Source organism: Dasypus novemcinctus, chromosome 3 (genome assembly GCF_030445035.2).
Source record: "Dasypus novemcinctus isolate mDasNov1 chromosome 3, mDasNov1.1.hap2, whole genome shotgun sequence".
NCBI lineage: Eukaryota > Metazoa > Chordata > Mammalia > Cingulata > Dasypodidae > Dasypus > Dasypus novemcinctus.
This window is the reverse complement of record NC_080675.1, coordinates 96,977,295-97,094,084: the sequence shown is the minus strand read 5'-3', so window position 1 is coordinate 97,094,084 and position 116,790 is coordinate 96,977,295. Positions and strand designations below refer to the sequence as shown.

The window sequence follows — 116,790 nt, the reverse complement described above, 5'->3', positions numbered from 1 at the left end:
TTCAGTGCTGAGGACGTGATAGATTATTTTGACTTTTCACAATTCCCTCCATTTAAGCTGTATGTTCTTCTTAGTATTTTAGGATTGTTTTTTAAGCCATAATTAAAGGACTTTCCAGTACACCATTCATCATAAATACTATTAAATTACATAATGCAGAGTATATATACAAACATGCATAATAAGGCACATATACAAGAAGTATCAAGATTCAACATTACAGCAAAGAAAGAAAAGATACAACTTTAACACACAATACTTCTCATTTTTCAGTAATTTCATCCTATCTACCCTACTGCCTTTTTAGAAACTACTATCCATTCCAATCTAGTTTAGAGCTTGTCTGCTCAAAATTTCCCAACATTCAGCACCAAACGCTGATTTTTTTGTTCCCATAATTGGTTTATTTAATTATAACTTCTAAAGTCAAAATTATTTCATTTATTGAATGTTTACTATAAACCAAGGATTATGCTAAATACTTTATATTAATTACCTTGCTTAATCTTCACAGTAATCCAAGATAGAATTTACGCACTTTTATTATAATTACTTCACAGAAGAGAAAACAAAATTATAGAGGATAAGGAATTTATCAAGTTAATAAGTAATAAAGTCAGAAGTCGGGTTCCATTCTTCTTACTTGAGAGCCCAGACTCAACCACAAGGTTACACGGCCTCCTATTGTATGAGTTCAGAAGATCCAGGAAAGCACAATATTCCTTTTTTTAAAATTCCCATCAAAGGTCTAAAACCCACTAATGGCATTCTGCATTCTAAGTTTGAATACTCATAACAATCCTTTATGAGATTCTTCTCGGATGCTAACATCAAAATTTTGTACAGTAAAATCACTTTGAGAGTTGTTTAAAAGTAGATTGCTGGGACACACCTTCAGGAAGTCTAAGTACCATCATGTGCTTCTGATGGGTTTAATCCAGGCCCACCTTTGGAAAACAGACTTAATTCAGGATGTTAAGGATGTTATCTCTGTTAAAATGAGTAGACTCTAGGAAGAGGAAGCACTCTTAAGAAACTATAATATATTCAGAATGAAGAATCTGAGAAGAGCCATTTATTAAAAATAAAAATTAAGCATACTATTTGCACCAGCATGTCCACATCTATACTAGCATATATGCCCCAAAAGGCATTTACAATGAAGGTCATTGTAGCATCATTGTAATAGCAAAAAATTTGAAATTATCTTGCTTATTCAAACGGGAAATCATTCAATCATGGTACAACTTTTCTATCAGTTACTACCCAGCAGTTACAGTGAATGAGGTAGATCTGCACATCCTAGCAAAGAACTTAAGCATTTAAGTGAAAAAAGTCAAGTTGCAGAATAATGTATGAGGTATGCTCACATTTATGTAATACCTCCCACAAAAAGTCAAAATAATATATTTTCAAAATGTGCATATCTGTGTCTGTGAATGAAAAGTAAATGGTCTGGAAAGAGATACAACAAACTGATATAGTAGTTATTCCTAGGAAAAAGAGCAGGGTTGGGTACTTTTTTTTTTTCCTAGAATCTAAACAAGGAGAATGCATTCATGTTTAAATAATTAAACAGTACCCCACCACAACTAAAATAAAGATAGTGTACAAGAGTAGCTTTTGATAGAGGAGTGGAAGGAGAAAAATAAGAGATCCCTGACCCCCTAAGGCAAAAAAGATAACCTCCAAAGTCTGTAATGACTCAGCACTGAATGACTAACCCCTAAATCTAGCCTAGGACTCTAAAGATTGGGCCTTTCATGTGTCCATCACCTCTACCCCAAAGTTACTATTTTTCCCCTTTACTTAGGTGTCTCCTCTTTTCAGTATCTCTTGAGGAGACTCTTCCCTTCAAAGCTGTTGCAAAGTAGAAGACTCTCCTCACCATCCCCTTTCTTAGTTATTCCTGAAGACATGAACACAAATTCCTTTAAAAGGTGTTTCGAATTCATGACTTTCCTAATTATTTTTGGGAAAGTGACAGTTTAATTTATATCAAAATGAAACAATATAAGAAAGCATACATGTGGGCTTTTCTGTATCTAAAGCAAGAATGAAGACCATTTTGAATATTTAATCACACTTTTTGAAATTCCTGGTATAGTCATTCTGAACCCTGATTTTGTAACATTATCTTAAGGGGAGATCTTAAACCCTTGCCATGGTCCTATCTGTCAGTACACGGTTAACATTGCACTCCATGTTGAATGGCTGCTAACATACACTGGGTTCCTACAGGGTGTTCTCCTCAGGAAGTCACTATCCTCTTGGCAGCAGATTTTCACCACTGTAGCCAATGAAAATCATCATCTTAAAGTGTTGCACAGGGATATTCTGAAATGTGTGTCACATAAATTATTATCTTTTCTATGGTACTTTCTAACTGCAGCATCTGGAATAAATTTCTTAAACTTTTGAGCCTCAGTTTTCTTCTTTGTATCATGGGGATAATCAACATCTTCCTTCCTAACAAATAAATAAAAAAATCTATCACAAGGACAGAGTCATAGCACATGCTCAATTCATATTCTACTTTCTTATGCTTTCATCACTCTCATTCACAGAGGAAGTTAAAAAAAAATAATAATCACCTGTTTATGTGAGTTTCCTTATGCTCTTCTATAAGTCCAGTCTGCCATTCATACAATTCTTTCTGGATACAAGCAAAGCAATGGAAATCAGTTTTTGCTTTTAAATCCTGTTTTGTTACAGGCTTATAGTTTCCTTTTTCTAATAGTTGCAAGTGTTACCTTGTTTATTTTCTCTTCTCCAATGAGAAAGGTGCCAGCAGATCATCTTGGAATACCAGAAAAATAAGTATAGGACTTTCTGAAATCAGGGAAAACAACTTTAGTTAAGAGCTTTGGAATACTAACAAAACATTATATAAAACCATAGATGCACAGATTTTGCATGTTTAAAGGGTTAAAAAGGGAAAGCTGTCAATCTCTAAAAAGGATTTTCTGGAGAGGAAAATGAGGTCAGGACCTAGGTCCTTGATCCTTTGCATTGTAGATCATCTGCCCTCAGATTTACTTCACTTTCCTTGATTTACTTGAGGGAGATAATCATCCTAGTACCATAGGGTAGTACAGCCACACCATGTAGCAGTGAGTGAAATCAATAGCCATAGGGTACTTAGGTTTTTGCTGAACCTTGGGATTTTCTACATACATGATCATGTCATCTGCAATTTTAAGGCAGTTTTACTTCTTTTCAACTTTGTTTTCTTTTTACAATTTATTACACTTGCTAGTACCCTCTAAGACAATGTTGAATTAAAGCTGTGAAAGTGGGGGGGAAATTATACCAATCCTTGATAGTGCTGTAAAACCAAAGTCATAAAAATCAAAATTGAACGACCCCTCCTCCTCCAAAAAAACACCCTTCACAGAAGCCAGCTTACTCATCCCTCCTTCCAGTCACCACCTGTGTCAGCTGCTCTGTTCATCTCCCTACTCATTATTCACTTATATTTCTCCCCATCTGTAGCAGTTTGATATAGTTATGAATTCCAAAAATAGATATTGGATTATGTTTGTAATCTGGTCTGTACCTGGTCATGATTGAGTAATGATTAGGGCTTTCATTGGGCCACATCAGTAGGGCATTGAGTCCCCATCCCTTGGTGGGTAGGGACTCACAGATAAAAGGCATGGCAAAGGACAGAGTTGGAGCTTTTGATGTGAGGGTTCTTAATGTGGGAGACCTGATGCTGGAGTTTGATGTTGAAGCTTTAAGCTGGAGCCCTGGGAAGAGAGGAACCCAGGAAGACTGAACCCTCACAGACGTCAGCAGCCATTTGCTCCAACACGTGGAAATAGACTTTGGTGAGGGAAGTAACTTATGCTTTATTGCCTGGTATCTGTAAGCTCCTACCCCAAAAAAATACCCTTTATAAAAACCAACCCATTTCTGGTATTTTGCATCAGTACCCCTTTGGCTGACTAATACACCATCTCTTCTCCACTTCCATTCTTCCATAGGACTAATTTCCTTCTTGCTGAAAACTTCTGACCTTGAAATATCTGGGATGAATTCTGGGCCCCTTTCCTTTAACCAGAATCCTCAGCTAGGCTTCTTGACCAATTTCTTTCTACTTCTCTGGGCCTATCATTCCTTTCCCTTCCCACGTGTTCCAAATCCTGCTATGTCTATGGAACTATCTCTCTTCCTCTGTGTTCATCTTCTCTGTGTATCTACCTTCTGAGGAGAATCTGTTTTATGAGCCCACCAAGGGGCAAGGTCTCAACCCTGAATGTCCTAACGACATGGTGAAATCAAGCCCTAATCTTTTTTTTTTAAATAAAGATTTATTTATTTATTTAATCCTCCCCTCCCCAGGTTGTCTGTTGTCTGTGTCTATTTGCTGCATCTTGTTTCTTTGTCCGCTTCTGTTGTCCTCAGCAGCACAGGAAGTGTGGGCGGCGCCATTCCTGGGCAGGCTGCACTTTCTTTCGCGCTGGGCGGCTCTCCTTATGGGGTGCACTCCTTGCGCGTGGGGCTCCCTTACGCGGGGGACACCCCTGCATGGGGCGGCACTCCTTGCGTGCATCAGCACTGCGCGTGGGCCAGCTCCACATGGGTCAAGGAGGCCTGGGGTTTGAACCGCGGACCTCCCATGTGGTAGACGGACGCCCTAACCACTGGGCCAAGTCCGTTTCCCCCTAATCTTGATTTAATCAAGTTGTAATACAGTTACAGACCCTGCTGACTATGCCCATCGTAATGCAGGCAGTCAAACCTGACCAACTAATTTGCTATTCCAGAGAAAACACATGGAATCCCAGCTATTGTCATGCCTTTATTACTTACTCATACACTTACTCAGTGGCGGCCAGCCAGGGGTGCTCCGCATCCTGCTCCACACTCTGCTCCACATCGCCTAACAGACACAGTCAGCTTTTATAAGGTTGCAAACAGCGGGACTAGTTAACAATTGCCAGACCTCCTGATTATTATTGCAGGTGTTCCTTTGATGCTTACATCCAATCCCCTGTTAATGGTCAGGAGGCTGGCCAGACCAACCCATCCTTATTCCAGGGCCTCAAGTTCACAGAAAGATTATTTTGCCTTCATTTACCCTACACAAGTAAATGTAAGGCCTTTGAATTTTAATGACTCAAAGAGCATCATGCCCAGAGGAACAAACCAGTTTACAAACGTAATCAATATCTCTTTTTGGAATTTATAAATAACACACATACATACCACTACCCAACTATTAGAATGGCTAAAAACCAAAACACCAACACCACCAAATGCTGATGAGGATATAGAAAACAGGCACTCTCATTCATTGCTAGCGCATGTTTGTGCAAAATGGTGCAACCAATTTGGAAGACAATCTGGCAGTTTCTTATAAAGCTAAACATAGTCTTTCCATACAACTCAGCAATCACATTCCTTGTATTTACTCAAATGAGCTGAAAACTAATGTCCACACCAAAACTTAATAAATATTAATAGCCCATAAATATTAATAGCAGCTTTATTTATAACTGCTAAAATTCGGAGGCAACCAAGATGTCCTTCAGTAGTTGAATGGTTAAACCAACTGTGAAACATCCATAAAATGTAAGGTATACAGATACATCTATAAAAAGAAATGTGCTAACGAGCCACAAAAAGACATGGAGAAACCTTAAGTGCATATTGCTAAGTGGAAGAGGCTAGTCTAAAAGGGCTACATACTATATGATTCCAACTATACAACATTCTAGAAAAAAGGCATAAGTAGAGAGACAGTAAAAAAAAAAATCAGAGGATAGCAGATGTGGCTCAAGCTGTTGGACACCCATCTACCACATGGGAGGTCTCAGGTTTGATTCTGGTGCCTCCTAAAAAGAAAACAGGGAAACACAGAGGGTGGACAGTGAGCCCAAGCAAACATGTGTGTGTGTGTGTATGTGTGTGTGTGTGAAGGACTGTGTAGCCCATGTAGGTTGTGTGCTTGGGAGGGAAGAAGGATGAATAGGTGGAGTACAGGGGATTTTGGGGAGAGCAGTGAAACTATTTTGTAGATATTGTAATTGTAGATACATGAAATTATGCATTTATCAAAATGCTTCTGATCTATTCTGAAGACTTACTCCATCTATAAATCCCAACTTTTCATATAGATTTTATCCTATTGAAACATGAAGACTCTCCTAAAAATAATGTAATTTTTACATTTAACTTGATAAATTCATTATCCCATCATTATAATATGTTGATCTAAACACAGGTTAAATTTTTCAATTTAAATAGATTTTGGGAAAATCAACTTACAATCACTAAGATCACCCAGTTAGCTCTTTTCTCTGGAATATTCCACTAATTTATCATTTTCCTTAATTTTTTTTCTTTTTATTCTGATAATTATAAGCATACAGAAAGCAGAGAGAATATAACATACATCTATATGCCCATTACCTAAATTTAACAATTGTCCATATTTAAACATTTTTGCTTCTTTTGATTATTTTGACTGAAGTTTTTTTGTTTTTGTTTTTAAGCTGGCGGTCAACCATTGAGCCATATTGGTTTCCCTGAGTGGGTTTTTTTGTTTGTTTTTTCAGGAGGCAATAGGAATCAAGCTTTCAACTGCTTGAGTCACATCTGCTCCCCAAGACTGAAGTATTTTATTTTATTTTATAAAAATTTATTTTTTTTATTTATTTTTCTCCCCTTCCCTCCACACCCGCCCCCCGCCGCCGCCCACCCCCACTGTCTCTTCTCTGTGTCCATTCACTGTGTCCTTCTGCATCCGCTTGCATTCTGGTCAGCAGCACCAGGAATCTGTGTCTCTTTTTATTGTGTCATCTTGCTCTGACAGCTCTCCATGTGTGCGGCGCCACTCCTGGGCAGGCTGCAATTTTTTCATGTGGGGCAGCTCTCCTTGTGGGGCACACTCCTTGCACGTGGGACTCCCCTGTGCAGCACTGCATTCCTTGCATGCAGCAGCATTGCGCTTGGGCCAGTTCACCACACTGGTCAGGAAGCCCTGGGTACTGAACCCTGGACCTCCTATATGGTAGGCAGATGCTCTATCAGTTGAGCCACATCCACATCCTGTGACTGAAGTATTTTAAAGTAAATTCCAGATTTCTCATTTCACCCCTTAATATTGTAGCATGATTTCTTAAAATAAGGATTTTTAAAATCAAAACTACAATACCATTACACATCTAATAAATAAAAATCCCCCCAAATCATCTAACACCCAGTTCATATATATCCCAGTTGCTTCCACAAGGTCTTTTATTGCAGGTTTGTTTGAACCAGCATCCAAAGACCAAATATTGCATTTGGTTGTTATGTCTCAAGAATTACTTTTAATCTAGAACAGACTCCATCCTTACTATTTTTTTTCCAAACAATAACATAAAAGAAAGTAAGCCATGCATATATAAAGAACTCCTATATCTTGGAAATAAAAAGACAGACAACCCATTTAAAATGGGAAAAAGATTTGAACAGACACTTCTCCAAAGAAGAAATACAAACGGCTAAAAAGCACTTGAAAAAATGCTCAAAATCACTAGCTATTACGGAAATGCAAATCAAAACTACAATGAGATACCATCTTACTCCCATAAGATTGGCAGCAATCAAAAAAACAGAAGAATACAAGTGCTGGAAAGGATGTGGAGGAATGAGAACACTCATCCACTGCTGGTGGGAATGCAGAAGGATCCAGCCATTTTGGAGGACAGTTTGGCAGTTTCTCAAAAAGTTAGCTATAGATTTGCCATATGACCCAGCAATTCCACTGCTGGGTATATACCCAGAAGATCTGAAAATGAGAACACAAACCGATATATGCACACCAATGTTCATAGCAGCATTATTCACTATTGCCAAAAGTTGGAATCAACCCAAATGCCCAACAATGGAAGAATAAAATGTGGTATATACATACAATGGAATACTACTAAGCTATAAGAAAGAATACAGTACAAACACATGTGATAACATGGATGAATCTTGAGGACCTTATGTTGAGTGAAGCAAGCCAGGCATTGAAGGACAAATATTACATGACCTCTCTAATATGAAACAAGGAAACAGAGCTGTCTCAGAGAGCTAAAGACTGGAAGATAGGCTTAAAGGAATTTTGGCAGGGGGAGAGGAAGTTTGTGAGCTGAGGCCTACATGGGTGAAGTCTATGATAAGCTGGAGATAAGTGTCTGTACAGGGAAGGGATAAGATGTCGGCATAGGGATATCTTTGGGTGGAGCTTTGTGGGCTTGAAGGGGGCTAGAGTTGGGAGGATGAGTCTGATGACCCAAGGAATTGGGGGGAGTGCTGGGGGGAACAGTTGAATATGGGAGAATGTCAGGTACATGGTTGAAACTATACTGTTGAGAAAATTCTTTAGAAAATATAATAAGGAAGGATCACGTGTTTGAAGTGCTTAAGGGGAGGGGGACATCCGGTACAGGGGCAAGCTTCTAGGGAGTATGTGAGTGCTCCTATTGTCATAGTGTATTATATATTTGGGTGGAGACACATACAATGAGTGTGAAGGTGTATCCACATCCTGGGGTGACCTAATGTTCCCAAATAGAGGGAATTGTGTCTCTTGAGAGAATTGCTGGCTCCCAATTAGTTAGGGCAGTCTAGTATGTCAAGTCCTCAGTGTTGTTGCAGCATCTGTAAATATGGTCCCTCAAGTAGTGTAGATTGATTGTCATGGTGTGCCCTGTGGGGCGGGGGAGAGAGGTATAGCATGGATGGAAGCAGGGTGACTGCAGGGCAATGGAAGTGCTCCACAAATTCATGCAATGATAGATATAGGGCATGTTAACTTCCAACTAAAGTGTGTAAAAGTCTATAAACTAAAATGTAAACCATAATGTAAAACATAAGGAAACTAAAAATCTAGAAACTTGTACAGTCTAAAATATAAACAATAATGTAAACCAAAATGGAACCATGTTTGATAGCTATGTTTCAAAATCTGTACATCAACAGCAGCAAATACAGCATGAACATTTAAAAAGATCATTGCTGGGGAAAGGGAAAAAGGGTTTGATGTAGGATATCTGGGATTTCCCTATATTGTATATGTGAATTACTGTGATCTAAAACTTTTTTGAAGACAAAATTAAAAATTAGGAAAAAAAAAAAAGAAAGGATGTAGACACTGAGGAAGAAATAAAAGAGAGTGCCTTGTCGCTGTATGTACAGGGCAACACCTATTACAATGACGAAAGGCAAAATGTTAGAAACAGAGTTTTTAATGTTTTTCATTTTATTAATACACCAATTTATTTTTACTTTATTTTAGTATTTCTAAATTACTATGTATTCTATTTCTAAACTTTAAACCCATCGCTATATTTCAATTTCCTATTAATTGAATTTGGCAATATATTAGGATTCATTCTTGAAGAAGTTTTGGACAACAAAAAGGTTCAACTATGGAAGGCGAGGAACTCTGGTATGGGGCGTGATTGATGGGGTACACATGGGTCGGGGGGAGTTCTCCTGGGCATGTATAATGGGACATAAATATGTTATGATATATGTTGGGTATCTTTATAGTAGTTAGAGTTATAAATGTCAACTGAGGGAGTTATGAGTTCCTACTCAGGGGAGCTCTGTCACATTCCCCAATGAGACAACAATAATCCCCCAAGTGCAACGGTAAAGATCAACAAGGAAGGAGGGTCCAATAATGAGTCCTTGATACTGATGACTATGCTTAGGAGCCTGTATGACTGAAATATGAACTAGGCCTGGAGTTGCAGGGTGCCTAAGAGTTAGCTCCTGAGAGCCTCCATGTTGCTCAAATGCCACTCTCTAAGCCAAACTCAGCATGTAAATGCATTATCTTCCCTCCAGCATGCGACATGACTCCTGGGGATGAGCCTCCCTGGTGCCGAGGGATTACTACCAACCACTACCTGGTGAAGCAAATAGAAAGAGACCTTGAATAAAAGGGTCAACTCAGACCAGCAGAATATCTCAGCCTACATGTTGGATCAAGTGTTAAAAACTGCTTTTTGGCCTTGAAGAAAAGAGGGAAATGGCAAAGACAAATGAGTTGATATGGCTAAGAGTCTTCCAAAAGGAGTTGGGAGGTCATCAGAGGGGTCATGCTTATGCACACCTCAGCAGGACCCCAGAAAAAGCCAAGGTAGATACAACCCTAGGTACTGGTTCTCCTGAAGGCTATGGAGATCCACAGGGTATATGGTCATGGCAGATGGACACCATACCAGGGTCCACGGAATGAAGGAATAAAATATGGACTAGAGTGGACTTATGGATATTATACTATAAAACTATTGTGACCAGTAATAGAAGAAATTTTAGCATCAAGGTGGAGAAAGTGGCCACAGTATTTGCTGAGGGCAGGGAGAGGGAAGAAGAGATGTGATGTGGGGGCATTTTTGGGATTTTGAGTTATTCTAAATGATATTTCAGGGTCAGATGCTGGACTTTATATATCCTGCCATAACCCACTGAATGCACTGGGGGAGAGTGTGAACTACAGGGTAAACTACTATCTATGTAATGCAGCAGTGCCCCAAAATATGTTCACCGAATGCAATGAGTGTGCCACAGTGATGGGGGAGGTTGTTGGTGTGGGAGGAGTGGGGTGGGGGGTTGGGGGGAATACAAGAACAAGAACCTCATTAAGATTTATTATTTTTTAAATTTCTCTCCCCTTACCCACCCCCCCTCCCCCTCCCTCCCCCTCCCCCCCCCCCCCCTTGTCTGCTCTCTGTGTCCATTCACTGTGTGTTCTTCTGTGTCTGTTTATATTCTTGTCAGCAGCACCGGAAATCTGTGTCTCTTTTTGTTGTGTCATCTTGCAGCATCAGTTCTCCGTGTGTGCAGCGCCACTCCTGGGCAGGCTGTACTTTTTTTGCACTGGACAGCTCTCATTACGGGGCACACTCCTTGTGTGTGGGGCTTCCCTACATGGGGGACACCCCTGCATGGCACGGCACAGCACTCGTTGTGTACATTTGCACTGCGCGTGGGCCAACTCACTCCATGGGTCAGGAGGCCCTGGATTTGAACCCTGGACCTCCCATGTGGTAGGTGGATGCTCTTTCCATTGAGCCAGATCTGCTTCCCTTATATTTTTAATGTAACATTTTTCTGTGTGATGTATATATCTTCAAAAAATACACAAAAATGATGAGGTGGGGGGTGGGGAGTGGATTATATAGGAACCTCTTATGTTCTTTGTTTTTTTAAATGATTTTTAATGTAATGTTCCTTGTGATCTATTAACTTTAATTTAAAAAAAAAACACAGAAAAAAAAAGAAAGTAGGCTAGTTGTCCTGTGGGATATCAATTTGCTTTTCATAAGTGAAGCTAAACATATTTTCCAGGTACTTGCTTTGTCCACTTATCTATAAATACTGTTTTTCTTATGACTTTGAAACATTATTTTATGTTAAAAATATTTAATTCAACTTTTAAAAACTGTAACTTCCTTTGGGTTTTTTCTCGAATAGTTTTCTTGTTTAAGACTAAATAGTTGACCCAATTAAAAAATGAGCAAAAGACTTGAATTGACATTTGTCCAAAGAAGAAATACAAATGGCAAAAAACACAAACAAACAAACACATGAAGAAATGCTCAACATCACTAATGATTAGGGAAAGCAAATCAAAACTACAATGAGATATCATTTCACACCTATCAGAATGGCCACTATTAAAAAGACAGAACTGCAGTTGCTAGAGATGACGTGGATCGATAGGAACACTTATTCACTGTCGGTGGGAATGCAGAATGGTACAGCCACTGTGGAGGACTGTTTGGCAGTCCCTAAAGAAGTTGAATATAGAGTTGCCACATGACTCTGCAATACCACTACTTGGCATATACCCAGAGTAACTGAGAGCAGTGACACAAGCAGACATCTGCACACTGATGTTCACAATAGCATTATTCACTATTGCCTAAAGTTGGAAACAACCCAGGTGACAATCAACTGAGGAAGGGATAAACAAACTGTGATCTATTTACACAATCTAATATTATGCAGCTATAAGAAGAAATGAAGTCATAAAGCATATGACAATGTAGATGAACCTGGAGGACATTATGTTGAGTGAAGCGAGCCAGACACTAAAGGACAAATGCTGTATGATTGCATTACTATGAACCAAATATATTGTGTAACATATTGTATGATTTTTTAAAAAATGTATATGTATCTAGTACATTTAACTGAGAAATGAATGTTTTTACTCAACTGTGTTTTCTTTTTAGTTTTTGATTGTTTATATTTTCAATTATTAAAAGTACAAAATAAAGTTTAAAAAGACTAGATAGTGAGATATGAAGTTATTTTCCTCTGATATCTTGCTTTTTTAAAAAAAACTAAGGAAATTATCATGTACCATTATTTGTTAAATATTTTGTTCTGATGATTGCTGATATACTTTCATATTATTTTGGTTATGCCTCTTTTGTATCTGGCTATAAAGAAGTTATATCTTCAAAATATATTTTCAGTGATTCTCATTCTGACCACCATTAAAAAAAAAAAAAAGCAGAAATGAGCCCAGTGCTGGAAAAGTCACACATCAGCTCAGCATTCAGCCAAGGAGAAGGTTCATCTCTGCCGGCTTAATTGATGGAATCTAGATGGTTAAGCTGGGCATACAACCAGGTGAGAATGACAGAAAGGGTGAAATAGCATCAACTAACAGACACCCATTAGCTTGCTGATTTTAAGCAACCCCACTTGTTGAAGCAGATCTCAAGTCAGGAGAGACTGAATCCTCAAGGCTGAGTCTCTGAAAAACCTTGCTAAGCATGGCTTTAGATCTCAGGACCTCCTGTCAATATGAGCCATCCAGGAATGATCATGGATCAGAAAATAAAATTTTGAACCCACCCAAAGATCTGGTGTCTGGAAGGGAGAGGGGATCTCTGATTTCCAGATCACTCAGCTCAGCTCATTTCAAAATGATAATAATTCATGCGTGAGGCAGGAAGTTCAAAGACTCCATAAATTTTTTCATTTGTGCCTGCAGCCTGAAAAACTCACCAAGGATGTAATCATTTCTCAGTTGGTCCTGGAATAGTTTATGCTGAATGGACACAGCAGAAACAGGGCCTCTTTGAAAGAGAAATGGGATTCAAGTGGAAGAAACCTGAATAAATTCATGGAAGACCTGAATGATGACTGCATGAATCTGCCTGGCTTTGTCCATGTTCACATGTGGGGACAGGAAGCCCTCTTTTCTGAGAATATGTCCTTAAGAGAGGTAATTATTCATCTTAAGGAACAGTCATTAGCAGGAAGCTCAACAGGACAGATCAGGAGGATACCCTGCTAGTATCGCCAGGATACTCCCTTGCACACAGGAGAAAGAAATGAACTAAAAGAAGATGACACAAACATTTCTGTGAAAATTACTCAAGTAATTGACAATATTGCTAGTCAAAGCAATCGAGTACCTTCCCCAATTATCATATTGCACTCAATCTGAAGAGGGAGGTTTTTCTTGGGAGAACCTGCATAGCTCCAGAAGAGCTTGGCTCATCCAAATCCCAGGAAGGATGTCCCTATGGAAGTGGAAGCACAGTTTCTCCCCAGGCCCTGCCAGGCCACCCTTGAGCCTATTCCTACCCACCAGAGCAATGATGGAACATCCAGATGTGGGATACACAAAGAAAGAGTCCACAGTCCCCCCAAATCATACAAGTGTGAGGACTGTCCCAGTATCTTTAGGTATACCCCTCAGCTAGAAGCCCACCAGAGAAGACACAGGAATGAGAGACCATTTGTTTGTGCTGAGTGTCCCAAAGGTTTCTTCCAGACATCAGACCTCCATGTGCACCAGAAAATTCACATGGCAGAGAAGCCCTTCAGGTGCAGCTCATGTGAAAGATCCTTCAGCCCCAAAACAAACTTGCTAGCTCATGAGAGAATCTGCTCCGGAGACAAGCCCTATGTGTGTTCCCTTTGCAAAGAAAGCTACCGCCAGTCATACACGCACCACCGCCATGTGCGGATCCACCAGAAAATAAATCTCAAAAGTGATTCTGCCACCGCAGAAGCTTTCTCAGCTACTGCCTTGACAAAAGATATATAAAGATGGATATGTGTACATGAATTATGTGTACATAAATATTTCTGTAATTTTTAACATAACATATAATTCCATTACTAATTATGCTTGTATTTAATGTCTCATTCCCCTAGTGTGTAAATTCCAGGAGGGCAGGGACTTTGACATTTTCTTCACATATCCATCGTGGAGCCTAGACAAGCGATTGATGTGTAATCCATAAATATCTGGAATAAATGAATGAATCAAAAAAAAATTGAATAAAATCAGAGACTGAAAAAGAGAAAAAAAAACTTAAAGTAAAACTAAAAAATAAAATTTAAAAAGGTATGTGGAATGGTAATTACTATCATGAAACTGAAGAATACGTTAGCCTACTGGATAAGAACCTAATTTAGAGTTACTAGATCTGACTCTGATCTCTTAGTACCTGTGTGGCCCTGAATAAATTACTCAAAATTTTCTAAGGCTCAACTACGTCATCTGTAAAATAGGGATAATAATATGTATCCCACAAGGTTATAAAATAATGTACATAAACTTCATTGCATAAGCATTCAATAAATGTAACATTATCGTTATTAAAATTAAAGAAGGTGACTTAGGTAAAGTACTTAGCTTGGAATCTAGTACATAAAGAAAACTCTACTAAGTACTAGCTATTTTTAGCTAATTTGTCATATTTTCCATTGTGTTATATTTTCCTGTTCCCAAACTATGCCTTTTAGACCTAGTCTAGTCTAACTTTTTTTGTGCCATAATTAAGTTGGGTGCAACAGGCTTTGACCTAGGACCGAAACAGATTAACCAATACAATACAATTTACTGAGCACTATTTTTTATCAGATTTATTCCAACTACTCGATAGACTTTTGTGTTATAAATGGTTTATTTTCCAAAAATTTTAATTTCAAGTTCTTTGAACCTCTTTTATAAAGAGGCCAGTTATTCTATGTATCACTAGGTACATTGCATAGGTATATAGTCTTCCTCGCTAAACTCACTTATTAAATTTAAAATTTAATCCTGGAATTTCTCCTGGAATTTTTATATTCACAACCAAATCACAAGAAAATACTGAGAATTCTGGTTTTCTCCCCAAAAGTTTATACCTTTTGAACAAAGGTTCTTAATATCAAGTTTATTAACATTTTTATCTTACAGGCAATGAATTTTTTTTAATGATTTTTTTTTTGTCTTTAAGTAAACCTTTCCCTAAGCCAAATCTAAAATATAGTTACCAGTATTTTTTGCTCAAGGTTTTCGAGTTTTATTTTTGAACGTTAATGATCCATTGTAGTTCAATAGGTGCAAAAAACCTTACCAGAGCAAACAAAGCACAACTCCTTTGACTGCCGAAATGCAAGTCCTTGGCTGCCTCTCACACTTTGGTCTCAGTGGTCTGGCCACCCTGCGTATTCCCTCTTCGCTCACTGATTTTTCAGATACAGATCAACTCATCTCATTATTTTATTGAAGAGTTCCCAATTTTCTTGACCTGGGGTAAAATCTACTTGGTCGTGTGGCTTTATTTTAACAAAGCTGGATTTTATTTGCAAATATTTAACCTAGAAAGTTCTTTATTTAAATTGAACCTTCGTTTTATCTTACTGGGGACTATTATAGCCGAAAAATATGTAAGTTTTGTCTGAGAATCACCAGTATCAGAGTTACCTGGCATGCTTGTTAAAAATGCAGAGTTGGGGTGGGGCTCACAAATGTGCTTAAGGGCGCCGCACTCTCCAGCCCCGATACTTAACGCACACAAACATTAGAAAACCCCTGATTTAAAGGGCCTCTCTTGTGTTCTCTCTGGATTAAATAGTAGTTTTACATAATGCCACTTATAGCCACGTTTCCCTCCCTTTCGGGGGCGCTTTCCTAGTTCATTGACTGGGCAAACTCAAGTTCCACCAGAAAAGAAGGTGTCTTTACATAAAGAGGACAAAGAAAGGACGGGGGAGAGTAGTCTGAATTGGGTTATGAGGCCCCGCTGCAGAGTACCTCACCTCAGCCATTGAACTCTCTGGAGAGCTGGCCGTGAGTCTGTTCCAAGCTCCGGCTAAGGAGGCATCCGCCAGGCCCCACGGGGGTGGGGAACCATAGCATCTCCTGCCCAGTCTGCCCTCGCGCGGAGACCCGTTCTCTGGGAACTCACCTCCCCGAGAACAGGGAGGGCCCTGTTAGGGCCGCTTTTGGCCCTAGTCTCAGACCTTCCCAAGGGACGTAGCGTAGAGTGACCTGACGCACTCAGCTCGTAGCCCCACCGATGAGCTTCCCTCCGCCCTATAAAGCGATAGTTTTTTAAACTGGACTTATAAGGCACCCATATCTACGTATATTTCATGGTTAGGGTGATTTCCCACAACACATAGCGAAATGCAAATATGTGGAGCGGGCGCTGAGGCGTGGTCGGGCGCAAGCGCGCTGCGACTTCCCGCCTTTCGGCCCTAGGCCCCAGATTCCTGGGAGCTGGATGATGACGTTGACGTTCGGATACCATGGCTACTCGGCGGAGGAGAGCTGTCAGCAACCGCGCGCCAGGTGCGGAGTTCAGTGTGGGGGAACAGAATACTAGGAAATGGGAATAGAGAAAGGATCTGTGTTCCCTGCTCTGGGCCCTGCTTTCCAGGTCCCCTAACTCTCACTTCGTTGGCTACCAAACTAGTTTTGATGCTAAACCTAGAAAGTTTGACTCTCAGAGCTTTTTGGATTGCGGAAATGTAAGAGCTTGTAGACCTTTATCAGCTAACCCTTTTTGTGTTAGTTGATAGTGACAAGCACTATTCTAAGTACCTAATGTCATCGAATTTATAAAACATCTATTGTAAGATGCACCATTATTTTATATATCTCTAAGAAAGAAAAAACGATTCCGATTATGATTCACTGTTAATGCCATCTATTGTAAGATGCATCTCAGTTTCAGAAATGTTAAAATGTGTTGGAATTGGTAAGGTATAATACTCTCTGTATTATGTTCTTTAATGCATAGATTCACCATATAAATTAGATACCATTGTTACCATCCTTCGGTTTTACAGTTGGGGCAACTTAGGCGCAAGATCAAATAATTTGTCCAAATTTAAACAACTAGAAGAGGCAGAGTTAGGCCAGGCAGAAACTCACGAGCTACTCTCCTAACGGTTATCTCATATTGCTTCAGGTAGATTGAGGATAATATTTGGAGGACACGGGGCACAAGTAAACAGCAGAATAAAAATCATGGGAGATACTGATAGTGTAACATTGGGATTCGGCCAAGTCCAGGGCTACAAAGAAAGGCTTTGGATGGTGAACTCACCAAAGTCTTGGGGCTTCCTTTTATTTAATTTCGTTTTGTTTCGTTTTTTAGAGGGTGTTTTCTCACTCCCTAATGTGGCAGGTATTTCTTTGGTAACTTTTACAAAACCATCTTTTCAAAGGAGAATCTTATTCAGTGTGTACTCATTTTTTTGCTTCTTTGTGTGCCCATTCTTATTGTCCTTAGCTTCTGGACCATTAAATGAAACTGAGGAAGTTAATGTTGGGACCACAGCTGCAGAAGATCCTCCTCCTGCCAGAAAAAATCGCAGATGCCAGAGGCAGAGGTTGAAAAATGAGCCTGCGGCTGGAATGAAGGCTGATAGTAATGACAAGATAGAAGGCAAGCAAGGTCAGCTTCACAAATAGGCCGGGAGGACATGGGCCAGCAAAGGGTCCGGGGGAGGTAGCTAACGATGTTGTTCTTTCAGTTCTTATTTCTTCCTTTCTTAACAATTTAATTAATTTCTCTGTTCCTTGTGCATGTCACAGAACTAATCTACTTTCTTGGAATATTCATTTTAATGTTTTTGAGATGGATTAAGACCTAGGCAGAAGTTCAGAATTGCTTGGGAAGGGCAGAGTTGATTATGACAGTGTTTCATCTAACCATGACAGCTGCTTTAGATTCCCATACAAGTAGGTATAATTCATATATTTTTTCCTCAGAATCTGTGAAGACATTGCTTTTAAAAGGCAAAGTTCCTGTGGACCCAGAGTGCACAGTCAAGGTGGGAAAGGTGAGAAACTCAAGCTGATCCTTAGTCCTTTGATTTCTCGGAGTACAGTGTTCTTTTGTCATTGGAATTCTTGCCTGGGTTGCTGCTTGTGTTCCTTTTTGAAATCCTCCCCATATATTGCTAGAGATTTATTTTCTCCAGAACTGGGACCTGAGAGTGGTGGAGTTCAGGGTTAGCAATCAGGGTGTTCTTTAACATGGCTTCCTTGTGCGGTTGCCCTCAGGCTTCTGTACCTCATTCTTTTTCTTAGAAATTGTATCATTATCAAGAAAGAACCGTCCTTTTTGTTCAAATGAGAGAATGTACCCTGAAATGTCATGGGTTACTGACGAATGGGAAAAGGATTTGAAGAATACAGAAGAAAGGCTCCCTCTGGAGCAGGCTTTTCTTTTCTTTTTTCTTTTCTGTCTTTTCTTTTCTCCATTTAATTTATTTTGTGAATCATTCTGATCAGTACAGAAAGAGCATGCTTATTTTTTTTTCCGTGACTGCAGTCTGGTCTGTTGTGTGACTGTTCCATAATATTGAACCATTCTCCCACTGGTGGTAATTTGCATGATTTCCAATCTTTTGCTGTTAAAAATAATGCTGCTTCTGTCTACCACATGGGAGGTCTGTGGTTCAAACCCCAGGCCTCCTTGACCCGCGTGGAGCTGGCCCATGTACAGTGCTGATGTGCGCCAGGAGTGCCCTGCCACGCAGGGGTGTCCCCCACATAGGGGAGCCCCACCCAGAAGGGAGTGCGCCCCAGAAGGAGAGCCACCCAGAGTGAAAGAAAGTGCAGCCTGCCCAGGAATGGTGCCACACACACGGAGAGCTGACACAACAAGATGATGCAACAAAAAGAAACACAGATTCCCTTGCCACTGACAACAGCAGAAGCGGACAAAGAAGAATACACAGCAAATAGACACAGAGAATAGACAACCGAGGTGGGGGGGAAGGGGAGAGAAATAAATAAAAATAAATAAATCTTAAAAAAATTTAAAAAAAAATAATGCTGCAACAGAAAAGTCTGGTAGAGACATAATTTCACCAATAAACACTTTTTAAATAGGGAAGTCTGGGGCTTTGGGCAGAATTTTTTCTTTACCATCCCATTTACTATTCCCTTATTTACACCAGATATTTTAAGATCCAAGCATGGCAAATGCTAGCATCTTTAGCAGGTATTTTAGATATACTTATAAAGGAAATGTGTTGTCTTTCAGTAGATGGCACAGTGTTTCAAAGGCACCGTCACTGTGAAATCTTATTTTATAAATTTTTTTTTTTAAGATTTATTTATTTATTTATTTCTCTCCCCTTCCCCTGATGCCCCCACCCTGGTTGGTCGGCTCTCCGTGTGGGCGGCGCCATTCTTGGGCAGGCTGCACTTTGTTTCGCGCTGGGCAGCTCTCCTTACAGGGCGCACTCCTTGTGCGTGGAACACCCCTGTGTGGCACGGAACTCCTTGCGCACATCAACACTGCGGATGGGCCAGCTCCACATGGGTCAAGGAGGCCCAGGGTTTGTGGAGGCGCCTTTGGGACTTAGAGTTGCCCTGGATGGTGCTTCAGGGGCAATCACCGGACATTGTAAATCTTCCCAGGGCCCACTGGATGGAATGTGGGAGAGTATGGGCCATGATGTGGACCATTGACCATGGGGTGCAGAGATGCCCAGAGATGTACTTGCCAGGTGTAATGGATGTGTCATGATGATGGGAGTGAGGGTTGCTGGGGGGGGAGTGGTGGGGTGGGGGTGGTAGGGTTGCATGGGACCTCATATTTTTTTAATGTAATATTTTTACAAAATCAATAAAAAAAAAAAAAGGAGGCCCAGGGTTTGAACCACGGACCTCCCATATGGTAGACAGATGCCCTAACCACTGGGCCAAGTCCGCGTCCCAATAATTGTTTTTATATTAATGTACAACCCTTGAATGTTTGCTGCTTATTATATAAAGCAAAAGATTCTTGAAGTTCCTAAGAATTATGCTGGAGAGAAAATTGAATTTAAATGAGATTAACAGTGTCTTAATTTCACGGCGATATCACTTTAAACAACACCTGGATATTAGGTCAACTTAATCTGACCTAATAAACAAACTGAACTGGACTGGTTCCTCACCAACATATGGATGGTACAACTCTGAAATTGTGTAATTCTGCAGCTGAAACAGGATTCAAAACATGCATTTTGAATCTCTACTTATTTGAAATGTCTCAACATCTGCATTTTGTTAAAAAATAGAGTTATTTTTTTTAACTATATAAATATTGTAAATAAAATTAAAACCAAGAACTTGTTCAAAATTTCATTATCAAAATGTACTCAGCTACCTGGAATATTTTAATCTTTTATTAGTAAACACGGTATTTACTTTCTTGTTTTCATGTTACAGTGCTTTTTAAAAAAAATTATTGTAGTAGCATGTATACAACATAACATTTCCTATTTGAAATACTTTCAGATACATGTACACAATTCAATGGTGTTATTACTTTATAATGTTGTGCTGCCATCACTATCATCCATTACCAGAACTTTTCTGTCATATCAAACAGAAATTCTGCATCCAGTAAGCCTTTTTTTTTAAAAGGTGGTACCAGGGATTGAACCCTATGTGGGAGGCAGGCACTCAACCACTGAGCTATATCCACTCCCCCTATAATGCATTTTTTTTAAAGCTTTTATTTTATTTATCCCCCCATTGTTTGCAATCACTGTCTCCTCTTTGTGTCCATTTGCTGTGTGCTCTCTGTGTCTGCTTGTCTTCTCTTTAGGAGGCACCAGAACTGAACCTGGGACCTCCCATGTGGAAGAGAGGTGCCCAGTACCAGAGCCATCTCAGCTCCCTGGTCCGTTGTGCCTCTTGTCTTTCCTCCTTGTGTCTCTTTTCATTGTGTCAGCTTGCCTTCTCCAGGAGGCTTGGGAACTGAACCTAGGACCTTCCATGTGGTAGGCAGAAGGCTAATCACTTGAGTCACATCTGCTTCCCAATGCATTTTAATTAAAGTTTTAGACCAATGTTCCTGGCTTGTGGATTCATTTTAGAAGCTAGCCATGGATGGCAGATCCTAGTCTTTGTGAGACCAACTGTATTAGCCAGTCAAAGGGATGCTGATGCAAAGTACCAGAAATATGTTGGCTTTTATAAAGGATATTTATTTGGGGTAGAAGCTTCGAGTCACAAGGCCCTAAAGGGTCCAATTCAAGATACCATAAGAGGTACTTTCTCACCCAAAGTCATTTGCCATGTGTTGAGCAAGATGGCAGGCAATGTCTGTGAGGATTCAGTCTTCCTCTTCCTCCTAAGGCTCCGTCGTTCCAGCTCCTTCCTTTCTCAGCTGTAAGTTAACAATGCTTAACTGTCTCCCCAGGGCTTGTTTCTTTCTGGGCTCAGCTGTTTTGCTTTCTTCACAAGGTCAGCTGTAGACTGTCAGGCTCATTTTCTTCCTGGGGCCTCTGCTGTGTCTAATGAAACCTCTCTTTCCTCACATATCTGCTTCTCTATGTATTTCCTTCCCGGGGTTCCAGCATCAAAATTTTAACTCTCCTTTGCTGTGTCGTTTTTTTCCTCTGAGAGTCCTGGTGGGTGGAAACTCAATACCCTATTGACATGGCCAAATCAGAACCCCAGTCTTAATTTAATCAAGTAAAACTGAAACCTCTGAATCTAATACAGTCTAATATGTCCAGAGGGACAGACCAGTTTAAAACATAATCCAATATCTATTTTTGGAATTCATAAACATTATCAAACTGCTACACCAACTAAGTGAATTTCCTGGCCAAGCCTTCCTAGCTGACTCATACTGATAGCATTGGGGCTGTAAACAGTTCTGCCTTCCTGTTGGTAGAGTGATGTCCTCAAATACCATTTCCATGTGTTCCTTTCCACCTGTGAAGCTGTAGCCACTCCCTGTGGCATAACTTTTCTTTTTTTAAGAAAAAGATTTATTTATTTTTCTCCCCTTTCCCCCCCCCCCACCCAGTTGTCTGCTCTCTCTGTCCATTCGCTGTGTGTTCTGCTGTGACCGCTTCTATCCTTATCATCAGCATCGGGAATCTGTTTCTTTTTATTGCGGAATCTGTGTTTCTTTTTATTGTGTCATCTTGTTGGGTCAGCTCTCCGTGTGTGCGCGCCATTCTTGGGCAGGCTACACTTTCTTTCGTGCTGGGCGGCTCTCCTTACAGGGCGCACTCCTTGCATGTGGGGCTCCCCTACGCGGGGGACACCCCTGGGTGGCACAGCACTCCTTGCATGCATCAGCACTGCACATGGGCCAGCTCCACATGGGTCAAGGAGGCCTGGGGTTTAACCCAGATGTCCCATGTGGTAGGCGGACACCCTAGCCATTGGGCCAGGTCTGCTTCCCGTCATACCTTTTCAAACATCCATGGTCCCTCAAATCAAGAGACCTTTTGTGAACCTTGGTTTCACCAAGTACAATTTTCCAAGCCCCAGAAGATGTGTTCAGTGATGCAGGGTGCTGAGGAACAGACTTTCTCAAACTGAGTTAGAATCATTGATATTTCTGTAATTAGAAAAAGGCAGCTTGTTTTCATTATAATAATGACAGGCTTTGTGTATAAGAACCCATGTTTCCATTTTGTTCCCTGAAAGGTAATACAGATGGACATCAGTGGTGCTGGAGAATGACACCTTGAAGCATAAGAAAATTCAGAGCCCTGCTTAAGATCTGGTCAGGGCTGAGATTATATTAATGTCAGTTTTTTTTCCTCCCTAGGCCCATGTGTACTGTGAAGGGAGTGATGTCTATGATGTCATGCTAAATCAGGTAATGGGAGGAGCCATTCTATTTATGGGAATATCTTATTATTGATAAGTGCTCAGATCTTTAATTCTGAAGTTCTTTTTATTAGCCATACTTCCCTAGTGCACTCTGCCTGATAATGGATCCTCATGAAAAGCAAATCTTCTTGCAGATTTCATGTATTTTATTGAACCTGTGAACTCTCTGTATCCTTTTGCACATTCATTTTATTATAGGTTGTTGGTCTTTTCTTGCTGGTTTCAAGGAACTTTGTGTAATATGGAGATTAACCTTTTGTGATATAAATTGCTAATATGTTTTCAACATTTGCCATTTGCCTTTTGATTTTCCTTTTGGTGTACTTTTTGCCCATGTTGAAGTTTTAACTTTTTATGTGGTTAAATTTATTTGTGGACTATGTGCTTCACTCTGACCTCTGGTTACTTATAGGAAATATCTTTTTAGATACTAGTCACATTCTCTCTGAATGTTTCCAAGAAAGGTCAGATATGGAATAGATGTGGCAATGTTTCTTGGTTGTCCTTTGTCCTAACGTTATCTTGCTCTTATGTCAGCTTATTATCAAATTGTTGCAGCTCACACCCAAAGCTGTAATTAGAACCATCAAAAAGTAAGTGTTCTAAATAAAAATATACAATAGTTATAGACCTTTGGGGCATAAGAATTGTTTTCACTTAGGAAATGATTATTCGGAATACACTGGGTAAAAAAAGAAAGAAACAGATAGCCTAGGAAATGTCTATAGAGGGAGGTGAGGCAGGAAAAAACCAGGAGGAGCCAATATAGGATATTTGAAATTGGGTAGGGAGTTTTAGAAAACTTCCTGGCTCCTCCTTCAATTACTGGAAATCCAAAGTGTAATAGATAAATTCTTTTCCTTCTTGATATTGTTACTCTTGCAGGAATCTAATTTTCTTGTCCCGTGCTATCCTTTTCCTATGGAAATTACTGACACCTGTGACCAAGGAAGAGTTTCTGGTTTATGTGGCTTCCATTTGCAATCCTATTTCCTTTTATGTGCCTATTTCTCTCACTTGTCATAGACTAATCTCCAGTTCAACAACAATAAGTACTATTTGATTCAGCTATTAGAAGACGATGCCCAGAGGAACTTCAGTGTTTGGATGAGATGGGGTCGAGGTAGTGACTTTTATTATGACTTTTATGAGTTGTTCAAAAACCAGAAACAGCTTAGTAAGTAGCCAGAGGGTCCTATGTGTTTAAATTGGTTAAATCAAGGCCCTGTCATTTGGGAGGGGCTTAGGAATCAAAGTGGGCTTCTTGAAATCAGGGAATGTCAGGCATTCTCATTAGGAAGTTCCCACTGAAAAACCAAGAGCAGTCCATTGAAGCTGAGAACTCTCCTGCTGTTGACGTCTAGTATGGCTTATAGACTACTACTACTTAGCAGGTAACTTGTATCACCATGATCAGGTCCCTAAGCCCTTTGGCTTTTCCATTCTTTTCCTGCCTGTTTGTCACATTTGTTAAGCAGAGAGAATTTAGAGAGCTGGCGCATTACTATTAGAGAGCTTTTCTTGGGCTGGGGGACAGGGAACCATCTTATATGTGGCATTTACTTTGCAGTTGGAAAAACGGGGCAGCACAGCTTGGCAGCTTGTTCAGGGGACCTTAACAAGGCCAAGGAAATCTTTCAGAAGAAGTAGGTGCTAATTAATATAAAAATATACCTTTTCAGGATTTATCTTCTTTAAGAATTTTATAAGTGGGATTTGACCTAAATATTAATATCTTACTCTAAGACATTCTATGACTAGAACATCAAACTGTATCCTTAGTGATTGAATCAACCTAGAACCTTGAAATTGACTAAAACAGAATAATTTAATATATTTAACACATGTAGGAAGTTTGAGAAAAGAAGAGACCATCATGGACTGGGGCAGTGCCAGCTAGAGTTTTAAAAACTCTTCTACTATGATAGGGATGAAGAACTTTCTGAAGTCTCTGAGAACATGTTTCTTTCAGAGAAAGGGATGGGCTAATGGAATAGAGATCTTCTGTCTTAAATCTCAGTGATGTTTGTTTTTGTGCCTTTAGGATGCCCAAAGGTCATTTCCCATTTTTTGTTCCCTTTGTCTTTAGGGCTTTTTTGTCCATTTAGGTTCCTGATTTGGAATCCAGGATTTATGGAAAGTTGATGTGTAAAGGAGTTCTTTGTAGGAAAGTTTTGGAGAGGTCCTATCGAAAGAAAAAGATATAAACCCATCCCTAGCAGTATACTCTTGTTTAAGGTTTTCTCACTACTTTGGACTTTATAGATTCCTTGATAAAACGAAAAACAATTGGGAGGATCGTGAGAAGTTTAAGAAGGTGCCTGGAAAATATGATATGCTACAGATGGACTATACCACCAAGACTCAGGTAAACTCTGACTGTTCCTTTGGGGGAAAAGCTTTTTCCTTTTAACCAGGGTGAAGTCTAGCAAGGATGAATAGATCAGGTCTTTGACCTGAGCAACCCAGGATATCTTGAGTCATTGCTATTTCTCCCCTAAGAAAAGGTGACAGTTCTCTCAGGGATAATAACCCGTATCAACCTTTATAATTTGAAGGGACTGTAAGGATGAGGATAGAATGCAGCTTTCTCCTCTTTTATTTACTTGGGTTCTTATAAAACCTTAGGTCCTATTTTCAGAAATTTAAAGCTAGGGATAAAGAGAAGAGTAGTAAATAGGCAAAAGGATAAAACTACATTTAAAGTCATCTTCACTTCTGATTTATATATACTACAGTAAAAAAAATTAATTTTGACAAACTGAGGTGAAACTCAGGATGGTGCAACTGTCACATATCTGAAAAATGGAGAAATCAGTCTTTTTAAGGTAAGATTTGAGGCATAATAGATATCTTTTAGTACTTCAAATTAACATATTAGGAGGGCCTTTTGGTCTTATTCTGAGCATTTGTGGGAGGCAGAACTAGGGCTAGAAGGTAGAAGTCACACTGAATGACTCTTAAGTAGGTTAATGGAATGGGCCTGTTTCCAGACAAAGACTGACTGATGTTTGGCTGCCAGAGATATTGTAGATCCAGTCCTTGCAGGGAGTTTAAAATAGAGCCTTTCAGATTTTATGGTTTTTGTTTTTGTTTAGTTTAGTTTTGTTTTGTTTTGGCTGTAGGGTAAAGAGGAAACCAAACAAGAGGATTCTCTTAAATCCTTTTTGAAACCAGAGTCACGACTAGATCTTCGGGTACAAGAGCTGATAAAGTTGATTTGTAATGTCCAGGCCATGGAAGAGATGGTGGTAGAAATGAAGTATGATCTCAAGAAAGCCCCACTTGGTAGGACTTCATATTCTGTCCTACGTTATCTCTTCATATTTCACAGATCCTTTTAATGGTCACCCTCATGATTAAAAACTTGCACGATACTTATGATTGAAAACTTGCCTGATACTGATGAATGAGTAAAAAAAGGGACTTGGGGAGTAAGACATAGGTGATAAGGGTAGAGGGAAATATTTTGAATGTTGAAATGTTGTGGGGCAAGGACATAAGTGCAGTTTATAGGATTGGACCCTACTGATTTCTGCCTGGGCATACAGGGAAGCTGACAGTGGCGCAAATCAAGGCAGGTTACCAGTCTCTTAAGAAGATTGAGGATTGTATTCGGGCTGGCCGGCATGGACGAGCTCTCATGGAAGCATGCAATGAATTCTATACCAGGATCCCACATGACTTTGGGTAAGGCCTGTGCTGTTACATCACTTTGTTTTTCTATCCACCTATATCCTCAAAATCAACCAGCAACAAAAATTAACTTTTAAATCTTTCATTCCTAAGGAAATGATCATCTTGAACAGAGTCCAAATGATTTACAAATAGCTGATATAATCAGCTTGGGACTATAGGATGCATTCTCCTGGCCTAATTACATCCATGTACTCTGACCAAGTAGAAGTTAACAGATTCAAGAAGAAATGGATCTAGCTATTCAACTACTAAGTAACATACTTTAGGCAGATAACCCCTTTTCCTTTTTTTTTTTATTTTTTATGACTATAACTACACTGACAACCATTTCTGTGAGTGCAAATGATATTAGGTACCTAAAATACATTTTCTCTTTGATGATTCTATATTCTGGTTTTTATTCTGTTTTCATTCCTTCTATTGCTTTATAAAAAAGCCTTATAACCTAGAAATAGACCTAGGTAGTCAACAGATCTCCTTCTGCTTCTAGACAGCATTACATCCAAACTATTTCTTGTTAATGTCAATAGACCTTATTGAAAAAGATTCCTATAAACAAGTTTACCCTAGTCCAATTGTCAAAATCTATATAGCTTCTTTGTTTCATCGTACTCAGAATATATATGTAATATTCTTTTAGAGATTTGGAAGTTAAAGTCACTGTACAGATCTTTTTCTGCCTCAAATGAAAACCCCAGTTTCTCTTACCTATTTTTCTAAAGGACCTATCTTTAGTCTGTTATTTTTAGTCATGTGCCTTTTGACCATACATCTAGAGCTCATTATGTGCTTTATCTCTGCCCTTAGACTCCATGTCCCTCCATTAATCCGAACAGAGAAAGAACTGTCAGACAAAGTGCAGCTGCTAGAGGTAAGATAGATATATTGGGAGGTATTAAATATCTTGACCCAGGTTCCTCCCACATTGATTCCGTATCTTATCATATCAGGCACTGGGAGACATTGAAATTGCCATTAAGCTGGTGACAACAGAACTGCAAAGCTCAGAACACCCTTTGGACCAACACTATAGAAATCTACATTGTGCCTTGCACCCTCTAGACCATGCAAGTCATGAGTTCAAAGTAAGAAAAACCATCATTTATTTTCATACCCATAAGACCTGTCCTCCTTATCCCACTGTCCTCTATACTTTGGGTTAAGAGCAAACTGTCAAATAGGACAGAAATTTCTTTTACTAGGATGTGGGTGGGTAGAGCTCTTGCTTACTGCTTGTGAGACCATTTGGGAGCAGAAAGGCCTGTCAGGTTATACCAGAAGCCATCAAGCTTCACATCAGCCATTTATTTCATTTTTTTCACAGGTGATTTCACAGTACCTACAGTCTACCCATGCTCCCACTCACAATGACTATACCATGACCTTGCTGGATGTTTTTGAAGTAGAGAAGGAGGGTGAGAAAGAAGCCTTCAGAGAGGACCTTCATAACAGGTCTGAGTCAGGTTCCAGATTTTAGAAGACATTCCTGTTTTCCCTATTCTCTAGACATTGCATGAAGTACATTTTTAGAATTTATAGAAAACGGTGATAGAGGCAATTATTGAATTTTTTTTGCTCATGGCCTATGTTTGTAGAAGAGCAGCAAATAGTACAAGTTGATAATGGCTTTTCCTTAGGATGCTGCTATGGCATGGTTCCAGGCTGAGTAACTGGGTGGGAATCCTGAGCCATGGACTTCGAATTGCCCCACCTGAGGCCCCCATAACAGGCTACATGGTGAGTAGAAATTGAACCCTAGAAGGAGGCACAAGGAAAAAGAATATAATAATGTTTTCAGTTCTAGATTCAGATTTGGTGTTACCCCTTTCCAAGAATTAAAATAGTTCACTTATATCCCTGGCATTTCTTACTATGTTCTTCTTTCCTTAAATTTGTAAAAATATCCCTTTCCCCAGATAACAGATATTCACAGATGCTTCTACCCTCTCTAGAAGAGAATTGTGGGGAGAAAAAGAGACAGGTCTATCTTGTGTTTAAGAGAATGGAAACATGGGATCAATGCTATGAACCTTCCTTCTAACACAATGAGTTAAGCAGTTCATCTTGGTGTTTATCTGTATATTTCAGTTTGGAAAAGGAATCTACTTTGCTGACATGTCTTCCAAGAGTGCTAATTACTGCTTTGCCTCTCACTTAAAGAATACTGGACTGCTGCTTTTATCAGAGGTGAGTCATGAACATATCTGTGATCTCCAGTTTATGATTAGTTCCTGTTTTGCGAAAAAGAAAACTTTGACCCCAGAACCAAGAGGTTCACTGGAGAGAACTTGAAAGAAGAGTCAAATGCAATTCCTAATGCATTGCATTCATTTGCAGTAGAGAAGGAAAATGCTGATGGGATTTTGTTTGACTTTAGAGCCATCCACTTCTCAGTAGGATATGGGCAAGTCAAAGATCTTTTGCATTGCAGGTGGCTCTAGGTCAGTGTAATGAACTACTAGAGGCCAATCCTGAGGCAGAAGGATTACTTCAGGGCAAACACAGCACCAAGGGGCTGGGCAAGATGGCTCCCAGCTCTGCCTGTTTCATCACCCTGTGAGTACCCAGAGCTAGGAAGTCCAGATGACTCCTTTAAGATAAAACTCTCTGCTTCCTCCATTCCAGCTTCTAAACCAGAGGCTGCTGTTGACGCACTTTCATTTTGCAGGAATGGGAGTACAGTGCCCTTAGGACCAGCAAGTGACACAGGAGTTCTGAATCCGGAGGGTTACACCCTCAACTACAATGAATTTATTGTCTACAACCCCAACCAAGTCCGCATGCGATATCTTCTAAAGGTTCAATTTAATTTCCTGCAATTGTGGTGAATATTTATATTGAGTAAACCAGAGATGATATGACCTTCAAGCAAGAAAATAGGCAATGCTGTACTTTTGAATTATCTGATATTTTCTGTAATTAAAAATAGAACAAAGATACCACTGCCTTCCTTTGCCCTTCTGCAAGTACATATTTCTTCTGATATGAGAAGATTTTCATTTCTAGGACAGAAAGTACACATTGCTCTGTATATCCCATAGCTACTAAGGATCCTGCTCTTTCACAGCAGAGCAGCCTCTGCTCATTGAGGGATACTAATGAGGACTAATGCTTTTCCCTGTTTGATTCAAGTTTTCTGCGAACGGGTGTTTTAAGTATTGCAAGAATTATAGAAGTAACCTAGGCTGAATTTTTTTCTCTTTTTTCCCCATCAAATTTTCTCATTTACCTTTTCTTCCCATTTGCCAACTGTGGACCAGATCTCCCACTACTTAACATCATAGGATCTGTGAAATGTCCCAAAATTTGGGCAGCCCTTGGAGGGCTGTCACTAAGCCTAAATATATCTCAGGGAGGAAAGGAGAAAAGCAGAATGAGTTTTTATTCTACTGTGCTCCACTTAAAATAAGTACTAAAGTCCCAGTTAAATCCAGAGTCTTCCTGATTACTTTTATTTTATTTATTTACTTATTTTTTTAAGATTTATTTTTTATTTATTTCTCTTCCCTTCCCCACCCCTCCCCACCAGTTGTCTGCTCTCTGTGTCCATTTGCTGTGTGTTCTTCTGTGTCCGCTTGTATTCTTGTCAGCAGCACCCGGAATCTGTGTCTCGTTTTGTTGCTACATCTTGCTGCTCCCGCTCTCTGTGTGTGTGGCGCCACTCCTGGGCCTCTCCTTATGGTGCGCATTCCTTGCGTGTGGGGCTCCCTTACACAGGGGGCACCCCTGCGTGGCACAGCACTCAGCACATGCGCGCATCAGCACTGCATGTGGGCCAGCCCATCACACGGGTCAGGAGGCCCTGGGTATGAACCAAGAGGTTCACTGGGGAGAACTTGAAAGAAGAGTTGAGTGCAATTCCTCCCATGTGGTAGGCGACGCCCTATCTTTTGGGCCAAATCCACTTCCTCCTGATTACTTTAAAAGACACACAACACAGATACACATATAGCCCACTCCTGGGTGGGCTGCAAGTTTTTCACGCAGGGTGGCTCTCCTTATGGGGCACACTCCTTGCACGTGGGGCACCTCTACATGAGGGACACCCCTGTGTGGCACAGTACTCCTTGTGTGCAGCAGCACTGCGCATGGGCCAGCTCACCACACAAGTCAGGAGGCCCTGGGTATCAAACCCTGCACCCTCCGTATGGTAGGTGGACGCTCTATCAGTTGAGCCATGTCTGCTTCACAGCATTGTTATGTTATACACAAAGTTCATCAATAAGGAACTAGTTAAATATGATAATCCATTTATTGAAATACTAGTATTAAAGCTGAAGTAAACTTCACAAACTCTTCCAAAATATTAAAGAGAAGGGAACACGTCACAATTCATTCTATAAGGCCAGTATTACCCTGACACCAAACTAGACAAAGGCATCAAAGGGAAAGAAGACTATACACCATTATCCCTTATGAAAATAGATGCAAAAATCCTCAAATAGCACACTTAACCCAACAACATGAAGAGGATTATACACCGTGACCAAGTGGGATTTATCATAGGAATGCTAGATTGGTTCAGCAGATGAAAATCAATCAATGTAATATACCATATTAATAGAATGAAGGACAAAAATCACATCATCCTCAATAGAAACAGAAAAAGGCCTTTGACAAAATTCAACCCGTTAATAATAAAAACACTAAAAAAATCAGGAATAGAAGGGAAGTTCCTCAACCTCATAAAAAGCAGTTAAGAAAATGTCACAGCTAGCATACTTATTGGTGAAAAACTTCAAGCTTTCCCTCTAAGATCAGGAACAAGACAAGGATGTCTACTCTTGCCCACCTCCATTCCACATTGTATTGGAGGTTACAGCCTGGGGGAACTGGACAAGAAAAGAGAAAAGGGCATCCAGTCTGAAAAGAAAGAAGTAAAACTATCTCATTTTCAGAGGACATGATCTATATAGAAGACCCTAAAGCCACAGAAAAACTACTAGACCTACTAAAGGAGTTTAAGGTTCCAGGATGCAAGAGCAATACATAAAAACTTATTGTATTTCTATACACTAGCAATGAACAATCTGGCAAATGAAGGAAAACAATGTCATTTATAATAGTATCAAAAAATATTTAAAGATAAATTTAACCATGAGGTACAAGACTTGTGTCCTAAAAAAACCACAAAACTTTGTTGAAAGAAATTAAAGAGGGCCTAAATAAATGGGGAAAGTTCCCATGTTTATGGAGTAGAAGACTTAATATTAAGATGGTTGTGCTCCCTAAATTGATCTACAGATTCAAAGAAGTCATCAAAATTACAATGGCCTTTTTTGCAGAAATTGAAAAGGCAATACTCAAAGTCATATGAAATTGTGAGGGGTCCCAAATAGTCAAAACAATCTCAAAAAAGAACAGAGTTGGAAGACTTGCACGTCCCAGTTTCAAAACATGCTACAAAGCTATAGTAATGAAGACTGGTACTGACATGAGGGTAGAATTGTAAAGCAAAGAAATAGAATCGAGAATCTAGAAATAAACCCATATATCCATGGTCAATCAATTTTTGACTTTCAGTAGATCACAATGAAGGGGCTGCTCTGCTACATACGAAACCCCAACCCTGAAGCACATTGTCAACAAATGGTTTAAGACCCACAAACATGCATGCCAGGTAAGGGGAAACCCCCCTATTTCCTTTTTCCTGCAGTGAGAGACTCTGCACTGGACCCCAGTCCCAACGCTTGGTGGGATGTGCTGCACTGGACATGGTCTATTTTTGACAAGGGTGCTAAGACAATTTAATAGGGAAAAAAAATAGTTTCAAAGAAATAAATAGTGTTTGGACAACTGCATACACACATGGCAAAAGAATGAAGCTGGAACCCTACCTCACACCATACATAAAAATTATCTCAAAATGGATCAACAATCTAAAAATAAGATCCAGGAATATATAATTCTTAGAAGAAAACATAAAAACAAATCTTCATGACCCTAGAGTTGGTAACTTTCTTAGATATGACACCAAGAGCACAAACAATCTAAGGAAAAATATTGATAAATTAGGACTTCATCAAAATGAAAAACAATGTGAGAAAATATTTGCAGATTATATATCCAATAAGGGCCTAGTATCCAGAATCTATAAAGAACTCTTACAACTCATAATTAAAAAATAACCAATTAAAACACGCGCAAGGGACCTGAACAAATATTTCTAAGAAGATATTTAAATAGCTAACAAGCATATGAAAAGAAGTTCAATGTCATTAGTCATTAAAACTACAAATTAAAACTATAAGGAGATATGATTGCACACCCACTAGGATGGCCATACTTTTTTTTAAAGTGGGAAATTAACTAGTGTTGGTGAGCATGTGAAGAAATTGGAAATTTCATGTGTTGCTGGTGGTTAATGTAAAATGGTACAGCTGCTGTGGAAAACAGTTTGGTGGTTCCTCAATGAGTTAAGCATAGAGTTACCATATGATGCAACAATTTCACTCCTAGTTATATAACCCAAAGAATTGAAAACAGGTGTTACAAGAACTTGTAAGGAATGTTCATAGCCAAAAGGTGGGGGAAAAATTCCCATCATCAACTCATAAATGGATAAACAAAATATGATATATCCATCCCATGGAATAGTATTTAGATATAAAAAGGAACAAAGTTCTGATCCATGGTATGACATAGATGAATCTTGAAAACATGCCAAATGCAAGATGTCAGCCACAAAAGGCCACATATTACATGATTATATGAAATAGGCAAATCCAGAGAGACAAAAGTAGATTAGTGGTTGCCAGGGACTAGGGGAGGGAGGTCTGGGGAGTGACTGCTAACGGGTATGAGTTGTTTTTTTTTTTTGGGTGGTGGTGATAATTATATAATGGTGAAGGTTGTACAACTTTGTGAATACTAAAACCACTGAATTGTACACTTTAAAAGGGTGACTTTTATGGTAAGTGATTTTATGGATAGTAACGATGTAGCACAACATTGTGAATGTATTTAATACAACCAAATGGTTTACTAGAAAGTGGTTAAAATGATTAATTTTAGCTTTTATATATGTTACCAGAATAAAAATAAATAGAACTTTGCAACACAAAGAATGAACCCTAATATAAACTATGAACTACAGTTAATAATATAATATTGTTTCATCAATTATAACAAAAGTACCCCTTTAATGCTAAAGTGTTACTAATAGGGAAAACTGTTGGGGGCGGTATATGGGAACTCTTCATGATTTTTCTATAAACCTACAACTGCACTAATATGAGAAAGGGGAAAAGAGAGAGAGAGACAAAGACAGAGAGAGAAGGGACAAGGAAAAACAAAACAAAACCAAATTGAGGACATTCTGTGAAACACCTGACCAGTGCTCTTCAAAATGTCAACAGTATGGAAAGACAGGGAATGATTGAGAAACAATGATGAAGAAGACATGATAACTAAATGCAGGGAGATATCCCAAATTGGATCCTAGAACAGAGGAAGAACATTAGTGGAAAAATTGGGGAAATAAAAACCATGTCTGTAGTTTAGTTAATAGTACCGTAGTTTGATAAATGTAGCATGGTTATGAAAAATGTTAACAGTAGAGGAAGCTGAGTAAGGGACATATGGGAACACTGTTCTATCTTTGCAATTCTTCTGTAAATCTAAAATGACTTCAGAATTAAAAGTTAAAAAAAAAAAAGATTAAGAGCCATTCTACTGGAAAAGCACCAACAGAGATGTTCTTTGGTGGTATATCTGTCTGGTTCCTGGTTCTCCTTCCAGATACTGGTAGGGTTATGCTTTCCTCCCTACTTTGACATTAGGTATGGACATGTGACTTGCTTTGTTCATATTTATGAAAGATATGCTTCATTTCTGAGTAAATTTAAGCAGCATTTATCAGCCACACTTCCTTTTTCCTGCCTTCACAGCCATTAAAGTATAAGTCTCTAAATGTAAGCAAAAGTAAAGCAGAGCCCCTTTGTCAGCTCTCAGTGAGCATATGGCATGAGCAAGAAATAAATCTTTGCTGTTGAATTTTGGGGTTGTTACTATAGCAAAATGAAGATATCCTAACTGATACAGAAACATACTTGCTGTCCTTGATGGAAAGATTAGGCATTTGAAAGAATGTCAATCCTCCCCTCTCTCCACCCCTTTTTTTTTTGAAAATTGAAGAATAGAGTCCAGATTTTATCTGATTAAATATATACCGGTGTTGTGTGATCTATGTATCTTTATTTATTTATACATTTATTTTATTTATTTCTCTCCCCTCCCCCCCACCCCGTTGTCTGTTCTCTGTGTCTGTTTGCTGGGTCTTCTTCGTCTGCTTCTGTTGTTGTCAGCGGCCCGGGAATCTGTATTTCTTTTTGTTGCGTCATCTTCTTGTGTCAGCTCTCCATGTGGGCAGCGCCGTTCTTAGGCAGGCTGCACTTTTTTTCGCACTGGGCAGTTCTCCTTACAGGGTGCACTCCTTGTGTGTGGGGCTCCCCTATGCAGGGGACACCCCTGCGTGGCAGGGCACTCCTTGCACATATCAGCACCACGCATGGGCCAGCTCCACACGGGTCAAGGAGGTCCGGGGTTTGAACTGCGGACCTCTCATGTGGTAGACGGATGCCCTAACCACTGGGCCAAGTCCGCTTTCCTGATCTATGTATCTTTAAAAAAAAAAAAAAGACAATAAATAATTTTATTTTCAAATGAAAAATAAAAAATTACATATATCTATATATATATAGGGGAGCAGGTGTAGCTCAGTGGTTGAACAGCTGCTTCCCATGTAGTACAAGGTCCCAGGTTCGATCCCCAGCACCTCCTAAAAATATATATATATATATATCCCATAACCAAGACATTTTTGAAAAAGGACAAGGTAATATTTTACCATTGGATAACCAAAAGCACAGTCAAGTTAGCACTTTGAACACTAACCACATGTCAGTAACTGTTCTAAGTGTTTTATTACACATCTTAACTCATTTAATCCTCACAACACCCTATGAGGTAGGTACTATTATTTAGATGCCTGTTTTACAGATGGGTAAACAGGCATGGAGTTACAACTCAGGCAGTCTTGTTCCGAGTCCCTGCTTTTAACCACTATAATACCCAGTTTCTACCATCTCTGAGGAAAGATTAGTTGTTTTAAATTTCTAATATGTCATAGAATAATACTTTTGTAAAATACAATAAAAACAAAGGCTCTCTCTGCCTGGAGGAACCTGCACCAAATCTTGGTGTGTATTTCCATCCTCTCTCGCATTTCTTAGCAACCTCTATTCTTTCCATTTCCCAATAAATTCTTTTTTAAAAATTACTAGGAAAATGAAATAAAAAATAATACAACATGCAAACCTCAATTTTTATTATTAGATTTGTCAGACATAAGATTAGTTTTCATATTCCTTTAAGTAAGTTTCTAAATGCTTACTTTCAACTTCTATATTTATCTCATTGTGAACCAGTAACTATTTGTGGCCTGGCACAAGGCCATGAAACAAACTTTAAGTATCTCTGCTCTAGATTTCAAAAACAGATGTGAAAACTTGATATATGATAAAGCTGCTTTTGTGGATAAGTAGGAGAATAGATTGTTCAAATGTTCTGTGGCCTGATAATTCAGTGCCTATAACTGTGGAGCTCATCACATCAAGTACCAGGAGACACTGAAATTCTGTTTAATGGTTGTGTAAAACCTAAACTGAATTTCCCTTCAATTCCCTTGAGCACATTTTAAAAAATGATTTATTTCTCTCCCCTTCCCTGCCCCTCCCCTCCTGTTGTCTGCTCTTCATGCCCATCCGCTGTGTGTGTGTTTTTTTTAAGATTTATTTTTATTATTTATTTCTCTCCCCTTCCCTCCTGCCCCAGTTGTCTGTTCTCTGAGTTAATTCACTGTATGTTCTTTTGTCTGCTTCCGTGGTCAGCAGCATGGGAATCTGTGTTTCTTTCTGTTGCGTCATCTTGTGTCAGCGCTTCGTGTGTGCAGAGCCATTCCTGGGCAGGCTGAACTTTCTTTTGCACTGGCGGCTTTCCTTACGGGGCACACTCCTTGTGTGTGGGGCTCTCCTATGCAGGGTACACCCCTGCGTGGCAGGGCCCTCCTTGCACGCATCAGCACTGTGCGTGGGCCAGATCCATATGGGTCAAGGAGGCCTGGGGTTTGAACCGCGGACCTCCCATGTGGTAGACAGACACCCTCTCCATTGGGCCAAGTCCGCTTCCCATAAAAGTTTTATAGTAGAATCAGTAAGTCCACTCTAATCCATATTTTATTCCTCCATGCTGTGGGCTCTGGGATGGTGATGTCCACTCCACCTCTATATTGAGAAGGGGTTTAGATTCCACATGGATGATGGATGCAATTCTGCTTGCAGTTGTAGGCACTCTCAGTTCCCTGGTGTGGTGATTGACCATCTTCACCTCCCTGTTAGCTGACCTGTGTAAGTCCAATGAACCAGAGAGGAGTTGCAACTCTGCTGAGGCTTAGGGCCCAGCTGGCACATGGACTATGCAGAGATTCAAGTCTCCTGAGTATATACCAATGCTATCACCAACCAAAGGGTCAGTAAAAGTGACAGAAGAGGCATGTGTAGAAAGGTCACATCTGAGTCTAACTCTATCACACTCAGGGACACAAACTCCAAAGTAGGGCCCACTGACATGGTACTGAGCTCCAGAGCTATCTGCCATGACCATATCCCTGTGGGCCTCTGTAGCCCTCAGGAGAACCAGTACCTGGGGTTGTATCAATTTTGGCTGTTTCTGGGGTCCTCCTGAGGTGTGCATAAGCATGACCCCTCTGATGACCCCTTGACTCTTTTTTGAAGACTTAGCCATATAAACTCATCTGTCTTTGCCATTTCCCCCTTTTATTTAAGGTCAAAAAGCAGTTTTTAACACATGATCCTACATGTGGGCTGAGATATTTTGCTGGTCTGAGTTGATCCTTTTATTCAAGGTCTTTTTCTATTTACATCACCAGCTGGTGCTTCGTAGTAATCCCTCAGCACCAGGGAGACTCTTCTCTAGGAGTCATGTCCCACATTATTGGAAATGTAATGCTTTTACATGCTGAGTTTGGCTTAGAGAGTGACCACATTTGAGCAACATGGAGGCTCTCAGGAGGTAACTCTTAGGCACCCTGTAGCTCTAGGCCTAGTTCATATTTCAGGCACACAGACTCATAAGCATAGTCATCAGTATCAAGGGCTCATTGTTGGAAAATCCATCTTTGTTGGTCTTTGCCGTTGTAGTTGGGGATTGTTGCTGTTTCACTGGAGAATGTGATAGAGCTCCCTGGCTGGGAGCTCAGCACTCCCTCAGTTGTCGTTTGTAACTGCTGTCCATTTTTATGTCCCCTATATACATGCCCTGGAGAACCGCCTCCCAACTATGTGCCCCCCACATCAATAATACCCCACACCAGTGTTCCTCCCCTGCTATAGTTAAACCTCTCTGTGGTCCAAACAACAATGAAGCCTAATAATATTGCCAAATTCAATTAATAGGAAAATAAAATACAGTGATGGATTTAAAGATTAGAAGTATACATACTAATTTAGAAATACTAAGATAAAATAAAAATAAATTGGTCTAATAAAAATGAATATTATAAAGATTTGTTTTTAACATTTTGCCATTCATCACTGTAATAGGTTGTGTCCTGTATGTACAGTGTCAAGGCACTTTCATTTCTTCCTCAGTGTCTACATGCTTATCTTTAAAAAAAATTTTTTTTCTAATTTTTAATTTTGCCTTCAAAAAAGTTTTAGATCTCAGTAATTCACATATACAATAAGGGGATTCCCATATATCCAATATCAAAACCCTTTCCCCCTTCCCCAGCAATGATCTTTTTTACATGTCCATGTTACATTTGCTGCAGCTGATGTACAGATTTTGAAACATAGCTTTCAAACCTGATTTCATTTTGGTTTACATTATGGTTTATATTTTAGACTGTATAATTTTCTAAATTTTTAGTTTCCTAATGTTTTACATTATGGTTTACATTTTAGCTTATAGACTTGCATACATTTTTGGTGTACGTTAACATGTCCTATTTCCATTGTTACATGATCTTGTGGAGCACTCCCATTGCCCTCCAGTTGTCCTGCTTCCATCTATTCTTTACCTCTCTCCCTCTCCCCTCAGGGCCCACAGTGACAATCAATCTTCACTACTTGAGGGACCAGATTTACAGATACTTGTAACAATGCTGAGGGCTTGACACACTAGACTACCCTAACCCATTGGGAGCCGCTGTTCTCTCCAGGGACAAAATTCTCTCCGACTGAGAACATCAGGTCTCCCCATTATGTGGGTACACCTCACACTCATTGTACCATCTCCACCCAATGATTTAACACACTATGACAAACTGACACACACTCCCTAGCAGCCTGCTCCTGTGCCAGATGCCCCCCCTTAAGCACCTTAAACGTGTAATCCTTCTTATTATATTTTCTAAAGAGTCTTCTCAACCTTATAGTTTCAACCATATACCTGAGATTCTCCCATATTCAACTGTTTCCCCCGACTCTCCCCGCAATTCCTTGGGCCATCTGACCCATCCTCCCAACCCTAGTCCCCCTCAAGCCCACAAAGCTCCACCCAATAGTATCCCTATGCCCATCTTAACCCTTCCCTGTACAAATACTTACCTCCAGCTTATCGTAGACTTCACCCACGTAAGCATCAACTTGCAACCTTCCTCTCCCCACGCCAAAGTTCCTTTAAGCCTATCTTCCAGCCTCTAGTTCTCTGAGACAGCTTGGTTTGCTTGTTTCATATCAGAGCTGTCATGTAGTGTTTGTCCTTTAGTGCCTGGCTTGCTTCACTCAACATAAGGTCCTCAAGATTCATCCATGTTATCACATGTGTTTGTACTGTATTCCTTCTTATAGCTGAGTAGTACTCCATTGTATGTATACACCACATCTTTTTTTATTTTATTTTTTATTTCTCTCCCCTTCCCCCACCCCCCAGTTGTCTGCTTTCTGTGTCCACTCACTGTGTGTTCTTCTGTGGCCACCTCTATCCTTAGCAGCAGCACCAGGTATCTCTTTCTTTTTGTTGTGTGTTTTTCTTTTTGTTGCATCATCTTGTTGTGTCAGCTCTCCGTGTGTGCGGTGCCATTCTTGGGCAGGCTACACTTTCTTTCACACTGGGTGGCTCTCCTAGCCATTGGGCCAAGTCTGCTTCCCTTATATACCATATTTTATTTATCCATTCATCCATTGTTGGGCATTTGGGTAGATTCCAACTTTTGGCAATAGTGAATAATGCTACTATGAACATTGGTGTGCATACATCGGTTTGTGTTCTTATTTTCAGATCTTCTGGGTATATACCCAGCAGTAGAATTGCTGGGTCATATGGCAAATCTATAGCTAACTTTTTGAGAAACTGCCAAACTGTCCTCCAGAATGGCTGGATCCTTCTGCATTCCCACCAACAATGGACGAGTGTTCCCATTTCTTCACATCCTCTCCAGCACTTGTAGTCTTCTGTTTTTTTGATAGCTGCCAGTTTCATGGGAGTAAGATGGAATCTCATTGTAGTTTTGATTTGCATTTCCCTAATAGCTAGTGATTTTGAGCATTTTTTTCATGTGCTTTTTAGCCATTTGTATTTCTTCTTTGGAGAAGGGGTCTGTTCAGGTCCTTTGCTGATTTTTCAAATGGGTTGTCTTTTTATTTTCCAGATATAGGAGTTCTTTATATATGCAGGATATGTCTCCTATCAGATATATGGTTACCAAATATTTTCTCCCATTGGGTAGGCTCTCTTTTCACTTTCTCGACAAATTCCTTTGAGGTGCAAAAGGCTTTAATTCTGAGGAAACCCCATTTATCTATTTGTTCTTTTTCTGCTCGTGCTTTGGGTGTGAAGTTCATGAAGCCATTTCCTATTACAAGTTCCTGTAGATGCTTCCCTATATTATTTTCTAAGGTTTTTATGGTCTTGGCTCTTACATTTAGGTCATTCAGCCATCTTGAGTTGATTTTTGTATAAGGTGTGAGATGGTAATCTTTCCTTCTTTTGCATATGGATATCCAATTCTCTAGGCACATTTGTGAAGAGGCCATGCTCTCCCAGTTGAGGAGGTTTGATGACCTTGTTGAATATCAGATTACTGTATATATATGGATCTATGTCAGAACTCCCAATTCAATTCCTTTGGTCAGTGTGTCTATTCTTGTGCCAATACCATGCTGTTTTCATTACTGTAGCTTTGTAATATGTTTTTGAAGGCAGGTAGTGTGATTCCTCCTATTTCATTTTTCTTTTTCAATATGTCTTTGGCTATTCAGGGTCTCTTTCCTTTTCATATAAATATCATAGTTTTTCTAGTTCATTAAAAAATGTTCTGATTTTTATTGGAATTGCATTGAAACTGTAAATCTGTTTTGGTAGGATAGATCTTAATAATATTTAGTCTTCCTATCGATGAGCAGGGAATAGTCTTCCATTTATTTAGGTCTTCTTTGATTTCCTTGAACAATGTTGTGTAGTTTTCGGTGTATAAGTCTTTTACATCTTTGGTTAAATTTATTCCTAGGTATTTGATTTTTTTAATTTACTATTGTAAACAGTATTTGTTTCTTGATTTCCTCCTCAGATTGCTTATCATCAGTGTACAGAAATGCTGCTGATTTTTGTGGATTGATCTTATAATTTGTAACTTTACTGAACTCATGTATAAGTTCTAGAAGCTTTGTTATAGACTTCTCAGGGCTTTTATGTATAGGATCATGTTATCTGCAAATATTGAAATTCTGACTTATTCCTTTTCTATTTGGGTTCCTCTTACATCTGGTTCTTGCGTCAGTGCTTGAGCAAGTACTTCTAACACAATGTTATATAAAAGGGGTGATTGTGGGCATCCTTGCCTTGTTCCTGATCTTAGAGGGAAAGATTTTAGGATTTCACCATTGTAAATGATATTAGCTGTGGGTTTTTTTGTTTTGTTTTTTCTGTTTTGGAAATCAGTAGGGAAATTCCCCTAATTCCCATTAGATTTTTACTAGAAAGAGGTTAACTTTTTTTTTTAATTCATTTTTAAAAAATATAACATTCAAAAAATATGAGGTCCCCATTCACCCCCACCGCCCCCACCCCACCACTCCCCCCACAGCACCACTCTCCCCCATCATCATGACACATCCATTGCATTTGGTGAGTACATCTCTGGGCATCGCTGCACCTCATGGTCAATGGTCCACATCATAGCCCATACTCTCCCACGTTCCATCCAGTGGGCCATGGGAGGATCTACAATGTCTGGTAATTGTCCCTGCCACACCACCCAGGACAACACCAAGTCCCGAAAATGCCTCCATATCTCATCTCTTCCTCCCATTCCCTGCACCCAGCAGCCACCATGACCACTTTTTCCACACCAATGCCACATTTTCTCTATTACTAACCACAATAGTTCATGAATAGAATATCAGTAAGTCCACTCTAAACTGTATTCCTCCTTCCTGTGGATTTTGGATTGGTTGTGTCCATTCCACATCTATGTCAAGAGGGGGCTTAGATTCCACATGCATACTGGATGCAACCCTCCTGCTTTCAGTTGTAGGCACTCTTGGCTCCATGGTGTGATGGTTGACATTCTTCAACTCCATGTTATCTGAGTGGGGTAAGTCCAATAAACCAGAGTGTAGGAGCTGAAGTCTGTTGAGACTCAAGGCCTGGCTATCATATTGTCAGTCCAGAGATTCAGATCCCCTAGATATATCTTAAAACCCAGCACCAACTACAATTCCAGTAATGTAACAGGAAAGGCTTGTGAAAAGAGATCACATCTGAGTCCAGCTCCATCACGCAGAAACACCAACTCCAAAGAAGGGCCAACTGACATGGCAGTGAACTCCATCTGCCATGACATAAAACCTGTGGGTCTCTTAAGCCCTCAGAAGAACCAATACCTGGGGTTGTATCTACTTTATCTGTCTTTGAGACTCTGCTCAGGTGTGCATAAGGGCAACCCTTCTGACAACTTCCAGACTCTTTTTTAGAGAATCATAGCCATATAAACTCATTTGTCCTTTCCATTTCCCCCTTAATTTAGGTCAAAGAGCATTTTTAACTCCTGTTATTATATGTAGACAGGGATATTCTGCTGGTCCGCGTTGAACCTTTAATTCAAGGTCATTTTCTAGTTACGTCATCAGCTGGTACTTGGTAATGATCCCTCGGCACCAGGGAGGCTTGTCCCCGGGTGTCATGTCCCACACTGGGGGGGAGGCAGTGCATTTACATGCTGAGTTTGGCTTCGAGACTGGCCACATTTCAGTAACACGGAGGCTGCCAGGAGGGAAGTCTTAGGCACAGTGCTGCTCTAGGCCTTGTTCTTATTTCAGGTGTATAGTCTCACAAGCATAGTCATTAGTATCAGGGGCTCACTGTTGGACCCTCATTCCTTCCTGGTCCTTGCCGTTGCACCCGGGGGACTGCCGCTGCTCCCCTAGGGACCACGGCAGAGCCCCCCTGGCCAGGAACCCAGCACCCCCCAGCTGTTGTTTTTAATTGTTTCCACTATGAGTATATCCAAATATTTCCATGCACCCCAGACACATGCCCTGTATAACTCCCTGTCAACCATACGTCCCCTGTCAATAACATCCTATACCAGTATTCCTCCACTGCCATTGTTGAACCACTCTGTGATCCAAAACTTCCTGAAAAGTGAAGCCCAATATAATGCCAGGTTCCCTTAATAGTAAAATGGAATATAGCAATGAGTTTAAAGGTTAGATATAGAATACATATTGATTTGGAAAAATTCTACATCCTATCTTTATCTTTTCTTTTCCTAATTATTAAGCTTCTCTTCACAAGAGCTATAGATCACAGTAACTCATATATACAATATACAGTACTCCCACATATCCAATATAAAACCTTTTCCCTTCCACAGCGATAATCTTTTAACATATTCATACCATATTTACTGAAACTGATGTACAGATATTGAGACAATAGCTTTCAAACAAGGTAACATTTGTGTTTACATTCTGTTTATACTTTAGGCTATACAATTTTCTAAATTTTTAGTTATCCTATGTTTTACATTATGATTTACATTATTAGTCTGTCGGCCCCTATATGTTTTTGGTGTAATATTACATGTTTTATATCCATCCTTGCATACTCTTGTGAAACACTTCTATTGCCCGCACAGTTACGTTGGTTCCATCTATTCAATATCTATTTCCCCCTCCCCTTGGGGCCCACAGTGACAGTCAATCTTTATTTCTTGAGGAGCTATGTTCAGAGATACTTGCAACAGTGTTGAGGGCTTGACTTGCTCAACTGCCCTAATGCCCTGGGAGCCACCATTTCTCTCGAGAGATACAGTTCCCTCTATTTGATGGCATTAGTCCTCCCCAGGATGTGGGTATACCTTCACTCTCATTATATAGGTCTCTACCCAATGGTATAAACCACTTTGGCAAAATGAGCATTCACATATTACCTAGGAGTCTGTCCTACACCAGATTATCCCCTTTAAGTATCTTAAACAGGTAACTTTCCTAATTATATTTTGAAAAGGTTTTCTCAGCATTATACTCTCAACCAACACCTGACAATCTCCTATGTTCATATGTTGCCCCACCCTTCCCCCAATTTCTTGGGCAATATTACCCATCTGCCCATCCCTAGTCCCCCTCAAGCCCACAAAGCCCCACCCAAAGGTAACCCTATGCCTCCATTTTATCCCTTCCTTGTACATATACTTACCTCCAGTTCATCATAGATTTCACCCATGTAGATATCAGCTTACATCATTCCTCTACCCCCCGATTTCCTGTAAGTCTATCTTCCAGTCACTAGCTCTCTGAGGCAGCTTGGTTTACTTATTTCATATCATTGAGGTCATGTAGTATTTGTCCTTCAATGCCTGGGTTGCTTCACTCAACATAAGGTTCTCAAGATTCATCCATCTTATCACGTGTGTTTGTAGTGTATGTGTTCTTAAAGCCGAGTAGTATTCCATTGTATGTATATACCACATTTTATTGATCCACTCATCTGTTGATGGGCATTTGGGTTGATTCCAACTTTTGGTGATAGTGAACAATGCTGCTATGAACATTGGTGTGCATATATTGGTTTGTATCCTTGTTTTCAGTTCTGCTGGGTATATACCCAGCAGTGGAATTGCTGGATCATATGGCAAATCTATGGTTAGTTTTTTGTGAAAACGCCAAACTGTCCTCCAGAATGGTTGGATCCTTCTGCATTCCCACCAGCAGTGGATGAGTGTTCCCATTTCTTCACATCCTCTCCAGCATTTGAATTCTTCTGTTTTTTTCATAGCTGCCAATCTTATGGGAGTAAGATGGTATCTCATTGTCGTTTTGATTTGCATTTCCCTGATAGCTAGAGATTTGGAGCATTTTTTCTTGTGCTTTTTAGCCATTTGTATTTCTTCTTTGGAGAAGTGTCTGTTTAAATCTTTTTCCCATTTTTTAAATGGGTTGTTTATCTTTTTATTTTCAAGATATAGGAGTTCTTTATATATGCAAGTTATAAGTCTCTTATCGGATATATGGTTGCCAAATATTTTCTACCATCGTGTAGGCTCCCTTTTTACTTTCTTGACAAACTCCTTTGAGGTGCAGAAGGCTTTAATTTTGAGGAAGTCCCATTTATCTATTTGTTCTTTTGCTGCTCGTGCTTTTGGTGTGATATTCATGAAGCCATTTCCTATTACAAGGTCTTGTAGATGTTTCCCTACACTGCTTTCCAAAGTCTTTATGGTCTTGGCTCTTATATTTAGGTCTTTGATCCATCTTGAGTTGATTTTTGTATAAGTTGTGAGATGATAATCCTTTTTCATTCTTCTACTTATGGATATCCAGTTCTCCAGACACCATATGTTGAATAGGTCATTCTCTCCCAGTTGAGAGGGTTTGGTGGCTTTATCGAATATTATATGGCTATATATATGAGGTTCTATATCAGAACTTTCAATTCGATTCCATTGGTCTGTGTATCTCTCCTTATTCCAATACCATGCTGTTTTCACTACTGTAGCTTTGTAGTATGTTTTGAAGTCAGGTAGTGTGAGTTCTCCGATTTCATTTTTCTTTTTCAATATATCTTTGGCTATTCAGGGCCTCTTTCCTTTCCAAATAAATTTCATAGTTAGTTTTTCTAGTTCCTTAAAGAAGGCTGTGTTGATTTTTATTGGGATTGCATTGAATGTGTAGATCAGTTTTGGTAGGATAGACATCTTAAAAATATTTAGTTTTCCTATCCATGAACAGGGAATATTCTTCCATTTATTTAGGTCTTCTTTGATTTCCTTGAACAGTCTTGTATAGTTCTCAGTGTATAAGTTTTTTACATCTTTATTTAAATTTATTCCTAAATACTTGATTTTTTTATTTACTATTGTGAATGGTATTTGTTTCTTGATTTCCTCCTGATCTTGCTCATTATTGGTGTACAGAAATGCTACTGATTTTTGCACATTGATCTTATAACCTGCGACTTTACTAAACTCATTTATGAGTTCTAGAAGCTTTGTTGTAGACCTCTCAGGGTTTTCTATATATAGGATCATGTTATCTGCAAATAATGAAATTTTGACTTCTTCCTTTCCAATTTGAATGCTTTTATATCTGGTTCTTGCCTCAGTGCTCAAGCAAGTATTTCTAAGACAATGTTAAATAGAAGGGGAGACAGTGGGCATCCTTGTCTTGTTCCTGACTTTAGAGGGAAGGATTTTAAGATTTCTCCATTGCAAACAATGTTGGCTGTAGGTTTTTCATATATACTCTTTATCATGTTCAAAAAATTTCCTTGTATTCCAATCTTTTGCAGTGTTTTTATCAAGAAAGGGTGCTGTATTTTGTCAAATGCTTTTTCTACATCTATAGATATAGTCATGTGATTTTTTTCCTTCAATCTGTTTATATGGTGTATTACATTGATTGATTTTCTTATGTTGAACCATCCTTGCATACCTGGAATGAATTCCACTTGGTCGTGTTGTATAATTTGTTTAATGTGTTGTTGAATACTATTAGCAAGTATTTTGTTAAGTATTTTTGCATCTAGGTTCATTAGAGAAATTGGTCTGTAATTTTCCTTTCTTGTGGTATCTTTGTTTGGCTTTGGTACTAGGGTAATGTTGGCATCATAGAGGAGTTAGGCAATGTTCCTTCTGTTTTGATTTTTTGGAATAGTTTCAGCAGGATTGGTGTTAGTTCTTTCCAGAATGTTTTGTAGAAATCACCTGTGAAGCCGTCTGGCCCTGGGCTCTTCTTAGTTGGGAGGTTTTTAATGACTGATTCTATCTCTTTACTTGTGATTGGTTTGTTGAGATCTTCAATTTCTTCTTTCGTCAATATAGGCTGCTTATGTGTTTCTAGGAATTTGTCCATTTCCTCTGAATTGTCATTGTTGTTGGAATATAGTTTTTCAAAGTATCCTCTCATGATAGTCTTTATTTCTGTGGGGTCAGTGGTGATATCACTTCTCATTTCTTATTTTGTATATTTGCATCTTCTTTTTTTCTTTGTTAGTCTTGCTAAAGGTTTGTCAATTTTATTGATCTTCTCAAAAAACCAGCTCTTGGTCTTGTTTATCATTCAAGTGCTTTCTTATTTTCTATTTCATTTAGTTCTGCTCTTACCTTTGTTATTTCTTTCTTTCTTCTTCCTGTGGGGTTACTTTTTTTTTTTTACTAATTCCTCCAAATGTGCAGTTAGTTCTTCAATTTTTGCTCTTTCTTCTTTTTTATGTATGAATTTATGGCTATAAATTTCCCTCTCAGTACTGCTTTTACTGCATACCATAAATTTTAGTATGCTGTGTTATCATTATCATTTGTTTCAAGGTAGTTATTGATTTCTTTTGAGGTTTCCTTTTTGACTCACTGTTTTTCTAAGAGTGTGCTGTTTAATTTCCATATCTTGGTGTGAGATCTGAGCCTCTGGCCCTTGCAGATTTCCAGCTTAACTCCACTGTGGTCAGAGATATTTATTTTGTATGATTTTGATCTTTCTGAATTCATTAAGCCTTTCTTTGTGGCCTAGCATATGGTCTATCTTTGAGAATGATCCATGTGCACTTGAGAGAAATGTATATCCTGCTGTGTTTGGGTGTAATGATCTGTATATGTCTATTAGATCCAGCTCCTCTAAGATTCTCTTTTTTTAAAAGATTTATTTATTTAATTAATTCCCCCCTCCCCCGGTTGTCTGTTCTCTGTGTCTATTTGCTGTGTCTTGTTTCTTTTGTCCACTTCTGTTGTCGTCAACGGCATGGGAAGTGTGGGCAGCACCATTCCTGGGCAGGCTGCACTTTCTTTCATGCTGGGCGGCTCTCCTTATGGCGTGCACTCCTTGTGCATGGGGCTCCCCTATGCAGGGGACACCACTGCGTGGCACGGCACTCCTTGTACGCATCAGCACTGCGCATAGGCCAGCTCCACATGGGTCAAGGAGGCCCGGGGTTTGAACCGCGGACCTCCCATGTGGTAGACGGATGCCCTAACCACTGGGCCAAGTCCGTTTCCCTAGTGATTCTCATTTGAGATGTTCTGTCCAGTTGATAGTGGTGTATTAAAATCCCCCACTATAATTGTAGATGCATCTATTCTTTCACTTAGTTTTTCCAGTGTTTGCCTCATGTATTTAGAGGCACCCTTGTTAGGAGCATAAATATGTATGATTGTTCGTTCTTCTTGAGAGAGTGTCCCTTTCACTAATATGTAGTATCCTTCTTTGTCTCTCACAATTGTTTTACATTTAAAGTCTATATTGTCTGATATTAATATAGCTACTCCTGCCTTTTTTTTTTGGTTATTGTTTGCTTGTAAGATTGTTTTCCAACCATTCACTTTCAGCCTCCATGAATCTCTTGGTCTAAGATGTGTCTCTTGTAGACAGCATATAGATGGGTCATATTTTCTTATCCAATGTCCAAGTCTGAATCTTTTGATAGGTGAGTTTAATCCATTGACATTCAGTGTTATTACTTTCAAGGAATTATTTATGTTAGCCATATTTTGATTGGACTTGTGTTTGTCATATTTTGTTTGTTTTTCTTCTCTTTTTGTCTTTTTTGTTGCTCTTACACTCTCCTCCAGCTCTGCCTGTCCTGTTTTTTCCTTTCTTCCTGCAGAACTCCTTTTAGAATTTCTTGAAGGGGAGGTTTCTTGTTGGCATACTCTTTCAATTTCTGTTTATCTGTGAATATTTTGAACTCTCCATCATTTTTGAATGCTAGTTTAGCTGGATAGAGTATTCTTGGTTGGAAATTTTTTTCTTTTAGTACCTTGACTATATCATACCACTGCCTTCTTGCCTCCATGGTTTCAGATGAGAAATCAGCACTTAATCTTATGGAACCTCCCTTGTATGTGATGGTTTTCTTTTCTCTTGCTGCTTTTAGAATTTTCTCTTTGTCTTGAGCATAGGATAATTTGACAAGTATATGTCTTGGGGTAGGCTTGTTGGGGTTTATGATGTTTGGGGTGCATTGTGCTTCTTGGATATGTACATCTGTCTCAGTAGATTTGGGAAGTTTTCAGCCATTATTTCCTGCAACACCCCTTCTGACCCCTTTCCCTTCTCTTCTCCTTCTGGGATGCCCATAATACATATGTTTGTGTGTTTTGCATTGTCATTCAGGTCCCTAAGTCCTAGGTGGATTTTTCTATCTTTTTATCGATCAATTCTACTATCTGTTTGATTTCAGATGTACTGTCTTCCACATTGCTAATTCTCTCCTCTGCCTCTTCTAATCTGCTGCTATTTGCTGCAAGTGTATTTTTGATTTCTTGAACTGTGGTGTTCATTCCCATCATATCTGTTATCTTTTTGCATATGTCTGCAATTTCCTCTCCAAGTGTTTTCTTCATATTGTTAAACTCTTCCTTTACTTCATTAAGTTAGTCTCTAATATATGTTCTGAGATCTTTAATTACTTGTGCGAAGTTCTGTTCCCCTTCCTGGTTTTTAGTTTGTTCATTGGATTCAGCCATGTTTTCCTGATTACTGGTTTGGTTTGTAGTTTTTTGTTGCTGTCTGGTCACCATTTTACCTTGACAGGTTTAATCAGTTCTTTAGCTTCTTTGTCTAGTCTTGGGGATTAATTAGCTGCTGTTCTTGCATAAGCATTATATCTCCTCTTTGTCACTTTGTTCTTCTTATTCTAATTTCTTGTTCCTGGCTGAGTTCACTTTGAAGGAAAATATTATGTCCAGGGAAAGGCAATTGTGTAAAAAAGGAAAATGTGTAAAGTAGTATTGGTAATAAATGTTAAGAGAGCAACAATATGAGATCTGGGAGGATGGATATTAGATTCATGTAAGTTGTGTAGAGTTATAGCAGTAATTAGAGTACCTATAATGAGGTAGTTGACTGAATATGGGAGGAATATAGTATGAATTAAAAAGCCAGTATTTTCATGAGAGAGGGAAAGAGAAAAGAAAGACAATAGTATCAAGAGTGGATAAAAAACAGAAAACAAAACAAAGGTATTAGTAATTAAAAGTTAGACAATTTGGGGACCAAAGAAAGGGAGGTGGAATATAGGAGGGACAGTAGATGATGGAGGATATCAAGATGTGGGGGAAAAGGGATAGTGTAGGTGGCCAAAATCAATTCACACAGAAACAAGGCAATGGAGGATGAGGAAACCCAGCAAATGTGAGGTGTTCCCTGCAGCACCTATTGTATAATTAAGATAAAATAAAATAAGAAGAAAAAGAGGGAAAAGAAAAAAAAGAGAGAGTAGAAAAAAGAGGGGGTGGTGGGCAAAGAAAAGGGAGGGAAACAGTAAGAAAAAGAAAAGAAGAAAGAGAAAGGAAAAAACAAAAACAAACCCTAAATAAATGAAAAAAGACCTTGGGTGATATAATGGGAGAAAAGACTAGGAGATAATGCAGTATTAGCAACTAGGACAAAAAAGAAAAAGGAAAAAAAAAAGAAAAGGAAAGAAAAAAAAACGGGAAACGTCAAGGGCTACAACAATCAAGGACCTCAGATGGACCTCATGGCATGGTGGATTCAAGGATGGAACGTCTGTGATATTGTAGACTCAAGAGGTGTGAGTCTCTGGGGTGTGGGCCACCAGGGTTTAGGGGACACAGACCTGGCAACCTCAAATCCGGTTAACAGGGAGCCTGGGAGCACCACAGTGCAACACAGCCTTCAGGGATACCTGCAGCTGGGTGCCATTCCTATGCGGGGGGGGGGGGGGGGGTCACATCCGAAAACTCTGACCTCTGTGTCAGAAACCCAAAATTCCCTCTCTCACAAGAGTCTCTTCTGTTCCTGTGTCACCAATTCGAGTTCAGGACACCTCCCGCCCTGCAAGTCCCCGAAACAGCCTGCTGCGGGTGCCTCTATATTGCAGCCAATTTAAGGACACTGCAGATGGGCAGCCAGCCCTAGGGCGCGGGGCTCTAGCTGGAAGTGCTGATCTCCATGTCAGAAACCCAAAATTCCATGCCTTGCAAAAGACTCCTCCGTCTTTGTTTCACCTGATTAATTTCGGCTCCCAGCCACCTCCCTCCCTGCAAGCCCCTGAAACAGCCTGCTGGTGACGCCTTTTTATTGTGACTGATTTAAGGACCGCTGCAGATCGGCAGCCAGGCCTAGGGGGCAGGGCTCTAGCCGGAAGCACTGATCTCCATGTCAGAAACCCGAAATTCCACGCCTCGCAAAAACTCCGTCTCTGTCTCACCAAATCGGTTTCCAAAGACCTGCCCTGCAAACCCCTGAATAGCCTGCTCAGGGCTTATGAATTCCCCAGCACCGCAGAGCCTCCAGGAATCACCGCTGCAGTGCCGCCCGCCCCAGGGGGGAGCGTCCTGCGCACAACCCCTATCTCCGTGTAAGAGAGCCTCAATACTACCTTTTACACGAATCTTCTCTGTCACCATCCCACCAAATCGATGGCCAACACCTCCTGCCCAGCAAAATCCCAAAACAGCCTTGTCCTGAAGAATTTCCAATGCTGCCCAGCCACTTATTTGCAGGAGAGACTATAAGGTGCACTCACTCAGACACCATCTTGCCCCGCCCTCCTAGCTGTGGGTTTTTCATATATACCCTTTATCATGTTCAGAAAGTTTCCTTTGATTCCTATCTTTTGCAGTGCTTTTACCAAGAAAGGGTGTTGTATTTTATCGTATGCTTTTTCTGCAGCTATTGATATGACTATGTGTTTTTTTTTCCTTCAATCTGTTTATGTTTATGTAGTGTATTACATTAATTTATTTTCTTATGTTGAACCATCCTTGCATACCAGGAATGAAACCCACTTGGTCATGGTGTATAATTTAATGTGTTGTTGAATATGATTAGCAAGTATTTTGTTGAGGATTTTCACATCTAGGTTCATTAGAGAGATTGGTCTGTAATTTTCCTTTCTTGTGGTGTTTTTGTTTGGCTTTGGTATAGGGTAATGTTGGCGTCATAAAATGAGTTAGGCAATTTTCCTTCTATTTTGATGTTTTTGAAAAGTTTAAGCAAGATTGGTGTTAGTCCTTTCCATAACATTTGGTAGAATTCACCTGTGAAACCATCTGGCCCAGGGCTCTTCTTAATTGGGAGGTATTTATTGACTGATTCTATCTCTTTAGTTGTGATTGGCTTGTTGAGATCAATTTCTTCTTTTGTCAGTGTAGGCTGCTTATGTCCATTTCCACTAAATTTGTCCATTTCCACTAAATTATCTTTCTTGTTGGAATATAGTTTATCTCTTATGATAGCTTTATTTCAGTGGGGTCAGTGGTGATATCTTCTTTCTCAGTTCTTATTTTGTGTATTTGGATTTTCTCTCTTTTTTCTTTGTTAGTCTAGCTAAAGGTTTGTCAATTTTATTGATCTTCTCAAAGAACCAGCTCTCTGTTTTATTTTTTCAAGTGCTTTCTTATGTTCTATTTCATTTAGTTATGCTCTGATCTTTGTTATTTCTTTCTTCTTTCTTTGGGGTTAGTTTGTTGTTTTTGTACTAATTCCTCCAATTGTGCAGTTAGTTCTTCAATTTTTGCTCTTCTTTTTTGAGGTATGAATTTATGACTATGACTTTCCCTTGCAGTACTGCTTTTGCTGCATCCCTTGTTTTGATATGTTATCATTTTCATTAATTTCAAGGTAGTTATTGATTTCTGTTGAGATTTCTTCCTTGACTCACTGTTTTTCTAAGAGTGTGTTGTTTAACTTCCATATCTTGTTGCCAAATCTGGGTCTCTGGCCCTTGCAGAGTTCCAGCTTCATTCCACTGTGGTCAGAGAAATTGTTTGTATAATTTCAATCTTTCTGAATTCATTGAGACTTTCTCTGTGGCCTAGCATGTGGTCTATCTTGGTGAATGATCCATGTGCACTTGAGAAGAATGTATATCCTGCAGTATTTGAGTGTAATGTTCTGTATATGTCCATGATGTCCAGATCCCCTAACAGATTGTTCAGAGTCTTTGTTTCTTTATTGATTCTCTTTGGAGATGTTCTGTCCAATGGTGACAGTGGTGTGTTAAAGTCCCCCACTATAATTGTTGAGACATCTATTCCTTCCCTTACTTTTTGCAGTGTTTGCCTCACATATGTAGAGGTGACCTTGTTAGGGGCATACATATTTATGATTGTTCTTTCTTCTTGAAAGATTATCCCTTTCACTAATATGTAGTGTCTATCTTTTCTCCCACAATAGTTTTGCATTTAACATCTATTTTGTCTGGTATTAATATAGCTACTACTGCCCTTTTTTGGTTATTGTTTGCCTGTAAGATTGCTTTCCAGCCATTCACTTTCAATCTCCTTGAATCCCTGGGTTTAAGATGTGTTTCTTGTGGACAGCATATAGATGGGTCATATTTCCTTATCTAATCTTCCAATCTGTATCTCTTAAGAAATGAGTTTAATCCATTGGCATTCAGTGTTATTACTTTCAAGGAATTACTTATATCAGCCATATTTTCTTTGGATTTGTGTTAGTCTTATGTTGTTTGATTTTTTAATCTCTTTTGGTTGTTTCGGTTGTTCTTACACTCTCCTCCAACTCTGTCTCTCCTATTTTTTTCTTTCCTCCTGCAGAACTCCCTTTAGTATCTCTTGAAGGGCATTTTTTGAGAGCTTTAATTAGTTGTTTGGTGTTCCACTCCTCTTCCTGGTTTTTCATTGGATTGTTCATTGGATTGGGTCATGTATTCCTGATTTTTGGTATGGTTTGTAGTTTTTTGTGTTTGTCTGGTCATCATTGTATCTTGATGGGTTTATTCAGTTGATTAGTTTTTTCATGTTGGGGTTCAATTAGTTGTTTTTGTGTGCATGTTAAGTCTTCCCTTTGTCACTTTGTTCTCTTGTTGTATTTCCTTGTTGTTGGCTAAGTTCCCTTGAAGGAATATATTAGGCCAGAGACAGCAAAATGGGCAAGAAAAGAAAAAGATAATAGTAGTATTGATAGTGGATGTTAGCAGAAGAACATTGTGAGATCTAGAAGAATGGATATTGAACTCATGTAAGCTGTGTGGGGTTATAACAGTAAAAAAAAAATGGAGTACCTATAACGGGATAGAAAACTGAATATGGGGAGGAATATAGTATGGATTAAAAGGCCAGAGTGGTCTGGAGAGAGGTAAAGAGAAAAGAAAGGACAGTAATATAAAGAGTGAATAAAAGATAGAAAACAGAGTAGAAGTATTAGAGATAAAAAGTCAGAAATACTGGGGGCTAAACGAAAAGAGGTGGAATGTAAGAGAAACAATAAATGATGGAGGATAGAAAGGTGTAAAGGAAAGGGGATAGAGTTGGTAGCCAAAATCAGTACCCACATGAAGTAGGAAATTGAGGATGAGGAAGCACAGCAAATAAGAATTGTTGCCTGCAGCACCTAATATAAAAAAAAAGAGAGAAATGGGGGGAAAAGGGGGGGGGAGGAAAAGGAAAAAAAAGCAAGCAAGAGAAAGAGAAAGAGAATGGAAAAAAAGAAATAAAAGGGCCATGGTGGGGGTGGGGGGGTGAGGGGTGGGGAATAAAGAGGAAGGAGAAACAAGAAAACAAGCCAAAAAGAAAGACCAGACAAGTCCTCAAGGAAGAAATCCTCTTTACAGCTGAATAAACTGCTTAGGAGTCTGACCTTCCCCCTTTCTCCCTTCCTTACTTCCCCTTTCCTAGGGCAGTAGGAAGGCTGTGTGAGTGCTCCTGGAGGAGATTGATATGGGTCCCTGGTGAACCAAGTCTCCTCAGAAAATAATCTCTCTTAATTTCTTGAGAGAGAGCACCCACCCCTTGCCAGGAACCCTAAATATGCTTTTGTAAGCCTGCAAAGCAGAACCTACTGTCCCTCTCCCTTAGGTGTGCTACAGAGGGGCTAGTTTTCTGATTCCACCTTCTTCCCAAGTTTCCTACCCCAGGGCATTTAGGTAAATCAGGCTCTCGGCAGATTCACCTCTCCTCTCTTCCTAGGTTCTCCCCTGGTCAGCTGGTATGCTCCTCCAAACTCAATTAAAAGGAGGGGACCAGAAAATTGAACGTGCACTCCTTGGGCCGCTCTGCACCTCCCACCTAAACCCTCCCATTCCCAGAGTTAGACTGGTGGGCTAGGGCAATGCCAGATTTCCAGGAGTACTGGGTTTGGGAAACAGATGCCTGGGAGAATGTGGACTCGTGGTATGTGGGTCTGTGAGATGTGGGTTGCAGGGGTTCAGGGAACACGGGCTTAGGGCTCACATGTTTAGGGGATCACAGAGCTTGGGAACTCTGCCGGGCGGCTGGTAGTTCTCAGGGAAAGCTGCAGCCCTTTGTTCTAGAGTGAAGGGATTTACCTTCCCACAGCTTCCAAGTTCAGTGTTAGAAACCTGCAGTTTTACCTTGAGGAAGCACTAATTTTGTCAGTCTCTCCAGATTGACATCCAGACATCTCCTTTGGGATCGCGTCACCACTTGCATCCTGGGGTCCATGTAGGTCTTTCTTGGAGAGCTTTGCGGATGCTTTTTAGTCAGCTGGCAGGACCTTGGTGAGCCCTGCGTCCAGCTTGTACATCCACTCCTGGGACCACAGGGGGACTGCAGGATGAGGGTCCTTGCTCCTAGCAGCCTGGCTCGCTGTATATGGTAAAAGTCCCCTTGCTGGCCCTGAGGACAGGCACTAACAACCCGCCAGTGGCTCCTGCTCTCATGCTCCCTCCCGCTCTCTGTTGGTTTTTATAAAGGTATTTATTTGGGGTAGAATTTTACAGTCACAAGGCCACAAAGAATAAATTACTTCCCTCACCAAAGTCTGCTGCCACATTTTGGAGCAAGATGGCGGACAATGTCTACAAGGGTTCGACCTTCCTTCTTCCTCTTAAGGCTCTGTTGTCCCAGCTTCTTCCAATCTCAGCTATAGGTTGGTGTAGCAGATATAGTTACGAATTCCAAAAACAGATACTGGATTATGTTTGTAAACTGGTCTGTCTGAAGTTTCACATTTACTTAAATTACGATTAGAGCTTTGATTGACCCACATCAGTAGGGTGTTCAGTCCCCACCCCCCAAATCACAGATAAAAGACAGAGCAAAAGAAGAGAGTTGCAATTTTGATGCTAGAGTTTTGATGCTGGTGTCTTGAGCTGGAGCCCCAGGAAGTATGCACACAGAGGAGCCTGGTTGTGAGGAAAGAGAAGCAAGCCCTGGGAAGACAGGAACCCTGAGCCAGAGAGAAGCAAGCCCCAGGAAGAGAGGAACCCAGGAAGCCTGAACCCTGGCAGATGTCAGAAGCTGTCTTGCTCCAACACGTGGCAAAAGACTTTGGTGAGGGAAGTAACTTATGCTTCTGGTAACTGTAAACCTGGTAACTGTAAGCTTCTACCCCAAATAAATACCCTTTAAAAAAACCAACTTATTTCTGGTATTTTGCATCAGCACCCCCTTGACTTACACAGTTGGTCTAAGGCTTCTCTCTCTCTCCCTGGGACTCGTTTCTCTCCAGGCTCTGTTGCTCTGGTCTCTCCACAAGGTCAGCTGTAGACTATCAGGCTTGCTCTCTCCCTGGGGGTCTCTGCCGTGTCTATGGAGCCATTTCTATTACTCTGTGTTCTTCTCTTTTGTGTTTACTTCCTGAGGCTCCAGCATCAAAACTCCAACTCTCTCCTCTGCTGTGTAGTTTTCTTTATGAGTTCCCACCCACCATGGAGGTGACCCAATCAAAGCCTTAATCATAATTTACTCAAGTAAAAGTGAAACCTCTGAAGTTAATACAATCTAATATGCCCAGAGGAACAGACCAGTTTACAAACACAATCAATATCTATTTTTGGAATTCAGAAACAATGCCAAACTGCCACACCCTCAAATCCCCAAATTCTCAAAATGCACTTCTAGATCAGAGTGCAGCTGGCACTTCCCTGTGAGAACCCTGTCAATTAAGGATAAAATCCCTGTAATAGCTACAGCTTGTTTTATACAAGTCCTTAAATTCTTGGACACAGAAGACATTTCCTTCTTCCCCAACCCTTAGAAAGGACCTGAGGGAACTTCTGCTCCCAAAGAATAGAAGTGTAGGAAAATAAGAAAGTTCTAGAACTTTTGCTTAAGAGGCTCAGAGTTCATGGTAAGTTCATGAGAATGATTAGTCCAGCTTTCAGCTCAAGTGTAATCTTTGTGAACTTCAATTTGAGAGTATTTTTGGGGTCTCTGTCAAGAAAGCTAATTATTTTGATTAATGGCTGCAAGTGGCTGCTCTGCCCTGTCTGAATTGTAAGGCCCAGAAGACTCACTCTGTTCTTACCTCATATCTGGACAGTTAATTCTGAGAAGATGACGTTACTTCTGTGAGAGCAACTTAGTGCTGTCCCAGTCCTAGCCCAGTTTCTTCTAAATGCCCAAACTGGACACACTATTGACTCATTCTTCCTTCCTTTCGTCTTATTGGCCAAGTGAGAGGCCTTCAGCTCCTGTGCTGAGCTGAACAGTATCCCCCAAAATTCATGTACACCCACAACTGTGAGTGTGACCTTATTTGGAAATGGGATATTTACACAAATAATCAAGTTAAGGATGAAGGCTGGTATTCTTATAAGAGAGAAATTTGGACACAGAAGCAGATAGGAAGAACACCATGTGAAGACAGAGGCAGAGATTGGAATGGTGCATCTACAAGCCAAAGAATGCCAAAGATTGCCAGCAACTACCACAAGCTAGGAAGAAGCAAGGAAGGATGCTTCCCTAGAGTCTTTAGGGTGAGCATGGCCCTGCTGACCTTGATTTCAGACTTTGAGTCCTAAAACTGTGAGAGAATAAATTTTTGTTACTGTAACTCACCAAGTTTGTGGTAATTTGTTTTAGTAATTTCTTAAGAAATGAATACAACTCTCCATCCAAACCAAGTGTTAGCCTACATCACTCTTAGTCCTCCTCCCGGCAGGAATGGTATCTTAGGATTCTGGGACTAGTAAGTTATACAAGGATTCCAAAGTCTAGTTTAGAAGTGTGACTACTAAAGATCTGGTTCACTTCCTTGCAATTTTAGTAAGGATTAATGTCTAATCAGAGAAGAAACATATTAGGGCATCCATATTCTTCCCTCTTGGTCCAAATCCACATGAAAACACAAGCAGGACTTCCCTTGAGATTTCTCAATGCTTTATTTTTATAATCTTATGAAAGCAGCTGTTGATGTCTTCAGGCTTTGCATCTCTAGCACAAGTGGTATCACCTTTCTCCTAAGAAAGATCATCTTCATTCCCAGGACAGAAAGTAAACATTGCCCTGTGCATCACCCACCATGAGCTGCAGGGTAGAGTCAGGACCCAGCCAAGGTTCCAGGCAGCTCACTGCCCCTTCACAGCGGAACAAGCCCAGCTACAGCGGGAACAAAAACAGGGAAGATGAAGCTACAAACCTAGGGACTCCTTACTAACTTGTTTTCTCTCATATTAATGCCTTTTATTTAGAATCAAACTAGTATAGGACATTATGGTAAGAAGGGTAGAAGAAACCAGGATGCTGACCTGTCACCCTTTCTTTTATCCTAAGTTTGCTCTCTAGTGGCATCCTGCCCTCCCTTGCATACACACACACTTACCAGTTGCATACTGGGTCTCTCCCACAGTTTAACATCTCTGTCCTTTGATGCTGTCACCAGCAACTCAGGCAGCACATGAAGGGCTGTGACAGAGCCCGAGTGGATCTCAGAAAAGAGGGAGAGAGTGGTATGGTGAGTTCTCAGTGGGCCCTCCTCAGTCGAAGCAGCACTGGGTCAGATCTAGAGCCCCCTCCCTGAGGCTTGCAACCCTTCCCTCAAACTCACCTTTCTTCGCTGACGTGTCTTTAGATCTGGGTTTGTAGGCCAGCTCTCCCTGCTGGTGTCTGGTTCCCAACATAGAGGTGGGTCTGTCCCTGGATTTGGGGTTTCAGGTTTATTTATTCTTTTCTGCCAGATGTTATCTGTAGTCCATTCCCCTTCTGGGGTGCATTTGGCCATGTTCCATAGCATCCCATCAGAGCTGGCACACAAAAATGAGGACTCTGCCATTCCGAGGGCAGAGTCAGAATCAGGACAGTCTCAGGCCTCCAGCATCTTCCTTCCTCCCCTAGACCAAGTCTTGGCCCTTCCGGACATCCCATGACCACTTACCAGACTCAGGTTTGGCCTGTGTTACCCATATTAGGGCCCCACTAGGATTCTCTAAATTCAGATTAAAGTCCAGGCTCTCTTCAAACTCTCCCGATTCCTTTTGCCTCTGTGAAAAGATAATTTTGTTTAGTCTACTTGTATCACTCAGCCCAGGCCAGGAAAAGCAACAGTGTTCTGCTCTGGGCTGGTCAGGAATTTTTCTTTATAGCTATAGCCTAAGTAAGGTGCCTGAACCTTAAATGTACACCTTGATGAATTTTATTCACATACACATCTATGCAATCAACCCCCGATCAAGTGATAGAACATTTCCATTATCCCAAAAGGTTCTCCTCATGCCTCTTCCCAGTCAATACCAGAGCACCACCACCCCCCAGAGCTAAACACTAGTCTGACTTCTATCATCACACATTGATTTTGTCTGTTCCTGAACTTCATTTAAATGGAATCATATAATATGTACTCTTCTATTTAGTCTTCTTTTGCCTAACATAATGTCTATGAGATATGCCTATATTGTCCCAGTCATCAGAATTCATTATCATGTTCTTTTTTAATGCCATGTGCAATTCTATTATATAAATATACCACAAATCATTTATCCCTTCCCTGCTTAAAGATATTTGAGTTGTATAGCTATTATAAATAAACAAAGTTGCTAAGAGTATTCCCATACCTGACTATTGGAGAACATATACACTCATTTCTCTTGGGTATATATTTAAGAGTGAAACTGTATGGATGTGGGGTAGACTTTGTAAGCAACTTTAGTAGATAACCTTTTCAGAGACAAGGGGCTCCCAGGAACCTATATATCAAGTGACTAGCCAGCTTTGGACACATCACCAAACCAACAAATGCTGAATGTCTATGAGGTAATGTCTAAGTATTATAAGATGTTAATATCCACAGTGGCAAGGAAAACAGACATGAAGAAAAAAATAATAATATACATCATATATTTATAATAAGAAATTATAATTAAATAATAAGAAATTATAATTAAGGAAATTTCTAAGTTTATTGTGTCCCATGATTTTTTTATAAAAACATAGAATCCCTTTTTTGTACCAATGAAATCTTACAAGGAACTCCAACATATAAAGCTCTTAAGTAGAGCCACTCCAATTGAAGGAGAAGGGGATTTGGAGTCAACCACTTTTCCCTTCTTCTCCTCTACGATGGGCCCTAAGGTTTAGAAACATGGGTCCTAGTCAAACATTTGCTTTAATACACACCAAAAGAGTAAGGACTTACTAAGAAAGAAAGAACTCCAGGGGCCATTGGCTGCAGGACAAACAAACCATACTCTTTGTGGGTGGACAACATCGTGAGTCCATTTTCTGCATGGTTGCTCCTGGTTCATTAAAAAAAACACAAAAAACAGGCTGAGCCTGTAAGATCCCAGTGGTTTGTTCTAAGTTAAACCCACCCTCAGGGTAACCATTAACCCACTTTTCCTCATTCTCCAGCTCAGAAGAAAATAGCATTTTGGATCTTACCAGAATACAGAGGGAACATCCCCTGGCTTCATGCGCAGCAATTCCAAATCAGCTTTGGCCAGAATGAGAGACTGACCATCAGGGGCCAGGCCTAGCCCAGTCAGGACCCCCATGTCCTCACGCAGAACTTGGCTCAGGTGAAGGCTATAGCTTAAACCAAGTGAAAGGACAGAGCAAGAGCCTACTTTAGTCCACCTCCCTAAGGCTCCTCAGTTACCTGACAAATTCCCCAGGAGAGAAGTTGAAAACAAAATATATTATCTTCCCTACTAGTCCTGTGCCTCTTTGTTTTTTTTTTTTTAATTGTTTTTTTTGTTCTGTTTTTTTGTGGGTTTTTTTTTAACATCAATATTCATCATCATCATCCCCTTACTCAAAGTAGAAATCTCTCATGTTATCGGCTTTTCCTTCCCTCCCTACCAACAACTGTTCTCTAAGCCCTGTGGATTCTTCCTGCAACACATGCCTTTATCTATATCACATCTCTCATTCCCACTGGCTAGGTCTTCCCTGGACATAGCAACAACTGTAAAGTGTCTCCCTACCTTTAGTATCTCTCTCCTACTATCCACCCTCCACACTGCCACCAGAGTTCTCTTCCAAAAATTCATGAAGCCCAGCCTTCTTACCACTGTGCCTCCACAATCTGGCCCCAGCTTATCTATTTCTTCAACCCAATTTCCCCCGACTCCCACCACGAATCCAAGGACCTGGCTGTACCCAAAACACACTCTGTGCCCTCGTGCCTCTATGCCCTTCATTAGCATCACTACTAGTCTAGAAAACTCCCATTCATCCTTTAAGCCCAACCTCAAATGTCACCTCCTTTCCATAATTTCTCAAATTTGGTAGCCGCAGGCTACCTGATTATTGTTTTCAATTTACCCATGTGCACATCTCTCTACTATGAGCTTTATGAGTTCAAGAACAAATCTCATTTCTCTCTGATTCACACCACCTGGCCCAGTGCTTGGCATAAAGTAAGCACTTGATAATTATTCATTTTAATTGACACGGTGAGGACCAGAAAACATTTTCCCAGGGACTTTTTCCCTCTCAAAAATTAATATCCTATTGACCAGAGCATGCTGACATCATTCAAAAGGAGAGGTGGAATGATTTGAATAAAATGCAAGGCATAAGATACTATTGCTCCTATTCCATTAACCCAGCTACCTCCTTTCACCTGAAATTTCTGGGTGTTGAGTGTTTCTGCAGTTCCACTTGCCATTTGCTGACTTTTTCATCAGCACTGAGAACGAAGAAAGTGTGTTCTGAGTACCAGATCAGGGCACTGATGCGGCCTGGAGCCTGGTGCATATAAATTAGACTCATTATTTCTGAGGAGGCAAGATTAAATGCTCTTTTCCCTCCCAGGCATTTAACCCCTAACCCTGGCATTCAATGTGTAGCCGGACAGAACTCAGAGAACTAGGAACTGAGGCTGCCCCAACTCACCTGTGCTGTGGCCACAGCCTTAGCTTCTTGCCACAAGATTAGTTCCCCTGCCTGATTTCCAGACACTGCCATGCAACCATCTGGGGCCCAGGCCACAGCAGTGACGGCTGCAGGACTCCTAGGTATATATGCATCATCTGAGAGAGAAATAAAATGCTTCCTTAGGAACTGGGTCACTTCTGGAGCACAAGAGGAGTTATCAGGCTGCTCTTGACCTTCTTTGTCTCAGTAACACACTGCTCTTTCACAGCTTGCCTATCTCCATGCTCTCACCTGCTTCCTTAGGTACTTGCCAGAGTCGTACAGAGCCATCCCCTGAGGTGGTCAGTAGGAGGCCTGCAGTCTCTGAGACAGCAGCTGCACTGACTGGACCACAGTGTCCCAGGAGGGTGTGTGTTTGAAACACCTAGGAGGAAGGGATAGAGATGGGACAGTGGAGGGGTTGACACAACCAAAGGTTGTCCCACAAACCCTCTGCACCTGCCTGCCCCATTCCTTGCAGAGAACTCACCAAGAGTGGATGCCACAACCGAGTGGCCCCATCTAGTCCAACCGTCACCACTAGAAGTTCTGACCCAGACTGGCCAGCTGATGGGACAGAAAGATTGAGTCAGAAAAAGGGAAGAAACAGGCAAGAAGGAAAGAGGTAGAGAAGGGAAGGTGGCTGACATTTCCTTACCTACATGTGGCTCCTGCGCAGCTGCACAGTGACTAATGGGTCCTGCATGAGCAGGGATGCTTGTCAGCTCCACGCCCTGATGGTCCCACAGTTTCAAGCTCCCATCCCGGCCCACTGACACAACGTGCTCCTCCTGTCCCCAGAGCACAGGATCAGAGCAGGGTCATTCTAGCAGGACATGGGAAGTGTGACTTCCACTACAGAGGTATGGGCTGAGCATTAGGGGCTTGGGAGATGTTGCAGGTAAGGAGAACTCAGGGATAGTGGCAATAGGGGACTCAAGATTACAATCCTGCCATGGAGGCATGATACTAAGACATAGCTGTGTTTTCTTGTATCCCTCTCCCTCCCCTCACACCAACCCTCAGCTACAATGCCTTATTCCTGTCCTAATCCAGTCCCAAGCATCTCATTCTTTAGACATCTTTTGCTTTTGGGACTATGTACCCAATGCATGCCATCTCCAAAAGCCCACTTAGCCCTCCCGGAAACCCGAGTGAGCTCTCCATTGCCTTCTCACCACGGCCACCACGGCGCTCACAGAGCTCTGATGACCCCGGAACAGACCAAGCTGCCGACCTGACTCAGGGTCCCACAGTCCCACAGAGCCATCACTGGAACAGGAGACCTGCAGAGTGAAGAGGATAGAGGGGTAGATTATCAGCATCCCTCCAGCATTTTTAAATGCTTATAATGTGGGGTAGAGGGCAGTAAGCTTATGACTAAAAGCATGGGCTCTCCTGGGTTCAAATTCTGGCACCGCCATTCATGACCTTGTGATCTGGGGCACGTTAATCCTCTGAGCTTTAGGTTTCTCATCCATTCAGCGAGGATAATGACAGTGTGCCTACTTGATAGGGTTGCTGTGGGGATGACTGTGTCTTTAGAAAGAACTCAGCATACCACCTGGCAATAGGGAGCATTTAATAAAGAGTAACTGTTGCCCTTGTTACTAACATTATGTCAGTCAATGAATCCAGGTAAAAATGGAAAATCTGCCAGTGCCAAAGAAAGATCTGATTGCCTAGCAGCCTGGGGTGAGACAGACTATGACAGAGTCTATTCTACTGAAAGCCACTCCTTCCTCATCCATCTCTTTTTTATTTTTTATTTTTTTCACTTTCTAAAACAGTTTTATTATGATCTTCATCTCTTTTTGAGAACAATATAGGGGATCTGCACTGGGAAACCAACCCTCATTGTATAATTTGAGGCACATTTTTGCCTTAGAAATCACGGCAGTATCTTCACCTGCAGGACTGAGCACCCTGAGCCCCTGGGAGACAGTATTATAATCATGTTAAGAGCTGGACTTTCCCAGGGTGCATGGTAATGTTTGGATATACTCATAGTGGCAATAATTAAAAACAACAGCTGGAGGCTACTGGGTCCCTGGCCGGGGGTGCTCTGTCGTGCTCCCTAGGGGAACAGCGGTCCCCCAGGTGCAACGGTAAGGACCAGGAAGGAATGAGGGTCCAACAGTGAGAGCATGATACTAATGACTATGCTTGTCAGCCTATATGCCTGAAATAAGAACAAAGCCTAGAGCAGCACTGTGCCTGGGAATTTCCTCCTGACAGCCTTCATGTTACTCAAATGTGGCCAGTCTCGAAGCCAAACTCAGCATGTAGATGCAGTGCAATCCCCCCAACGCGGGACATGACACCCGGGGACGAGCCTCCCTGGCACTGAGGGATCACTACCAAATACCAGCTGAAGATGGAACTAGAAAATGACCTTGAATTAAAGGTTCAATGCAGATCAGCAGAATATCCCTGTCTACATATAATAACATGACTTTAAAATGCTGTTTGACCCAATGTAAGGGGGAAATGGAAAGCAGAAATGAATTTATATGGCTACAAGTCTCTAAAAAAGAGTCTGGAGGCTGTCAGAAGGATTGCCCTTATGCACAACTGAGCAGAGTCTAAGAGACAGATAAAGTAGATACAATCCCCAGGTATTGGTTCCTTTGAGGGCTAAAGAGACCCACGGGTTCTATGGTCATGGCAGACGGGGTTCACTGCCATGTCAGATGGCCCTTCTTTGGAGCTGGTGTTTCTACGTGATGGAACTGGACTCAGATGGGATCTCTTTTCATAAAGACTTTCATCCTACTTTACTGGAATTGTAGTTGGTGTTGGGGTTTAAGATATATTTAGGGGATTTGAATCTCTGGACTGACAATATGATAGCCAGGCCCTGAGCGTCAACAGACTCCAGCTCCTACAATCTGATTTATTGGACTCACCTCACTCAGCTAAGATGGAGTTGAAGAAGGACAACCACCACACCATGGAGCCTAGAATGCCTACAACTGAAAGCAGGATTGCATCCAGTATCCATGTGGACTCTGAGCCTCCTCCTGACATAGAGGTGCAACGGACACAACCAATCCAAGGCCCACAGAGAAAAGGTGGCATTGGAGTGGGAAAAGTGGACATGGTGGCTGATGGATATGGGGAGTGGCAGGAAGAGATGAGATGTGGAGGCGCCTTTGGGACTTGGAGTTGCCCTGGATAGTGCTTCAGGGGCAATCACCGGACATTGTAAATCCTCCCAGGGCCCACTGGATAGAATGTGGGAGAGTATGCGCCATGATGTGGACCATTGACCATGAGGTGCAGAGATGCCCAGAGATGTACTTGCCGGGTGCAATGGATGTGTCATGATGAGGGGAGTGAGTGTTGCTGGGGGGGGGGAGTGGTGGGGTTGAATGGGACCTCATATATATATATATATTCTTTTTTAATGTAATATTTTTACAAAATCAAAAAAAAAAAAGCTGGACTTTCATAACAAAGTTTTCTGGCTCATCTTCATCACTTACGTGATTTGGGGGACATGTTCTTTAACCCATTTGCATCCAATTTCCTTCTCTGTGAAACAGTGGAGATAGTAGAGTCTACCTCACGAAGTTGTTGTAAAGATTAATTGAGATAATATATGCCAAGAGCTGACTTAGCACAATGTCTGGCACATACTGCGTGTTTAGTAACTGTTAGCTATTACTATTATTCCTGAGTTTTAGAAAATGTTTGGGTGGATGCAGGAGATAGGGAGTATTATCTTCCCCAAGGAACCCTGCTGTGCATTGCCCCAGTTCCACCCTTGCACTCACCAGCAGGTTGTTGTTGGTCCAGGAACAGCCGGTGACCCAGTCACGGTGACAGGCCAAGAAGGAGTGAATCAGAATAGGGGCTTTGGGCATCCTCACGTCCCAGCACAGGAGACTCTAGAAAGGTCCCAAGGAGAGGGAGCAGTCAGGGCCATAGGAGGGATGTGAGAATACCAGGACTAGTTAAAGCACGAAGTTTCATGGAACAGGAGGGGTCAAGGAAAAGAGGGTGGACAGGTCCAGCATAGGAGATGTGGATGGGCAAAAAGGAGGAGGCGGTAATGGGAAATGGGCTGTTAAGGATTCTTGGAACCAGAGGGGCTGGGGGACCCAGATGGAGGAGGGCCCAGGGGAGGCATTCTTCCACGCTTACCCGATCCCTGCCCCCAGTGGCCAGGCGGCTTCCATCAGTGCTGAAGCTACAGCAGCTTACGGGGCCCTCATGCCCTCGGAGCTCAGTGCCACAGGGAAGCTCTTCTGCCTTTCGTGGCAGTGTCAGCCACTGCCTTGGCCACAGTCGTACTGTGAAATCCTCTGCATTGAAAATAGGGAGAGAGTAAGGCTCCCTGAGAGAGGAGGCAAGACAGGTTTGGGAGGCCAAAGACACATGGGCAATCCCCAGGGTTGAGGGCGATGTCTGAGGGCATGGCTCCAAGGGAGGGGTGGGCATGTTTCAGGGACCTTGGAGAGACCCTGGCTAAGGGTCAGTCATCATAAGCCTATCTGGGACAGGAATGCCAGACACTCCACAGTTGTACTCAGGAACGCAGCTCCTACAGCACTTCCCACTACAGTTGCTCCAGACCCTCCTCTTCTCAAATGCCACCCCCACCCCATCCCCACTATCAGTGAGGAGGAGAGCCGTCTTGCCTTGTCACCTCAACATCTCTCTCTCTTGCAAGGGAAATCCCTGCCTTTAGAAAGCAAAGTCCTCCCACTGGGCAAGAGCTCAAAGGATTACTGATTGCAGAGAGGTCCCAGGATCAAGGTTAGGGAAGGGAAAGGAAAAGAAGGAGTCTAGATGGATTATTCAGGATAAACACATTTAAAAGTACTGTGAAATTTGTTAAAAAAAAAAAAAAGTGAGTGTGTACACACACATTGTCATACACACACACACATATATAAACTGAAGGAAAATATCAGCATTCTTACAAGGACCCTGCCCACTGCCAGGGAGTACCTGAGGCAGCAGCCAAGAGCTCCTGGGAGACAGCCAGTCCCAGCACAGGCCGCTGGTATCTATGCAGGAGCCAGAGAGACTGAAGGCAGCTTTCCTTGAGCATCCAGCCCTGCAGGGACCCATCTTCCCCACCACTGACCAACACCTTAGGGCTAAGCCAGGCCAGGGCCAACACTGCCACATCAACTGCCTGGTGCTGAGCCCTCTGGGAATCTAGAGAATGAGAGAAAACAAGCAAGTAAGACATGTGGAACAGGGTGAGGGTTAGGGGATGCCCACTTTCTAAAGGCTCGAACATCATATCCCTTCCCCTTTCCGCACCTGAAGAGATTCTGTAGATCCTAATGCCATCTGCTCGGTATGCAACGGCCACCCGATCACCATCTGGGCTGAGAGCCACGGACAGGGCAGGAGAGAGAGAAGGGGAACCCAGGCACCCACAGGGCCGGCCCAGAGACCCTGACCACACCTGAACCTGGGAGACAAGAGAAGGGTGTGACGATACCACACCTCCACCACCAGGGACTTTACCCCCCGAGTTCCAGCCACCCCTGATAAAGCCCTCCCTGCAGAGATTCTACTTATAAGAGCTGCCTCTACACATACCTGCACCCTTCACCCCTCTCCCCCTGGCTCTCACCAGCCAAACTTCCCCCAATCTCTCAACCAAGGTCCCCATCCTAACCAAAATGTCCTCTGCCTTTGCGACCCCCTCCATACAACCCACTATAAGCCCCTCAATCCCCTGACCTTGCCATCCTCTCCAGCCGTCAGCAACTGGCCCCCAGAATGCAGGAAAAGGGCTGCAGCAACAAAGCCTTGGTGGGCAGGGAAGGCAGCCAACCGTGCCCCCTCTTGCCAGGCCCACAGCTCCACCATCCTGTCCAGCCGGCCTACAGCCACAACCCGCCCAGGCAGATTGAAGGCCAAGGTACGGACAGAGGCACCTGGGGCCCCCAGTTCCTACACAGGAAGTTGGAAATTGAAATATCAGGGCCTGCTCTCAGGGCAAGCACAATGAGACAGACTGCTGTCATCCGTCCTTCCTCACCTCCCATTACCACCCTCCTGTGCTTCCTACCCCAGGACTACACGGGACCTTCTTACCTTGCTGACTTTGAGCCCGTCTATCTGGAATAAGCTAAAGCTGCCAGCCCAGCTGCCTGTGGCTACCACCTGGCCTTCTGGGTGGAAGGCAACACAGTTCAGGGGCTTGGGACAGGTGTGCTGGGAGGCCAACTGCCCACGGACTGTGTCCCATAGCTGGAGGAGAGAGGCCGGGAATCAGGGTGCAGATATAGACACCTGAGCTTCTCAGACCCAGAGCTCCAGAAGTCACCTTGTCCAGTCCCCTGCCCTCAGCAGGGAAAACGTCTCCAAGCCAAGGGATCGGCAGCCTCTGCCACACAGGACAACCTCATGGGGTTAGTCATTACCTTTAGGCTTCCTCCCAGACACACAGTGGCCAGCAGCCGGCGGTCTGGGCTCAGGCAACAGCTGGTGATTTGGTGCTGGTGAGCCTTGGTCTGGAGCACCCTATCTCATGAAGACAAAGTCAGGCCTGGGGATCCCCTGGCTACAGGCTCCCTCTGCACGCCCCCCCCCCCCACATTGGGCTTTTGACAAATGGGTAAGGCCCTCACTCCAAGAAATGGGAGGAATCCCTCACCGACAACCATGCTGCAGATCCCAGAGCTCCAGGAGTCCATCAAAGGCAGTAAGAAAGAGCGCATTGTCCGAGAGGAACAAGCAAGAGGAGATCCCATCACAGCCACTCATCACAGACTTCTCCTCCTGTGAGAGTGAGTGGGGAGGCTTGGCTCAGGCCACTCCTACCACCCTCTGTGTCCCACCACTCTGGGCCACAACTAAAGAAGAGGCCAAAGCCAGAAGGGATTGAGCTCTTGGCTCTCTACATTCCCAGGGCAAACACAGGTTCAACTGCAGCCTCACAATTCAAGTGGTCACTTCTCCCCAGCCCCAAACTCCATACCTACTCCCCAAGTCACAGGGATATTTGGGTTGGGTCTGAGGAATGAACAGGCTTACGTGCAGGCATGTTAATACATGTTAGCAGGGGCAAGGAGTATGATATAGAGAAAAAGGGGCTGTGGGGGACATAGCTCTCTAGCCTAATCAACGGTTACTCTCCTGTAAGCACCTTCTACTCTAATCATAACCAGCAACTTAGGGAAACATAACTCTCCCTGTGCCTTCACTCAGGCTCCTCACTCAGCATGCAATGCTTACTCTTCCTCAGCCTATGTCTTCCTATAACTGTGCAATTCAGCTCTTATCTATGTCATACTGCTAACTTTTCATTCCTTTTTGACTTTGTAGGTCTCTCCACAAAACTGAATTTCTGGCAACAAAGACAACGTCCTCTGATTCCTGTGTTCCTTGCCATGCTTAGCACGTGCTTTGAATGGAAGGTGTGCAGCAAATATTTTATGTGTTACTGGTCTTTGACCAAGTCCTTTGATCTGATACGAGGCAAGTGAAGCTGCTGAATCAAAAAGGGTGATGAGGGGAAGCGGACTTGGCCCAGTAGTTAGGGCGTCCAACTACCACATGGGAGGTCCACAGTTCAAACGCCGGGTCTCCTTGACCCGTGTGGAGCTGGCCCATGTGCAGTGCTGATGCGTGCAAGGAGTGCCGTGCCACGCAGGGGTGTCCCCCATGTATGGGAGCCCCATGCACAAGGAGTGTGCCCCATAAGGAGAGCCGCCCAGCATGAAAGAAAGTGCAGCCTGCCCAGGGATGGCAGCGCACACATGGAGAGCTGACACAACATGACACAACAAAAAGAAACACAGATTCCAAGGCCGCTGACAACAACAGAAACGGACAAAGAAGAACATGCAGCAAAAAGACACAGAGAACTGACAACTGGGGCGGGTGTGGGGAGGGGAGAGAAATAAATAAATCTTTAAAAATAAATAAATCTAATTACATTGAAAAAAAAAAAGTGATGAAAGGTTGAATGTGGCTTGTCCAGGGCTGGAGGGGGAGCAGTCCATAAGGTTCTTCTGAAGGTAGGCTCTATCATGCCCTAGCATCATACCTGCCAACTGCGCAGGTCCAGCAGGTGAACTGTCCCACTGGCAGTGCCCACAGCTGCTCTTTGCCCATTGGGGGAGAAGGCCACAGTTGTGGGGGATGAGGAAACTGCCAGAGACAAACTGGAGCTAGGAAATAGTAGGAAACGAAGGAGAAAATGAGAGAAGGAACATGAACGTGAATCCACCACGTGTGCCTAACGCTGCCTCTCTGCAATTATTGGTCTGTCCTTTAAACTCCAGTTCCAGAAAGGGCTATGGCTTCTGTCCCTGGTGGGCTTACCAGGGCCTGGGGACAAGGGTCTACCTTTGCTCGCTTCCCATGGTCTGGGGTTTATTAAGCCACCGAAGTGCACGCTGGAGGTGCCATCTCTGGGAGAGCTGGGGGGCCTGATGGCAAAGAGGTGAGTCCAGAGGCTGGTTGGCTGCCTGCTGGGGCAGAAGAAGTGGGTACTGGCTGAGGAGTGGAGCCTGCTGTCTCAGGAAGGTGCGGAATACTGCAACGTCTGCCTCGGGGAGCTTTGGTTCCTCTTCAGGGACTGAGGAAGCTGTAAAATCAGCAGAGTAGTATGAGGGAGCCAACTTAGGCCCCAATAATCCTGGTACCAAATGCAATCATATGGCTTGTCTAAAACAGAAAGTCTCAGGCAGCAGGTGTAGCTCAGTGGTTGAGCGCCTGCTTGCATGTATGGGTTCCTGGGAAAACGGAAAGTCTCAAACTGTGGTCCTTTGGCCTCACATCAGGATTGCCTGTTAAAGGTACCCCACTCCAGACCAAAGAAATCAGAATCTGGGGACTCAGGGATCTGCAATTCAAACAAGTTTCCCAGCTAATTTCCTGTCTACCAAATAAAGCTTGAGAACCTCTGGTCTAAGAAATCTAGGCAAGAGGTTCTCCTGAGAATCTCTTGCTCGCCTGCTTGGCTTTTTCAACTTGGAATAGAAATTTGACTGTTCTTTTCATTACACCTCCCCTTAAGCAGGCCCCCATGTCCACACCGATAAGTCCCAAATTTCAGAGAAGAAATCACCCAGCACTCATCTCACCAAAGAGGCTATGGGCCTCCAGAAGCCGAGAGAGCAGGCCCTGTTCCAGGTGTGCAGCCACCACTTGCAGGCTGGTAAGGAACTTTGCAAGGAGGTCACGGTTTCCACTCTGGAGCTGGGAAGAGTCAGAGTGGATTCACTAGGAACATGAAGAGGCTGGTGAGGAGGGTTCTTATCTTAGACCTGCCTGTGCAGCGGGGACCCAGACTTATGTATTGTGGCAAAGGCCTAGAAGAGGGAGGGCAGGAAAATAGAAAGGAGAGAGGTCCAGGGAATTTGGGAGGGGCTAATGACAGTGACGGTGGTGCTGTGGCGCCCTCAGATTAGCCAAAGCCATTGCTTGGAGTTTGAGTACTAACCAGGTGGTAAGGAAGGTCTTCCAGAGCCTCAGGAGGGCAACTTCTGAAGGTACCTGAGGCATCGGGGTCGCATATCTTCCAGAGCTGAGCTGTAGGTGTGGGTCATGAGAATGGACAGTGAGATGAGGTCTGGCCTGCAGCACCTCCTGGATCACATCCACTCCCCACCCCTGGCTAGAGTAAGAGCCATTTACCCACTGAGGTGGTAAGTAAGGGATTTAGCTGGTGGGAGCCCCAGACCAGGCCCCACATCAGTGCCTATGGCTGGCTTCAGTTGTTCTCACCTGCGATGAGGATGTGCGCTGTGCTCTCCAGGCCTGACCTCTTTCCATATCGACGTTTGGCTGCTGCTCTCAGGGGCCCATCTGGGAGGCAGAGCCGGGCACCAGGGCGCTCCAGAGGGCCCTCCCCTAGCAGACTGCCCTCGTATGAGGAAGTGGAAGGAGAGGAGAAGGAGGAGACCTGTCAGTGAGCATCCGGGCTCAAATAAAGCAAACTTGAGTGGCAGCCTCTCTGCAGTCTGGAGACAGGTGTCAGGGGCTATACTGAGGGAAGGGGGGATGAAGAAGGATCCCATATGGCCCTGGCTCAGATAGGGAGGCACAATGAGGTTGCTGTGGAGTTCAACTAGGGGCAACTGTACCTGCGTAGGCTCTGGACGAGGTAGGTGAATAGGCCCATGGGGTAGGGGTCCCCACTGTTACCAGCAGCCACTGCTTCTTCCCAGATCTTGGTCCCACTGGGGAGCATCCGCCATGCACTCAGCACTCCATGTAACTGATCCACAGTCAGACCTGAAAACCAAGCTCTCTGAGGCGCTCCTCCAACCTCAGAGAATACTGTGACACCTAATCCCCCCTTGCTCTGTACATCTGAACCAGGGTTATCCACCTCCTGGTCCTAAGGCTCCTAACCCTCCCCCAGCACTAACCGCTTCGTGTGACCTCAAGGGTGGCCAAGGCTTGGGGAAGGACACTGGGGCCGTGCTCTTGCTCCAGGGTGCTCAGGATGTGCTGCAGCAGCAGGGGGACAGTGGCGGGCAGAGTCCGGAGTCTCTCAGACACCTGGAAGGGGAGGGAGACTGGGCTTCAGTTGGGTTGAGGGAAGCAGCTTTGGCTATAGCCTTGGCTGTACAGTCAGGGAGAGGGTAGCATGAGAAACAGTGGGAAGGGATGACAAAGTAAAGAGAAATGGGTGGGAGAGAAATGAGGGGAAGGAAGAGGCAAAGGACAGGGAATGGGTGATCACAAGACCAGGGATGATGGGATGGGACAAGGAGACAAAGAAATTGACTGGAGAATGGGAATTAGGATTGGGATTTAGAGCAAGAGGAGTGGGGGGTTTACAAGCTCAGCTGACCTGCTCATACAGTGTGAAGAGCCTCAGGTGATCTGTGACCAAGCGCAGGTAGAGTGGCAGGGCTGAACCCCGCTTCACCAGCAGCAGCTGCATCTGAGGACACTCGGAGGACTCAGTGAGCAGACCAGAGAGGCACGGTCCTGCCCACAGCCATCCCTCAGCTCGCCTGTCCTCCACTCCCAGCCCCAAGCCCACTACAAGGCAGCACCTCCTCCTCTGAGTCTCCAGCTGGGGGCAGGTTCACAGCATCACCCCTCCACAGCTCTGCCTGGCCAGCCCCTCTGTCAGGGAAACCCCCCTGGCTCAGCCTCCTCTACCAGAGAACCACAGCTTCACTCCTCCCCACACCCAGACAGGCACTGCAAAGACCATTCACCAGGGAAGGAGGTGGGTTACGTTACAGGAGGCACAGCTCTCTTATTAACAACATCCCCTGGCACAGAGATCTTGAGAAAACCAAGGATCAGGTCTGTGTGGGGCAGCTGGCAGCCTCAGCACCCCAGGTCCTTAGAGCACCCAGATATGCCCCAATACCCACCAGCCCAGGCCTGGAACCAACCTGGTTGTTAAAAGGTGACTCTTCCAGCCGCTTCCCGTACAGAGCCAGCTCCTCTCTCACCATCCGGGCCCGAGCAGACGGCTCCAGAGGCCCCAGGGCCACCACACAGGCACCTTGGCTCTGCTCAAGGGTCTCCCCCAGGCCCGTGTCACTAGACACGCTCAGAACCAAGTGTACTGACTGATATTCGGGCAAAGAGGCAGTGAGGCAGAAAGAGAAGGAGGACAATGTTGGAGAGGTTACTCTCCAATCTATAGTATCCCACCATCTCCCCAACCTGCCTCCAATCCAACCCCCACCTCCTCTCACACTCACCCGGGGAAGGGTCTTTGGGATCCAGTCTGAGATCAGCTGCCCATTCTGGTCCACCAACCTGTCGGCCCCATCGATGATCAGCACCAGGGTCTGGCCAGGGTGCAGGGACTGAGCAGACTTGGGCAGCAGCCTCTGTTGCAGCTCCCACACCAGTCCTCTGTGTGTGGAGGCAAACGACAGGGTCAACAGGACAGGGAAACACAGTGGTGGTGTCATGTGGCATCATAAGGCTGGGTTAAGCAGGGAGTGATACACACCGGTAGGTGTTGGGGAGGGCACTGGGCTCTTGCAGTTGGCCATGCAGATAGGTACAGAGGCGTCTGAGCAGGGTGAGAGCAAGAATCTGGTCAGGGCGGGCCCCTGAAAAGTGGAAGAACACTAAGGGGGCTACTTTGGGCTTTTCAGGAGCTTGCAGGGTTGACACGAGGGATGCCTACATGGAACGGGAACAGAAAACATTGTCACACTTTACATGCACACACTCCCTAGACCCTACCTCCTTATTCCACCCAGTCCCCTGCCCAGGCATGTGGGACTCTACCAGGAAGGCAGTCTTGCCCTGTCCTGACTGCCCAGTCACCAGGCTCAGCCTCCCCTGGCGCAGCATCAGCTGTTGCACTGTGTCCTGAAGAAGGCGTGGTCGGGCAGGACTGGGTGGGCTCTGCAGCTGCTGAAAGGTGGCCTGGACCGAGTCATCATCTGGGATGGGCACTGGCTGCTCTGACTGCATTTCAGGCTAAGGGATATAGGGCAGTGACCACCCATGTCTCCATTTCCTCAGGCCCCCCACCCCCAGGCCCAAAATTTCAGTTACCTCTCTCCTCCCTACCCAGAACTACCCAGACCACCCTTCCACCACTCCCACCACCATCCCACATACACTCCCCTGGTCACTGGTGTTCCTGCTGACCTGTAGGTAAAGCTTCTGGATCATATCCCACATATCCTGCAGAACCAACTGCCCAAACTCCTCCAGTCTCCCAACATAGGGCCGGCCGGCCACCACACCTCCCCACTCACAGGGGTAGCTGAGGGCAAAGCAAGCACACCCAGAGTCAGAACAGGCCTGGCTCCCCTCACCACAGCAATCCGTGCAGGTGCTCTCCACCTCCCCCAGCTCACCTGCGACAGGTAATCTCTTTCTGTCTGCTCAGGTACGTTTTCAGTTCTGAGATCCGATGTGCAGCCTCTTCAGACTCAGAAATAAAGTCAGATTTCCAGGCATCTGGGACAGAGCTGACCCACCAATGTTACCCCAAGGGTGAGGCTGGGTTCACACTCCAGCCTCCCTCCAACCCCAGCCATCAGACCTGGCTGAGTCCCTGGAACTTCTCAAATGCAGACCACTGGCTTCAGCTCCACAGCTGATTTGGGACTGCAAAGGCAAGCTCTCTGGAGTCCTAGATCCTCTAGCTCCCCCCTTCTATATTCTGAACTTTGGGGAGAGAAGACAGGGCCTCTGAGCCTGCCTGGCCTTCTATAGAGACACGGCCCTGGAGGTACCTGAGGAAGCTGGAGTCCCGAATGTAGATGAAAGCTTGGGCAGAGGACTGGAGGCGGAGGCTCCGATTCAGGAACTGCATCACTTCCATCTCTGTCACAGAGCGACCAGGAGGGTACTGCTGGGCCTGCGGGGTGCGGGAGGAGGAGAGCAGGAGCTCAATCCCAGGCCATACCTACCTCTCCCTCCAGATCCACCTAGTCCCCAGGGATTCCTCACCTCTATGATGCTCCTCCCCACTCCAGATACAAGCCAAAAAAATACAGCTAAGAGCTAACATCACTGAATACCTGTCACGGGCCAAACATTTTTTTAACAGATTAATTACAATTTACATAATAATCTGTAATGTAGATATCATAGTTTCTCTATCAAAAAGATGGGGGATGATATGGTAGGTCAAGCAGCTGGGCCTGTCGTGTAAAGCCACACAATATGAAAATGAAAGAAGAGGGATTAATCTGTCTGATGGCCTACTCTCTTACTCCCTGCATCCCTTGGCCAAATCTGGAGGAACTTCTCCAAGAAACTCCCTCTGTTAGGACTTGGCCACTCACAGAATTGTCGGCCTGTGTTTCACTGCAAGGCTCAAGGACCTGCCGGTGCAATCCCAGGGTTCTCCCCACCCCTGCCCCAACCTTTTGTTTCCTCCCCAGATCCTGATACAGCCTTGTTGCCCACCTTACCCAGCGGAAATGCAGGTGGTCAGGGAGGATGTAGTTGGGGGGGCTGTAGCCATAGCGAGAGCCCAGAATCCCCACAAACAGCTGCGAGTTCTCCACCTCCCCAAGGCACACTTCCAGTTGCCTGCAGGCACAGTTATGGGGACATCCAGCAGTCACTGGGCAGGGCATCAGGGAATACAGGCGAGAAGGGGGAGACAAGGCCCCAGCTCACAAGGGGCAAAGTGAAGGCAGGCTGCTCTCATTAGCAGCCAAGGAGCAACTCCTTTCCCTTGGTCCTCCTCCATTCTCACAGCCCCCACCCCGCCCCACCTCAGTTCCACCCCTGAAGCCCTTCATTCCTGACCCAGCCCCTCTTCTCGGGAGCCCCCACACCTGTTCCTACGGGTCTCCTCCTCAGTGACACCCCAGCGCAGGTCGATGCCGTGAAGGCTGATCCGGTGGGGGGCTGCTCGGGCCTGCAGTGCCGGCAGCACGGACCTCATCAGCAGGTCCCGCTCCCCATGCATGTCCCGGAAAGTGGATGAGATGAAAAGCCGGATGGTGCGCCATCTGGGGGGTGAGCAGAGGGCTGAGCTCAGCCCCACCAACCCAGTTCCCACGGGGACTGCTGGGGAGCACCCGACGACTCTGAGCACAAGCTAGGAAGGACAGACGACGACAGGTGTCCAGCGGGCCTCCAGAGAAAAACCTGCTGGTAGCTTCAACTAAACTTCAGTGGGGCCCTAGAATTTAAACCCCACTTGCCACTTCTCACACATCCCTCCTTTTTTCAGGAAATTATTATTATGCACTTACTATATGCCCATGGCATGTTCATGACAACACTGCAATAACCACTATCATCACCTTCGTTTTACCCAGGAAACTACAGCTTCAAGAGATTAAACAATCAGACCAAGGCTCGAGCTCCTCTTTGCAAAGCCAGGATGAGAAAGCTGGAGGCTGGGCTCCCCAGCCCCCTGCCTGAGCCATGGCTGAACGGTACCTGCTGCCCTCCCCACATTCTAACCACCCTTCCCTAGTGGAGAAAGGGGCATGCTCACAATGTGACAATTTCCTGTTAGAGAAATCTTTGCCTGGGAAAGAGAAAACACAGCTTGGTGAACAAAACAAGCAGCATCTCAGTCACCAGTTACCCCAGATTTTGGCTGCAGCCCCTCCCAATTCACAAAGGCAAAGAAACAGAAACTGACCCATGCTGGGAAATAGGAGGCAACGGGCTTGGAGTATTCTCTTCCAGTGGTTGGAGAGACAGGAGCCCTGTGTTTCCCAGGGGTGGTGGAATCTTGAATATTTTGTCCATTTGGCCCACGTGTTCTAGAAGACGAGAGGCCCCACGCTCTGCAATGAACCTGACATAAACACCAACAAAATGAACAAGGTGGTCAGAATCAGGAAGGAGTTCCCAGGGGGACAGGGTGTGTATGTGGGGTGAGATGGCTAGGTTACATCACCTAGCCTAGTTAGGTCATCCAGTCAACTAAAACTCCCTAAGATGACGACCATGATCAGTGAATGCAGACTTAAAATAAAAGAGGCCATAGAGCCACAGGAATGGAGGAAAAGAGAAGAACCCAGCCCCAGCCCCTCAGTGTCCATCCTGTACTCACTTTAGTATCCCGTCGCTACAGCCTGAGAGGGTCACGTCATTGGGGTTCAAAGCCGGTAATCTGGCAAAGAAGGAGCCACTGACCATCAGAGAATATGCCAGGAATAAGGAGTCACTGCTCCCTAACAGCCGCAGGGGGACAACTTGCCTCTGCACTTACAATAGAGTTAGGTGCTGGCCTAGGGCTAGGATGGACCCTCACAAAGGAGTCCAGAGCTAGGCTGAAGACTTCACAGAGAATTCTAGCACTTCAAGTGCAGCAGGAATAGGAAGGCAGAGGTGGAAGAGGAGGGGAGGGGTTGGAGAGTGAGTATGTCCCAGGCTAGGGAAGGAGGAAGGAAGAAATATGGATCACTATCGTCTAGCATTAGGGAGGGAGTGTCCACAGTCTTACATGTAATTTGCCCTTCGTAGGAGAACGCCAACAAAGAGGCACTTGGAATTCACATGCTGCCAGAAAAGCTGTTTGGCCGCATCTATCAATCGCTCACTCATATATTCGCCAAAGAGGATTACCCTGTCCACCTGTGAGATGAAAAGGGAGGGGCTGAAACCAACGAATAAAGGGATAGAAAAGACATGAAAGAGCTCACAACATCAAGAGAAGAGATTCCCTGGGATGGGGAGTTAGAACTCTGATGCGGAGGGGAGACTGCCTTACCTGAGGGGGTGGTCTATAAGTTCCCAGGCGCTGAGGATGAGGGACACCACCCCCTGACTTGGGGGCCATCAAAGTGGAGGCTGGGGTAGAGGCAGTGGTGTGCTGAGGCCAGCTCATTCAGGCTCATGAGAGTTGACTGTCAGATTTTTTTTTTTAGCAATTTAGTGAGCCATTATTAAGCATAGCCACAATTAAAGATTAAATTGTATAAACTTACAATTGAGTAAACTATATTCAAAACAAAGGCAAATACTCAAAACTCATCACTTCCTAATTATTAAAGCTACTGTATCTGTATGGTGGAAAAACTCCAAAATGGTATGCTACTAAGCCTTTCTTCCCAGCTCTTTGTTTAGTCTTATCAAGCTGGGAGCTTGAAATTAGCCATGATGGGAGAATTTACACCACGGAAACTGGAAAATGCCATTAATCAAGACTTATTTTTCCAAGGAGATGGTTGTTAAACATTTACCAGCATATCACTGGGTAGGGGATTTTGTTGAAGATGATCTGGATACTGGACATGCTTTGAAAGGTCAGCTTTGAAGGGTTAAGAAATGAGATACATCAATTGTGGAGGAAAATGTAGGGGAAGGGGCAAGGTTTCTCAGGGGCTGGGCAGTACTCACAGGAACCCTTTGGGCAGCCAGAGACAGGAGATACTTTCCAAAAGTATGTAGAGGACAGTCGTCCTTTTCATCCAACTCCTAAAGGAAGGAGGCTCACATTATGTGGTTACATAAGGGATGATCAGTAAGAATTAACACCACAGTCTGCTTGGGAAATCTCGAGAACTATGTATATGCATGCTGTTACTGACTATCTGGGCTGTTCCCAGGCCTGTGTCCATCCATATCTTTTTTTTTTTGGCTTTTGCTTAAAACTCTGTTTATTGTCTCTCTCTTTTTTTAAAGATACATACATCACACAAAATGTTACATTAATAAACTTAAGAGGTTCCCATATACCCCACTCTCTACCCCCGTATCTCTTCTGATGGTGGGCTGGGTGTCTGACCTGGACTTGAGCCTGGAGCTCAGTGGCAGTCTTCAAGATGCCTTCCTCTGCCTTAAGCACAGCAGTCTTCAGAATGCCTCTTCCACACAGCAAGAGATCTGCCTGCTCTGCCCGTGCAATCATCATTCCAACCAATAGCAGCACATAGTTCAGAGGGGGCTGATCAGGTGAAAGCATCAAGGTGAAATAAGGCTCTTTTCTTCTGGAATTCACCCTTACCTGCCTAACCCTGGAGACCAAACACCTCTACTGGCTGGGGAACCCGACTAAGGGGAAAGGATCAAGATCCCAGTTACAAGGGGACAACTTCAGCAGCTCTCAGGAAGAGCTGACTGCAAGGAAGAGGAGCCAAGAACCTCATCCAGAGTCAACAAAGAGATGTACTTAAGGGAAAGTGAGACATATTTTCGTGGCAGAAATTTTGAGTGTATTAAGTACAAGCCATATGTGAAAGTTAGTATTATAATCCATAAATGAGTTGAAGAACACATTCTCAGAATTGTCTCTAGGAAAGAGGCACTGATACTTGGATGCAAATTCACATCATTTAGCTCAGTTTTGAGTGCTTGTTTGGGAGAACCAGATCTGAAAATGGGTCCCAGCATCCTATCAACCTCCCTTTTAATTTTATTTTGTATTTTACCCCTTCTGGGTTGCTCTTGGGGAAGAGCCTGTCTGCACCAGCATCTGTCAGATAGACCAAGAGGGTACGGCCAGGCAGTGGGGGCAGGCTATGCTGTACAGAGAGGTTCACGGCTGTCTCCAGGGCCTGTCGGTACCGATCCAGCATCTCACTCTCATACTTCCACTGTCTGTAGGCAGGAAAGACACAGACAGAAGAGCTCAGGGCCTCACCTTCCTGCCACTTTGAGACAGACTGGAAGTTGAGAACTTGCTGCTCAAGGACTGAGTCCCCCTTCCTCCCTCCTCAAGCTCTGCCACTCCCCCTTCCACAGGTGACCTTCACTGCTGGTGTGGAAGGCTGGGAGCCTAGGACAGAGCTTCTCTCCCCACCGCAGGGCTCTTCAATTCACTCTCATAGCAGGAGAAGTCATCTGTAGACCTACTCTTTGAAATCACTTGTTACACTTACGACATTAATCCATATTTACTGCTGGAGGCAAGATTTAACTGCCACATATCTTTTAACTATATTGTAAAGAAAAAATACTAACTCTTTACCATGAAAGCTAACATTTAAAGGAATAAGAATTGAAGATTCCCACCCCCCCCTTCCTCTACAAATTCTATTTCAGGGTAACTAAATAGTTTTAGTTGATGAGGGAAGTCCTTTCTAGAATTCCAGCTAACAATATGGAATAATAATAGAAAAACCCCACTTTAAAACTGCTGATGAAACAATCAGTTCAGGCAGAGATCATCATAAACCCTTAGCTTGATGGAGAAGAGATCAGGCTATCACCACATAAAGGCACTGATGAATCTTAACATCACTATGAGTGGGACGACCAGACATTTTATGTCTCCTGATGGAGGCATACATAAAAGATTTTGAAAAAAAAGGTTAACCCTGAAATTATTGAAGCCTGAATTTATTAGATCCTTTACAGTTAATGTCCAGGGTATATGAAAAAGAGAAACAAGTTAAATGACACTATGAGGAAGTAGAAAACTCCAGAACGTAGGACATTCTACAGGACCCCTGAACCTGGTTTCCAGAGCAAGTCAATGGCTTAAAAACAATTAAAAGATTAGAACAGAGTTAAGAGACTTAATAACCAAATGTAATGTGTAGACCTTGTTCAGATCCTGATTTGAACAAAATGGGGAAATTTTTGTAGACAATTGGGAAATTTGAATACAGACTGGTTAATAAACGATAATACCAATGGATTATTTTCAGTTTTGTTAGATGTATAAATGGCATTCTAATTACGTAAAAAAAATCCATTTTTAAAAAAGAGACTCATTCAAAGTATGGAGGGGTAAAATAAAATATATCATGTTATTTGACATTCATTTAAAAATCATTCTCAAAAAAAAGAAAAATGGATCAATAAAGGAAGCATGGTAAAATCTAGGTAATCAATGAATCTGATTAATGGCAATTACAGACTTCATTATTCTATTCTCATTATTTATGTACACATTTTAAAATTTTCATAAATTTTTTAAAAATCTAGATAATTCAGTAGTCTCTACCAGTCCTGTCCAACAGAATTAAACTACAATTAAGCTAAAATTACATTTCTAGTAGCCACATTTTAAAACTTCAAAGGAAATAGGTGAAATTAACTCACTATTATATTTTGCTTAATCTATGTAAGATAATTTTGTTTCAACCTGAAATTAACATAAAAGTTAGTAATGAGACATTTCACCTTTTTTGTGCACTGTCATCCAAATCTAATTACAGCTCAATTTAAACTGGCCACATTTCAAATGCTCAGTAGCACCATTTGGCTAGTGGTTATGTATTGGTCAGCCTAGGCGTACCGTTTGGAGTGGCACCTTGGCTTGATTCTTAAATGGTCCTGTGTTCAGTCACTGATTCAAAAGATTCTTGGTTAGTTGAGTCCTATAAGAAAGTCACAGGAGTCCTGCATTTGTCTTGAGTAAAACTGAATGCAAGGTACTACTGAGACACCTAAAATGAGAACCGGGGCATCATCAAGCCTAATGAACAGGTTGTATGTCTGTCTTTGAGCCTGCTTGATGGTAACTATCTTCATATGTGTCAAAAGGAAAAAGAAGGTGAATGGGTCAAAGGATAGAGAAAGAAAGAAATGAAAACCAAAACAGATGTTACAGACAAGAAAAAGAAAGAAAACAGTGAACCCAGTTAGACAAAGGGGCAACTAGTATGCACTAAGAGAGAGGCAGATGCTACACAGATTTCCCAAACACTGAAACCAATAAAACAGTCACAGATAATAGAGCCAAGGCCCAAGTACAGATTTTGCCCCATGATTTCTTTATAGGACAACATTAAAGACAAGGTTAGCTGTGCCAGAGATGATTAGAACCAGATAAGTTCGAACCAGAGCCCCTGGGGTCACTGACAAGTACATACTTACAGGATAGCATCTGGGTCCCTGATGTTGCCCAAGCCCTGCCAAGGTGCCCCCTGTTGCCCACCCTCGGCTCCTGGATGGCACACACACCTAGCCTTTTGTATTTTCAGCTTCTCCTGTTTGAGCTGCTCATACATCACAGGCATCATCATTGCTGCCCGAAGTTCCCGACGACGTGGGTTGCAAGGCTGCCTCTGATAGCCATGCCTCTTGCCGTTTCTGGAGTTTCTAATCATTATCCGCCTCATCAGTTGTGTGTTGGAAGGAAATGGCAATGCTGTGTGGCAAAAGGTAGGTCTGAGTCAGACAGCGTCTGTTCCCTCATCTTGCTCACCCATCAATACCTGTCCTGAACCCTAACTTTTGGGGCTGACAAGCGGCTGACCTCTGCCTACCCCCACCCAGAGACTGGAAGGCAAGAGGCTGAAAACACCAGCACTGCTAACCAATCTCCTCTCAGACATGAAAGACAAGTGGGAGATGGAAGAAGGGAAATAATACCTTTATTTCTGAGTTGAGCCTCAAGGTTATCAATGGCATCATGAGCATTAAGGAATCTGAATGGAAACTGCCGACTGTGGATCACCGACTTCTGGAAAGCAAGGGAGGGGTCATGAGCCAAGGACCAGGAGGACGAGGGATATCAGGGATGTCAGGGGACCAGGAAAATGAGGTAACTGTTCTATTAGATTTGTAGGAAGGTAAAGAAGGAGAAAATGGCTATTGGAGAAGAGATCGAGAGAAAGAGGGAGAAGAATAAATTAAAAAGAAAGTCATCACTGGAGAATATGAGAAGAGGTAGAAAAATAAGAAGTGACACAAGTCTTGTTTCTTTTATATCAGACTTCCTCTGAAGTCAGTTAAATCACAGAAATTCCTCTCCCTAGGTAGGTCTCTGACCTCAGAAAATAAATCTGAAAGTTCTTATATTCCATTGTAATTTTTCCAAGAATTAACTGAATGCCCATCCTGTTTCCCACAGTCTATCTGTACCTCCATACTTCTTTATAGTCCACATGGAAAGAGCTTGATGGTCCCTGAGAAAACAGCAGAATCTGCACACCCACCTCTAGTCAGTCAGCCACAGGCTATGTGCCCTCACACATACCGCATGCTGGAGCCGCTGGAGAACGAGCTCGTGGTGTTGGGCACTGATTCCAACACGCAGCAGGTTGCACAGGTTCCGAAGCATGGCCATGAAGGGAAGCGTCCCACTGTCTGCAGAAGGTCAGGCGTGGGATGAGAAAAGCAAATGAGGGATGAGTGAGAGAAGACAGAGACCAGAACAATAAGTTCAGAGATGAAGGAGAAAGTCCAGGACAGAGGGAGTGAGGAATTAACACATGTTCTATTCTGCTGAAATTGTCTTAAAATTCTGGAAAGATAAAACGACAGGTAGCTGGAGAAAAATTTATATTATACAACACTTGTTTATGGGATGGCTCTTTCAATAGACAGTCCTTCTGTTTCCACTTCGTTGGATGCAGCTCTGAGATGGGGTTCAAATGGCAAAATACATTCAGTAGTCTAGAGCAGTTGTCTCCAAACTTTTTGATAGTCCAAAGAGAAAATAATTTTGTTTATAAATTGCATACATGTACTATGATAATCAGTTTATATTTCAAGGCACAATATACACTTAAAGTAAGGCCCACAATGAATAATAGTGAGTGTATACCCATATTTCAAATAGTCTTGTGTTTTGGTCAACTTCTTGAAAGATCTAATAAATAAGTCATTATTTTTCACTTGTAATATAAGTGATAAAAAGGTAACACTGGAAGTAGGAGAATTTCAGCTCTGTCATTTTCTTATTTATTTGTCCTTGTGATATTTTAGTATTACCTGCAAGTGACAGTTTCTTAATAATATTTTGAAGGCTTAGGTCAACTTTAGAGAGTTAGTTAACACTGAATAATATAATCTCAAAGCCATTTACTATGCAGTGATAAATTGCAATAAATCACATTATGCTGAAACCAAAAAAGACTGCCCTTGTATTGTACAATTCATACTCTTCCCTCAAAAAGCCTCAACTCTCATATGTCACATATAACCTTACAACATATGGACCAAGTGATTTTATTGCTTCAACCTGTAATAGTAAATACTGGATAAATTTTATCTTTCTTTCAGGTAAAATTTTACATAAATAGGAGTTATAATATCTGTAGCAGTTTGATATCATTATGAATTTCAAAAATAGATATTAGATTGTTTGTAATCTGGTCTGTACCCGGGTGTGATTAAGCTATAATTAGAGGGGGGGAGTGGATTTGGCTGTACTGATAGAGCATCTGCCTACCACCTGAGAGGTCCAGGGTTCAAACTCAGGGCCTCCTGACCCATGTGATGAGCTGGCCCACGCGCAGTGCTGATGTGCGCAAGGAGTGTCATGCCACACAGGGGTGAACCCTGCGTAGGACAGCCCCACACGCAAGGAGTGTGTCATGTAAGGAGAGCTGCCCCGCATGAAAAAAAGCTCAGCCTGCCCAGGGTGGCACTGCACAAACAGAGGGCTGACGCAGCAAGATGATGCAACAAAAAAGAGACACAGATTCCCAGTGCCGCTGACAAGAATGCAAGTGGATAAAGAAGAACACACAGCAAATGGACACAGAGCAAACAACAGGAGTGGGGAGAGAGAAATAAAAAAATAAATCCTTAAAAAAAAAGGAGAGACACAGATTCCCAGTGCCACTGACAAGAATATAAATCAACACAGAAGAATGCACAGTGAATGGACATAGAGAGCAGACAACAGAGGGGGGTTAGGGGAGAAGGGGAGAGAAATAATTAAAAGATAAATCTTAAAAAAAAAAAGTTATGATTAGAGCTTTGATTGGGCCATGTCAGCAGGGCAGTGAGTCCCCATCCCTTGGTGGGTGGAGACTCACTGATAAAAGGCAAAGGACAGAGTTGGGGGTTTTTGATGTTGGAGTTTGATGCTGAAACCTTAAGCTGGAGCCCCGGGAAGTAAGCTCACAGAGGAAAGAAAAGCAAGCCCCAGGAAGAGAGGAACCTTGAACCCAGAAAGAAGCAAGACCCTAGAAGGGAGGAACCCAGAAAGCCTGAACCCTTGCAGACATCAGCAGCCATCTTGCTCCAACACGTGAAAATAGACTTTGGTGAGGGAAGTAACTTATGCTTTATAGTCTGGTATCTATAAGCTCCTACCCCAAATAAATACCCTTTATAAAAACCAACCAATTTCTGGTATTTTGCATCAGCACCTATTTGGCTAACATAGTATCTTTTATTGCATACCCCAGAGATCCATTCACCCCACTTTAGAGACCATGACCTCAGGGGCCTGTTGGGCCCAGTAATGCCCCTAGCCTGTACTATTAGCAGCTTCCATCAAGAGAGTAGGGGTGCTTTTTTAAGGGTAGTGTATAGTTAGAAACTTTCAGCCTTCTGGAAGTTCTGGGGTTTACCCAATCATAATTCTAATCCACAAACTGTGTTAAACAATTAGGTCATATATATACTGTATATTGTTTGGTAACTGATGAATTATTGCATTCATTGTCAACGCTTAAGATTTTCTCAACTGCTGCTTATGAATGAAAAGTTTTCTGTATATTTTTGATAAGAAATTAATTTCAATATCATTTTTGTGATATTAGAAAACAAATGGGATATTTATCCTTCAGGTTGAGAAATTTGCTGACTTTTTCTAAAACAAATTTCTTTTTCTTTCTTTTTTTTTTTAAAAGAGGGTATTAGGGATTGAACCCAGGGCCTCATACGTGGGAAGTAGTCACTCAACCACTGAGCTACATCCATTCCCCAATGAGAGTTGTTTTTTGTTTTTTGTTTTGTTTGTTTTTAGGAAGGAGGCGCTGGGGATCAAATCTAGTATGTCATATATGGGAAGCAGGCACTCAACCATCCAAAACAAAATTTTTAAAAAATTAATAATTAAGCTGTGTTTTCCAAAGAGGGGTTTACCTACCTATGTTTTCTTATATTTTTTATATTTTATACTTACATATTTTTATATTTCTTTTTATTATATTGATACCTACATTTTATTTATTGCCTGAAATACAAAATAAATTGTTACATGTATATAATTGTGATAAATACATATGCATATATTCTGGTATAGTCTAAAATTATTTTTGCTGTATATGATCAAAAAACTCTTTAGATGACTGGATTAGGCTATAGGCATTTGCCTCACCCAAAATAAATGACACAGTTTTAAATTTCAGGGGCAGGGGTTCTCAACCAGAGGGAGGAAGTGGGGATTGTGAATCATCTAAACATACTGGCTGCCATCCAGGCCCCTTTAGCCTACTCCACCCCAGATGGTATCAGAAGATTGTATCAAAAACAGAGTTGTTGGGCGAGCAGATGTAGCTCAGTGGTTGAGTGCCTGCTTCCCATGTACAAGGTCCTGGGTTCAAGCCCCAGTACCTTCTACAAAAATAACAACAACAAAAGTGTCAGAAGTTATGCATGTGTGGGTGTGTATTTTTAATTCCTAGAGGATTCTGATGGCATACACTACCAGTGACAGCACTGGAGAGAAATGACAAGCAGTCGAGCAATTTAGGCTGCCTTCAGTACAATCTATAAACTGCAACGTACAGAGAAATATGGTAAATGCTCTAAAATACGAAATCTAAAATACCCAAGCAGTCAAAAGGTCTACAAAAAGCTAACTTTAAATTTTCAAATATGAATGAGTATGTAAAAAGAAACAATGTACTTGTATGTGAAAATAGAACCTTATAGAATTAAAACTAACAAAAAATCAGAAAGAAAGAAAAGATCAAAGGTCACTTGATTCTCCCAATCTGATTTTTTAAAAAAAATTATTGTGAGCAAATAACCTAAAACATCCATGTCTTAAATATGGGTTTCCACACAGAGTTCAATATGCCATATGCCAGTCCTGTCTTGTTTGGAATGATTCACACCCTTATTGATACAAGTGAAATCGGAGAGAAGGCACCATTTTGGTCATGTGGTTGATAAAGTCTGGCTGTATCACCTAACCACATCTGGAATAATGAACTGCCTATGAGGTCAAAACTATTCGAAACAGGCATCACTGCCCATTTTGGTATGGTCAATGGGCAGATCAGTCACTTTCAGGGATGCAACTACCAGGCAAGAGAATAACTGTATCACACATGGAAATTCCTAGCCAAGGTCTAAAGTGTGGAGGCATGAATGAAGAAGAGAGGAAGAGAGCATGATGGTCAAGATCACTCTACCAATGAGCTTCTCCCAGACAGAAGCTTTGTTCCCCCGCAGACTCAACTCCCGCTCCCAGGTCTCTGGCTGAGAGAGCTTCATCCTCTTCCCAGCTCTGTTAGAATCCCATGGCCCAGGGAGGCGACTCTGAGAAAACTGCTGTAGGTTGGAGGGATATCTGGGACAGAGGAGAAGGAGCTTATCATTTAAAAGACAACTGAAAATAGCTCAGAAAAGGAAAGGTGAGTCAGTGAAAGCCAGCCAAGCATGTTTACTGGCCACATCTACCCAAGCTAATATTGCTGGGGTAGAGAACTCCCGGGATTAGCACCAGGGATGTTGAAAAGCCATGGAGTTACCTGGATGGGATGAGTGTTCAGGGTGCATCTTCTTACCTGTAGCCCAGCAGGGCTTGAACGTGCTGGGCAGGATCCTGGATATGCAGTCGTTGAACTAATTTCTTCAGAGTGAACCTTGGCTGAGTCTTTTTCTCTGACACTGCATTGTAGGTAGCTTCAAACTGCAGAAATACCCCCCAAGTCCCACAGAAATCATTTTTTTCCTCCAGAAAGAGGAGTCTAAAATCATCCTATACCTAGGAAGTCATTTCTTTCCCCTAAAGAGATCTAGGCAAAGAGTAAGAATAGGGTATAAAAATCTCCAGTGATGAGCATATGAGAGCAGCTCTTTGTGGTCACTGCTACATTTTAAACATGATTGAACAATCAATGGTCAACATAGGATGATTAGTTTTTGAAAACCAAGATGAGGATAGAATGAATAGAGAAAATTCTTTTTCTTAGAAAGAAGGAAAGGAGAAAGCAGCTCTGATTTAAATCACTAAGACTCGGAACAGGTAAATGGAGGCATCAGCACAATGCAGGCTGTGAAGAGTTAACAAAAAAAAAAAAAAACCTGAAAGTTGCTGGCTTTCAGAATTATATATGGTAAAGGAACCGAGGTTGGGATATATTAATAGAGAAAAGACCAGCTAACCAACTGAGAATGTGTGTTTGCTTGTAATACAAATATCTTGTTCTTAATCATTTATTCTAGTAATGATGATCATGACAGCTAGTAGTTATTCAGTGCTTACTATGTTAGGCAGTAACAAGTCTTGTTAGAAATTCATTATAGTAACTGATTTAATCCTTGCGACAATCCAATGAAGCACTACGATTAACCCCAACTATGTATAGGGAAACTGAGTCAAGAGAGGTTAAGTCACTTGACAAACGCTGTGCAGCCAGCAGATGGTGGGGGTGGGATTAAAACCCAGGAGATGTGACTCTAGATCTAGGCTCTTAACTGCTAAGTGCAGTCCCTTATTTGTTATTAAAGTAAACAGATTTTGTTTTGTTTTTAACATGTCCTATGGAAGGTAACTGTTTCATAATGTTTTTAGCTCACTTATCAGGCTGGACATGCCACCTGTCAGTAAAATATTAATACCAAGGAGAGTATGAGAGTGGGGGTGAGAGCGAGAGAATGAGAGCAAGAGCAAGAGAGTCTTTCCCAGTGCTCTCAGAACCTAACCCCATAATCACAGCTGAGAATCACCAGGCAGGAAATTGGCATGCATCTCCCACACCCATAATAGTATTTCAGAACCAAATGAAATTCATTTGCTAAAGATTAGTCCTGAAAACATTGTATGTGCACACATACAGTCCCATAGTAAGTTGTTCACCTTCTTCTGTTCATCTTTCAGACAGTGAAGAAATCTTGGAAGATATCTCCGTTTCTCAGAAAATGGACATTCTGACTTCTGTAAGGACAGGAGAAACAATGTTCAAAAAGAGAAATGGAGATTATCCCTGGAAAGACCCATTCCTATAGTCCCATTTCTTCCAAAAAAGTAGTCAGCTACAAAAGAGGCTTGTCCTACTTTCTCTGTGCACTAAGCTCTGACTCAACTCTTGGAATTTTCTGACTCTTTTTTTCTGATGGTAGGAAAATTTCAGTTCTAAAGAATGAGGATGCTTAGTGCAGGGCTTCCTAGGGCTAGCACATCCTCTGGTCCCTTCTTTCCCAGAGGTAAGGGGCCTTGGTTATAAATGACAAGGGTGGGGTGGGGACTGACTGGAGGGCGTGGGGGCCGGCAGGGTGGTCTCTTGGCCCGATGCTTCCGAGGGTTGTACTTAGCCAGCTGGTATTCATCAAACTGGGCAAATTTGTCAGTCATAGCAGCACGCAGGCAGGCAGGCAGGGGTACCAGCTTGCCCTCCGGTCCTTCAGCCAGGCTCTGTCAGACAGAGAGACCCCCAAGAATGAGACCCCACCAAACCATCCAAAGCAAAACAAGATGATGTCACGGAGTTAACTAAGAGCACAGAGTAGGGAGTGAGTTCCTAGCTCCAGTTCTGAGAAGACAATTTCTATGGTACCAGGCAAGTCAATGGATTTCTGTTATTCTCATTTTCTTCACTGTAAACATGAGGTCCAGAGTAAGAACAATTTTTCTCCAAGGATGGACTGAGCAAAGGAAAGGGAACCAGGTCGGGGTCAAGGCTGGGAAGCGAGGGCCATACCTGGTAGAGCTCAGCCACTTGAATCCAATCTGAAGGCAGCTGGACAATGGCACAGAAATATCGCCGCAGGTAGGGACGGCAGGCTGGCAAGAAGGCAGCAATGGCCAAGACTTTGTTGGCCACATCCCTGATGTTCAGCTGCTGCCTGGTGTACAAGGATGCCTAGGGCACAGGGTGCTGGAGGTTGGCATCTCAGTCACTTTTCCCTATGGCTTCACTTGCTAATTAACTCACTCATCTAGTCAACATGCATAAAAGCTTTCCTGAGCCCTCTATTATATCTATAAAAAAAATAAAGCCCAAGCCCCTCCTTGGCATTTTAAGTTCCCTTTCCCACCTTTTGAGTGACCCAGGACCTTAGCCTTTTTTGGAAGCCACCTCCCACATCAATGTCATCAAAAAGTTAAACAGGTTCAAATCGCTGTTAAGCCTGCTAACTTCCAAAGTCTCATAAAGAATACATTTCCCCTCTTTTCTGCTTCTCAAATAGTCACTACTACTTCAGTGGCAGGTATATGATATTTGGGAAAATGCTTTTCTTCCCTAACAACACTATAAACTCTTTTGAGAGCCAGATACAAGTTCATAAACCTGTTGGTATGACCCTCAAGGCCTAGCATTGTGTGCTTAGCCTTTGTACTTCCTAAATAAATACCAGTATATTTCTTTCTTACCCCGATCTTTCCCCTCCCCACAGAACCCCAGGGACTAGGCCTCAGACTTATCCACAGACCCCAATCCCTTCCTAAGTCAAGTTCCTTCTACCTCCAATATGAGGATGGCCACCACTCCCCTCCACACACCATAACCACAGTCCCCATAGTCCAGCTTTCAAATCCCATCCCCTCCTTTACAGAACAAGACCTTGAGGATAAACTCAGGCTCCAAGGCAGCAAGGGCACTACAGACTTCAAGGAGGGAGGCGTGGGTGGGATCATTTGCTTCTTTTATGTTTACATTCGATGCCAGACTGGAGCAAAGCAAGCTCATTAGAGTCATCTGGGAATTGGGAGAGGAAGGAAAGAAAGGAAAGAGAGGTAGTAAGGACCAACTAAGCATTCATGCAGGTCAACTTACAAAATCAGACAGAGAAAATGGACTCCAGATTCAGGAAAATGTCTGTTCAACCAAGAGTTTTAAAAAAGGGATTAGGAAGTGGGGAATAAGAGCTGACCTCTGTAAATAAATGGGTCATGTCCTCTCCTTCCCCTTCCATTCAGAAAGGAGACCTGTTTCACACTTCGGTCACCACTCCTCCTACACCACCACCTCCCCTCTTCCCACCCTCCCTTCCACCACCACCAACCTCTCCCTGACTGAATTTTCACCTTCTTCTCCTGAAGGGCCTGGTCTGTAGGTTCAGGACAAGATTCAGAGTTCTGAGGGGTGAGCTTCGGGGCCAGCATCTCCAACTCCTCCTCTTCTCCCAAGCTCAGAGTATAAAAAGGCATTTGGACCTCTGCCCCCTCCTTCTTTTCTGGCTTCTTCTCTTCTTCTGAAGAGGACCAACAACCCTGGGGACAGTGGCAGTTATTAATCACACCTCGTACTCACAGGCCCTCAAACATAGACACATCTTACAGTTGGCTCCCAGAGCTAGGAAGAGTCCATACCTCTCTTCTAGCACCTAAAATCCTCTCCCTTCACACCCCAGCACCAATCGCCCTGTCTCTGACTTAGTGCTCCTTCACTGTCACACGGCACCTTCCCTGACTTGGCCTCTGAGCCTTTATCCAGATGCTTCATAATCTCCCTCCTGCCTTCATCTCCATTCTGGTGTGATAGCCAGGGAGTCACTCACACACCTCCTATGATGCTATTAGGCATTTTTGGAGTCAAAAGAAAAAGGAACAAGTCTCATATTAATTCCTTAGCAACTTTGGGCTGCTTAGACTCTCTGAGCCTCAGGTTCCTCATTTGCTACCACTTATCCAGTGGGGTAGTTGGAAGATTAAATGTGTTAATGTATGTTTAAATCTACAAATTTCTAAGCCCTGCACAAATGTAGGATGACAATAATTGCAATCCTAATAACGATCCTATAAGGTGGGCTCTTATTGATCATTTTTTTTTGGTAATGGGCTGGGGCTGGGGAATGAACCTGGGGTTTCTTATGTGGGAAGCTAGTGCTCAACCACTGAGTTACATCAGCTTCCCCGAGTTGGTTTTTTTTGTTTGGTTGTTGTTTTTAGGAGGTACCAGGGATTGAACCCAGAACCTCATGTGTGGGAAGCAGGCACTCAACCGCTTGAGCTACATCTCTTCCCCACTGATCTCATTTTAAAGGTGAGGAAATAAGACTCAAGAAGATTAAGCCCTTCCCTGAGGTTTCCAGGCCAAGATAGTAAGGGGCTCAGAATAGCCTATTCTCTCAGATCACAGAAGGGATGGGTGTTTATCTACTGATTCCAACTTGTATACTGAATGTATTTACAAAGTTTTATACAAGTATATGTCTGTGTGGATAGGCACATACAGGGAAGGTAGCCCTGGTATAGCAGATACAGCTCATGCCTGATACAGGATCTCAAAAAAGCACTTGATTGATTCTGACAGAGCAATAACATGCTGGCTCTCCTCTTGAGCAGAGATTCTCTTGTTTTTGCTCTATTCTCCAGAATCTCTGGACTAGACACCCAATAAGAGTAGTGCTGGCACCTTAGAAAGAGGCTTTGAGGGGAGAAGTACCTAGACACAGAACAGCCAGAGGGAAATTGAGGCACCAAAAGCCAGGGAAGAAAGCATACAACAGACATGGCTGGAGTCAAAATGAGTGTCTATGGCCATTACCAAAGATGCTTCTTGTGCTCTCCCTAAGGCAGAGTTGGATTTCAGGGCCCTGGGGCAGGTCACAAAGTCTAGTCTCTCAGAGAAGCACTGAGCCCTCCAGGTTGGAGGTTCAGAGAGGAGACAGTTGCTGATGTTCAGATTCAAGAGATCAGCTTGTGCCTGCTGAGAAATTTGGAGACACTGGAGCAAGGGTCTGGCAGACATAGTGCCCCTTAGATTGGGGAGTGTGGCCAGGCACCGGCTCTGCAGAGAGAGGATGTCTGGGTGGGCAGTCACATGCCCCTCAGGTTTCTTTATGGTGTGCAGGTCAGGAAGCATGGCCAGGCACTGGTTCTCCAGGGAGAGGATGTTTGGGTGGGCAGACACATGCCCGTGAGGTTTCTCCATGATCTGCAGGTTGGGAAGCATGGCCAGGCACCGGTTCTCCAAGGAGAGGATGTTTGGGAGGGCAGACATTTGCCCATGTGGTTTCTCCATGGCTGGAGTCCAACTTGCATATGCCTAGAAGGAGAGAAAGACCAGTGATGAGCACCTCGCTGCACTGGGAGTATCTGTGAACGTTTGTAACTGCCCCATAACCCTCCTCATAATGCCAGTGACCTTCAGGCAGAGAACAACTAATTTCATTTTTTCCCAGGATTCATCCAGGGAGTATCCTAAGGGAGAAAGGTAGGGGAAAAGGTGAGGTATAAACTTAAGAGCAGATAAGTTTAAAACAAAGACAAAATAGGCTAGAGAAGAAGCGGACATAACTTCTCTTGAATGGATAAGGGAGATCCCTAAGACTATCAGTTTGATCCCAAATTAGAAGGGGGGCCAAGTTTAGAATCTGGACTCTGAATTTTTTTTTAAACAAATCAACTTTATTCATGCATATTGATAAACCATACAGTCCATCCAAAGTATACAATCAATAGCATTTGGTATAATCACATAGTTGTGTGTTCATCACTTCAATCATTATTAGAGTACTTTCATTAATTCAGTAATAATAATAAATGAAAAACAGACAAACAAAAAAATTCATCACCTCTCAATCTCTCTGTGCTTTTCCTGCTGTACATAGTTGGTATTTCTGACTATTCCTGCACATTTATTTATTTAATTTTTAAGAGCAGTATATAGTCACATACTATAAATTTATCTAAAGTATACAATCAATGGCTTTTAGTATAATCACAGTGTTGTACGTTCATCATCACAAAAAAATGTTAGAACAATTTCATTACTCCAAAAAGAAAAACTACACATCCCTTAGTAGTCACCTCTTAATCTTTCTGTCCTTCCCCAGCCCTACATAACCACTAATCTAATTCCACCCTTATAAATTGATTTATATTTACATTTTATACAAATGGAATCATACAATATTTGTCTGGTTTCTTGTTTTCCACCCACTGGTATTAACATCTTATAACATTAACATATATAACATTTGCCTTATGTATTCAATATTACCCATATTCATAATTCACATGAGGTTTTACTAGGCTATACAGCCCCATGTTACATGTTTTAGCTTTCCTTTTAGTAATATACATGATCGTAGTCTTTCCCTTTCAACCACTGTCATACCCATACAACAGCATTGCTAGTTACAAACATTATGTTGTGCTTTCACCTTTTCTATTACTTTCCAAAAATTAACACACATCCTTTTAACCAATTCTGCACAAGTTAACCCTCAGTTTTCCGTTCTGTAAACTTATTCTATTTTCTGTTGACTCATATTCTAGCTATTAACTCCATTAGTTTCCACTATTTTATCAACACTACAAATAACAGACTTCTTGTTACTATCATGAATAGACACATCTTGCCCCTTATCTTATGAACCCTGAAGCAGAATTTTGATATTGTTAATCACTTCTTCACTGAAACTCATTCTTCCTTTAGTTTCTATAATGCTACTGTTCTCTTTTTCTTCTTAGTCCTCTGGCCACAAGTTCTTGGAGGGTCTTTTATTTGACATTTCTTAAATGTTGATGCTCCTTACAGCTCTACTCTAATCCTTCCATATAATATTCTAGGATTATCTCACCTATTCTTGTGGCTCCAAATAAAATTTATATGCTGGAAACTCACAAATTTATCCCTTGACCTAAATGTCTCTTCTGAGCTTCATGCTCATTTATCCAATTGTTTATTAGACATCTCGACTTGGATAATCCAAAGCTACTCCAAACTCAACAAATCCCAAACTCATTATCTTTCCCTCACTCCTACCTCTGCTCCAAATCTATTCCTCTTGACTTTGTCCATCTAGAAACCCAGGTTTTGTCATTGATCCTCTTTCTCCCTCACTCCACAGGTACTCTGAAGTAAGATAGACGTGAGTTTCAGTCCTGGCTCCTCCACCTTGGGACCTTTGGCAAGTAACTTAAACTCTTATGTTCCTCAGTTTCCTCATATACAAATCTGAGATAAATGTCTATCTTACAGAATTATTATAGAAATAAATGAGAAAAAAAATATGTTAACTATGTAGAGCAGTGCCTGGCACTTAGTAAGTTTTTAATAAATGGTAGCTATTGTAATTTATTATTATCCAATAAACTATCAAATCTTTTACATTCTACTCTCTGAATGTCTCTCAATGTATCCAGTTCTCTCTGTTCTTCATGTTACCACCTTTGTTGAAACCCTTCAATCCATGATAACACTGTATGCAAATCTGTCCAAAGGAGTTTTACTAGATCATCCTGTTTATTTACTATATTTTGATAAGAATTACCTAGTTTGCTTATTTGCCTACTTGTTCACTTTTTCTCCATATTAAAATAAAACTCCTGGGGGTAAGGTCTCCTTTCTCTTATTCACCTCTGTGTTTCTAACATCACACACTTAACCTGCCCTCTGAGCACCTCCCAGCCTCATCTCTTATCGCCATTCCAATCTAACTCTAAGCAATCTAAGTTTCAACCCTGCCAAACTCTTTTTAGCTCATGAACTGCCAAGGTATCACTTGACTACAGACCTCTGCACAGGCAGGTGCCTGGAGCATGCTTCCTTCTACCAATACCATCCCTTTCCTCACCGTCTCCTTTACTAGGACAAATTCAACTTTCCTCTCACTCTGCAGGGCCTTTGCTAACAGCCAGCCCCAGTCTAGTTTAGGTGGCTCTCTCTATGTTCCCACAAAGTCTCTACTTCCTCTATCATAGACAAACACATTACATGTAATTTTCTATTTGTCTTTTGCTCCAACAGACTGAAAGTTCCTGAAGACAGAGCCCTTTATAGCCTGTTCATCATTGTTTCTACAATGTCAACCGAATTCATAGGCTTTTGAGAGTCCATGAAAGCTATGGAGCTTTTTCAGAGATAAACATGGAGGAATGTACACTTTCTGCACTCAGTCTCAGGGAGTTCATAAAGCCCATCCATAGATCTTCTCATAAACCACAAATTAAGAACCTCTGCCTTAGATGATGCTTGAGATTAAACTATTAGCAGTGTACTGATTTATTTGGACAAAGGCTTATCTCCTACTCACTTTTAAGTATTTTAGGAGTAGTATTTATAAGTAAATCACTTAAACCTTTGAGTGAAAGAGCTTACAGTCAAGAATGTAGAACATTTCCAAGAAGATTTGCACGGACTGTCAATTCAGGACCAGAAAGGACAACTGAAATCTCACTGGATGTGAGTGTTGACAAATTACATCATGAACCGCTGGCCTCTGTGCCCTATAAACTTCCCCAATGCCTTTGCAATATATAAACCCCAAGGGAAAGGAGTGGGGGATCTCAGAATTAACTCGATTCAAAAATAAATAAATAAATAATTTAACAGAAAAATAAAGTACTTTTTTTTGTGCATACTGTAGTTTGTGAAGGAAGTCATCTGAATTGCAAATGAAAAGTTCTCCCCTCCCCAGATATCGTTTCATTCTCCAGAGATAAATTGTTTTTATACACATTTTGTATGAATATACAAATATACGTATATGCCCTTACCCCCCCCCCCTTTTTTTTTGCTCTACATAAACAGGGATATTTTACATACTATTCTGCACTTTATATTTCTTAGAGACCTTGCCGTGCTAACATATCACTACCCGCCTCACTCTTTTAAATGGCTGTATGGATATTTTACTATATTTAAACGTGCCCCAGGTTTCTGTTACAACATTGCTCACACCCCCGTTTGTTTGTGGCCGGTACTCTCCCCTTCAAGAAGCACAAAGGGCAGGAAAGTAAGAAGAGCTCAATCTGACTTGGTCTCTCTTCCTCCCTCTTCCTGTCTTGCTGTCTTTCCTTTTCTGCATCCTCTTCCGCGTTTCTCCCCTCCCCTCCCTCACTTTCTCTTTCACACACCGCACCCCTCCCCCAGCTACCCGGAAGAGGAGGGCAGACGCCCTCGCCCAGGTTCCCGGCTCCCGGGCGTCTAGGTTGGTTACTAACCTTGGCTAGGCCTTTCCCACCCCAAATCTCGGCTTCCGAGCCCAATGCCCGAAACCCTAGAACAAGGCAATTTCCCACCTGCGCTCCGACGCTATCCCGAACGACTGGGTATTGCGGGACGTCTTGATCCCCTGCAGCAGGAAGCGACCTCCCGGCTCTCAGCTGCCTCAGCTGCTGGGAAGAGGGAAAAACCAAGGAGGGACCGGGGGAGGAGCGGGGAGGAGACTGCGCGCCGGCGGAGACGCACGGCCTGGAGTGGGGCGCGGCGGGTGGGGCGGGGCACGTGGGGAGCTCGGATGCCAGGCTGGGCAATTAGTGCTTACCCATTGAGGACATCTGCCTCCTTTTCTGCGGTCTGAGTTTAGTTGTTTTTTATTTGCTTGCTGTTTTCCTTTTTCCCTCCCTGGTTCTCTTTCCTTCTGTCTCTCAGGCTCCCACCTCTACCAAATCCCGCTTCTTGTTTGCTAAATTTCCCCTCTTACCTGTGTCTTCTCCTGGAGTATGAAGTCAAACAACTGTTTCTTGAAAAAGATTTTGGCATGTTAATTGCCTTTCCGAATACCGTTTTTCCTGGTATCAAAGATAGTTGGACTCAATTCATACCTAAAGTTACTGTGTGAATACAGAATTAAAATGACACAGAAGAGTCCTAAGCAATGGCCTCTAACCACCTCCAGAGATTCAGTACAATGGCTAATATCCCCAGAAGATGGGGACCAGCCTCAGGAAAGAAATGGACATGAAAATTTGCATTTCTAACAAGTTTCCAGGTAATGATAATGGTGCTAATCTGGGGACCACACACTTTTTCTCCCTAAGACTAATTAATGGATTTTTTTGGTAATAAACTTTATTTTTAGAGAAGTTTTAGGTTTGCATTTATAGAAAAATTACACCAAAATTATAGGGAATTCCAAACCAATAAAATAGTGAAAGAGTAAATAGCTCCTAAAGTCAGCTCATGCTGCAAGGCAGTTATTAATCACCCAGAGCTATCTAAAACACCTGTTTGGGGCTCCAGGAAACCAGAAGAGCATCCTGCAACATCCTTGAAGGAATGGAAGGAGGAGATTGCCCATGCGCAGAGAAGATTCGTGAGTAGAGCACTCCACGCCAAGGTGGCCGGTGCCCATACTTCACCAGGGGCACAAGCCGCCTAGGGAGATATTCCGTGGCTGGAATTGGAAGCTCCATTTCCCCAAAACAGGGGAGGAAGAGATGATTGGCCACCAACTTCAGCTACTGATTAGTAAATTCGGCAGGCTAAAGTATAACCCTAAGAACAGCTAAAGTTTGAACCTGTCCAAGTCGGAAGGAGGCTGGTAGCCACCATTTTAACTCTGCCTCTGGCATGAAGGGAAGCAGGGCTGACTGAAAATCACAGTGATAGAGATCAACTTCTTTCCACACAGATTAGACTGTGGCCCTAGCCTAGGCTTCAGCCCCACCTCTCTCAGGGAGAAAGCTGGCAGGACCTGCACCAACCTCTTCGGGTAACTGCAGGTACATTTCGCTGCCACAGACTGAATAGTTGGACACCTGGGGCTCCATCCCAATAAGATAGGAGAGGAGCTGTATTTCCTCAGCCTCTCTGGGCTGGTGCTTTCAGCCCACACAAACTGAATAGCTGGACACCTATAGCTCCATCCCTGCCCCCAAGCAAGGTAGAAGGGGAGCTGTTTCCTCAGGCTTTCTGAGCAATGGCAGGCACTTTGGCCTGCACAACCTGGACTGGTGAGTACCTGTGGATCCACTTCCATCCCCCAGTAGGACAGGAGGGGGCTGGTGTATCCTCAGCCTCTCCAGACAATGGCAGGTACTCTCAGCCTACAGGGCCTGAACTGTTAGGTGCCTGTGGATCCACACCCATCCCCAATAGAAGAGGAGGGGGCTGGTGTTTCCTCAGCCTCTCTGGGCAATGGCGGGCACTTACGGCCTACACAGACTAAACTGTTGGTTGTTGGTGGTTCCATTCCCACTCCCTAAAGGGCAGGAGGGACAATACTCACTCAGCCTCTCAGGCAACTGTAGGCACATTTGACCTGCATGAATTAGGCTGTTGGGCAGTCCAAAGGGCCCATCCCCACCCCTGGCAGGGAGTGGGGAGCAGTGCTATATCAGTCTACCTGATCAGTTGTGATCATTTTGGAACTGCACAGCATACATTGCTGCACACACATGTAGCTCCATCACCGCCCCAGGGAGGGGAGGAAGGGGTGTGAAGCTTCATCAGTCTCTCAAGGCAGCTACAGATGGTCTTGGCCTGCATGACTTGAATTACTACACACATCTGTAGCTCTGTAGCAGCTTGATATTACTAATGAATTCCAAAAAAGAAATATTGGATTATGTTTGTAAATTGATCCATTCCTCTGGGCATATGAGATTATATTGAATTTAAAGGTTTACTTGTTTACTTAATCAGGTAAACCTCTTGTGTCAGTAGGGCGTTGAGTCCTACCCTTTGGTGGGTGGGGACTTGCAGATAAAAGGAATGGCAAAATGTACAGTTGGGGGGGTTCTTAATGTTAGAGCTTTTAATGTTGGAGTTTTGATGTTGGAGTTTGATGTTGAAGCTGGAGCCCCAGGGAGAGAGACAGAGCCGGACACCTAAGAGTCTATGGCTAACCTTGTGAAGAAAACAGATGAGTTAAGCTCAGAAGAACCCAGGAAGCCTGAGCCCTCACAGACTTTGGCAGCCATCTTGCTCCAACATGTGAAAATAGACTTTGACAACGGAAGTAACGTATGCTTTATGGCCTGGTATCTCTAAGCTCCTACCCCAAATAAATACCCTTTATAAAAACCAACCAATATCTGATATTTTGCATCAGCACCCCTTTGGCTGACTAATACATCTGGCAAATAAGAAGGAAGCTTCATCAGTCCCTGGGACAATGTGGGCAGCTTCAGTGTCCACAGCTTAACAGCACCAACTACATCTTCAGGTCCTACTACACAATCAGCAAAGCAGAAAGAGCAAGAAAGCCCTAAAATGAGAAACTGCACCCAGAATAAATACATCTAGAAGGCCAGATGCCAACACACCAACAAAAAATTATAATTCATACCAAGAAACAGAAAGATATGGCCCAGTCAAGGAACAAGTCTCTTGATGACATAAAGGAGTTGAGACCACTAATCATAGATGTTCAAACAAATCTCCTTAATAAAGTCAATGAGATGGCTAAAGAGATTAAGGATATTAAGAAGACATTGGGTGAGCACAAAGAAGAATTTGAAAGCACACAGAAAAATAGCAGATCTTATGGAAACAAAAGTTGCAATAAATGAAATTAAAAGTATATGAGTCATATAATAGCAGATTTGAGGAAGCAGAAGAAAGGATTGGTGAGCTTGAAGACATGTCCTCTGAAAGTGAACATGCAAAAGAACAGATGAAGAAAAGAATGAAAAAATTGAACAAGATCTCAGGAAACTAAAAGACAGCAAGAAACATGCAAACATATTTGTCATGGGTGTCCAGAAGGAGAAGAGAAGGGAAAAGGGGTAGAAGGAATATATGAAGAAGTAATGGTAGAAAATTTCCCAAACCTATTGAAGGACATGGGTATCCGTTTCCAAGAAACACAACATACTCCCATCTGAATAAATCTGAACAGACCAACCCCAAGACACATACTAATCAGAATGTCAAATGCCAAAGACAAAGAGAGAATTCTGAGATCAGCAAGAGACAAGCAATACACAACATATAAGGGATATCCAATAAGACTGTGTTGATTTCTCATCAGAAACCATGGAGGCAAGAAGGTAGTGGTATTATATATTTAAGATACTACCACCCAAGAATTTTATATCCAGCAAGTGTGTCTTTCAAAAATGAGGCCGAGGGAAGCAAATGTAGCTCAAGTGGTTGGGCTTCTGACTACCATATGGGAGGACTCAGGTTTGATCCCTGGGGCCTCCTGGTAAAGGTGTGCCCATGCAGTGAGCCAGGCCTATGTTGGCAAGCCATGCAGCAAGATGATGATGCAACAAAAGAGAGATGAAGGGGAGAGTCAAAGGTGAGATGCAACAGAAACCAGGACCTGAGGGCACAAGTGACAGGGAATCTCTTTCCACATCAGAGGTCCCCAGGATCGAATCCCAGTGAATCTTAGAGGAGAAAACAAGAAGAGAAGACGAAAAGAGAAATAGACATAGAAGATCACACAGCAAATGGACACAGACAGCAAAACCGGGGTGGGGGGGGGGGGTGGTGGGAAGGAAAAAAATGAGGGCAAGTTTAGAATATTCATAGATAAACAGAAACTGAGAAAGTTTATAATAAAAAGACCAACTTTGCAAGAAACACTAAAGGGTGTGCTACAGCCTGAAAAAGAAAAGACAGGAAAGAGTGGCTTGGAAGAGAGTCTGGAAATGAAGATTATAAGAGTAAAAGTAACTAAGGTGGGGGTGGTGGGGTTGAATGGGACCTCATATTTTTTAATGTAATATTTTTTTAAAATGAATAAAAAAATAAAAAAAAATTAAAAAAGTAACTAAGGTGTCAAAAGAGTGGTGAAAATAAAATATGACAGATAAAACCCAAAGGTCAAAATGAGTCAAGTAAGAACTGCCTTTACATTAACATTGAATGTTAGTGGATTAAACTCCCTAAGCAAAAGACACATGCTGTCTACAAGAGACTCACCTTAGACCCAAGGATACCAAAAAATAGAAAGTGAAAGACTGGAAAAAGATATTCTACACATGCAGTAACAAAAACAAACAAACCTGGAGTGTCTATACTTATATCAGATGAAATAGACTTTAACAGCAAACAGTTGTTAGAGACAAAGAAGAACATTATGTATTAATAAAAGGGGCAATTCACCAGGAAGAAATAACAACCATAAATGTATATGCACCTAACCATGATGCCTCAAGATACATGAGGCATACACTGGCAAAACTACAATAATAGTGTCTCTACAATAATAGTTGGAGACTTCAATATACCATTCTCAGCATTGGATAGAACATCTGGGCAGAGGATCAACAAAGAAACAGAGAGCTTGACTAATAAGATAAATGGGCTAAACCTAATAGATGTGTACAGAACATTGAACCCCTCAAACAGCAGGATTTGCATTCTTCTCAAGTGCTCAAGGATCTTTCTCTAGGATAGATCATTTATTTGGTCACAAATCTCAATAAATTAAGCAAGATTAAAATTACACAAAGCACTTTCTCTGATCATAATGGAATAAAGTTGGAAATCTGCAAGAGGCAGAAAAAGGGGAAATTCACAAATATATGGAGAAAAATGGGAAATTCACAAATATATGGAGATTAAACAACACATTCTTAATCATTGGATCAAGAAGAAATTTCAAGAGAAATCAATAAATATCTTGAGATGAATGGCAATAAGGACACAACATATCAGAACCTATGGGATGCAGTAAAGGCAATGCTGAGGGAAATTTATAGCCCTCAATGTGTACATTAAAAGAGAAGAGAGAGCTAAAATCAATGACCTAACTACACAGCTGGAGGCACTAGAAAAAGAATAGCAAACTAATCCCAAAGCAAGCAGAGGAATGAAATAACGAAGATCAGAGCAGAAATAAATGAAATTGAGAATAAAAAAATAGAATTAACAAAACCAAAAGTTGGTTCTTTGAGATTAACAAAATTGGCAAACCCCTAGCTAGACTGACAAAAGAAAAAAAAAAGAGATGTTGCAATTAAATGAAATAAAAAATGAAAACAGGGGCATTACTACTGACCCCACAGAAGTAAAAGAGAGCATAAGAGGATACTATGAACAACTGTATGCCAAAAAACTAGACAATGTAGATGAAATGAAAAATTCCTAGGGATGTACGAACAACCTACACTGACCCTAGAAAAGATAGAAGATCTCAACAAACCAATCACAAATAAAGAGATCAAAACAGTCATCAAACAATTCCCCAAAATGAAAAGCCTAGGAGCATATGGTGAGTTCTGCCAAGCATTCAAAGATCTGATACAAATCTTACTCAAACTCTTCCAAAAAACTGAACAAGAAGGAACCTACCAAACTCATTCTGTGAAGCCAATATCACCCTACACCAAAGCCAGATAAAGATATTACAAAAAAATGAAATTACAGACCTATTTTTTCCCTAATGAGTATGGATGCAAAAATCTTCAATACAGTATTTGCTAATCAAATCCATCAGCATTTTAAAATTATTCATCATGATTAAGTGGGTTTTGAACAAGGCAATCAAGAAAATCAATCGCATAATGCACCACATTAATAAAGAAGAAAAATCACACGATCCAATCAACAGATGCAGAAAAGGCACTGACAAAACACAGCATCTTTTTCTGATAAAAAACTGCAAAAGATAGGAATTGAAGGAAATTTTCTCAACATGATAAAGGCCATCTATGAAAAACCCACTGAAAGCTTTCCTGTTGAGATCAGGAAGAAGACAAGGATGCCCACTGTTACCACTGTTATTCAACATAGTGTTAGAGGTTCTAGTTAGAGCAATCAGGCTAGAAAAAGAAATAGAAGGCATCAAAATTGGAAAGGATATCATATCACAGATGATATGATGATACCTAGAAAGTCCAGAAAAATCTACAACAATGCTGCTAGAGCTAACAAGCAGTTTCATTAGTGTGTCAGGATACAAGATGAATATGTAAAAATCAGTGGTGTTTCTAAACACTAGTAATGCACAATCTGAGGAGAAAGTCAGGAAAAATATTCCATTTACAATAGTGACTAAAAGAATCAAATTTTCAGGAGTAAACTTAACCAAGAATGTAAAGCACTTATATTCAGAAAACTACAATGCATTGTTAAAAGAAATTAAAAAAAGACCTAAATAATTGGAAGAACACTCCATGCTCATGGATTGGAAGATTACATATCATTAAGATGTCAATTCTTCCAAAACTGATATACAGATTCAATGCAATCCTGATAAAAATTCCACCAGCATTTTTTAAACATATGGAAAACACAATTATCAAATTCATCTGGAAGAGTAAGGGGACCCAAATAGCTAGAAACATCTTAAAAAGGAAAAGTGAAGTTGGAGGACTCTCACTTCCAGACTCTAAATCATATTACCTAGCTACAGTAGTAAAAACAACATTGTACTGGCATAAAGATTGACAGACCAATGGAACTGAATTGATGGTTCAGAAACAGACCCTCGCATCTATGGTCAGTGATTTTTGACAAGCCTGTCAAACCCACCCAGCTTGGGCTGAGCAGTCTATTCAACAAATGGTTTTGGGAGAACTGGATATCCATATCCAAAAGAAAGAAAGACCCTACACAAAAATTAACTCAAAATGGCTCAAAGACCTAAATATAAGAAAGCAAGAACCAAAAAATCTCCTAGAAGTAAATGTAGGAAAACATCTTCAAGACCTAGTGGTAGGTGGTGGATTTTTAAACCTTATACTGAGCCATGAAAGAAAACATGGATAAATTGGACCTCAAACTTAAACACTTGTGATTCAAATGACTTTATATTAGTCAGCCAAAGGGGTGCTGAAGCAAAATACCAGAAGCCTGTTGGCTTTTATAAAGAGTATTTATTTGGGGTAGGAGCTTACAAATACCAGGCCAAAAAGTTTAGGTTACATCCCTCACCAAAGTCTATTTCCACATGTTGGAGCAAGATGGCTGCTGACGTCTGCAAGTGTTTAGGCTTCCTGGGTTCCTCTCTTCTCAGGGCTTGTTTCTTTCTGGGCTCAGGGTTCCTCTCTTCCCAGGGCTTGCTTCTCTTTCCTCTGTGTGCTTACTTCTCAGGGCTCCAGCTTAAGATGTCCGCATCAAACTCTGACATCAAAACTCCAACATTAAAAACCCTCCAACTCACTCAGATATGACCTTTCTACACATGCCTCTTCTGTTACTTTTACTGGACCTGTGGTTGGCATTTGGGTTACTGCATACTCGGGAGACCTGAATCTCTGGACTGTCCACGTGATGGCCAGGCCCTGGGCCTCAGCACATTTGTGGCTCCTGCCCTCTGGTTTCTTGGACTTACCCTGGCCAGCTGACAGGGAGTGAAGAGGGTCAACCACCACACTAGGGAGCTAAGAGTGCCTATAGCTGCAAGCAGGAAAATTGCATCCATCATCCATGTAGAATCTAACCCCCCTCTTGATGTAGAGGAGGACTGGACATAACCTGGGGATTAGAGTGGACTTACTGGTGTTCTGCTGGGGAACTATTGTGATTAGTAAGGGAAGAAATTGTAGTAGTGATGTGGAGAGGGTGGCCACGGTGGCTGCTGATGGTAGGGAGACATAAGAAGAGATATGGTGTGAGGGCATTTTCAGGATTTGGAGTTGTACTGGATGGCGCTGCAGGGATGGATGCTGGACGTTGTGTGTCCTGCCATGGCCCACTGGGTGGACTGGGGGAGAGTGTGGACTACAATGTGGACCACTGTCCATGTGGTGCAGCAGTGCTCCAGAATGTATTCACCAGGTGCAGTGGATGTGCTGCAATGATGGAAGAGTTTGCTGATGTGGGAGGGGTGGGGTGGGTGGGGTGGGCAGTATATGGGGACCTCATATTTTTTGAATGTAACATTTAAAAGAAAATAAAGAAGAAAAAAACCACCTCTTTTCTTCACCATGCCTTTTATCTGGGAGTCCCCACCCCTTGGTGGCCCTACTGATGTGGCCCAATCAAGGCCCTAATTATAACTTAATCATGCCCAGGTACAGACCCATTTACAAACATAATCCAATATCTATTTTTGGAATTCATAACTATATCAAACTGCTACGGACTTCATCAGAAAGGTGAAAAGACAGCCCAGCCCACTCAATGGGAGAAAATATTTGGAAACCACATATCTGATAAGGGTTTGATTTCCATTCTATATAAAGAGATAATATAACTTAACAATAAAAGATCAAGTGATCCAAATAAAAAATGGGCAAAAGATTTAAATAGACATCTCTTCAAAGAGGAAATACAAATGGCCAAAAAGCATATGAAAAAAATGTTCTGTATCACTACCTATTAGGGAAAGGCAAATCAAAATGACAATGAAATATCATCTTGCACTGCATAGAATGGCCATTATTTGAAAAAAAAAAACAGAAAAATAAGTGCTAGAGAGGATGTGGAGAAATAGGAGCACTTCTTCAGTTGGTAGGATTGTAAAATGGTGAAGCCTCTGTGGAAGACAGTTTGGTAGTTCTCAGGAAGCTAAATATAGAACTGCCACATGATCCAGCAATTCCTTTACTAGGAATATATCCAGAAGAATTGAAAACTGACACAAACAGACATCTGCACGTAGTGGCATTTTTCACAATTGCCAACAGATAGAAACAATACAAGTATCTATCAAGCAATGAACCAATAAGCAAAATGTGCTTATGTATATACCATCCAAATGTGGTATATACAGATGATAGAATACTATGCTGCAGTAAGAAGAAATGAATTTGGGACACATACAATAACATGGATGAATCTTGAAGTCTTTATGCTTAAGTGAGGTAAGTCAGACACAAAAGGATAATATAGCATGGTCTCATTAATATGAACTAAATATGAACAATAAATGACAAAGCAGCTGTGACTCTAGCAATTGGGCTCCTGTCTACCATATAGGAAGCCCAGGCTTCAACGTCCAGGGCCTCCTGGTGAAGGCAAGCTGGCTGGTGAGGTGAGCTGGCCCATGTAGAGTGCTGGCCTGCATGGATTGCTGCCCTGTGCAGGAGAGCTGCCCCGCACAGGAGTGCTGCCCCACACAGGAATGCTGCCCTGTGCAGGAATGCTGGCCCATGCGGACAGTGGGTGCAGCAAGATGACAAAAAGAGACACAAGAAAGATAAGAAGAGACACAGCAGACCAGGTTGTTGAGGTGGCGCGAGGAAATGATCGCCTCTTTCACTCTGGAAGGTTGCAAGATGGGTTCCCAGAACTGCCTAAAGAGAATATAAGCAAGCACAGAAGAACGCACAGTGAATGGACATAGAGAGCAGACAATGGAGGGAGAGGGGAGAAATAAATTTTTTAAAAATTCTAAAAAGAGCAAAGATTATAAAAAAAAAGAAAGAATCAATGCATGGAGTTAAAATGTAGAGTATAGGTTATTAGGAGATCAGAGGAGGGCTGAGTAGGACTACTGATGCATATATATATATAACTGAACCCAGTTCTCAGAGATTCTGTTCCAGTCAGTGAACTGGCTGATCCCAATGGATCTGGGCTGGCGGAGGTGGGGTTGGGTGGGTGGAGCCAGATGAACTATCTCTACCTTGCAACGAAAAAACGTCAATTGGGAAGATGTTCACAAAGTCCAAATTCAGCCTCCCTCTTCTGTGGGCAATGCTAAACACACATTGCCAATATTTGCTTCTTTGAGTTGTGCTTTTCTAAACTAACCACTCCCTTGTTTGAAGCAATCATTCTTCAGATTACCATAATTCATTAAACTAGGGAATTTTTCCAATAAAATAACTATTTGAGAGTCAAGGAGACATTCTTCTGTTCCCAACTAGACAACTAATTTACCTCTCGCAAAGCTCTTTTATTTTCCTTATTTCTATGTTTTTAGAGGGCTACTCAATTTCTCCCCATATACACCTGTACCCCTAATTGTCAATCTGTGGCATTGGGCTTCAATGTCCAACTGATGAGTGTAATATACTGACTGATTCCTCTCTGGGGTGAAGGAGCCATCTCCTCAGCCCTTGGAAACCCCTTTGTAGAGGTTTCTGCCACCTAATGTAATTGCTCACTTCTTCTAGTCAGTTTTATTATACATTCCTTGTCCTCCCCTACTTTGATTCAACAAACATCTATTAAGCTCCCATCAAATGCAAAGGATAGGGCTATTACCTTGTGAACTGTAAAAATGAATAAAATAGGCTATCTTTGTTACCATAAGCACAGCTCTTTCCAATAGAAGGGTCTGCCTGATTCGAAAAAACAAAGGAGAAACCTGTCTCTCAGTGAGAGGGTGATTTACTGTGAGTGCACAAGCAAGGAACTGGGGGACTCTTCCCCAAACCAGTTCAAAGTGAAAATGGGAGATTTTTATAGGTAAAATACGAAAAGGGATATGTAAGAATAAAAACAAGTAAAAAAAAAAAAATGATGCCATTGGTCTTGAGAGAAGGGTATGTGCACTTTCTCAGTCCTGTGTTTTCTCAAGCACCTTCAACTTGTCCTTGAATTGAGCAGCTACTAAACCACAGTTTAGCAAGGTCTTCCGACTCCTTTCTCAGCCAACAGCTCAAGGATATCAAGCTTTTTGTCTCTGAGAAGAGTTATCTTTGAGATAACTTATATTCCTATAAGCAAAACTGAGAGGGTCTGGTTAATATCCTTCATGGAACTAAGTATAAAGGGTAAATTTCTAAAATTAGATTAATGAAAAAACAACTCAATTAGTTTTAGAATGTTCTGAGCTGCTTAAGTGAAGAAATAAGCCCATTTTCCAGCTGTCATCTTTTCCTGGCTTCATGGTTTATAAAGGAGGCAGACACAAGCAGAAATCACAAAATACAAGGCAGAGCATGAGAAATGCTATATTAAATTTTTTTTATTGATTTTGTAAAAATATTACATTAAAAAAATATGAGGTCCCATTCAACCCTACCACCCCCACCCCACCACTCCCCCCTCCAGCAACCCTCACTCCCATCATCATGACTCATCCATTGCACCTGGTAAGTACATCTCTGGGCATCTCTGCACCCCATGGTCAATGGTCTACATCATGGCCCATACTCTCCCACATTCCATCCAGTGGGCCCTGGGAGGATTTACAATGTCCAGTGATTGCCCCTGAAGCACTATCCAGGGCAACTCTAAGTCCCAAAGGCGCCTCCACCTCTCATCTCTTCCTGCCATTCCTCATACCCATCAGCCACCATGTCCACTTTTCCCACTCCAATGCCACCTTTTCTCTGTGGACCTTTGGGTTGGTTGTGTCCTTTGCACCTCTATGTTAAGAGGAGGCTCAGATTCCACATGGATACTGGATGCAATCCTCTTGCTTTCAGTTGTAGGCCCTCTAGACTCCATGGTGTGGTGGTTGTCCTTCTTCAACTCCATCTTAGCTGAGTGAGGTAAGTCTAATAAATCAGATTGTAGGAGCTGAAGTCTGTTGGGGCTCAGGGCCTGGCTATCATATTGTCAGTCCAGAGATTCAAATCCCCTAAATATATCTTAAACCCCAATACCAACTACAATTCCAGTAAAGTAGCATGAAAGTCTTGTGCAAAGAGATCATATTAAATTAAGGAACAAACTACAGGGTTATGTAGAGGGAGGGGGACCTTGGCAACTTCCTAGAAGAGATAGAATTTGAACTGAGAAGGACAGAACTCTGATAAGCTGGAAGGAGAGAAAAAAATTGCTTTCACCTGATTTTTTCCTCCTTTGTGACTATTACCTTTAGATGCATAGCACTTGTTTTGTTCAATCTAACTACAGCCAACTCTAAAGCTTAACAGAAGTTGTGATATAAGAACAAGAACTTAATTACTCGTTAGCAACTTGGCACCCCAGAGGAGCCCTTCTAGAATGAAAGCAGAAGTCAATCAAAATTCACAGGATTGTCACGGCTTCCCCCTCTGACTCTTCTGACTCCAAAGAACCCTGCATTTGGTCTCTGCCCTGTTGACATTTACCAACGTCTTTCTTCACCTTCAAGAGACATTCCCTAGAGCATCCGCCTACCACATGGGAGGTCTGCGGTTCAAACCCTGGGCCTTCTTGACCCATGTGGAGCTGGCCCATGTGCAGTGCTGATGCGTGCAAGGAGTGTCCTGCCACGCAGGGGTGTCCCCTGCAGAGGGGAGCCCCAAGCACAAGGAGTGCACCCTATAAGGAGAGCCGCCCAGCGTGAAAGGAAGTGCAGCCTGCCCAAAAATGGCACTGCACACACAGAGAGCTGACACAAGATGATGCAACAAAAAGAAACACAGCTTCCCTGTGCTGCTGTTAAGGATAGAAGCAGTCACAGAAGAACACACAGTGAGTGGACACAGAGAACAGACAACTGGGGGTGGGGGGGGTGGGAAGGGGAGAGAAAAATAAAAGAGAGACATTCCTCACTGAGCACCATCCTTCCCTGACCAGCCTCCCTTACCAATTAGACTAGAGTAGGCCACAAATTCTTTGTTACTCCTCCCATCAGAAAGTAGAGACTTCATTCCTCACTTCTTGAATCTGTGCTGACCTAGTGACTTGCTTGGCAGAAGTGACATTCTGACACTTCTGAGGTTAGATTATAGGAACTTTACACAGTCCACCCAGGGCTCTTGGAATATTTCCTCTGGGAGCCCTGAGCTGATAAGCAAGAATCCTGACTTTCCTGGGACTGCCAAGCTGAAGGGACCACGTGTTGCTACTTCAACTAAAAGTCTTAGCTAGGTCCAGCCTTCCAGCTATCCTCACCAGGGAACCAGGCAGGTGAACAAAGCTATCTTGGACCCTCCAGACCAGCCTATCTACCAGCTGCAGACCACTAAGCAACTTCTATCAATGATACATGGAACAGAAGACTCATCTAGCTGAACCCTGCCTAAACTATTTTATTTTATTTTCACTGTGGTAACATGCGAGACCAGCTTAGCAATAGGTTTGCATGAAGAGAAGGCGATGCAGAACTTAAGAAATAAAAGGACGAGAGAAAATAAAGATGGGACAGCAGACTCAACAGCTTCTGGAACTGAGAGCCTCGACCCTAGTTTCCACATCATATTTATTAGAAATTGCAAAGCAGTAGTTATCTATTTTTACTTTCAGGGCTGCTTGTTATTAAAGCTGCAACACCTGCAATACTAGGGAACAGGCCATACAAATTTCAAATGCCTCCTTATGCAAACAATTTTCATGCTGACCAGATAGCGTTCCATCTATTTAAGGCTGGTGTTCCTAAACCCACACTTCTTATCTGCATTATGGAAACGTTTCAACTTCAAACCAGGTTCCCACGTTCAAACTCAAGCTATTTTCCCCCATTTCCCCCTTTTTGTTTTTGCAAAGTAATGAATACAGCTTGGGGGATTTCTTGTTGTAGTAATCCCTGGAAGGTTTGTAGGGTGCATCTGAGGACTAAATACATACAAAACAGATAGGAACAGATAATTAATATACCTCCTAGAAGACCCCCTCCCCAACTCTTAATCCATATCATAGGGTTCAGGGATTTTTTTTTTTTAAAGATTTATTTATTTATTTAATTCCCCCCACCTCCCCCGGTTGTCTGTTCTCTGTGTCTATTTGCTGCATCTTGTTTTTTTGTCTGCTTCTGTTGTTGTCAGCGGCACGGGAAGTGTGGGCAGCGCCATTCCTGGGCAGGCTGCACTTTCTTTCATGCTCAACGGCTCTCCTTGCGGGGCGCACTCCTTGTGCATGGGGCTTCCCTACGCGGGGGACACCCCTACGCAGGGGACACCCCTGTGTATCAGCACTGCGCATGGGCCAGCTCCACACGAGTCAAGGAGGCCCGGGGTTTGAACCACGGACCTCCCATGTGGTAGACGGACGCCCTAACCACTGGGCCTAGTCCATTTCCCGAGGGATCTTAATTCATCGGCAATTCCTGTCATAGTTTGTGAGGCAGAAAGCAATTGCAAATGAGCATGTTGAATGCTTGTTATTTAGGCTTGTAATTGAGAACTATCTAAGCTTAAATTGTTTTTGTGGCCATGCAAATGATGTTTCACTGATTCCTAAGGAATGTCACTGCTAATATATACATAGGGTGTCACACAAAAACTAGATATATTCCAATCACATTGTACGTGTAAGCACATATATACAGTTTGCAATTCTTCTCCGAAGCTCAAAACTGCATTTTATACATAATCTGTAACTGCAGTAGATTATACAACAATAAGCAATAAGACTTCCAACTAGCATACATTTAATGAATAGATTTTCATTTTTCGTGGGCTTAAGATTTCCAACCAGCAAGGCTATATAGGCCAATACTCGATAAAAAATGACCTCATTTTCCCAGTTTGTATAGTTTGAGGCATAGGCAGTGACAAATTATTGTTACTTCCCCATCTTGGGCTGTGGGGCAGCTGAAAGTTTAACTAATAATTTCAGTGCCTTTGTTGGGCTCACTGTTAGCATCTTTATTGGACCTGGGGCCACAACTCAGTGTTGAATTTAAACTTAGTCCATTGTTGTGAGGATTCATTTCCTAGTCAGAAAATAGTAGCTGTCTCGTTATAAGAGTCCCGATGCAGTGTCTGTAGCAGTGAAAGCATACCTCATCCCTCCCAAGAGTAAGAGGGGTCTGATGTCACAGTCTTTGGAGTGAGCATGAAGAAACTCATGGGGGATGTCCATGAGCTGTTGGTGAGTAACAGGCAGTCGGAACTGCTGGGCTATGCACCGCTAGGTCTGGTACTCAAGGTGTTCGTCTTTCTGGTAGAGCCACTCTGCTTCTTCTCAGGTCTCAATGGTATGGCTCTAGATTTTCATGAAGGCATCTGCTTCAACAGTCCTAAGAGAGATGTTAGAGGAGTGGGCTGGGATGTGATAGACAGTTACCTGTCACTGCTGGCAGGCATCCCAGATGTTTTCCACAGATCTCTCCCCCATAGAGGGTGATTCACAACAGTCCATCATTTCTGTCTTGTTTTTAGTATTTGCAATCCACCCCTAGATAGGGATGTCAGTCTTCAGAGTGACTAGACATTATTGGGTTAAATCTTTTACTTTCAGCAGGGTTTTCTATGCTGCACAACATTGCTTTTTTTTTTTTTATTGTACTTTTGGTCCCTTCCCAGAATTATGACTAAAACCCAAAGGGTACTTGTTTAGAACGCTGCCTTTGTCACAAACCCCACCCAAAGCCAATATTGGTGCTGGCCACATTCAATTCACAGGTTAAGTCATTGTCCACCTTCTCCTTTTTTCATTTTTTAAAGCAACCTGCTGGAAGTCTTCCTACTCCCATGAAGGACCTTTCCCAATTAACACATACAATGGTTTTAATATTTGAGCTCAGTGAGGGATGAAAGATTTATAGTATACCAATAATATTACAAACTACATTAACATGAGAAAACATTGTACTTTATCAATTACGGCAGAGGTTATAATTTTGTCTTACCCAGCCAAATAACATTTAAGAATTTGATAGAGCAGCAGGAACCTTGTAGCCTGTCCCAATTGTTTGCCTATTTTAGTCTCTTAAGCTAAGACACTATTGCCTTTGATGTTTCTTTTAACTCTGAAAAAAGTATTACTGGTTAATGCAATGTCATTAGTAGGGTTTCAGCCACAGATGTCTTCTATGCAGGCAGATTCTTTGCCACCAGGCCAGGGAAGATGGTTGGTCTATGCCCACAGCCTTGGGGAAGGACTGCAAAAGTCCATTGTTGGGTTTTCTACAGGTAGGGGAATGCAGACTGGCTTGACTTGCCTAAGGAAATACTAAAGAAAGTCTTAGAAATTTTAAAACAAAGTGATAGTGACACAGTTGGATATTAATTTCTTGCAAGATACTAGCAATATTTGGGACTGCTACATATAGCAGTGGTGTTACTTTAATTTATGATAAGAGGTTAATTCTGTGACACATACTATTAAATAATTACAACCATGATTAACAACGTTGTACTTTTGTCTAATCTTATGCTGAAACATTGGTAAATTTCCAGGAATTTTATACACTCTTTAAGTATTCATATGAAATTTTTATTCATACAACTTTAATTAACAGAGGATTAAAGAATCCTTTTAATTTTACAACACTTTTAAACACTTTCCATTCAACTTATAACATATTAAAGGAACTTAACTATTTTATTACTTAAATTTTTTTAAGGTAAAAGAACAAATTTTTTGCAATAGTTTGAAATAAAAAGATACTTTTCAGGATCAGACTTTGAGAAAGCAGGTTTGAACATTATGTTCCTTTAAAAGTGATAATACTTGCTTCTTCTTAGAAAACCAAGGAAACAATAAGGTTAAAGTACAAGAAGCTATTTTGATAAAACAGACTTTCTTTGTATACTGATTATTCAGGAGAAAAACTCTTTATAAACTTTTATTAAAACAGACTAATAACTTGAGAAACTTTGAGAAAGAAAAAATTTTTAACTTTGCATCAATATACTATTTGATACTAAAGTTTTAAAATTTTTATAGATAGACCCATCAAATCTTACTGAACTTTAACCATAACTATTCCTTTTCCAAGAACCTTCTGCACTTTCAGTATTCATTCAGGTTTTGTCCCACATTTTACTCTTTCTTAATAACCAATCATTTTATTTTAGGACAAAATTATTTTCTGTTCCTTTAATAATAAAAGCATGTTCTATACATTCTACATACATAAATTACTAAAATAATTTTGGAAACTGTCCCAAGCAAACCTCTTACAACATACAATTACCATCAACACTAAAAAAAACTTGTCAAGATAATGATTCAGTTTGGTTATATGCAAATATAATTTTTCTTTATTTCAAATACCTAGTAGCATGCAATACTAGAAATAGTCTTTAGAAACAATTTTGCAGGGGAAGCTGGCTGCCAACAAGTTTTCCTGTTATAAAATTACTTTTTGTTGTTATTATCAATTTAGTTTCTGTTTAATAATGACTTCTTGGAATTAGCCATGTAAACACTTTAATTCAAACAATGCTTCCATAAACTTCTTATAATTATTTATAACCATATAGACTATAATTATATAATTTAAGACAAATTTCACCTTCACAGAACATATTCCCTTACTTAATGTTACCATAATACCTTCTTCAACTTTCCACATGCATTCAAGTCCTGTCTTGTATATGTTCATTCTGATTTTATGAAAACCAGCCATCTTAAGACAAAACACTTTTTTTTAAACAAACTTATTAAATTTCAGTCAGCACTCCCACAAACTTTTTACCTTTTTAAATACTCATTTAAAAATTTTACATCCTTCATTTTAACCTGTGAAGAAAAATAAACTATTCATTTCAATTTAGGCAAGAACTATTCTTTAGGAAGAGACTTATAGTAATTTTGTTAATCAAGACATAATTTTTATCACTGTAGAGATCTTATTAACATTTAAATTTATGTATTAATATAAGCACTTATTTAATTTTTGGCCATTTGAATAGAGCTCTTTTAGAAGTTATTTATTTTATTGTAAAAACTCTCCAGACCCTAGGGTGATGCGTGCTAACATGGACCAGTCAGCTGGAATTGGCCTAGAGCCTTCAGCAAGACCTTGCACTGCACCATAGGTAAAAGGAGAATTTGGACCATATTGTTGCCCTGCTGCTTTTAATTCTTTCAAAATTTTAAATGGGAAGGGATCAACCCCGGGGCTACTCTTTCTCATATGGTAATCAGAAAGGCCATTTGAAGCACCTCCAAGTGACCCTCCCTTCTAGCCTGTAAAATGCCCTCTTGTAAAGCTGACAACTTTGGCTGAGTGTCTCTGGGTATAGGAGGGGGAGAAGGTGTTGGCAGAGGGGAAAGTGACTTTCTAAAGTCAGTTAAGCTGAAGACAAAACAACTTTAGATTTAGTATCATCAAAAAATTCAGTAGGAGGAACTTCCTCTCATTCCCTATTTTCATTTTTCTCTTCCTCATCTTCTGTTTGCAAGGGTTCCAAAATAGATTTAATAATAGTCAAAGTGGTTTCTATAATCTGTAAGAGTTCTAAACTACGAGGCTCACTGGCCTTGACTCCTCCTGCTTTAAGGAGCTCTTTTAGGAGACAGACATATGGGTAATATTTTGTTGAACTGTCTCCATTTCCCATCATAACCCTGATAAAATACCTGAGAGTGTCCTTACTCACCGACGACTTGGAAGGCCTTCGAAACCACTAGGGGCTTTGTGCCGTGACAACACTTTTAGTTTCACTTGAAGCAATTCTTAACCTCGAGTCCCTGTTCGGGCACCAGTTGCTGAGACTAGCTCAGCAATAGGTTTGCACGAAGAGAAGGCGATGCAGAACTTAAGAAATAAAAGGACAGAAAGAAAGACATGAGAGAAAATAAAGTTGGGACAGGGGACTCAGCAGCTTCTGAAACTGGGAGCCTCGACCCTAGTTTCCACATCATATTTATTAGAAATTACAAAACAGTAGTTATCTATGTTTACTTTCAAGGTTGCTTGTTATTAAAGCTGCAACACCTGCAATACTAGGGAACAGGCCATACAAAGTTCAAATGCCTCCTTATGTGAACAATTTTCATGCTGACTGGATAGCATTCCATCTAGTTAAGGCTGGTGTTCCTAAACCCACACTTTTTATCTGCGTTATGGAAATGTTTCAACTTCAAGCCAGATTCCCATGTTCAAACTCAAGCTATTTTCCTACAGTAACATATACCTGCCTAAATTTAAATGAAACCAATAGCATGTCTAGAAAAATGGCTGTTGTTCCAAGTAACTAACTTTTGGGGTAGTTTGTTTGCAGCAATAGATGACTGGAACTTTAGACCTGCAAAGTTTAGGACTACTTTACATCAGATTACTCTGTGGTCATCCCACTCTCCCAAACCTTTATAATCACTTAATTCCTAACACAATTGTACTGTGTAATAGTTCCATCTTGTGCAGGGGTTCT

At 42.1% G+C, this 116,790-nt stretch overlaps 2 protein-coding genes across 6 annotated transcripts; one reads left to right on the top strand and one right to left on the bottom strand.

The window, feature by feature from the left end:
• Window positions 1-16,440: 16,440 nt before the first annotated feature.
• PARP2 (poly(ADP-ribose) polymerase 2) lies at window positions 16,441-70,056 on the top strand. 2 transcript variants are annotated; one of them, XM_004482686.4, is made up of 16 exons: window positions 16,441-16,588; window positions 17,535-17,699; window positions 18,017-18,087; window positions 22,824-22,874; window positions 23,915-24,011; window positions 24,459-24,534; window positions 25,154-25,256; window positions 26,014-26,176; window positions 26,440-26,578; window positions 27,395-27,458; window positions 27,538-27,672; window positions 27,912-28,039; window positions 28,225-28,324; window positions 28,676-28,774; window positions 29,019-29,143; window positions 29,256-29,526. In XM_004482686.4, the coding sequence occupies exons 1-16, from the start codon at window positions 16,546-16,548 to the stop codon at window positions 29,413-29,415; spliced, it is 1,719 nt and encodes a 572-aa protein (XP_004482743.1). In that variant the 5' UTR covers window positions 16,441-16,545; the 3' UTR covers window positions 29,416-29,526. The 2 variants fall into 2 exon arrangements, with proteins under 2 accessions (XP_004482743.1, XP_058149820.1); XM_058293837.2 differs by lacking the exons at window positions 29,019-29,143; window positions 29,256-29,526 and adding an exon at window positions 69,429-70,056 and having other exon boundaries at window positions 16,457-16,588.
• TEP1 (telomerase associated protein 1) lies at window positions 58,138-97,498 on the bottom strand. Of its 4 annotated transcripts, none has more exons than XM_058293834.2 (55): window positions 97,312-97,498; window positions 92,828-93,328; window positions 91,366-91,551; window positions 90,902-91,036; window positions 90,038-90,199; window positions 89,590-89,751; window positions 89,197-89,274; window positions 87,902-88,026; window positions 87,527-87,684; window positions 83,404-83,513; window positions 82,797-82,887; window positions 82,386-82,572; window positions 79,904-80,072; window positions 79,261-79,419; window positions 78,873-78,950; window positions 77,977-78,107; window positions 77,584-77,643; window positions 77,167-77,325; window positions 76,346-76,522; window positions 75,974-76,094; window positions 75,290-75,414; window positions 74,909-75,022; window positions 74,697-74,814; window positions 74,328-74,522; window positions 74,044-74,219; window positions 73,787-73,943; window positions 73,472-73,651; window positions 72,913-73,005; window positions 72,485-72,617; window positions 72,197-72,347; window positions 71,838-71,971; window positions 71,554-71,642; window positions 71,195-71,309; window positions 70,455-70,695; window positions 70,153-70,276; window positions 68,758-68,882; window positions 68,525-68,624; window positions 68,196-68,351; window positions 67,839-68,051; window positions 67,410-67,563; window positions 67,089-67,301; window positions 66,279-66,439; window positions 65,909-66,022; window positions 63,308-63,415; window positions 62,788-62,920; window positions 62,620-62,696; window positions 62,382-62,514; window positions 62,109-62,245; window positions 61,837-61,961; window positions 60,651-60,794; window positions 60,406-60,505; window positions 59,149-59,254; window positions 58,822-59,039; window positions 58,597-58,701; window positions 58,138-58,373 (listed from the first exon to the last, which is right to left on the bottom strand). In XM_058293834.2, the coding sequence occupies exons 2-55, from the start codon at window positions 93,302-93,304 to the stop codon at window positions 58,251-58,253; spliced, it is 7,815 nt and encodes a 2,604-aa protein (XP_058149817.1). In that variant the 5' UTR covers window positions 93,305-93,328; window positions 97,312-97,498; the 3' UTR covers window positions 58,138-58,250. The 4 variants fall into 4 exon arrangements, 3 of the variants coding, with proteins under 3 accessions (XP_058149817.1, XP_058149816.1, XP_058149819.1); XM_058293833.1 differs by having other exon boundaries at window positions 60,651-60,800; window positions 97,312-97,485; XR_011648397.1 differs by lacking the exon at window positions 61,837-61,961 and having other exon boundaries at window positions 60,651-60,800; window positions 97,312-97,484.
• Between the last annotated feature and the right edge of the window lie 19,292 nt (window positions 97,499-116,790).

What these genes read in the sequence shown, in the direction of transcription:
- PARP2 (XM_004482686.4), top strand. Translation starts at nt 16,546, where the DNA reads ATGGCTACTCGGCGGAGGAGAGCTGTCAGCAACCGCGCGCCAG. An exon ending in TCTCAAGAAAGCCCCACTTG is followed by an intron (nt 26,177 to 26,439) that starts GTAGGACTTCAT and finishes CTGGGCATACAG; the next exon opens with GGAAGCTGACAGTGGCGCAA. An exon ending in CCCCCATAACAGGCTACATG is followed by an intron (nt 28,325 to 28,675) that starts GTGAGTAGAAAT and finishes TGTATATTTCAG; the next exon opens with TTTGGAAAAGGAATCTACTT.
- TEP1 (XM_058293833.1), bottom strand. Translation starts at nt 93,304, where the DNA reads ATGGAGAAACCACATGGGCAAATGTCTGCCCTCCCAAACATCCTCTCC. An exon ending in GGTTGTGGCATCCACTCTTG is followed by an intron (nt 62,515 to 62,619) that starts GTGAGTTCTCTG and finishes CCTTCCTCCTAG; the next exon opens with GTGTTTCAAACACACACCCT. An exon ending in AGACACGTCAGCGAAGAAAG is followed by an intron (nt 58,702 to 58,821) that starts GTGAGTTTGAGG and finishes CTCTTTTCTGAG; the next exon opens with ATCCACTCGGGCTCTGTCAC.